Source organism: Lycorma delicatula, chromosome 6, assembly GCF_047948215.1.
Source record: "Lycorma delicatula isolate Av1 chromosome 6, ASM4794821v1, whole genome shotgun sequence".
Classification (NCBI taxonomy): domain Eukaryota; kingdom Metazoa; phylum Arthropoda; class Insecta; order Hemiptera; family Fulgoridae; genus Lycorma; species Lycorma delicatula.
Window position 1 is genome coordinate 2,044,452 of NC_134460.1, and position 144,179 is coordinate 2,188,630.

At 34.4% G+C, this 144,179-nt stretch overlaps 2 protein-coding genes across 3 annotated transcripts in view; one reads left to right on the forward strand and one right to left on the reverse strand.

Annotated features, from left to right (window-relative positions):
• The first annotated feature begins 11,915 nt into the window (after positions 1 to 11,915).
• LOC142326219 (putative inorganic phosphate cotransporter) lies at positions 11,916 to 91,185 on the forward strand. 2 transcript variants are annotated; one of them, XM_075368509.1, is made up of 10 exons: positions 11,916 to 12,056; positions 21,347 to 21,558; positions 41,805 to 42,041; positions 47,834 to 47,921; positions 51,331 to 51,554; positions 56,745 to 56,897; positions 57,707 to 57,839; positions 64,062 to 64,300; positions 72,642 to 72,799; positions 90,221 to 91,180. In XM_075368509.1, the coding sequence occupies exons 1-10, from the start codon at positions 12,008 to 12,010 to the stop codon at positions 90,249 to 90,251; spliced, it is 1,524 nt and encodes a 507-aa protein (XP_075224624.1). In that variant the 5' UTR covers positions 11,916 to 12,007; the 3' UTR covers positions 90,252 to 91,180. The 2 variants fall into 2 exon arrangements, with proteins under 2 accessions (XP_075224624.1, XP_075224625.1); XM_075368510.1 differs by lacking the exons at positions 47,834 to 47,921; positions 51,331 to 51,554 and having other exon boundaries at positions 90,221 to 91,185.
• An 11,549-nt stretch (positions 91,186 to 102,734) lies between these two features.
• The window catches only part of MsrA (methionine sulfoxide reductase A), a 45,869-nt gene continuing 4,424 nt past the window's right edge, over positions 102,735 to 144,179 (reverse strand). The window contains exons 2-6 of the mRNA XM_075369059.1: positions 136,171 to 136,350; positions 109,382 to 109,548; positions 108,504 to 108,618; positions 107,355 to 107,491; positions 102,735 to 104,109 (exon numbers count right to left, since the gene is read on the reverse strand). Coding sequence (XP_075225174.1) covers positions 103,869 to 104,109; positions 107,355 to 107,491; positions 108,504 to 108,618; positions 109,382 to 109,548; positions 136,171 to 136,350 — 840 coding nt within the window. The 3' untranslated portion in view covers positions 102,735 to 103,868. The remainder of the gene's footprint in view (positions 104,110 to 107,354; positions 107,492 to 108,503; positions 108,619 to 109,381; positions 109,549 to 136,170; positions 136,351 to 144,179) is intronic.

Genomic DNA, 144,179 nt, shown 5'->3' on the forward strand with positions numbered 1-144,179 from the left:
TTTCACAAGTACATTTATGTTCATTTTTTTTTTTTTTGTCTTAGGTCATTTGACAGGTTTTTGATGCAGCTCTTTAAGATTCCCTATCTAGTGCTCGTCGTTTCATTTTGGTATACGTTGTACCTGTACAACAGGGTATGTTGTATACCATATTTATGTTCGTAATATCATTTAAAATTCCACAATAGATGACAGCGGTTGTGAAATTAATATAATATTTATCATAAAAAATAGATATTAAAACAAATAAGTTTTAATGTAATAAAAATAGAATTTAATACATACTGGAGATGCAGGGTACTGCAAAAAAACAGCCGGTGGAAATTAATATGGCAAGTTTAACTTATCTAAAGTGTGTTTTTGTAGCTTACATTTCAAATAAAATATATATATCAGAAACGAATTAGGCATTGACCAGATACTGGCATTTCTTGATAAGTAACTCTATTAAATTTCTTTTCTTTATTATACTGTTGTTTTCTTTATTGCATTTATGTTGTAATTTGCCACACAAAATTTCTGTGTTTCGCATGGCATTAGATCTACCAAAAATTTTTTAAAAATTTAGAAATAAAAGTACCTACAGTATCAAAAGAGAAAGTTACCCATCAATGATATAAACTGGAGTCTACACTAATGGCCTGACCCTCTCTTTTTCTGTTTAGCCTCTGGAACCACCATAAGGTATTACTTCAGAAGATGATATGTATGAATGCAAATTAAGTGTAGTTTTGTTCAGTCTCACATCGACTATTCCTGAAATGTGTGGTTAACTGAAACCCTACTGTGAAAGAACACTAATATCCACAATCTAGTATTCAAATCCATTTAAAAGTCTTTACTAGAAATTGAACCTTAGAATTCTTGACTTTGAAATCATTTGACTTGCAATGACGAGTTAACCACTAGACTAGCCGCAGTGGGCTAATGGCGGGTTGAATTCACAGAGTGAGTATCTCCATTACTTGGTTGCTCTAACTGAAGCTAAACATTACATAAACGGATGGAGTCTTAATAAATACTAATATTATCATGAAATTATATGGTTTAGTAAAGAATTAGTAGTACCTTAATATTTTACCATTTGGCGACACAGCTGTACATTTATCGCCGAGGCTAATCCAAAGATCAAATCCATCGAGCCGCTGAAAGAATCGGTCGATCTGGTAGTCTGAAGAAATAGGATGCAGCATGAAGTGAAGAGTTGATGAGATGTGGAATGTAATCTGGTAATCTTTATTATTTCTAGTCTCATTTTTATTTATAGTTTGTAAATTTTTGTAGTGAGGAAGATAACGTTAATGTCACACTTTGATGTTGATCGCACTTTATTTACACCAATCACTTTATTTACCCCACAATTTCAAAATATGTGAAAATAAAATAATTACACACTAAAAACCAGAATCAGTACACGCCTTTTTAATATACAACGCAAATATATTACATATAAAAGTTATTAAATTTTGAAGTAATTTGGATTACTGTTATGCTAGATGGATTTTTTTCAAATAATCATTCTACTTAGGTTTTTACCACAAAAAAATGGTAAATTTTGCAACTAAGTTAATTTTTTTAATAAAAAAATAAGCAAATAAAGTGAAATAATTTATTATGGCACCTCTAAAATCAGCTGACTCTGGTTTGAAAAAATTAAACTAACATGCAAGAATGCATCTTCTCTGAAGCAGGTTGGCTGAATGGACATTGGGGAAAGCAAAAGGGTATTCAAAATTTAAAATATTTCAAATAAAATAAAAAATTCTTAAAACTGTAATTAGATATAAATATGCTCTAACCTTCAATTTGATTAACACCTACCAAAAAAATTTAAGAAAAAGCTTATGTAATATAATATATATCCAATAAAAAAAAAAAATTAAAAATAATCATATATCATATCCTACATGAACCAGATTTAAAAGCTGCATTTAATTAAGAAATTCTCTCTAAGTATTTACTTATTTTTTTAATATCTTGAACTTATTTAAATGATTAATTTTGTCAATGAAATGAACAAAATTTAAATAATTTACAAAAAAAGGTAATTTTAAAAACCCACTCATTAATATTTCAAATAAAATTTTATAAAGCAATTTAAACTAAAAAAAGGAATTTTTATGCGATTAAATTTAAAATTAAAATATAAATTTAAATTATAAAATTTAATATTTTATGAATTTAAATTGAGTTATAAGGAGGGTTCAGCCACTGGTAGTGAAGTGTTGAGCTGAAAAGACAAAGAAACATAAACATAGAATAACTATAAATATTATGAATAAACTACTTCTAACATTAACATATTTATATATCACCCCCCAATATATAGACATTTATATACACAGCACCCCCCAACCGAAACCCGATGAACGATATCGGGATGATGAAATGCGGTCGCGACACGGTTGACGCGGCACGAATGATTTATATACCCAGCACTCGCAAGAACTATTCATTGCATACAACATAGATATTTACAATATCAATATATAATCAAGAGTATTAATTAAAAATAATTGTGTATCATATTAGGTAACTGATAAGCTAAGATGCGAATAATACACCCGGAACTGTGCAAGAGCACATCGAATCTCCTACCCGTTAAGGAAAACGTTGAAATAATATACCCTGAACTGTCACAGCATATAAGATTTGCTTCATGTGAAGCTAGAATCTAAAATAATACACCCAGAAATGTGTCAGAGCATATCAGATTTGCTATCTGTTGAGGAAAATCTAAAATAATACACCCTGAACTGTTTCAGAGCATATCAAATTTTCTGTCTGTATATACACTCTAATCTGTGTGTTGTTACAGTTACATAATTTGAAACTGTATTTCTAAAAATGAAACCGAATTAAAAGACTAAACTAGGGAAATATTAACCAGAAGATTTTTGTTTTATAATTTCAACAGAAAAATGTTATCAATTTGAAGAAATACAACTTAAGGGATTTTTCTATTATTTTCAATATGAAAAATAGAAAATTTTTCAAAGAAATCAATTACTCAGAGAGTCTTTAATCATAATGAATTTACTTGTATTTTTCATATTTCTTTTTTTCCCTTTTGTACCTGTGCAGGTGTATGCATTACTATCCAGACCTCTTAATTACCCCGTTTAAGATTCTCTTAAGAATGCATTTTCACAGCATAATATGGCCAATCCTGTTTGGAATTTTAAAAAAAGTCCATAATTTATATTATTGAAAAAAAGGTAAAGTTGCTAATGAATAGCAAATGGAATCAAATTGTGATCGAAGACAATCCAAGTGAAAAGGGGGTATTAAATAATGCAAATACTAAATGTAATATTGAGGTAACTTTTATCTGTAGGATTATAGAAAAAAATTAAATCTTATTATTAAGTAATCCATAAGAAGGTCTTTTTGATCAACGATATGTAATATAAGTACAAAGGAATTCTATATGTGAACAGCGGGGGGTGCAGAATGATCAATAGCAGGTGACAGGTACCGATTAAATCACAAATTCTAATCTTGTATAAGAAAAGAGAAGGTGCTCGATTTCAGTTTTACACGGTTTGGAAAAATGGTTTATAAAAAATATACATTTATAGAAATAAACTAATAATTTCAGTGGATAACCACCGGGCAAGATATGGCATCTACTCTAGAACACTAAAACCAGGGGGTTTATATATTTAGTTTGCTCATACAAAAGGTTTAATGTAGTGTATTTTTAGGTTTAATATTCCTGTAAAAGTTATCAAAGGTGTAATAGTGATGGGCCTTTTAAATAGAACTAAAATGATTCCTGACCGACATACTGTAATAGTTCCTTGATGTTTCTGGGCAGAAGACCAGTATATGTTCAAATACTGTGTGACAGTGTCAAAAATAGATTTATGTAATGTTAAGATGCTTTTAGAATACTTAGGGCAAGGTAGAAGATGTTTTTAAATGAAAGCTAAAAAAATCTGATGGTGTGTTGTATCCTTAAATTTATTTATATATATAGATAATTAAAGGGACATCTTGGATTTGATTTTGTTGTTAAATATGATTATTTATTTAAGAAATTACTTCATATAATTATAAAAATAAAGGTGAATCCACAAAGAAAAATAAAACGAGAGACTGTTTTACATTAAACAGATCTAATACGATTGAAAAAAGCCAATACTATGAATTAACAAATCACAAATTTCTATTTATTTTTTAAAAAATTGTAAAGTTGTATAAACAGTCTTAAGTGGTTTATATACCCTTTTTCCTTAAAATCAATTATATTATAATTTAACCTCTCTGAAGACACAGTTCTAATTTAATAGTTGAAAATCAAATTATATTACATTTAAATTTAGATATTCTACTCAAATACAGCAGAATGAATGATATACATAAAATACCCATCAACTAAACTTAAATTAGTGTAATTAATGTTAGTCGATGTTAGTAAAACAATTTTTTATGATAAAACAGTTATATTTCTAAGCTACATAACAAGTACATGCAATTACAAGCTACCTAATTATTTCATGTATATTATTCAAATTACTGTTTATGAGCCAACAAAACAGTGTAAACATAATTTGTATATGAAATATACATAGTAAAAAGATTTATCTCTCTCCAAAGAGGTTAGATTTAAATATTTAATTAAAAGGTTAGGAAACTAATGCTTATTAATATTTTTGAAAAATTGTATTTGCATTACATTAAAAAACAGAGAATTCACATAAAGAACAAAATTACAGCGTACTACTTGTTATTATGAAAATAAATGGAACCTTTACAGTATATGGTCATTTCACTATTTTCTTAAACGTATGAATATAAACTGGGATTGTATTTTTCTTCCTGTATGAAGTTTTACAAACGGCTATACATAAATTCAGTAAAATAATTGTAACTGAAAGAAAAAGCAGAGTAAAAAATTGTAAATGATTTCAATGAAGAAATAATCGGCTAACTTTTTTATATGAATGTGGTGACAAAAGAGATATATGACATCAGTACCTTAACCACCAAAGTATCTAACTTAACAAAGTTAAGAATTACATAAAAAATATATTAAAGCGTAGACTAAAATTCACTTAGAAGAAAAATGAGTAATTAAAAAAATTTTGCCCTTATTTTTTCTTTCTACCTAGTCATCTGTATAATCAGAATAAATAAAAAATTTGCACCTGCTTGAAAATAATTAAAAAATAAGATTAAACTTTTTTGATTGTATTACAGTATTCAGAAATTTAAGTGTCGGTTGGCAATTCACTACAAATGGTAATGGATTAGAACAAGTATTGATTGGATTAATTTGAATATTCTGTTTTTATTTATTAGCGATCTGAAAAAAATTAAAATAAATTTAGCTAAAACAGGAATGGTTGATTACACAATAAAACAGCTTTACAAAAGATTTCTTTTTCAGGTTACAATCGAGAGACCCCGAAATGAATGCAGTTAACTGCAACTGACGTCCAGGAAAAATTTAGAAATATGGGAAACAAAAATAAATTTTAAATTATCTTTAATTAATATAAAAGATAATTTCTTATTATTATAAACTCTTGGGAAATAAATGAAGAATACCTATGCGATAATTGAATATATTTGTACAAGTGATAATTGGGGCTTTTATTTCTAGAATTTTCTAGAGAATTACAGAAAAAAGAAATTGAACAACATAGATGTGAAAATGTGTGGATGTCTAATAAGATTTGGTTGAATGATTTTGTATGAAAGAAGATTAAGATTGTTCAAGCGGGGAAATAACACAATTATTATGATCTGAAAAAAACTAAAAAAGGATAAGAGTATTTTAAATATGATATAAAACTGCACATTTTTGTTTTTTTAATTCAAACTACAAACTTATCTTAATACAGTTTCCAAAAAATATTTCCTAATAATTAAAGTATTTGATACATCAAACAATAAAATTTGATAGTTCCTGCAAGATATTCATCGCACTAAGGTATTTGTACTTATTTTCACTAGACATTAAAGGTAGCCAAGCTCAAGAAAAAACGTATCTATTCAGTACATATAAATTACACTTAACTATTTATACAAGTAATGTATCCGATGTCATATAAAAATTAGGCAATTCCTATAAAATTATTTAAAATATTAATACATTTTATAGCATTTTCTTGAATACAATTCATTTCGTTATAAATTAATTATTTGTTATAATTAATCACTCAAATCATTTTTGATTGTGTCTTTAAACGCCGAAAATACTATCCTCGTAACAAAACAAGTGTTGACTGCAACAACGACAGTTTTGTCCTACAACTCAATTTACTTAAAGTCGTCTTGATTTACTTAAAAATCAAGAAACACATTTATAAAGTTAGTAAGCCTCTAATAAAAAATTACATAATAAAAAAACTAATTTTTTCTTATGCGTGATGAATCGCCTAAAGACGGGTTCAAACACGCATAAGAAAAAACTGGCAAAAACATCAAATATTTAATTTGAAGCTATGACTTTCACATAATGTTAAATATCACCGTCAAAGCTTGTCAAATCCATTCTGAGATACCGTCCTAAAATTATTGTTTATATTTTAGTGCGTTTAATTTAAGAGTGGTGTTTTAAACATTTTTTTTTACATATTTTTTATTTATTTATGCGATTGTTTTTGTTCTATATCCAAAAAGTAGGCATCGGAGTGCACCGATCACTGGCGGAAAATCCCGATTCGTTAGTATCAATTTCTAGAATTAAATTTCTTATTTAACTTTCATTATATAAATATTTATCATTCAAAAAAAAATATTTTTACACAAGAGGTAATCAATTTTGGACACGTAATAATCCAATTTCGAAACGCCACCCGCCAGGGCAACCCGTTTGGAAGGTCTAGATGCGGAGGGCGTGTCATAGGCATGCCTCTGCAGCTAGTATATTCGCTAAATTGGGGCGAAGGAAGCGAAGAAGAAATATAATCACCGAATTCTTCTTAAAAAAAAAATGTGTAAATTTATTATACTTCGAAAAAGAGCGTTTGCGCGCGCACGCACACATTTTCAGATCAATATTACAGTTCCTGTACAAGATTGAAAAAACATTTGAAATGCAGTTATAAGTGTTATATACAGAGTGATATTTAAGTCCGGAAACAGTTTTATACTGCATATCAGAGAGGTCTTTGGAGGGAGAAAGAGATGGTGGGGTTCACCCCGGTTAAAAAAATCTGCATTATGATGGGTTTTTAATTTTTTTCCGCCATATTGAATCAAACTTAATTTTTTAAATAGGAAGGTTGACTTACGATACATGATTTCGGTTTAAAATTTTAGAAGAAAAAAGTGGTGAACGCCGTTTTTCTGTTAACGCCTTCGTTATCGAATTTTAAGCATTCAAATTTGGAACGATGGAAAAATCTTGTTAATAATAAAACGCGATGCATGATCAATTTTTTTGCATTTTCCATTCATAATGCAGACAATAGCAAAGCTGTAATATCGATAATAATTAACAATGAAACGACAAATTATATCAACTGATATTATTTTCAAAGTAAATATTAACTTCCTCTGCTAATATCAGCTGATATTTGTAAAATGAAACAGATCAGCTGGAAATACTTAATTAAAAAATCATGACTTCCTTGTACGCCTATTAAATTACATATACACATTTTTTTTAAAACGAAAAGTACATCAAATTTTATTTTATTAATAATTTTTTATTTTATTGAATTATTATTTGTTGAATAGATTATTAATAAATCAATATATTTAAATTGAAAAAAAATGAAGTTTGATTCGAACCTAGGTGCCTTCCCCTTGTAAGATCCAAATATTTCATTAATTAAAATTTTATTTGGCTATAACTCTGGAACCAATAAAAATAAGTATTTTTGACTTTTTCTTAATTGCAGTAAGCCCTCATTGAGAGCTTTATTTTCATTGGTTCCAGAGTTACAGCTCAATAAAATTTTAATTAATGAAATATCTGATCTTACAAGGGGAAGGCACATCGGTTCGAATCAGACTTCATCTCCTTTTTTTTTTAATTTAAATATATTGATTTATTAATAATTATTAACCTCCAATAGTAAAAAAACTACAGTAAATAATAGTTCAATAATAAAAATTAAAAACTATGAAAAAAAATTTTATGTACGTTTAAAAAAAAAGTTATCGGCTAGGAATTGAACCGTGCCACGACAGGATGCGAGTGACTGACGCCTTAGACCCATCGGCCATAGCAATTTCTTGGCTAATCTTATAAAGAATGTTGTATATAAGTTACGCCAGGAAAAATGAAATATAATTAGTATATTTCGACCATCTTGTGACGTTTTACAAATATATGTATGTGATTGTGTGTGTGAAATAAATTTTTTTGTTGGGCGCCCTGAGAAGCTGTTGCTTGCCAGCGGGTGACTAGCGAAAGATAGAAAGCCGCAATTCAGGTAAGATTATTCTTCGACCACAGCATATCACCAATCCAACACCGAACCACGGCTTTTTATCTTTCGCCGGCTACCCAGTGGCAACCAACGTCAATAACTGGTAATATGTTAACTAATAGCAGCTTTAAATATAAATTTTACCTGAAACAGATAATTATTTAGTTATTTATTAATCATCAATAAATGTGTATAAACAGTTACATTTATGAGTAATTTAATTATCATAAAATATGTAACATTTAACTATTGTTAGGAGTAATTAAAATCCAAATCAAACTAACTTGAGAAAGTAAAGTATGAAGTGATTTCCCAACGTTTCGTTGAATGGAATATGCTGTTTGCTATTAGTATCCCGGACCACTGAAATGCAGGTGATATTTAGTTTTATAAATGACACCTTGATTCTTTACATTAGGACTGGTGCTTCTTGTACTCAGGTGATTTACAGCATCAGAACACTGGGACAGCTCATATAAAGCAAAAGGTTAATATACCTCCATCCTTTATAAAAAAAAAATATTATATACATTTCTTTATAGTTGTTACACAGAGTGATCAACTCAAGATGGCCAAAGTAGGGATCTCAGAAACTAAGTTTTATGAGAAACTTTAAATGGGAAACCTCCCCCAGATTTTTCCTTTCATTAAAAATACAATATTACCATTTTTGAAATCTTTGTCCTTTTTCCAGTACGGTGGTAAACTTCATTATTTCTAATGTAAACCCCATGTTTTTATTGCATTTTTGGATGGAAATATTATTTTAAAACATTTTTATTCTTTGGTATTTTTCTCTAAATGCAGCCATTACAGAGCTACGGGCTGACAATTATAAACTAAAAAATACAATTTTATCGGTAAATAATTATCAGATGTTTTTTGCACTGTTGAAAAGATTTCTCGAATTTAACAGTACAATCATTGATGGTTAATGCGTTGCCCTTATTCATCGGTCGCTTGAATCGCCAAGAAATTAATAAATACTTTATTGGTATAAAGTATTGTACATCATTATATGTCAAAAGAAAATGCATTAATTTTCAGAGAAGGACACAATAAAGTGAGATTTTCCATAAACTGCTAGTGCGCCATCATCAATAATCAAATTTTGGCCTTGGTTTTCTACGAAGGAGCTCAAGACCGTCAATGTTCTACTGCCACCTATTGTCTTGTCTTTAGATCGTTGAATGCAAATGTATTTCCAACAAGACGGAGCTCCAGCACACAACTACGGTGAGGTTAAGAGGTTTTAAAAGTTTATTTCCAAAATAATTGCTTGGACAGCGAGAAGCCCAGACCTTTCTTCATTAGACTACATTCTCTGGGGATATGTGAAAGACCAATTGTACGCATCTCTGTATACTGCAGTGGAAGAAATAACAGCTTATTTATTACAACACATTTTTTAAAGCTGTTAATGACATTTTCAGGAGGGCAACTGCCTGCATTTTTACTAATGGTGGCAATTTTGAAAATTTGTTATAACTGACGCTAAAATTCTGTTGTAATTCTTCCTTCATAATAGATAAACTAAAACCACACTGGTTCAAGGTAAAATTCTTTTAACCTTACTTTACTTTATTTTCAACTTTACTTAATTTATGAACTTTGAGAATAATGTTTAACAACCAGGTACCAATGCATTTGGTTTTCAATTAAAATAATATAGGTAGATGGCCACCATATTTAATTTTACAATTGTCAGCCCATAGCTCCATAACAGCTGTGTTCAGAGAAAATATCCAAGAATTAAAATGTCTTGAAGTAATATTTTCTAGGCAGACGTACAATAAAATACGGGGTAAAATTGATAAAATGAGATTGGCAGCCATATTGGAAATTAATTTAAAAAAATGATAATACTGTATTTTTAATTTAAGGAAAAATCTAGGGTAGATTCCCCTTTTAAAGTTTCTCATAAAAAATTTATACTTACTGAAACCCCAATGGTGGCCGTGTTGAGTTGATCATTCTGTAAATGATAGAAAGCAATGAGATTTTCAGAATTGTATATTTAAACTGGGAGAACTGATTCAATACAATAGATAAGACTGAACGTTCTTTATCCAGCCATGGTAAGCAAGAGTTTTCAAAATTTGCCTTTATTTTGCACATCTAATATGAAACATTTTAGTATATTTTAAATTACTGATTTATGTGCACTAATAATGTAGATAAATTCCATGTAAATTTTATTTAGATAATAAAGTTTTCTTTTTTTCTAACCATAGCGCAATCAATAAGATACCGTAATTTTCAAGTACAGTACTCATGTTTTTCTGTAATCGGAGAATTAAAAACAATAAAAATGTTGATTTAAAACAATCAAACTGAAACTGATCAAAATTATTATTTTAGATAAATTATTATTAAATTAATTATCAACTTCTGTTTGTTAGTAAATTTTCCTTTATAATGCAAACATATGTTTACCGATATGAAAACATATTTTCATTTTCTGCAAGAATGTATTTATATACGTATTATATTTACACCTATTTATTGGATTTCACCCCAGATTTCTCAAAAACTACATTCTACACACAGAAATGATGCACTAATCAAGTCCTGTTATCCTGAAAGTAAAAAAGCTAGTAAAATTTATTATTAACATTACGGGGTTTTTTTAATTTCTATTTTTTCAGGGGTGTGATGGTGTACGGCGCAGCGGCTCGATCAACACTTCTACTCAATACCACTCTTACTGTATGTGCGATGCGACTGGCTGCATCTGCCTCCTGTTGCTTGACTAAAAAACATAACACGCTGACAGGTATAGGGCCACCTGACCGACTAAACATTAACTGACCGCGACTGAAAACGCAACCTACCATAAAGCTTGGGCTATAGTTAGCATATGCTGACAAACTATACACCTATCATGGTATGTATAAATACGTATTTATACATATATTTTCCTTTTTTACAGATCATATATATATATGAGTTAATTTTATTAAAATTTATATATGCTGTAGTAGTAAATCTGAAGTTGCGCATTTGAATATTTGATGAAGATTTGTTGAATCATTCTTGAGTTATGCTCAATTTAAGGTCAAAAAGGTTTCAACGGGACAGGTTGAAAGCGTGGTTCGTTATGATACTGCAAATTGGAATGTTGACGTTTCTTTTATCGGCGGTATCTATTGTTAGTAATATTTAAGAAAATTATAAAAAAATATTAAAATCTAATCCAATTAACGTAAACTTGGCCTTCTCGCGCAGAAGTGCCCAAGAGTTTTTTAGTTTATTTCTTACACTGACAAAAACTTACTTTTCTGGCAATAATAAAATTGACTAGTATTTAATACACCGGTACAACTTATGTATTGCGTGTATAATACAAACTAATATTTTTTTACGTTAAGTCTTCTAAATTAATTTTTTTTTCTACGTAACATAATTTTTTTCCTTCTTACACGAAATAGATTGATGAGAAGCAAGGTGTTTAGTCGATATGATTACTTCGTAATTATTAGTACACAATGCGCATCATTATGAGAAACGGCGTTGTATTGTTATGTCACGTGGGCGCATGCTGTCATACGAGTGGTGTTCTGTTTCAGTTTAGTGTAGCGTAGATGTTCCGTCTGTAAGCATCGGAAAATATAATGGCTGTGCCGAACGACCAGAATGGGGATCTGAACTGGAGTTTTCAAGGTAATTTTATTTATAAATGTTTAACTCTTTATAAAAACATTTTTTTTTTTTAGTAACCGGTTTATGTACGTACTAAAAAGGTCTCCGTATTTAAAATAATCGACGAGTCTTTTTTAAACGAAGTACTTTTTAAAATTAGAATATATTCTTTTGTTACGTAGTTAATTGTGGGAAATAAAATTAAAAATCTTACAAAAGTTTTCACGTGTTTTTAAGTTTACTGTTTTATGTATTATTTAATATTTGGGATAATAAAAAAAAAACATTTATTATTTTTCCTCAATTGTAACCAAATAAAAATGATTTCATTTTCTGAAAGCGTTTTGTAAAATTTAACACGATTCGATCTTTTTACTAGGAAAATAATTTAGTATAATTTTATTTAAAACGATGATATTAAGGAAACTTTAAATCATTTTGTTCACGATATTCTTTTAATTTATCCAATTTTTACCTTCCAGAAAGAAATTAAGAAAATGAATTATAGATTGAATTTTTTTAACGTTACTTGTCCGATAAATAAATTTGAAAAGATGTTATCTTTATTTATTTTGAGATTTTTTACTTTAAACGAGTCACAATTTTTTCACTCGGTCATCTATTCGTTTATCAGGCTAATTTTTCTTTTAAATATATTTTCAAATTGAACCCAAACAATATATCAGATTTAACGGACAAATCCATTTATAAAAAGAATATACTACATGTTTTATTTGATTCTTGATTCTGCAATACTATACGACAGAAGATTCTTGTATCTGCAATCGGACATCGATCCGCAATCGTATCGTGAATAAATAAATAAAAAAGAAACAAATTACCTATTGATTAACGATATTCATTTATAACTAAAATTAAAATCACCGAAATAAAATTTTATCCTTTTCAATAAAATAAATTTTACTTTTGATCTTAAAATTTCTTCTTTAAAACGACCACTAAGTTACGCAATATCCGGGTCAAATTGTATGTTGTCTCAGAATCATTCGCAGCCGAATAGATTATTCAAATAACCCAATATTTCTAGTCGATTCAAATATCCTAGTAATTTCTTTTGAGTAATTACAAATAATCGGCGTGATAGTAAGTTAAATAATTATATATTAACGGACCGTTCTCGGTAGAACGGTAGCGTTTGATCTTTCATCAGTAAGGTCTGAGTTCGTATCCGATCCCGGCGAATCGTTTTTATAAAAGCTTGCAAATTTCCATATCGTATTTTTATAAATATCCCGTCGACCGTTTGGTGGGATTTTGCGTTTTACATAAAACAGCGTAAAAATTTTAATAACTCTAAAAAATTTATATATATATGTTTATTTAATTTATAATAACTTGGCGCTTTAAAGAAAAATCAATTTCTCACGTAATGTCAGAAAATATTGGCAGATGACCGCCTGCTGCCTGGAAGGAGCTGCAACGAATTCTGGAATAGTATTTGTTTGTTTCGTGCTATTTTTCGTTTGCGTGTAAATAATTTTTCCTTAAAATCCATCCTTTTTCTTCCGCGACCGGGAAAAAAATACTTTCTTTCAAAACGGGTACTGCCGGCACCAAGTTGTGGACGTGGGGATCCTCATATACCCACCCAGGGAATTAATTTTTTTATGTACGAAATAAGTCTAACGGTTAAAGATGTCTTTTGGTAAAGCCGGGACCAGTAATCGATACTAAAATACAAGTACGCGTAATAATATCTGTTATAAAAAGTTATGCAAAAGTAAGAAATAATTTAATTATATTTTCAAATAGTAAAAATATTTTCAAATTCAAAGGTTATTCTGTTCATACCTAAGCTTACAGGTAACTCGTACAAATGTTTGCTATTAAATTAAAAAAAATTGAAAGTACGCAATCGGTAAGCCGATCTATTTGTTGATGTATTCGATTTAATTTATTTTTTTACTATTAACCGACCTTCGTAGCGACCGATAATATTTTCCTTTTTTTAGGCGGAAGGTTCTAGGTCTGAATTCTACTCAGGGCGGAATTTAAAACAGGCAGCATTCATTTCTCTTCAGGATCGATTATAAATTAATAATAAATGTAATTTTTTCTAACCTTTGATTTTAATAATCAAATTATTAAAAAGATGTGATAATACGATAATAATTACGTTTTGTAAGTTAACTGTATGGTTTTTGAAAATTTACAAAACAAAGCGAATTTTATTTTGATATTCGTTTATTTAATTATTTTCGATATATCAGCGATTTAACTGAAAAATCTACTGCTTCGTGATTTTCGTAAATAGGGAAGCGCATAATTTTTTCGTAATGAAACCAACTATTACAAAATATTAGATCAAGATTTCTTCTGGGCTTTGATAATTCGAGCTAGGTGTGTCCTGGATAACTCCAAGGTGCGAAACGTAGTCTACTCTCCTCGTATGACACCGGTTCCTATAATATTTTGCGCATATTTTTATTAATGCTTTCCTGAAGAATGTAACTATATATTTCTCGCGCGGGTAGATTGGTATAAAGTTTTCCTCAGACCGTTTTTTTTTTTAGTTTTACCGATATCGATTAATATTTATAATCGTAATTTTAACGATATTAGTATAATGTCATTTTACAGCTATAGGAGAAATATAAAGCGTTCAAAAAGTGACGCAACCGTATGGCAAAACGAGTAAATTACAGTAATAATTGAGATTCGCATAATTGAATACGACGTTGCACGTTCTTAAAAACATGTTGTAATTGTTTGTTGAGGAATTTCAGCGCCATATAGTTAAATTTCGCTCTGCGATTCGGGAAATGTGAGGATGAGTTTTTTAAGCGGCATCTTTAAGATAAACCCGGCAAAAAAAGTCAGGAGAGAGTAATTCAGGAGACCGAGGGGGCCACAACCCCTTCGAAAACGTTTCCCGTTGTCTGCAGGTAACAAGTCGTGAACAACACGAATTCTGTACGGATGCATCTTTAAACTCTTGCGCAATGCCGTGTGAGCATTAACAACGGAGGGACCGGACTAGCTAGATAGGCCAGGTACAGACTTCTTGGAACTAACAGCATATGCATGCAGCTTGCACGTCGATCAACCTTTCTGGTGTTAGCGCTTTTGGTCCACCTCTTTTGGCTGCATTCCCTGTCTCTTGCGACTTGCCGTATAGCCGCTTGATGGAAAACTTGTTTGATGTATCCACACCGTATTTATCTGTGAAGGCATTCTGGGTCTAGACAACTGGCACGTTTAATGTATCGGGAGACGATGAATATTCTCTGCGGCATTCTATAACCCGATTTGCTCGATTAAACATGCGACAAAAGAAGGAAACATTTTCAATAAGGTTCCACTATTTTCTGAACGTTCTTTAATTAACCTATTCTCTTTCTAGTCGTTTAATATTATTCTGATCTAGCTCGTTTTCTTTAGCCAACCGGGCTGGTCTAGCGGTTAACTCGTCATCGCGAATCAGCCGATTTCAAAGTCGAAAGTTCTAAGGTTCAAATGCTAGTAAAGGCTAGCAAATGCTGGTTACTAAATACTAAATCGTGAATACCAGTGTTATTTGGTGTATGGGTTTCGATTAACCACGCATCTGAGGAACGGTCAACCTGAGACTCTATAAGACTATACTTCATTCTCATTCTTCCTCTGAAATAATACTTTATGGTGGTTTCGGAGGCTAAAAGAAAACAGACGAAAAGCCCTTTTTCTTTCAAATATACAAAGTAATCTAGAAATACTTTGTGAAATGAAGTAGTGGTGGCGGTGGTGATGGTAGGAGTTATTAATGGTTATACTCTAAGACCCATCTTCTAGGCTCTTCCGCCTTCTCTACTATCGGGGAATTTTTCCTTTTCTGCCTTCGAAGCCGTTGGCTGTTGGTTTGTTTGGCATTTCTCTCCCCACCTCCCCTTTCAGTCGCCCTTAAGCATAAGACCGAATTTCCGTACCGCAAACGGCTACTGTTCCTCAAAATGGTTTAACGACCATTATTAGCTCCTAGAGCTTACCTAACTGCGTGAGCGGAACAAGAGCGGTGCCCTACATTACTCGCTTGCGTATCCCACCGCTCACTTGTCATATATTACTAAAACGGGTAGACGCACCCCTTCTACATACTATAATATATGACCTGTCAATAAATTAAAATTTATTCTGTCAAGGACAGGAATTTGCTGCCACGTCTAGTTCGCTGAATGCCAGAAAGTACCTGTCCACCATATTATAGCGTCTGGAGTTATATTTGACCGGTGGCCAGCCACTTCTCGAGGGTAGCTTCTACGGCTAGCGGTAGGAGTATTATATCCCTTAAACTACTGATGCAGGTTGAACAAAGCAACGGCATCAAAGAACTCCAACACGGTCCGACAATGCGGCTCACGCCACATTGACTCGCCGCTTATGAGTGGCGTATTTTCCCCTTGACCACTAAGTTCGAGGGTGGCCTGAGTGCTGGACCCCCCCAAGAGCCGGGCAGTCGAACATCATATGTTCGTTTGACTGGTCCTCCCCGCAGACGCACAGCTCATCAGCTGCCAGGTGAAACCGAAACAAATATCGGTTCAAATTCGCGTAGTTGGAGAGCACTTGGGCTCTCGTTGCCCTTAAAAACGAACTAGAGGAGTACCATCCTCCCCAAGACCTATAAATCTATTCAAGGACCTACCCTTACTTGTGGCGTGGCATTCGTGTTGCCGTGCTTCCATGCTTCCATCGCAAGACTATAGAACCTCCTCCGCCGGCGAGAGATGGGCAACTGTTCGAAATTTAGAACCGGTGCATTGCGATGACCGTTTTGCTCCGGTACAAGCCCATCTCGAAACCGCATCCCAAATACCTCGGCCTCTCTGCCTCTTCGCAATTTCCACATGGCCTCCCGAACTTTCACCGCTAAATCGATTGGGAAAGCCTTTCCCAATAGCCTCGTAGGAGGTTGTTTTAAACACACCAGTGCATACGATTAAAGCTCTGCGCTGGGAACTCCTTAAATTTTGAATAAGTATTCGATTTCTTTCCAACCTATGCGCCCAAACGGACGCAGCATAAGAGGTCATCCTTTCGAAACACTTCGGTAAACCGTGTAAAAATGACGGCCCGACAGTCGGTAACCTTTCCGAGCAATACTCCTAAGCTTGTGCATCAGAGACTGTATCCGCCGCATCTTGTCTAATGTGATAATGTGGTTGCTAAACAGCAACTTTTCATCAAACATAACACCTAGGTACTTATGAACTCTAACTCGGATGATTACACATCCTTTATAGTTGATATGGGAGTTACGACTGTACGATAATTTGTCTGCGCCCTTGAGAAGCATACACTACGTCTTGGGCACAGAAATCTTTCAATTTTGCATGGCCATCCAGCCCTCTGCGGTTATAAAAGTCGCTTGCACCCGGTTTTCTAGCTGTGGAAGTGAATTACTACGAACAAACAGGAGACAGTCATCGGCGAAAGGCTGGGCCATGACCCCTTCTGGGAATGTTAGTCTCAAAAATCCGTCGAATACCAGGTTCCATAGAAAGAGACCGAGAACGGACCCTGCGGGCTTCCCGTGGTGACTGATTTTTCTACAACTAGTTGCGCATCCTTAAACAGAGCCGTACGGTTAGACAAATAGTCACGTACCACGGCCTGCAGGGCTACGAGAACATTGCGGCGTTCCAATTCATAGAGAACAGAACTCCAACACAAGGAAAAAAATGCTGCCTCTATGTCAGTAAAAATTGCCAAAACATATTTACAGTCGGCGCTTTCCACCTCGGCAAGAGCATTTATGATGCAATCCTCGGTGCCAACCCCTTTCATGAAGCCGTATGGACCTCGATTTAGAAGTGAGTTCTATCAAAATCTTCCCAGAACCGTTCCACAACCAACCTTACAAACAACTTGCCGGATCCTTTCCTGATTTTAAGAGCACCCTCCCCAAAGCCACCTTCAAACTAGTCGGAAAGAAACCCCAGCAAAGGCACTCTGAGAACAGTCTGCCAAGCGGCTCTCTTGTGACAGGCAGCAGATGATAGAATATTTCCGGGTCAAGCCGGTCAAACCCCGGTGCCTTTCTAAGTGCCATTTGAGAAACCACTCGGTCTATATGTACGGGATCCACAGCCCGTACGCCAGGGAATGGTGTCGCACCCGCCCTGACGCCGATTTCTGCTTCACCCTCCGGAGCATCTGGAAACAGAGTATCCAGGAAAGCCTAGTAGGTCGCGACAGATGTTAAAGTGTGGTCACGACCACCAAACCCGCATCGAACACTGGAGAGCACGTGCAACAGCTTTGGCTGGTTACATGACTTAGCGAGCTGCCAGTGGCTGCGTTGCAACTCGTGCGTAGAGTCTTGCCAAAATTTGAGTTTGGCTTCCTCGATAGCATGAACGCACTCATTACGGGCACGCCGGTAGATCCGCAGATCCTCAGCGCGCACGTCGTCAACGATAATCCTTTTTAGAGGGCGACGTTAGGTCCTAGCGGACCTAACTCTAGCGCGCAGCACGCTCAAGTCAGAGGACCACTTTTTTTCCGGATTTCCGCCTGCGTCTAACAGACGGTTCTCCGGAAGCGGAGGTCATGACTCCAGGCATTCGCAGACCAGCGGACTGGCTACTACCCAAGGGTCCGTTCATCGGCCTAAGCGTCGTATTGACTGGCTGCGGCCATCAATACTGGCCGCAGCCAGTATTGATGGCCCGTCCGAGTTGTTCAGCCATCAATTCCACCTACTCCCTGTGCTCCATGCGCCATTCCAACCCCTGTAAAGCAGCCGCACACTCGCACCGCACCTGTCTTTATCCAGGCCCTTTAGGTTAAAACGACCTGAATCTGGAGCTCTTGGACCGCCACCGTAAGCGATCTCATAGATTATAAGCCTATGCTCACTCACACTGACCTCGGGCCAGACAGTCCAACTATTTGCACTCCTAAACAGATCGCCCGTCACCAAGGTGACGTCGATGTAACTTTCCCCCAGTTCGGAAGAGAAAGTCGGCGGTTGTTCGGCCTCGTTAAGCAAGTAGAGGTTCCTGGCTTCAACGTACTGTTTCTCGACACCAATACAACATGGAGCGTACCCCTCGTGATCGCAGAATGGTGAATTGCTCATCAAACTGAGGCGTGCAGAAGACACCCAACGAGACCGAGCAGAGAGCGGCCGTTCCCCATGAGAAAGAAAAACATCAACCCCGTGGAAATCGACCACCTTTCCCTGACCAAAGAACCATTACTTTCTCGCAACCAGTGATTCCGATAAACGAAGCAACAGAAACGAAACGAAGCACGTTCAATCGCAACTCAACAACTAAAATCTTGGTTTATTAGTGAGTAACGCCCTACAAACCTACAGGGCAACCAACCTAACACCGAAAGTACAGAATCCACATATAATTCTAAAGCATACTGCACAGCGACTTTCCGAATGCTCTGTACAACACATAATAAATAAAGAAAACAATAAAATATCTTTTATAATATTTTTTCATTAGATATGTGTAATGTAGATATGTAATTGTTATGAAATAATAACTAATTACAATTAAGCTATTTATCATTAATCATATTAAAAAGGTTTTTTACGATATACGCATGATTTCATAACAATTAAGCTTTGAATATTTGTATTAAATATTAATAGTATGTTTTCTTAAAACGTTATATGTTTAATCTTATAACAGTTCTATTAAACATTATACGAGTATATTCAAAATATATTTATATTTCTCGTAAAAAAGTCTTTTACGTATAATTTAATAAAAAGATAATGTACGTTTTTTTAAATTTAAAACTAAATTTATGTTCATTCGATATTTATTTATCAAAATTGTCTATAAATCAAAACTTCTACTTTTTAATAAAATTAAATTCACTACTAATGAGGTATGAATATATATGAGACATAAAATATGTGTATTAACATTTGTTTATCAAAATATTAATGTACGATTGATTCTAATGTATCAGAGCAACCGAACAGGATTCTTTCGTACGGAACTATTATTCTATAAACCCTGATATATACTGTAAATTAATGTACCCGAGAAAGTTAAAATTGAAAGGAAATATCATCATCTCATTCATTATCTTAGTTTTAGATTTTGAAAACTCAATAATCTTAAGTATAAATACTTTTTTTTTTTTTTTAAAAACTTATTTTCTTTTTCCTTTTTTAAATAAGCTGATTTCAATTTTGCAAATCGAAATTGAACGTAAAGATCTTGATTTTTTAAAATAGTTATATAATCTATAGTATGATGTTATCTTACATAATAGCTGCTTTTCTTTAGTTTTCTCTTGTAGTTAGCCTCTGTAATGTTCCTTTTTAGCCGGAAAAAATAACGGCAGTATTGGGGCTCCATTTCCTGGTAAAAGCGTTCACCGTTCCCATTACTTACATCACCACGGTTAGATAGAAAAACTCTAAATATGAATGCAACACGAGTATTTTCCTTTTTTATAGTTTTCAAGAGACTAGCTCAATAATTTTCCGTAATTTTCAGCTTTCTTTTCGCTCAAGAATTTAATAATATTTTGAAATAATTCTCACGCACTTTCTCAACGATTACGTAATCAAACTTCCCTCAAAATCCGAATCCCTCGATAGCGTACTCATCTACGGTTCAACAAATATTTCTTCTTTGATTTTTGCCTCGCTGATCCTGGGAAACTTACTCTTAACAAATCTTGGCCGTTACGATAAATATCTTCTTTTTTAATGCTTAGTTTTAATATACATTCTAATAGACTTATTTTAAACTTAGATCTTAAATATACGGCGAAAACATAACGTACCCGCTTTCATGCAGAAGGTTCCAAGTTATATCTGATTAAACATAATATTTTTCAACGCATAAAAACGTTACATAAGCTCACGTCCTCAACCATTTTATAATAAATAAATCGTGAACAAGAAATTAAATAAAAAGTAATTTGGTACAAGTTCATTCGTTTATTTATTTATTAAAAACGATAGTATGCCCAAAGAGTAACGGGAGAATGTGGACTAAGTTATATAACCTTTGGCTGACTTGATTTTAACCAGAACTATTAACCGATTATTAAGTTACCCAGGTATAGTTGGCCTACAGTTATGTGGTTGTTACTGCCAATTCAAAGAGCAATCAAAGGTTCTACGCGTACAGCAAACAAATTATTATTTATTATCACTTTTTAATGATATTTCGCCAGGTGCATGGTCAAACAAAACAATTTACAAACATTGAAATAATTGGAGTTCATATATATATATATATATATATATTTAGCGATAAACAAATTTTTTTTAATATACATTAATTACATGTGTTAATTTGTTATAATATATATTTATCGTGTTACAGATACCGAGAAGTTACTGATACCGAGAAGATATACAATTGCAGTATTATGTTTTTTTGGTTTGGCCAACGCTTATATCATGAGATTTTGCATAAGTATAGCGTTAAATGAAATGGTATCATATGTACCATCAAATGAAACTGTGGCGTTTGAAGATCCTAACATGTGTTCGTACGATAATGATACTGCAACTATAGTTATTGCAGAAAATCTGGTAAAAACACTGACTCAGTGGTCAATAATAATAATAATAATAAAATAATATTTTTTTTTTGAGGTGGGAGGTGGAAATGCATTTACGCACATAGTGTCGGGCTCTCGCTGATGGTATTATCCAATCACTATCAGCAGACTACCGACTAAAACCACCCCCCTTTCTACCAGGTCTCGACCCGGAACCGTTTAACACATTACTTCCGGTCGAGTCCTCCTGTACTAGCCTGTTAGGTGCTACCTAATTTCAGGACTATCCAGGTCAACCTTTTTGGCCCTGAGTATGTTGCCGACGAATCGGGCTACGCTTTCCCAGCTGCTCAGGTCACGGAGCATCGTCGCAACCGCGTTGTGGGGACTCGGTGCTCCGTGATCCGCCTCTAGTGTACCTCGATCTGCCGCCCAACGAGCGCATTTGAAAAAGGTGTGCTCAGCGTCGTCCCGTACACCTGGACAATACGGGTAGTCGGGGGACGGCGCTTTCCCTATGACATGGAGGTAAGCGCGGAAGTACCCGTGACCCGTTAAAAATCGGGTCGTGTAGTACTCCACTTCTCCATGCCGTCGCTCTGTCCACGGTCTGACCAGAGGAATAAGCCTTGCGGTCCATCGTCCTCTGGTCTCGTGGTTCCGGGTCTCTTGCCGTGCGAGGAACGTGCGAGTGCGTTCCTCGTCGGCGATGGTCACCCGGTCGCCTGTAGATCGCCTGGCGCTCCCTTGCTAAAGTAGCAACGGGTATGACGCCGGCGACCAGAAGTACTGCAGGCTCGGAGACCGGAAGCGACTCGCAAGGCTGCGGTGCGTTGCACCTGCGCGAGCCGCTTCCGGTTTCTCGCAACTCTTAATGCCTGGGCCCACAGTTCCGACCCGTATAACAGGATGGAATGCACCGTGGACATCAGCAAACGCCGTCTGCTGGCCTTCGGTCCGCCGACATTCGCCGTAAGCCGGCTGAGAGCAGTTACGGCTCTCGCAGCTTTGTCGGCGGCTGTACGAAGCCGGTCGGCAAAGCTGAGTTTCCGGTCGATCATCATACCGAGGTACTTTGCGGCCGGCTCGGTCTCGACAACCTCTACCCCGACCCGCAGGGAGAGAAGTACGTCGATACGTTTCTTCGTGAGAACTACGATCTCCGTTTTGCCGAGGGCTAGAGACAATCCACGATCGTCCAGCCAGGCACCGACTCTGTGCACGGCCCGACTGAGCCTCAGTCGGGCGCGCTCCACGTCGCGGTCTGCGACAAGTAGCGCAACGTCGTCAGCGTACCCGACCGAGGCACATTCTTCAGGCATCTCCAGCCTTAGCAAGCCATCGTAGACGGCGTTCCAAAGGTCGGGGCCGAGAATCGACCCCTGCGCCGCCCCTGACGTGATCGTAGTCCTACGCCGGCCTTCAGAAATGATTTCTAGATTCATCGCAAATATTATACTCCATCTAGAAGGTCGTTTTTCTGTAAGAAAAATTGTGCTTCGTTATTTTACGTCTGATGTAAAATAAAATTGTTAAGGTTTCAGCGAGAGTTTAGGTTTTTATGGTGTTTTTTTTTCTTTACTAGCTCTAGTTTGTCAGAGCGTTTAACGTTTTTTAGAGTTATCGTTAGCGAGCCGATTCTTACACCTTCGATATTTTTAATTTTTGTAAGTGGACAATATTTGTTTAGTAGACGATATTTTCGACGGTCCACTATATTCAAACTTCCTTTATATCATATTTAATGATATTACTTCATTTAATACACATATTTATAAAGTTTTAATATTACAAACACACTTTCACATACTCTTATTCATAAGACTCCGTGCCTTGATTACGTTGTTTCATCTGCAATATATAGACTAATAAAAGATTTAACATTTCTCGGTATCATTACAAAAAATATTTAAAATATCGTTAAAAATTTGCTTAATTACATTCAGTATCACTTTTTGGATGGTATCTAACATGGTAACCCTATCTAACAATATAAATTCTTATTATATTAGTCTTTTACTAGCGTACATATTCGTTTGTGTGGTTTGGCTTAATCGACTGCAGACGACGCATGAAAATATGTTGCTCAAATAGCTTTGCTCATGGGCAATCGGTCACTAATATTTCCTTTTCTTACTTTTTTATCATATTACACCGGTTTATCAATATCACTTTACTTGTAAGTTTGAGTTGCTCTTTCACTTCCATTAATTTTTGAAATCAGCACGAAATCTTAAAATACTGAGCCGGCGGTAAAGAAGGAAACCCAGTTTCTTAATCGTATTTGATATCATTTGTATTTAATTTATCACGAGTTGTCGATTGTTTACAAGGTAAAATTTTATGTTCGTTTAAAGTTCTCTCAGAACCCTAACCGACAGCTTTACAACGTTGGCGTGAAACTTCATTTAACGGAACGATTTTTTAAACAGAAAACTCGGATCCCGAGGAAAATGTTCAACAGTCGATGTTTGTAACATCTTAAACAAATGCGGTCGTATTAGTATTTGATTATACCTGACTTTAGTGATCTCTATTATACGACGCATCGTAAAAGCGTTCCGAAATTTTTACCAAAGATATCAAACGTTTACGAAGTTGTCCGACTTTATTTATTAAAGATAAAACCATTACGACTGTAAAATTTAGTCATATTCAGACGATTTTTAAGCACGATATAATATCTATTGAAGACTAGAAAAATGTTAAAATTATGTTATTTGCCAGAATTTATTTCATTTTATAATTAATTATGTTATTTTAAGAATGTGTTTTAGTTTAGCCTTATATCATTAAATCGATTTAAAATTATAATCAAGTTATTACTTGAAAAAATATGAATCGGACCTATAATTATGTACGATATCAACCTAATAAAAAAAACATTTGTTTTGTGTTAATATTGTTAAGAGTGAGAGCCTCAGAATTATAATTCAAATTACCTGTGAAACTAATACTGTGTAGCTGATAGCTGACGGTCAAGTTGAAAAGATTTTATCAAGTGCACTGAAAAAATTTAACTTAAGTTAAACAACAAGATTCAACTCGAGCAGAACAGCAAGAATATACTCAATCTGAAATCATGCGATCGGTTGATCGGACGATGTATCAAGTCTAGTCGATAACTAGTCATCTGTTATTAATAAGATTCTTCTTATTTTTATGAAAAAACAACTTCAAAATTTTCATCAAATAAAGCACTCGATCTTCACGAATGAAAATCATTCATTTTCATTTTTTTTTGCGAAAATATGTCTTCACGTAACTAATATATATTCCGAATATGAGCTAAATCGGATCATAAATACAATTTTTGGAAATATCACGACCCCAGCGCCACCAAACAGTTCTAATTGTAGAATAAAGGTTTTACCAGTTTATTTGTGTTTTATTTATTACTTTTTTAATAAAACTAGTATAGTCTCTTTAAAATTTTATTATTTTGAGTATACGCTAGTACTATCAAGTACTGCTATCCAGCGATGCGATTCGTAAACGGGTTAGGAAAAAAAAAATCAGGGTTAGTAGAACAAAAATTTCACACTTACAAACTAAAAAACGTGAAATTACAAAGATTATCACAAATTTATCGACAAAAACCTATATTCATTAAGAACATCTATTTCTGCGATGATACGTAGCTTTAATTTTGCTGTAATGCTTTAATTTTTTTTGTATGTTAAACAATTTTTAAAGTTTTGAAATGCCGAAACCGCTGGTATACGACGGCCTCCTGAGGATGGAACTCCCAGAGGGAGCATAGGTGGTCGCGTATGCCGATCTCCTGCCTTGTCGGTTGCCGGTGGCTCAGAAGGGGATGCGGAAGACATTGCCAATGTCGCAATAGCAAGGATTAGTGGCTGGATGCGGGAGAAGGAAATGAAGCTTGCTTCCACTATTGTAGGTAGACGATGGTTAAGGCCTTTGCGGTAGACGTCGACGGAGTAAGGGTGGTGGAACAGCGCCGAGCAAAATACCTTGGTGTGTAGATCGATCGGTCGGGGCTATTCACCGCCCGTTTCCAAGAGGCGACTAAGAAGTGTGAGCAGGTGAACGCGTCATCGGGAAGGATGATCATGACGGTCGCGTTATCTTCTCTAATGTACGCGGTCCTGGTTTGGATTGAGGCCTTGAACAGGAAGCGGAATTTGGAATGGCTGTCCTTCTTGCAACGAAGAGCGCTGACCGCTGCGCATAGAACGGTGTTGGGAGTAGCGCTCGAGGTCATTGCGAGGATTCCCCCGGTTAAACGTCGTGTTGAAGAACTCATTAGGATACAGGAGGGAACACCTAGAGGAGATGCACGCAGACTACTGGAAGAGGAGTGGCAGAGGATTTAGGATGCCTCTGATAAGGGTGCGTGGACCCGCCGTCTGATACCACGCATCATCCCGTGGCTACGGAGGATGCACGGAGAGGTGACATATTGTGTTACACAATTCCTCTCGAGACACGGGGAGTTCGGCACGTATATTTACAAATTTTGGCGACGGACACACCACGCTGAGTATACTGTAGCTCACTGGACACCCCGGCACACGCTTTTTTTGAATGTGTCAGATGGGCAGGCCGTTGGCAGCTGTCAGGCCTGGAGTGTGGCTGACGCCGGACAACGTGGTAGAGCACATGCTACAGGGGCGGCTGCAATGGGAACAAGTATCTAACTTGTCACAGGTATCCTGAAAACCAAAATGGAGGAGTATGCTGAACGGGGTTCTGAATGATGAATCCTTCGGGCCGATTATTTCTCCATCGAATCGGACAGCAAAACGGGGTATTCGCCGCCTCCTCGTCAATGCTGCAATTTCAGTTTTCTCAGCTGACAGTTGCAGCCCGTGACTTGATCTTCTCAATGGTCCTCGTAGCTATCCCCAGCTCCTTCGCCGCCACTACTACCGCCAAATCATCGGCGTATGTAACTAATTGTACTTCCGGCGGCCACTCCTGCCGAAGGATGTCGTCGTATACCGCATTGCACAAGATGGGCCCCGATATTGATCCCTGCGGCACCCCACGCTGCACGGCCACGAGGACCTCCTCCCCCTCCTAAGACGTGATACTCAAGTTCCTTCCACCGAGGTACAACTGCATCATCCTCAAAATGTAAGGTGAAATGCCTCGCTCCTACAATTGCCGCAATATGGCCTCCTACCTTACCGCATTGAACGCATTAGCAACATCCAGGAAAACGACCAGGGGAATCTTTCTCACGTTCCTAGACCCCCTAGCCGCCGCCTCTACTACCTCTGTCACTTTTTTAACGGCATCCACTGCGCTTCTTCCTTTCTGGAAGCCATATTGCTTGTCCGAGAATCCCCCAGTTTTCTCTAACTCCTTCTGCAGCCTGTTTGCCAGAATAACTTCGAAAAGTTTCCCCAGGCAACAGTTAGACAAACCGGCCTGTAACTCATTAGGCCGCTTCTCCGCCACCTCCCTTAGGCAGGAGAACCACTCTCGCCATCTTCCATTGCGTTGGGAATCTCTCCTAAAATAGGTATTCATTAAATACTTTCAAAAAAGTGATCGAGGAGGCCTCCACCAACGCCCCCATCTTCTCCGCAGGCACTCCATCCATCCCTGGTCTCTTTCTAGGACGGATACCAGAGATCGCGTACCACAGCTCCTCCGAAGTGACACGCGGTATCTCTGTGGCCGCCAACTCTCTCCATCTCGGCATCTCACCTCTCGGAAACAGGGTTAGCATTGTTTTCCGGAGTTGCACCTCAGGAAGCCTGGGGAGCTGGAGAGTGATGTTCCCTGCCTCTTTGTTACCAATTTGTATCTATGCCTCAGGGGTTCTCCTCCACCTGGGTACAGATCTCTCTCCATCTATTCCGCTTGGATTTGTTGATAGCTCATCGGAGGCTCCTTGCAGAATCTGTTCATTCTGCCATGATTCTCTGTGTCTCCTGTCGATATTCTCGCCTTCTTAATCTCGTGAGGATGCGCCGTTTGCGAACGCATATCCTCCGCTGATTGGCAATCTTATCCGACCACCAATATATCTGCACCTCTCTTCTCTTCAAGGCCGAAGTGCAAGCACCCTGGATGACTTCCTCGATATCAACCTCCTCCCCGTTCTCTTGTGCCTGCGCCAATGACTATAAACGCCGTCTTAACCGCTGAAAATCCGAGAGCTCAAACATCCATGACCCAGCTTGTCTTTTTTGACGTATTTCTCTATGTCCAACTACCACCTCAATACATCAATGGTCGCTGAGAGTATCCTCCTCTAGAACCCGCCAACTTTCAGCGTCTACCATCACGTCCGTAACGAACGCCAGGTTGAGGACGGATTCCGTTGATCCCCTTGAAAAGATAGGTACCTCCAACTCTTTGAGGCACACCGTACTCAACGACGCCATAAACTCAGAGAGTAGCCGCCCATGCTCATTTAGGGTCCCACCCCCTAACTCCGGGCTATTAGTATTAAAGTCCCCAAGCGCAACTACTGCACCTGCTTGTACCATCACAGCCGCCGCCAAGTCATCCAAAAACTTACGGTAGCGATCCATGCCGTTGTTCGGGAACATAGCAACTAAAACCCATCACCCCCGCAACGCAAATCCACATAGAGCCAACACCCTGGCCCTGTCGGGTAATAGCCAGTCCCGGCCTTACCACCATTATCGCCGTACTATCTCCAATATCCCTGGTCCAGCCAGCCTCCGAAACCACAACCCAATTTGGCTCAGCAACCACCATAACGTCTTCCGCAATTCCCGCGGTAATAGCCTACAGGAGGTCATGGGAGCGTCTACTCCTATTTACATTAAGCTCTGTTATCTTTAATTTGTAGCACATTGTCCGCTACATTCGTAGTGGCCCTCCGCAATACATCTTCTACAAAAACAACTCTTTCGCGGCAACCAGCCTTGATGTGCCCATCCTTGCCGCACTAGAAACATTTCTTGGACCTATCTGATCCCTTACACGATACCGCCTTATTGCCCAAATCCCAGCAGCGGTAGCACCACTCCTGCTCTACGGCCAGGTCCACACGACAAGATACCAGCCCGATCCAGAGACGCCCTCTTCCGATTATCTTTTCAGCCTCTCCACTAGGAACCGTCAGAGAAGCCACCTGTGTACTTGAATGAGCAGGCCGCATCTTGATGACCTGCCTCCTCTCCTAATCCAACTCAATTACCTCCGCTACCGCTCTAGCTGCCTCCTCTTTTGTTGTAAGAGATTCTATATCTTTTATGTTAATTCTCTGTATTCGCTCTCTTTTACGCAGGGCAACATTCACTCCCACAATCCCCTCCTGCAATTTCCTCATTAGTTTTTCTGGCCCTTCCGCCTCATCCTTGACACTTATATGGATATCTTCTCCTTCACCTTTGCGAACCAAGAGAATTTCTTGTTTCCCCTCGGTTATTCCTTCCTTAACCTGTTTAAGGAGATCCGAAAAGCTCTTTTTTCCTTGCACATCGGTTGCCTTCACGATTAACGTCTTGGCCTTCTCAGAAGGTACTTTTCTGGCCGATCTTTTCCTCTTTGATTTGGTCTTCACCACCCTATCAACATAGATTCCGGTCGTTCTATTTGTTCTCCGCCCCGCGCAGTCCAAATGTTTTCTAGCAACACGGGATGCGTTATCTTCCTCCACGCCGAAGACCGCATCATGCTTCGCCCGCAGAAATATTTCTGCCGCTCCTTTCCTCAAATGGAGGTTTTTCTCGTCCCCGATCGATGAATCAATCACCAGGGTGAACAACCCTTCTCTTGAGTCTTCCGCCGGCGGGGAAAATTTGAAAAGATCGATGATTATACGGTTCCTAAGATCTAAAACTTAATATCTGATAATATCAAGGAAACCGGAACTTATTCTGCGAGAAAAAGATCCGTTTTGAATAAAATATTTGAGACGGGTGATCCAGTGCGTTTCTTTCTATCGGTTTACCGATTCCCATACTTGAGAGACTTGATTGGTTGTAAGGGTGAATATTTTTATTTAGAGGAATTTTATGTTTCTTTAACAGGAAAAACGTTATACGATAAGTTAACGGTGAATACCGCTTGTCACCTCTTCTATGTTAGTACAGTATTAAATTGATGTTTTATTTTTGCTCTAATTATATTAATTAATTATATCGCTTGTAATCTCTGAAACAAGCTTACATCTACAAGATACTTAATTTCCAGTCATTTGGGGTGTTGTCTGAACTGTATTATTAAGAAATTTTAATTAATTTTATTGTAAAGAAGAGTAATAAATTAGAGTTTATAATATTTAATTTAAATGGAAATAAAATTATTATTATTGTTATTATCATCTCTTTGGTCTCAGCTCCTAATTCACGGAGAGATCACCTCCCCCCCACCCCAAAAAAGAATCCTATACAATTCTAACTACTAAAAGGATAAAAATACAATCAAGGATATTTATTTTTTAAATTCTCTCCTTTGTTTTTCACACTCGAATAAAATGTAATGTAGGCTTAGTGCTTTAATAATTATTGAATGAAAACGTTTTCATTATTAATTTTCACCGAAGTACTACTTCTTTTTCAACTTAAATACACCGTTTATTCATAGGTTATTAAAAAAACGTCTCGAAACGGAGGTCACTCAAAATGTATTTACAGCATCATTATCTATTACACACGAATGTACAAATAAACTGAAAATATTCTTTTTAACTCGATTACTTTAATGACCGTAACAGAACTGCGTTTACTATTTGAATATTAATAATCCAAATTGTATAGATTGTATAAATTATGTAGAATTTCACACGCTTATTAAGTTACTCATTACTAAGTTTTGTTTTGAAGTACAAAACACCGGTAGCTAAAAAAAGAGGTCCACTCTATTTAAAAATTACTCTAATTGTTACGTAATGAAAAAAGTTAACCTAATAAAAGGATTATCAAATATTTAATTTGTTTTCATAATTTATTGATAGCGTTAGTTAAATAACTTTACTGTAAATCGTAAAAACGTTTATGAATTTTAATTTTATCGGTTTAGTTTTTATCATAGTTTTCGGTTAGCAAAAGATTAGCTTACAAGTTGAAAGGAAATATTTATTTATTTTAGTGTGAATTGAACTTTAATTAAAGTTAAAGTTAAAGTAGATAAATTAAAAAAAAAAAAATTTCCAATTTTTCGCTGATCTTATTTCAGTTATATAATTAATTATAAAAACGATCTAAACAACATTTAAGTCGTAAAGAAAAAAATAATAATAGAGAAAACAATATGTAATAACAAATACAAAACGATTGAATTTATTCGCATTATTTTTCACGGTTGAGATCACAAAAATTCACTATTATAATTATTTTTACGTACGCGTTCTTTTTTAGTCTATGCAAGTATTATAATATCGAGGGTGAAAGTAATATTTATTATAAGAGAGTTGGAAGATCGCGGATAAAACAAGTTGACCTCGATATGGATATTATTCCAAAAAAGAAAAATTTCCCACTCGTAATATAAATAAGATACTTGCATTAACAATCGTGTTGTATTTACAAAATTATAGAAATAGTTTAACGCGGTAAGAATGTTGACCTTGAAGATATTATTAAGTCGCATACTGTAAGTCCGCGGAAAGGAAACGTAAACACACGGTTCATATGAATTCGTAAAGCGGTTTACTTAGTACTGGTTACCTTTGTTTCTATAGTAGTTAGATATCGGGAAAACAGCACATTTTTTTCATACGCATTCATTGTTTTACGAACAACTACCGCGGTCTCTAATTTGGTTGCATGAATAACAAGTATTTAAAAGTTAAACAAAAGCGTTGACGTTAGGTAAGGCAAGCCAGGTTAAGTAAACGTAGTTTAAATTACCGGGTTATGGAAAAAACCGACCAGAAATTGACTTTAAATAATAATTATAAAAAGCAAGAAAGCCCTTTCTACATTATCGTTTCACAATGTATTTCATTTAATATTGTATTTTTTTTTATTTATTATTAGATTTATGTTTTACTATATTTTGTAACCCGTAACTCAACTCTTAATTTATAAGACGCCTGCTTAGCTAAGGAAGTTTTTAAAAATTCATTCTTTTTTTAATAGTGTTTGTACAAAATGTTATGCGATTACACCATTAGTATACAGACTTTCTACGTTTATTTTCTAAGATACATATTATCGGTTCACTTACCTTGTTATTCAACCCGCTTCGCTTTTTAAATAAGATGAAATAACAACACGCTTTGAAAGTTAGATCACAATCAGTGCCGTAACGAGGGTTGAAGCGCCTGTGGAAAGTGTCTAACTTGCGCCTTCCCGTAACCCGGTAACGACAAAACAAATTAAAAATTTTAATGTAATATGCGATACTATTAACCTCATCGAAATGAGTAGCCTGTATGTACAATAATATATCTGTACGAATACGTAATCTATAACCTAAATAAGAACAATTTTTTATTCGTATTTAACGACGACAAAATAAAAGAAATACAAAACATATGTACATGTTAAAATAATATATTAAAAACGTAAAACAGTTCAGCATTATTATAAAGTAATTTTTCTCGCTTTTTCATTTGCAAACACATCTATTATATCGCCATAATTTAATGTTTCGGCAACGTCTTTTTCAACCGATATTATAGACATGTTTGCCAATCGCTCTTATCCAATAGAAGAACGAATGTACGATTTTGGAATTTTTAATGTGCTAAACGAACGATCGCAGGAAGCGTTACAGGTATCGTTATGAAAACCCTTAATGCTATGCCTTGATTTGGATACGTGTTTTGTAATGAGAGTTCGTAATTTTTTGCAAGATTTGAAAAGCGTTCATATCCCCTAAATTTTCAAAAACTTCCACGGCCTGATATTTGAAACTCTCAATTTCACATACAAATTCTGGAGCTATTATATTTCAATGCTAGGTATGTTGCACATCATTTAAGATCATCTAGCGGCATGATTTTTAGAACGTGTACGTTTAAAAAAATTGAAGTCGTTTGCGACCTCTTGCAAATCAGTAATCTATCATTGAGTTGTATCGGACGCATTTCTCTTTTTAATAATGCACTTTCATTCGTGGCAAACGAATCATCAGAAGCTTTCGCACCAGGCATATTTTTTATTTTGCGCCGTCTCTTTTCTGGAATGTAAGTTTCAGTATTTGATGTTTCGGCTAAACGTTTTGCTGAATTGTGAAGCGAATAGAAGAAATTATTTCGGTACTATTGAATTTAATTTTTACAGAGTATCTCAGCGTTTTCGACTGTGGGTTTTTTCTTGTAAAAGTAAATTTACTTTATTTATCTCTCCTAAAAAAAAAAAATTGAAACCCAAAATATTAATAGTGCAACAAATTTAAAGTTTGTTGATAATTTTATCGATATTCGAACATTTTTTACAGAATCTACTCTAACTTCTCTTTGTCAATCGCACATTTCATTAAGAAGTTCTATTATTAAAGGCATTTCATTTCGTAAAGCTTTAACCGCGTTATCTTTCGCGGACCACCTCGTGTCACTTAAACCTAAGACGAACAGATAATTTTTCCTTTAAAAGATCCCATCTACTATTAGAATTTACAGGTTGTTAAACCTGTCGTATAAGTAAAACAATTGTTGAATTGTTTCAAAACATGATTTCATTTGAACAGATGTTTGTGCAGCATTAACTCCTATTAAATTAAAGCTGTGAGCCGTGCAGGGAACAAATCTCGCTATATTGTTTAAACGTAATATCCTGGCTTTCGCCCCCTTTTATTTATTTACCTGCCGTACTCGCTCCATTACCATATCTAATATCTCTATTATTTAATTAATTTTATCTTAATTAATTAGTATTATATCTCTATTTATTAATTTTATCTCTATTATTCATTTTATTTTTAATAGCTCTATTATTTCTAATATTTAATCCGTCTAATGACAACTTGTTTTCGATGCCATTCGCAAGTGCTTCGCCAGTTTTTTCATGTGTCACAATAAAGTTTATAGGTTTCTTCAACGCTATATTTATTTGTAGGGATCGATGTTAACGTAGCACAAAATTTGCGTCATCTGTTCCTGGTGAGAAGTGAGAAGAAGACTAGATTTGTCGGGTGTCTTCTGGATGCCCCGTTGATCTGATGAGCAATTCACCTTCGAGCGAATCACGAGGGGTACGGTGGATGTCGTACTAGTGTCGAGATACTTCCAGGTCGGATGGAGTATAGAAGACTTGCTGGCGAAGTTGGGCAGGATTCTGGACCCTTAGGTAGTGGCCAGTCCACTGTTCGGAGAGTACCTGGAGCGATCATGACCGCTGCTTCCGGAGAGCTGTCTGTTAAACACAGGCTGAATCCCAGGAAAAAGTAGTGGTTCTCTGACTTTAGCGTGCTGTGCGCAAGAGTTAGGGCCGCTAGGAGAATATACCAGCGTCGCCCCTTAACGTAAATTATCGTTGATGACGTGCGCGCTGAGGGCCTGTGGATATACCGGCGCGCCCGTAATGAGTATGTTCATGCCATCAAGGAAGCCACTGAATTTATGGCAAAACTCCATGCGCGAGTTACAGCGCAACCCCTGGCAGTTCGCAAAATTATGTTACCGGTCAAAGCCATTGCACGTGCTGCACAGGGTTGCACGTCCTGTCATAAGAGAGCCGGTTGGCAGGCTGTTGTCGGGGTGCCTAAGCTGGAGCTGCTTCCCGACTTGTGGCTTCGATGAAGGTGCTCTTAAAACCAGAAAGAAACCTAGTGAGGTCAGCAGTTATCGCCACATCAACTTCTTGCCGATAATCGGCAAGTTACTTAAAAGGCTAGTTGTGGAAAGGCTCTGAGAAAGCATTGAGGTCAACTGTTTTCTACATCGAGGCCAGTGTGGCTTCACGAAAGGGGTTGGCACCGAGAATTGCATCTTACACGCTCTTGCCCAGGTGGAAAGCGCCAACTGTAAATATGTTTTGGCAATTTTTATAGACATAGAGGCAGCATTTCCTTCCTTGTGTTGGAGCTCTGTCTTCTATGAATTGAACGCCGCAATCTTACCGTAGCCCTGCAGGCTGTGGTACGTAACTATTTGTCTAATCGTACGGCTCTGGATGCGCACCTAGTTGTGGAAAAATCCGTTTCCAGGGGAATCCCGCAGGGTTCGTTCTCGTTCCCCTGCTGTGGAACCTGGTACTCGACGAATTTTTGGGATTGACATTTCCAGAAGGGGCCACGGCCTAGCCTTTCGCTGATGACTGTATCCTTTTAGTTCGTGGTAATTCACGACCACAGCTAGAAGATCGGGCACAGGCGGCCCTGTCAACCGCAGAGAGCTGGATGGACATTCAAAATTTAAAGATTGCTGTGCCCAAGACGAAGTTTATATTTCTCAAAGGTGCAGAAAAAACTATCGTACAGTCGTAACTCTTATATTAAATATAAAAGCTGTTTAATCAGCCGAGTTAGAGTTCATAAGTACCTAGATGTTTTGTTTGATGAAAAGTTACTGTTTAGCAACCACATTAGGCAAGTAGCGGCGGACGCCGATTTTTAGTGATGCACAAACTTAGGAGAATTGCTCGGAAAGACTATGGGTTGTCGGGCCGTCAAATGTACATGTACTGAGGTGATTTCGAAAGTATGATCTCATACGTGGCGCCCGTTTGGACGTATAGGTTGGATATGAATAAAAATTAATAAAACACTTGTTTATAATAAAACACTTGTTAAAAATGTAATTAGTGCCCAGCACAGAGGCTTAATTGTACGCATTGGTGTTCTTAAAACCACCTTCTACGAGGCTACCACCGTATTGGAAAACGCTCTTCTAATCGATTTAGAGGTGAAAGTTCGAGCAGCCATGTGGATATTGCGAAGAGGCAGGGAGGCCAAGGTATTTGGGATGCTGTTTCGAGCCGGCCGAGTACCGGAGAGGAATGGTGATCACAATGCACCGGATCTAAATTTCGTTCAGTTGCCCATCTCCCAGCTGCGGAAGAGGATGCAGAGCCTCACGATGAAAGCATGGCAGTTGGAATGGGACACCACGACTAAGGGAAGATCCATGTATATGTTTCTGCAGGATCTGGGAGATGGTATGCCTCGAGCTCTTTTTTAAGGGTAACGGGTGCCCAGGTGCTCACCAACCATGTTAATTTAATCCAATATCTGTTTCGGATCCACCTGGCCGCTGATGAGCTGTGCATCTGAGGGGAGGTCCAGTCAAATAGACACCTGATATTTGACTGCCTTGCTTTTGGGGGGACCAGAGACCGAACCACACTGGAACTTAGAGGTGAACGGGAAAATTGGCCACTCACAAGCGGCGAGTCAATGTGGCAAGAGCCGCATTGTTGGGCCGTGTAGTTCCTGGATGCGGTTGCTATGTTCAACCATCATCAATAGTTTACCTAAGGGTAAAGACTCTTATTACACTGCTGTGTGAAGCTAACCTAGAGATATATATGGCTGATCACCAGCCAGTTAAAGCTCCAAGCGCTTTAATATGGTGGACAGGTACTTGCTGTCATTCAGCACCTAGGCGTGGCAGCGAATTGCTGTCTAGACAAAGTAAATTTTATTTTATCGATGTCATATATATTTTTAGTAGTTAACGGAGTGTGCCTACCCGTTTAGTAAATATATGGCAAGTGAGCGGGTGGGACACGTAAGCCAGTGGTGTATGGCACCACGCTTAGTTTGCTCACGCTGTTAGGTAAGCTCTAGGAATTATTTTGGATACTGTTTGCTAAACTCTTTCGAGGCTCAGTAGCCGTTTGTAGCACAGACATTCGGTCTTATGCTTTAGGGTGACCGAATAGGGTGGTGACGGGAGAAATACCAAGCACAAACCAAAAAACATACATGTGAACATGGCTGGTAACCTACTGAAATTTCAACTGCCAGCTTTTACATCCCAGTTCGTTTAAGGTCTTTCTGCATTTCAAAGTTCTTGTGCAGTCAGTTATACATGACAAGTTTCGAATGGCTGCCTCCGAATCGATAAATAAGACTGTCTTCCGCGTGGAAAGGATTTTAAGTTGGGTGGCGGCTGCCTGAATCGCGGCAATCTCTCCGTCATAACTGCTTGTCAAGGAGCGCCGACTGCAAGATGACCCTGCAAGTGGTGGCAGTTGTACGCGGCTCCTGTTTCTCCTGTTCCCGGTATTGATGATCCGTCTATATAAATGTGTAACCATTCCTGTTCTGGATAATTTTCATGAATGGTTTGGAGCGCAGCCTATTTTAATTCCGCCTCATATTTTGTCAATTGATGATATTTTAAGTTATATTTGGCTTGCGGCATGCGGTCATAGAATATTGATAGGTTTAAAGCGGTGTTACATCTACAGGTGTCAGTCTGTACTTCACATATAGATTCTTATATGCAGTGACTGTGCAATTTGGTTCTGCGCCTTCCTGCTGCTTGCTGGTTACAGTCCCACTGCTGCTTATCCACTAGTCTGGAGTTTGAACTAAAGTCGAATTCACTAAGGGAACTAGGACTAAATTTCGTTGTTGCGATCAACATCTTTGGTGGTACGTTGAGTTAATTTGCCTAGAATTACGAGACATTCACGAAATCGGCTCATAATAAGTAGAACTAAGGGCTTTAACTCCCGTTAAAGCCCAACAGGGGTAGGAACGTGGGGAGATGTGGCAACCGGAACGTCACTAGGCAGGTGTCTTACCCTAAGGGGTTGGGATGTTGCTTATCCACTCTTCTTGAACGTTCCCAGAAGCGCAACGCACTTAATTCACGGTGGTAATGAATAGGCTCCATTTGTGCCTGAGCCTCCATAGCTGCCACCGTGGTGGATTTAGCAGCGCCGGTTATTGGTCTCAGAGCAGTGTTCTGGATAAGGTTCATCTTAGCAGATGTGGAACCGGCAGTGACTGTCACCTCACTTTCGTATTCCAGGACCGGTTTTATATGTTTTATACGTTGTCATTAACACTTCTTGGTTAGCTCCCCGTTTCGCAGCAGTGAGTCTTTTCAGTAGACGAGTCCTTTTCACTGCTCTTACCACGCATTGTTCGACGTGTGGTTTCCAGGTGAGTCGTCGGTCCAGGGTGATTCCCAACTATTTAGAAACGTTGCTTTCCTCCAGTGCTTGACCTTTGTAGGACAGACTTATTGCCGGTAATTTTGTGAAAAGCGTAAGCAATTGAAATGTAGTTTTTGTGGTATTAACAGTCATAGCGTTGCGTTTGCCCAGATTTTAAGATTCAGAAATGCTTTATTGAGGCATTTTTTCAATGCATTTACGTTACTACTAGTAGCCCAAATGAGGAAATCATTCGCGTAGAGCAGGGCTTTGACTCCTTGTACTGCTGATTGCGCCTAAGATGTCATTGGTCATAATGTTGAATAGTGTACAACTCGGAACAGCACGCTGTACCAGGCCTTCCTTTTGAATGCGAAATTTGGAAGTACTGTGGTTGTGGAGCACTCGTTGTTCCATTTGAATAAGCGTCCAGAGATATTGCACATGGCCAACTTGTGAATGAGCATGCGTCACCAGACGGTATCATATGCTGATTTTAGATCGAGTAAAACCGCTAGTGTAGACATCTTTCGATGGTATCCATCTTTGACTTGTGTGAAATAAACGGTCCACAGTGTTTCGACGTCTGCGAAAGCCTGCTTGAGCGTTGTCTACGATTTCATGTGTTTCAATAAACCGGTTTAGACGGTTGACAACCACCTTCTCTACTACTTGTTAATGATATAGGCCTATAGCTTTCAGCTAGACTGGCGTATTTACCATTTTTTAACGCGCGGATAATTTCTGCCTTTCAGCATTGCTGCGTAACATGACTCGGCCATGTCAAGTTTATAGTGCCGAGCAGGGTTTCCTTAGCTTTTTCCAAAAGGTGGATTAATAGTTCTGGGAATATTCCGTCAGATCCTACTGCCTTGTTTGGCGTGATTAGAAAGAAAGCATCGTCCAATTCCTGGATGGTAAAATGAGTTTCCAAATCCGCATGTTTTTTCTATCGTGACATAAACTCTTTGAACGCTTCAGAAATGTTTTTACCACAAATTTGTTTCCTTTTACACGGCTAATATTGGCGTAATGTTTACGTAAACCATCATTAACATCTCTGGGATCACATGGTCGTTGCACTTTCCGAATATTATTATTATTTAAACGTGGCATGTATCGATGCGCTTTTATTCTATCTTTTCGATACTATAGTGTGGATGAGAAGCTCCTAAAAGCAGAATGATTGGCAGTTATTATTCAAACTGAAGCAAATCCTACATTTCTTACATTTTTTTACATTTTGCCTACATTTCCACACGCAATGTAAACTCGCTTATGAAGATCGGTAAACTAAAAATAATAACAGACCCGTAATGAACAAACACAAAATTTTCTTCATGAGAATGTAGGAAAAAAGAAACACCATACAGGACGCCTTGCAATCTCAAGGCTATAGGCTCTACAAAGGTATACATGGGAAGAGACAGATGAAAAGCGCCTCATAGTTTGGAACACGCTTTTTGGTCAGCCTCAAAATAATAAATTCCGTACAAGAGTTTAAGACACAATCCCAAGAAACTCAACAACACTCATCTTAAAAGCATCTAATAAAATTTACACCATAATAAACGACCATGCCCTACTAAAATAAAAACAAATTTCCAACAGGCTGTAAAGAAATGCAAAAGTTGTGGGACCTATTTGACCAGACCGTACATAATATCCCCAAAAATCACATTAAACAATTAATTGGATACTTCAGTAGTAGACTAGACTGTTTCCATGAGATATTGATGGACTGGAGACGCTGATTTGCAGGACACGAAAACCTGTCATTCTAGCCGGGGATTTCAATGCCGAAAGCGCGGAGTCGGGAGGATTGAGCGTGAACAGCATGAACACATGCTGAGAGGCAGGGAGCGATGGACAGCGGTGTCTACGATGGACCAAGTCTCGGACTGACTGCTCTTGGCGCCAATTTAGGATATAAGTTACTTTCACTTCACGCTGGATCGCTTTGTTTCATGTAAGCTACTTATTTATATTATTTTATTCTATGTTTATTTTGCTATTTTGTCTTCATATGTTTCTTCCTCGTGAGTTTTCTAACGGAGATGATTTTCGCTTCTGGTTTGAATCGGACTACTGCTCTAGTGACGTTAAACCAAAATGTGAAATTAAACCATATCGACTGCTCAGCTAGCCATGATATCCTAGCGATCTCTACGGAGCGACCTTTTTCTGTTTTTTCGCCCGATATCATTACTTTTTATCACTGTTCATGTATATTAGGTGTAAGAAGATAACCGTTTCCTTTTCTCTTTTTTGCTACCGTTATATTTGATTACTGTGTAGCCATGTGCTACAGATGAATATTAACCTCTAGTTACATAGATTTCTGTCAGGTACACCTTTGTCTCGTACCGATACTTTACTCTGTACTATGATGTATACTCTATTGTGACTCCTTTATTGTTTTTCCTTATTATAATTGTGTCTCCTTATCACACGTTTTGCTTTCCTGATATTTGTCATCTAAAGGTGTAACCCTGTAAGCCCTTTTCGTAAGAGGTGTTTAGGGGGTTTGCTGTATGCCTTATTGGCGAGGCTGGTGATGGTACTTTTTTGTGATATAAATAAAAAATAAATAAAAATAACTGGGAGCCGGCTAAAAAAATAATGTAGCCGGCGGGGTCGAAGCGTGGAATCGCGAAGGGCCAGGAAGATAGTCTTTTTACTGCGGACGTCTTGGCCCGGTCACACGCAAGACTGACCGGATCGGGACGCTCTGATGAAGCATTAAGGACCCTCGAGGTTTGAGGGTGGGCGCGCAAGGGTCGAGAGGGTATGTTTGAGGGTATACTCGGACACAGACTAGTAGTAGGGACGGGAACGGTAGCTCTCCTGGAGAGAGGCATCACGGCATCCAGAAGCGGAGGTCGTGTTGCTTCAATGAACTAGGAGGGACCCCGTTGGGGAAGTCCAGCGGGTGGAGAATGCTAAAGGGTGGTGGCTAGACATCGCCGTGTCACATGAGGTCAACTGAGGTAACGTCTTCTAGGGGGTTACCGGTTGTTCTTATGTGTTTAAAAAAAAATTGTGGTTGTTAGAGTTTACTTTTTCTAAATTTTTAACTTTTTATTTCTTTTTTGTTTTTGTTATTTGTCGATATAATTGTAGAATTATGTACCGACCTTGTATTTGATCTTGACTTGTTTCAAGCTAAATACGATTTTTTCAAATAAAATGGGCAATTTTTGATCCCACCAATGAAAAGAGCAAAAAGAATATGTAGTCACACATATGACCTTGGACCGTTTATGAAGGTCATACGGCTAACCATCAGAGATAATTTTTGACAGGTGACAGTGGTATACGGATGATAGTGTTATATTATACAAGTTACACGTTTTTGAAGGTCATACAATATTCCTGGAATATTTATATTCCAGGCTCCGTCGTGGTGAAATCACATATTTCCTCTTAATTGCAGAGGTAGTTCTTCCAAAACACGTGGAAGATTTTCGGTTAAACGAGTAAGATAATTTTCTCCATTTAAACGATTTGGTAGAACGACAGGACCCAAAAGATAGTCGTTAAAAATATCTGCTCGTATGTTCAGGGAAAATCTTTATCGATAGCTACTTCGGAAGGTACCATGAAGATTCTGGTCGCTCCAGATACGCTGGTTGTGATAGTAATGAACACCATTCCTGTTGAAAGAAGCTTAATTTTCACTTTATTAACATGATCGGCTGTAATAGTTGCTGTGTAAAATTATTGAAAAGTGAAAAATTAATATCGTTCGTTTTATTATTAAATTTTATCGTGAGAAAATTATTACTTAATTTGATACTAATTCACAATAATAGAATTAATAGTAAATAAAAATAATTAATATTTCATCTAATCGAACGAAAAGTGGAAGACATGAAAACAGACACAAAATTTTACAACTTCAATTTTCTACCGTAATCTGTTAACGTCATTTTATTCAAAATAAAAGGTTTAATATTTTAGCAAATAACATCAATTTTTATAAAACTAATATTTACGGAGATATAACGGATTGAAAAATAAATATGGCCGCCATTTTGTAATTTTCGAAGGTATTTAATTCCTGATTTTTAGCTAATTTTAAAACTTTATTACTAATACGCTTACCAAATATTAATGCGATGCGTCTATCAGAACTTGAGATATTAATTTTTATATAAAAATAACAAAATGGCAAACAGGGGAAGAACGAAGTAGAATCGCCATTTTTGCTGAGGATTGATTTTGTTTAGTTGAATCCGAAAACGGATTCCCACCATTTTAGAAACACTCTGCATTATATATATATATATATTTATTATTTTTTATTTATTTTTTTTTGTAGGAAGGAGAATTTGATTGGAGCGAGCAAGCCCAAGGAGTCATTCTTAGTGCATTTTTTTGGGGTTATATACTAACACAAGTACCTGGTGGTTTGTTGGCTGAAAGAGTTGGTGGAAAACATACTCTGGCATTAGGTATTCTTATATCAACAATATGCACATTATTAACACCTCTTGCTGCAAGGGAAGGTGGTGTTCTTGGGCTCATTGAAGTCAGAATAATCATGGGATTAGGACAGGTCAGTATAATAAAAAAAGAAATTAATAATTTAAAATTGTGAAAGTTTTTTTTAATTTTCATTAAAATACTAATATTTTCACTGTGTATACTTATATTCGTCCTTAAATTAAATTTAATTCCAGATTTTTATTAGTGTAAATTCAGCTTTCTTATCTAATACTATAATGAAACTTCTGACATCTCAAACTAAAGTAACTGTCAAATGTATGTAATACTTTTATTAAGAACATTTATACTACTACACAATCCTATTAAATAATACTCGAGTAGAAGAAAATTCACTTTTAGCGTATAAAAGGCCATACCGAGTATAAACTACAGATTTACTGAGAAACCATATGCGGAAGAATATTGTAATAATATTTTTCATCGAAAAGAAATTCTGCAGTAGTGTACTGCTACTTGTAATATATATTAGCAGGCCGACCGTTGTAGCGGTTAACTGACTTCTAGACCGTTTGATCTAGGACTCGGTTCCTGGCATTTTTCATCTATCATTCCATTCATCTCATTTTCCTTGTTAAAATACATGAAAAAGCAAGTCTTATACCCCCATCGTTGTATAATAGGCATTATAATTCTTTTGATGTAGATGTAATTAAAAATATATTTATAAACGTTTTAAGGTGAAACCTTTTTAATTAAAATATTTCTTTTAATCAAATATGCGGGACCGTGTGAGTTCCTTGATGCGGTTGCTTTGTTCAATCTACAACAGCAGTTTATCTAAGGTAAAAGACTCCTACCGCACTGCTGCGGGAAGCTAACCTAGATATATATATATACATATGGCTGACCACCAGTCAATTAAGGCTCCAAGCGCTTTAATACGGTGGACAGGTACTTGCTGGCATTCAGCGACCTAGGCTGTTCGTTTAGAATTGCTGTCTAAACGAAATGAATTTTAATTTACGGATGTCATATATATATTTAGTATTTGACGGGGTGCGCCTACCCATTTTAGCAAATATATGACAAGTAAGCGGTTGGGGCGCGTAAGCCGGTGGTGTTTGGCACCGCGCTTAGTCCGCTCACGCTGTTAGGTAAGCTCCAGGAGCTATTTAGGTCACCGGTCGCTAAATTGGTCGAGGCTCAATAGCCGTTTGTGGCACAGACATTTGGGCGACCGATCGGGGTGGTGGCGGTAGAAATGCCAAGCAAACCGATAATCAAACATATGCAAGTTGAAGGTGCTCAGAAGATAAATTAATTTGCTTTCACGTTAGTAAAGTAGATTAATTCTACTTAAAAATAGTACTAATAATATCTAGCTAGAATGTACTATTTTTCTAAAATCATGATATAAAAAATCGTGAAGGTCTAGCTGAACGGTTAACGGTTCAAATGGATACTCCACGTGCTACATACTTTCAGAAACGGGTGAGGTTTTCCCTTATGAATCTGTTATCGGATGACTAATATATAGAGGAAATGTAGTTTTTGTAGCAGCATGTACGTCTGTTCAGTAAACAACCCGGTTTATTTTTTAATCTTTATTATTAATTTGATAGATTATTGGTCTTTATCCCCTTCGAAGCTCTCCCTTCCTTTGCGGAAGGGAGAGCTTCACACAATTTTTGTGTGAGAGCTATTCACACAATTTTTCCCAGCGGCGTTTCCACTTCACAAAGCATTCCTGGATAACTTCACGTGAAATGGCCTTTAAGATCGGTGATGAATTTGCTTTAATGTCATCAACAGTCTCAAAACGACGTATTTTCATCACCGATTTTATCGGAAATAAGAAAAAATCGCAAGGAGCCAGATCTTGCGAGTAGGGATGCTGAGCAAAGAGTAGCAAGACGTTTTACAACGTAACCGTTTTAAAACGCCACGATAGTACGCACAGTTCACTGTTTCACCTTGAGGGGAGACTTCAAAATGCACAATTCCATTAAAACTGGAAAAAAAACAGAGAGCATCACTTTGACATTGGATCGAGACTAACGTTCTTTCTTGCGGCGTGAAGATCCTTTGTCCATCCGTTATGATAATTGAACTTTTCTCAATGTTGTAGCCGTAACCCCGTCTTTCGTCTCCCGTTATAATGCTTTCCGTGAATGTTTCATCGTCATCGGCTCTTTCAAGAAGTTGTCAAAAATTATCCACTCCATCTTCTTTCTGCTGTTCGATCGTCAAACGAGGAACAAACTTTCCTGCAACTTTATGCGTATTCAATTTTTCAGTCAAAATGTCACGGCATGATCCGACCGAGATTCTAATCTCTTCTGCAAGTTCTCTGACAGTCGATCGACGATTTGCACGTACGCGGCTGTCATCGGTTGAAGTCCAAGACCTTCCTGGTCGACGGTTATCTTCGATGGACTAACGACCGCTTTTAAATCGTGAAAATCATTCGTAACATTGCGTACGACCCAGAGCATCATATCCGTAAGCTTGTTTCAAAAGTTTCAAAAGAAACGCCTCTGTGAAAGTTATTCCCAGTCTCCCGCAAAAGTTTACGTTGTATCGTTGCTCCCGAAAATCGCACGTTCCAAAAATCGCTGCTAACACTTAAACACAAATAACAATAACTCGAAAACTAAACGAGATCTCAACTACTCAAGAGCATGTGGTTACAGAGGAGGTTACGCGGAACACAATGCTATCAACCGCACGTCACTAAGTATCTCCCTTGGCGCATAATTAAAAACGTTCAGCTATTTTCTGAACAGACATCGAATTAATAATAAACATGTGAATTATACCGTTATTTTTTTTTTTTAATTCAAATAATTGTTCAACATATTGACCACTGTGTTAATAATATTTAATATTATACGAAATCTAAAACACCCCATAACACAGTAGTTAGGTCCTGTTAAACTAACATACTAACTCCAATAATTGTTTTTCGTGGGATTCCGTATCTTCGGTCAGTATTGAATTTTATAATTACATTAAAACATGCTGTTTTTTTGTAAGTTTTTAATTTGTTTAAGGGCTAACTAGTTCTGAACAGCAAAATTTACTTATATAGTAAACTTCAAAATTTATAAAACGGTAACAATTCTGGCAAATTCAAAAATTCACAAATTACAAAAACAGTATATTTTAATGTAATTATAGAATTCAATACCGAGAGAAGATGTGGGATCCTGCGAAAATCGGTTATCGGAATTATCATAGTAAGTTGTTTAACAGATCAGAAAAAAATCCCAGATTTGCTAGATTTCTTTGCCTTCTCAAGGATGTCTTCTATTTACACCAACGTTGAATGCAATTACGATTCTATATACAATCATTCTCCTGTTTTGTTAACAATTAGCGCAACGATCGTTCAAAAACAGAAATCTGTGGAGCTTTATAATAACAGAACTGACTTGAATTCATATTGAACTTTGATAGCGGCTACGCTGAATCTAGAAATACTACTTGGTTCTAAAATATCGACGATGCAGTCTATTATTTGATGTCCGTTATTCAACAAGCAGCTTGGAGTTCAACACCAAAGAAAAACTACGACAGATACAGATACGAGAAGGAAATGAATATCCTAGAGAGGTTATGAATCAAGAAGGCTAAGAAGAGTTTGGCAAAATTTTTGAAATCCACCAGATAAAACGGTGCCAAACAGAGCTACTCGCAGGTTGAAACAATTTCTGCAGAAAAATAATAACGGCACATTTAGATCTTACCTTGAAAATCTTTCACCTTATGAAAAAGATGATTATTCACTGTGGAAAACAATCAAAAATTCAAACGACCGCTTATTTCTTTCCCACCTTCAATGTCGCAAATGGTGTTTGGGCTAGAAGCGATAATGAAAAGGCTTATGTATTTGCCGACCATCTGAGTACAGTGTTCCAGTTTCATAAGGAGGGATGATGAAACTGAAATTTCGAATTTTTAGAAAGCCCTCTCCTATGTCTTTTCCGATAAAACCGTTTTCATCGGCAAGAATTGTATATGCAATTAATAAGACTCAATTTAAGAAATCGCCGATGTTCGATCTAATTACAGGAAAAATGCTGCCATAATGAATATTAAGCATCTGTTTAACGGCATCATTCGAACAACGTTTTATGCATACGAGTGGAAACTCTTCTGTCGCAGATATTAACGCTACCCTAACCAGATAAATCAACGAATGCGGTTAGTTCGTACAGGCCTATAAGTCTATTACCTGTTCGATCGATGTAGCTTGTTTTAAATAATAACCGAATAATTCTTGAGCATCAGTTCGGCCTTCGTGTTGGACACTCCACGGTTAAACAAATTCTTAGGATTGTCAAGGTTATCACCGGCTGCCGAGAAGAAAAAAATATTGTTCTGCTGCGTTTTGGGATGTCCAGTAGGCTTTTGACAAAGTCTGGATTCCTGGACTACTATATAAACTAAAATTAAGATTACCGCAACCTTTTTATCTAATCCTACAAAATTATTTATCCGAACGGATTTTCCAGATCAAGCCTAATTTTTTGATATCAAGTCTGGTGTTCCTCAAGGCTCTGTACCGGGACCGATTCTATACTCGATCTACCGCAACAGATTTACCATCCTTTAGTGATTTTACCTTCGTTACACTTGCTGACGACAAGGCAATCCTAGCGGTTGACAACGACCCGACCGTAGTTTCACATAAATTGCGGTTGAAGTTGAAAAGTATTTATCAGCGGTCGACTATGTGAAAAAGTAAAGTTAATCCAGCGAAGTCGAGTCGTATCACAATTACAACGAGAAGAAACACATGCCCTCCGGTCCATGTGGACAACGATGTTGTCCCCATAATAACAATTTAAGATATCTGGGTTAACATATTGATCGTCGATCGACGTGAAATCATCGCGACGATGAGAAACGGAACCGGCTGAATATCAAGCTAAGATACGTGTACCGGTTACTCGGAAGAAGATCCCAGTTATCTCTTTCTAATAAAATCGACAAGCAAGAGCAACATCAAAATTATTCAGCGATTCCAAATCAAAATACTCCGAAATATAAGAAACGTGTCACGGTTCGTAAGGAACAGCGAGATTCACGATTATCTGAAGATTCCATATGTTCAGGATGAAATTCGGCGCTTTACGAAGCCTCTACATGCATGAGAAGTACCTTGCTGGATAACGATAGTTCTTTTTATTGATATGTTTAGGTGGGAGTGCTGCCTTTGAATGAAAACTCTGTTCATATGGTGTGAATTGAACCTGAGGTCTCCTTATGCAGAAGCCGCCACACTGACTAATACACCAATTTGCTGATCGTTACCGTATTCTCTGATAAAATACAGAATTGTTTTATATCTTTAGCGAGATATATATTATTATAATACCGATAAAAAAGTATTATACGTCTAATAGTAATCTTACTTACGACATCTTTGCTTTCAATTAATAAGATTATGTGAAAAATGAATCGGTTAAAAAAAATATATATTTCCACCTATTTTCTCTTTTGTTAGTATTTTTACCGTACCGCTTACTTTCACGTAAGATTTCTTACTCCTGTTTCTCAGCTTTCCAGTATGTAAGGCATTACTAACAAATATTAGGGTTATCGTTTAAAAAAGATATTAGGCCAACCGAAGCGGTTTCAGATAAAAAATAAAATTTGGAAGTTAGAGTTAATATTTAGAGACTTTTTTACAAAATTAATTTAAAAATATTTTATTAAAATTTATGAAAAACACTTAAAAATCTAATTTACGATAAAAAATCTACAATAGGTTTTTACTATTAGCAGTTTTTCTTCTTTTAATAAAAACATTGGTTATTAATAATGATGCTAACATATTAATGAAGTTTGAATTATAAAATTTTATTGCTATTTTACTGATTTAACATTTTTTAGGGTTTTGTGTATCCGTCTTTAAATGTTCTTTTGGCTCATTGGGCGCCGCAGCAAGAAAGAGGAAGACTGGGCTCTATCGTATTTGCCGGTTAGTAAACATATATTGCATGATCAAATTAAGACTGTTTATGGATTTAATCGGCACAGCACTGTGATCGATATAGATGTGCAAGTCGACTATTTAAATTCACGTGCGAGAAAAATGTGAACTACCTGCTTGCAATTGTAGTAGATGAAGAGATCTTATCTGTTTTTGTCTCTTCGTCAAAGTATTTAATAACATTGCCGTTAATACTTGCATCTTTGGTATGAATATATGGTTTTCCCGCATTTATGGACTTCTGCATAGTATTGAAAAGACGATAAGATAGATGATAAAATAGCAAAAGAAGTAGACTAAATTTAACGACTGCAAATTTCAAGTTAAAAATTAATAAATTTAAACCTACACAAATTTAAATATTAATAATATTTGTAGCGAATACAAATATTAATAACGATAAAAAATTTCTTGTAGTTAGTAAATTTCTTTTTATTAATAAATAATAAAAGAGAATAATAGTGCTTCATATACAAAGTCTGTCTGGAAATTAATGTCCCCAAGTCTAAAAATATATAAAAAAAAATTTATTTACATAATAATACCTGTACATTAAAATTCTTCAAAATATTGTCCCCCTGATGTCAAAACACAATGAGCACGGTCTTGATCCTTGATTTGCTCATTCGAGCCTTCTTGGGACAAGGGGACGCTGAGGCGTGCCGCTCGGCACTTTGCCTCTTCGTTTTGAATTGTACTAGAATATCCGCATTTCATTACCCGTGATAACATCGTCCAAAAAGTAAGGATCATTTTTACATGTTTCCACTCGGCGAGATTTTTGGTCGCCGGTCAAAATTCTCTAGACAATTTTCGCGCACGCTTTTCTCATGTGCAAATCCTTGGTCGCAATCTCGTGGACGATAGTTTTTTGGAATATTTAACATGTCGGCCGTTAAACGAACACTGATTCAACGGTCTGTTTGCAAACGTTCTTTCACACGAGTCACCCGTCCTTCACCTCCGAGAGCTTGGAGACAACCGAGCAAGTACTCGCTGGGTAGTCGACTTACACCACCGTCGATCCCGGTGGATGCTACAACCCTGCAACGTACAGTCGCTTCACGATAAAATGTATGACATTATTTTCCGGACAGACCTTTTATAAAATTGAACAGCTGTAATAGACCTTTCAACCCGTCTGTACCGTTTGAGTTTTGAATCGACTGGTGATTTTGAATTTTTAGTTTACATTTTTCTCACACGCAATATTAACTTGGTCACATTGTACTTGTAAATACGCATGCGGCTATGTATTTTTAAAAGTAATTTAGGTTATCGCTATGTCTGTTGCCTAGTGTGAAAGACAACACAATCCTGCGACGGTTGTGTTTTTTACTTTTTTATAATCGATCCTTAATATTTTGATAAGTTTGATAATCGCGTTGAATCCGGTACGACCGTTTTAGTTCGTGTACGACTATTTATACCCAGCCTGAGTCGTAATTTCAAATGCCAAGGTTACGGTCACAATCAACATCTTGCTCGAAGACAGAGATCTGTGCTCGGTGTACTCAGGAAGGCCACAATGACACTGACTGCCGTGCGGATGAAAAATGTGCAAACTGCAGTGGTTCACAGGCAGCTCGCTCCCGTGATTGCCCAACGTTTAAAGAAGAAAAGGCGATTCTTAGAATCTCTACCGAGCAGAAGCTATCTTTTACGGCTGCACGCAGAGAATGCAGAAAAACAATTACTTCAAGGAACCTGGTTAAGCCAGATGTATATTTTGTCACGGCTACATCAAAACAAACTCCTACGAATTTAGGAATTCAGCAGTGCGGATCTTGCAGCGAGCTAAAAAACTTGTTCAGATGTTATCTGATCAGGTCGCTTCGCTTACAGCCATTATTTCAGAGCTGACGAAATTAAACAAGAAGTTGTTACTTGCAGTTAGCGAACCCGATTGCGGGATCGATCTAAAAGTCCCAGTCTCCAAAGTTTTACTCGTTCGGGCAGGAGTAGTCTGGTTAGCAGGAGTTAGCTGGCGGTAAGCGATCTACTAAGCTCCCTGTTAAGGGTGTCTCACAACACCCCTTCTGGGACGTCATCTACGATTTCCCATTCTTCAAAATCTCCTCCTCCATCGCCTCGTGTACCGGAGGATACGGTCGAGGAACCACTCGATTCCAGGGCATCGGAATTCCTTACAATCAAAACTACGAAAACGAAAAACACTTACGACTAATTATTATGTATTTTCCTGAAATTCTGTATCTGTAACTACCTTTACTTTGAACATTATTTAGTGGAACGTGAGAGGTCTTCGGTCCCGCATTGAGGATATGAGGGTATCGGCGCGCGCATATGAACCGCTAATCATGTGCTTCCGATAAACGTATCTTCTACAACACGATACAATAACGTTTGACAAAGCCGCCTGCGTTCGATCTTCTAGCTGCGGTCGTGAGTTACCACGAACTTACAGGAGACAGTCATCGCGAAAGCCTGGGCTGTGACCCCTTCCGGGAATGTCAGTCCCAAAAATCCGTCCGATACCAGGTTCCACAGAAAGGGACCGAGAACGGAGCCCTGCGGGCTTCCCCTGGTGAAGGACGTTTCCGAAACTAGTTGCGCATCCTTAAACGGAGCCGTGCGATCAGACAAGTAGTCACGTACTACGGCCTGCATGGCTACGGGAACATTGCGGCGTTTCAACTCATAATGGACAGAACTCCAACACAAGGAAGGAAATACTGCCTTTATATCAATAAGGGTGTGACGATGTCCGTTGGAAGCCTACATGAAGGCGAAATCTAATTTGTAATCGTTTACTGATGTAAATGTCTGCCGGGGCATGTACATCGGTGGCATCTCTACCGAGGCCTGGCTGATGACTGTGAGATCTAATCGGTTAGAGGGTCTACGACGATCTCCGGTTAAGCCCCTAAGGGCTTGGAACGGAGGGAGTGGTGTGGCGACCGCTAACGTCACAAGGCGGGTGTCTTCCCCTACGGGGTTAGGATGGGAGAGTAGTCTGATTTGTCAGGGGCATTCACTCGGCCAACAAGAACGATCTGGAGTGTTCTGAGCCAGGTGAAGACTAGGTAGCAGCCTTTTGAGGCTAGAATAATAGAACTTAGCCTGAAGTAATGTCTAAAACGGTTGCCGCCCAAGTCCTTGTAAAAAGGGGGGTTGGTTTTAGCCGGTAGCCGCCAGTCAGCGGGAGTCGGGCACTCCGTGCGTGAATGCATTTTCACCTCCATCTTAAAAAAAAATTATTATTATTATTATTATTAATAAATACAGAATTTAGGTAACGACATAGCGACAAAAAGAAAAAGGTGCAAGTGAGAGTCTTGAACGTGATTCTATAGTGATCTTTGATTCAGGGATTCAGGTCGATCCCTTGCTTTTGGAGAGTTATTGATATATTTATACATCTTTTTTTATTCAGGTTCAAATTTCGGTACAGTAGTCGCAATGGCAGTTAGCGGTGTACTATTAAGCTGGTTTCCAGACGGTGCGTGGCATTATTTATTTTACTTTTATGGAGGATCGGGTGTAATTTGGCTCACATTATGGTGGAGAATGGGATACAGCAGTCCTATCAACCACCCTTACATTTCAGATAAAGAACGTACTTATCTTAAGAAATATTACGACGAATCAAAATTACAGGTAAATGTTTACTTTTACGTTATTTTTCTGTTTACTAAACATCATTTGCAGATTTTGTCAAATAAAAGAGCGGTATTTTAAATATGGTACGACAAATCGGTGAGGAATTTGTTATTTTTTAATGGAGGATGACAGTAGATTCTTTCTGTCCGTATTATAGAAATGTAAGTTACTGAAAATCAGCTTAAAGCACAGAATGTGTCGATAGCGAGTGACAAAACAAAACATTGAAGTCAGATGTGAATAGTCAAGTAACAGTTTCGTGAATAGATTTTCATTTCATTTAGCGTTTAGAAATAATTTCTGAATAGCGTACAATTTCATACCCTTACGATTGTTCTTTTTTCAATTTTGTTGTCATTATGTATATAAATATAACAGCTATAAATCCTAGTATAATTCTCACTGAAAATATAAATCGGGAAAAGCAGTTCTGCGAAAGCTGTCTCTGACGATATTGAAAAACTATCTACTTCAAAAATCAGATTCTATATATACACAAATAAAAGGCAAACCTTAAATCAGGAACTTACCTGGAAGCGAATGACCTAGAATGCTTCTGCCGTGTAACAAATTTTTGCACATTAATCGCATTGCAAATATCGGTGGTAACTGTCGAGAGTATTTTTACTAAAACAATTGTTTATTTTTCATTAATAATAAAAAAATTACGTTTTCATGTTCATGCGATGTATGAAAATGTATGATTACACATGTAATAATAGGGTGTATGATTATGTTTTCCTATGTTTGTATTTCTAATAATTAGTTTCCACTGAAAAAATAATATTATTTCCTTTTAAATCAAAAGTATTTATTATATATATATATATATATATATATATATATATATATATATATAAAACTAATAATATTTGTTACGTTATTGTACTGCTCAATTTGTACATTAAAAGCGCTTTCGTGGATTTTCCCTCATTGTCAGTTGATCAAAAAATTAAAAAGTTTAAAATGAAGAAATTAAAATTATCGCATATGTAAAATATACAGTCAAGAATTAAAATTAAATATTCAAAATTCTTAACGATATCAAAATTTTATTAGATTTTTTAAAATCTCCTATACATGCCAGTGGCCAGCCATTACATACAGTACTGTTGTAATATTTTATGAATTTTATTAAATATTTACAAAAACGCTGCTACTTATAGCAGCTTTGATAAGAAAATCATTATCAAACTCTGTCTGCAGATTAATCAAGTTGAATTTTTGTCTGTATTTGTATATATAATATATTTCTAAAACTCCCAATTTTTTATAATTTTCTTTTGTTATTTCAATTATTTTTAAATCTGTTTCTAAATCGGTAATTAACAATTAAACGGTCGGCAACATTAGAGAATCCTAACGTTTTTTTGTTTTTTTTTGTCTTCAGTCATTTGACTGGTTTGATGCAGCTCTCCAAGATTCCCTATCTAGTGAAAGTCGTTTCATTTCAGTATATCCTCTACATCCTACATCCCTAACAATTTGTTTTACATATTCCAGACGTGGCCTGCCTACACAATTTTTCCCTTCTACCTGTCCTTCCAATATTAAAGCGACTATTCCAGGATGCCTTAGTATGTGGCCTATAAGTCTGTCTCTTCTTTTAAATATATTTTTCCAAATGCTTCTTTCTTCATCTATTTGCCGCAATACCTCTTCATTTGTCACTTTATCCACCCGTCTGATTTTTAACATTCTCCTATAGCACCGCATTTCAAAAGCTTCTAATCTTTTCTTCTCAGATACTCCGATCGTCCAAGTTTCACTTCCATATAAAGCGACACTCCAAACGTATACTTTCAAAAATATTTTCCTGACAATTAAATTAATTTTGATGTAAAGAAATTATATTTCTTACTGAAGGCTCGTTTAACTTGTGCTATTCGGCATTTTATATCGCTCCTGCTTCGTTAATCTTTAGTAATTCTACTTCCCAAATAACAAAATTCTTCTACCTCCATAATCTTTTCTCCTCCTATTTTCACATTCAGTGGTCCATCTTTGTTATTTCTACTACATTTCATTACTTTTGTTTCATTCTTGTTTATTTTCAGGCGATAGTTCTAGAATTACTATATCGTCAGCAAATCGTAGCATCTTTATCTTTTCACCTTGTACTGTTACCCCGAATCTAAATTGTTCTTTAACATCATTAACCGCTAGTTCCATGTAAAGATTAAAAAGTAACGGTGATAGGGAACATCCTTGTCGGACTCCCTTTCTTATTACGGCTTCTTTCTTATGTTCTTCAATTGTTACTGTTGCTGTTTGGTTCCTGTACATGTTAGCAATTGTTCTTCTATATCTGTATCAGAAACCCTAATTTTTTTAAAATGCTGAACATTTTAAAATCCTAACGTATTGTTTTTATAATGTTTAAGATGTTCTGAAAACCTTGCCCTAAGTGATGTCTTAGTTTTCCCGATCGTTACATGTTATTTTATAGATACTGCTTAAAGTATTAGAATTATAATTATCGTAAAATTTTATTTTTACGATCAGAAGTTAATAATTATTAATAAATTAATATATTTAAATTAAAAAAAAAGTTAAAAAAAAGAGATGACGTCTGAAACGAACCGATGTGCCTTCCCTTGTAAGATCAAAATATTTCATTAATAAAACTTTTATTTGGCTATATCTCAGGAACCGATGAAAATAACTACCTTTTCTGTTATATCGTTGTAAAGCTCTCGATGAGAGCTTATTACTGTAGTTAAAAAAAAAGTCCGAAATCCAAATTTTTTTGGATTTTTGGGCGCTTTTGGTCCTGTCGATTGCAATCGAAAGCACAACTATATGTTACAATAGTCCTAAATCCGAATTTTCATAACCTACGGCTAATCGTCTGAGTTATACGTACATACGTACAGACGTCAAGCCGAAACTAGTCAAAATGGATTCAGGGACGGTCAAAATGGACATTTCCATTTTTTGAAATCTGAAAACCGAAATTTTTCGCTATCGCAATACTTCCTTTACTTCGTACAAGGAAGTAAAAAAGCAATTTTTTATTTTTATTTTAACGATTATTTTGATTTACAGTTCTAAAACCGCATCGCGAAACAAAAATTTAGATTACTTTTATTTCGCATGTAACTTTTACATCGCACGATCGTATTTTTAAAATTTATATACTAAATAAACAAAGTTGTAATTTTCTAGGAAAGGGATGAAAATTTTTGGCTAATTTTCTTTCAAGAACTAAATTTCAAAAAATTAAGATTTTTACATTCTAAATGGAACGGGTTTGCGAGATGGATTTAAATTTAAAATAAATCTTTTAAAAGGAAAAAAATATATATTTTTTATAACCGTACACTATTGAATGGAAGATGCAAAAACATTTTCTTAACGGCTTGGTGTTTAGTTAATGTAGAAAATATAAATGCAAAACCTTCCGCTACCTCCTTTTCTGAAGAAAAAGTTTTTGCGAATTTGTGATCTCAATAGAAAAAACTTCAACTTTACTTAAAGAAATTTTTTTTTTCTGAAATCATATTTCAGACAAAACACCCCTATCCGTTTTTACAATTTTTATAAAGATTTAGTAATTCTTATTCCTGAAGGTAGAACCTGTCCACCGAGTTTGAAGAAAATCGATCGACAGGGTCCAGAGGACCAAATAGAGGCTATCACACATATGTACGTACATACATACGTATTTACATACGCGCAAATGTCTATCTGACAAAAATAATTTTTTTTATATCTTGGAAGCGATGGAACGAAAGATTTTTTTGCAGATTAATTACAATTTATTTAAATCTTCTTTTTTTTGTTAAAAACGTTTTTTAAATATCTCCTAAGTCGTAAAACTTAAAAAAAGGACCAATTATTTTTGTTGACGTACAGTTTTCTGTAATCGCTATAGCCGCTACAGCAGCGCATTTGCTACACCCAGGAAAATAAAGAAGGTTAAAGGATGTAAACCAGACGTACAGCAGCGATTTGAAATAAACAACAAACACAAAAAAAAAAAACATTTTTTAGTGAACGAGTACAAATCATTGACACTTACATAAAAATCATAGACAAGTACATAATAAACAAAAACCAGCACTACAACTCCTTCCTTAGAAGTGTTTAAAAAAGCTTAACTTTATAAATAACTTTTATAAATAGCTTTAATTTAATCTATATAACTGAGAATTCATTATACTACATTATAGTTTTACATTTCTCGTATTTCTCGTGAGCGGATGATTATTTAATTATGTTAGTATGTAATCACACATCGGCAATATAATTTTACGATTATATGACTTCTAGAACAAAAGTACTTGTTTATCTACAGAAATAAATAAATTACAATTAATTAGCAAATAATTTTATTAAAAATAGTTTTAATTTAGTCTAAACAAGAACATTTTTTCTATTATTATCGTTATTGTTATTATCTAGTTTATTTTTTGTTTCTTTTTCTTGCTACCGACAATAATGAAATAAAAATAAACTAACTCAGGCTCAGGTAAACTTTTCATAATTTTCTCCTTATTAAAATAAATCCTTAATAAAATGTATCGTAGTGAATTTTTTAAAATACTTTTCAGTATCTGATTACACGCAAAACAGAATGTCCAAACGCTTTAAGAAGAGCATTGTTAGCATCGTTACAAAAAAAAGAAGAGTTGCAAAAATAGCTGCTAGTATACAGAGAAAGTGGATTGTATACTCTTAATAAAATATTTAATGTTACTTTGAGTAGATTTTTTTAATAAAAAAAAAAAAAATCTAGAAAGCATCGATAAATATCGCCTGCCAAAATCAAACCGATGTTGTCTGCTAACAATAATTTATCCTTGAATAAGTTGATCGGTCAATAAGATCTTTTTGTAAAGATTGTGCCGGCAGACAAAGTGTTTTTATACTGCACGTACTTACAAGGGGATCCAGATAATCTTATAGTTTGTTGACGCTACCGTAACGTTGATGAAGTTCCGATACAAAAGTATTGGAAGCGACAGATTAACGAAAATATAATAAAGCTTTTTATATTTACGTCTTCATAAATCTAAATCGTAAGGTAAATCACCGGCCTATTAAAGCGCTTTTAGATGTTCCAGTGTCAATAATAATTCTAAAATTAGAAACACGATATATCGTACAATATTAATATTTTTTGTTAAAATTCAGTTTGAAACGTTTTTTATATATTCTAACAGAGTTTTTTTTTCTTCACAGGAGACGCCTCTAACACCTTGGGGTAGTATAATGCAATCTAAGCCGTTATGGGGACTGATCGTATGCCAAATTGGCCATGACTGGGGTCTATTTACTATTATAACGGATTTACCAAAATACATGAGTAATGTTTTGCATTTCACTATAGCGCAGGTAATCGATATTTTCAGAAAAAAAAATTAAAAATATGTGTTTGTATTTCATTCATACACAAGGGGCATTCAGGTATTTTCTATCGACTACATTCTTACTACAAAAGTTAAGTCGATCGTGTTTCTTTGAAAATCACACTGTTCTCGCTTTAATTATTCTTACTGCTACTTTTTTTATTCTGCTTTCTAAAACTCTCTCCGTCGCAGTTTAATACTTATTATTCTGCGATACTATTTTAAAATTAATATACAAACAAGTGAAAATATTTAACGCTTTGATGAGCGGTCATTGATGAACTTAACGGCATTTTTGACACAGATCGATGATCATTTCTGCCAAATAATTTTGTTCACGGGTTGCGTTTAGTAATTAACATCGCAAACCGAATTGCCAGATAATATAGCAGTAAAAAATTAGCTTGCAAATGAGAACGAGAGAATTAAGATTTAACTGAGAATGAAGAACGTGCGAGTTATAGATTAGAACAAAAGATTTCAATGAATGTCACAGAAAAGAGACAAAATTTCTTTATATATTCTTTGTTTAGCTTGAAAAACTGTCAGAAAATGCTATAAAATTTACGCCATTTTTGTTACAATTCAGACATGAAATATTTTTAAAAACAATAAATATCAGGAAACTTCAACGATACAAATATCGTTGAATTACCAAAACGTTAGGTAATTTATACGTACTGTAATTCACAGATCGTTCTTCATTTAAAAATCATTAAACTCAACAAAAAAATTGAATATTTGAATTAACGTGTGAAAATAGCTTTTTAAAAATTATTTGAATATTTATTTCAGAACGGATTACTTTTGTCTCTTCCACATTTATTTATGTGGTCGGTAGCCTGGTCATCTGGATGGTTAGTTGATTTGATGATGGAAAAAAAGATTTTTACAGTTACGAAAACAAGAAAAATATTTACTACTCTCGGTATGTATAACGATAATAGTTATATTATCGCCGTATATTTTATATTGTAATAGCTGCATATTTATATATCTGTATTAAAGCAATCTGTTCATGTTACCTTATAAAAACTAATTTTATTATTTAATTGATCATCCGAGATTTGTTTATTTTAACTTCACTTAATTTATTAATTGTTCTATGATATTGACCGTAACCTGACCGACGAAGATGTGTTGCCCCTCATTAGGGAACAGAACACTGATTTGGATGAATCCGCCTTCCGACGGGACTGCAGATTGGTCTTTAAAACGGGTAGGGGTGATACCCAGAAATATCACTGAGTCTTTGAGGTAAGTTCTGGTCTCTTTCAAAAATTTACGTCTGCAGGCAGACTATTTATCGATTTAGGGTTCTGCCGAGTAAAAGAGTACGTGGATGTCCAAAGATGTTTCAAGTGCTGCAGATACGGTCACAGAGCTAAACTTTGTAAGCTTGTATTGGTGTGTGCCCATTGTGGCGAGGAGGCCCACAAGGGAGACGATTGTTCGTATAGGTCCGAGTTTCCGTTAACTGTAAGAGGTTGCACAAGAATCATGAACACCCAGTTGTTAGTAGGAAGTGTGGTCGTTACGTAAGGGCCGTTGCGCTGTACTTTAATTCCTTTGATGGTTAGTTTCGGTCGACTAAATGCCCAAGGTGCTTATGTAGTCCAGGTTGAGTTAAGTGAGATTGTAGAGAGATGGAGCCTCAATGTTGTCCTCCTGCAGCACCCATATGTAAGTAGGGGTGATCTGCCAGGCTTTCACAGCTGGAAAATGTTTTGTGTAGGGGATACCTTTATGCCTGCTATTCTATGCAAAAAGTCTCTTGATAGTGTCTTTATACGGCAGGTTTCTGACGCGCATCATGTTGTTGTGGTCAGACTTGCCATTCGCGTACAGAACCGTACAGTTATAAGTTCATATTTCCAATACAGAGATCCCACTGAGGAACGCCTAGCGAGATAGGATAGGATCCTTCGTGTTGTGAGCGATGATCCGATCCTTAATGGTACCGATGTTAATACGAAGTCGCATTGCTGACACAGTGGAATCACTGATCATGGCGGTGGTCATGACCGTTTCTAATTGACAGTTTCTTGACCGGTTTGTGGTCGACTACTGTTCCAGCGATCGTGGGTTGATACTCTTTGAAATAGCGGATGAGCTGCAAGATGGCCATGCGGAACACTTTCCTGTTTACCGGAGGCGCTTCCTGCATAGGAGGGCGGAATGGCCGAAATTCTCCTCTTTGTTGGAGTACAGACTGGAAATTTCTTCTCGAGTTCTTGACGGCCTGCCATTAGATGTCCTGGCAGAAAATTAGAAAATTTCACTTCTACGGTGGTGGCGGTGGCGGTTGAAGCTGCCATTCCTAGAGGCATTGGCTGGGAACGTATATCTGGTTGGTGGTCTCGGATTCTGACAGCAATGAAGCAGTCTGTGAACCGACTCAGAAGGACTGCGCAACGAGAGGGTGATCCCAGTCGGCGTGCGGCCCTAACTGCAGATTACCGCACAGCGACGGCTAGGTACTTTCATAGCAGTAGGTCCTCCAAGCGTAATTCCCGGCGCTCCTTCGTTCAGGAGCCAGGGAACAGAGACCATCGGGGCGTTGTGTATAGAGCCCTTGGACATAAGCGTAGGAAAGATGTCCTCTCATCAGCCTTGTCAAGGGTGTGGTAATCGATAAAAACCGTATCCTTCAATTAACCACACATTTCAGGAACGGTCGAACTGAGACTGTACAAGACTACACTTCATTTACACTCATACATATCATCCTTATTCATCCTCTGAAGTATTATATAAACGGTAGTTACCGGAGGCTAAACAGGAAAAAAAAAGGCGTGTCAGGCGGGAAGTGGCGATTTTCGAGACCGACTTACAATCTTCTGAGATCACTGAGGCGGAAGTGCGCCAGGTGATCTGTAGTATGGCAGGGCACAACGCCCTCGGATATGATTGTATCACAGTGGAGCTCCTCCTCCGAACGCTTCCAGTACTCCTTGGTCCTATAACTAGAATATATATTATGTTGCCCTTCGCTGGCCACTTTGCGGTGTGTTGGAAGCGTGAAGACTTGGTGTTGTTGTTCAAAGTTGGCGACAAAACCCCTACTGTTAGTTCTTATCGTCCACTAACGCTCTTGCCCATGATTGACAAGATTTTTGAAATGGTCCTATATTTGCGTATTAATGTTAGATTGGCCACTGATCTCTTGGACAACCAGTATGGTTTCCAACCGGGCAAGAGCACTGAGGATGACATACTAAAGGATGGATGTAGCTTACGCTGTTCATGAAAATATGTATGATTTTTCTGGACCTGTCCGGGGCATTTAACAACTTATGGTGGCTTTCTGCCCTGTCTCAGATGCAGAAGCATAAGTGTACACGAAATGAACTAGAAGTGCTCTCAAGTTATTTCATCCATCGGACCGTTTCCCTGCGTGATAGCGGCTTGGAGGTTCGTAAGACCTTAACTAAAGGATGCCCTCAGGGCAGTGTTCTGAGTCCTCTTCTTTGGATCATAGAATTCGATTAGATGTTGTGCTTAAGGTTGCCATGTGGTTGTCATGTCGTCCCTTAATGCTGACGACGCGCTGCTATTGATTGACGGGGATTGGCGCAACGAGGTAGAGTTACGAGCTGCTTGTGAGACACTCCGACTGTGAAGTCTCCAACATAAGATGATTTTCAGCTCAGAGAAAACCACAATGATGTTGCTTAAGGCCGATTGGCTGCTACCTGAGTAATCCGGGTCCGGATGACTGGTCCCCTCATTCGGTACGTTACGACTTAAAAATACCTGGCTGTTATCCTTGATGAGAATTTTCGGTTCAAGGACCATCTACAGTATGTAACAAAAAAGGCCGCTGATGCCTTTCATGGAATCCGTAGTCATTCATCCCGATTGGGGGTTGAATTACCGTACCATGCATATCCTTTACAAAGGTGTCAGCGAAGCTATTATGCTGTATACTGCGCCTGTCTGTGCTCACCGCGTGGCTTTAGGTATTGCGCGGACACTTTACTGCGGGCCCAGCGACTTCTCTTGCTGGCTGTTATAGGCGTTTGGATAACAGTCTCGCGGGAGGCAATCTGTGTTATAGCCGGAGTCAAAGAAATAAATATCTTGGCTAATGCACGTAAGGAAGGCTACATTTCAAAGGTAAATAACCTATTGACGACAAACGAAAGCAGGAGATTGAATACCGGGGCCTTGCGTCTTGACGGGTCAGTTGGGACGAATCCCCCACAGGTCGCTACACGTATGGTATATTTCCTATAATATTTGATTTAGGTGCGATTGGATGGGTCTCCCCCAATCGGTATATCACACAGTTTCTCTCCGGGCATGGTGACTTTCGGGCGGGTTTGGCTAGGTTTCGTTTGTGGATTAGAGTCAATGCTCAGATTGCGGGACTGATGATTCAGTGGACCACGTCCTTTACGTCTGTCCCCGATTCGAGGTCGAACGTTCACGAGCTGTTAGGGAACTTGAGATAACACATTCCTTTCTGGATCTCCATATTAACTGGATGATCCTCGAGGAGTAGTCTATAGTCTATAACGGTGTTGTCAAATCTTTACTAGGCGCTCTGCGGTTTTGGTTAGTTAGTTTGAGATAATCATGTTAGGTTGGATGTGAAGATGTCCGTTTGAGTCCTACGAGAAGGCGAAATTTGATATTTATTTACTGATGCAAATGTCTGCCGAGTCATTTACATTGGGGACATCCCGACCGTGGCCTTGCTGATGACTGTGAGATGTTACCGGAGGGTCTAAAGACAACCTCCGGTAAAGTCCTCCAGGGCTTTGAATGGAGGGGGTGGTGTGGCGCCCAGTAACGTCACAAGGTGGGTGTCTTCCCCCTACGAGGTTGGGATGTGGGTGCAATGTCTCTACTTCTATTTCTGTTGTAATCCATTATTAGCTTGAGATTTATGATCTAGCCCAGACAGCTCCTCCAAGATCTGAAACCTTCTTGGTATTCTCCTAGTTCTATCTCGAGTTGTAAACTTATCCTATTGAGGATGATTCTTGAAAGAATTTTGTACGTTGTTTCTAGGAGTGGGATTTTCCTGTAGTTGTTAGAGTCTGTTTTCTCCACTTTTTTGTTTAACAGGTGGATAAGGGCTTTCATGCAGTGTTCTGGTCATTCTTCTTTGATCCAGATGTTGACAAGCTGTTGATGAAGTGTGATTTTTGCTTGTCTTCCTGCATGTTTCAAGATTTCTACAAAGGTCTGATCTTCTCCTGCCACTTTGTAATTCTTCATCTCGCGCAGTGCTTGGTAGATTTCTTTTATTGTGAGAGATTTGATGTTTTCCAGTGGTGTTGTTATTGGGGAGCTGGTGTTTAAATTTAGGAGTTCTGTCGATTCTTCACAATTTAGGATTTTGTTGAAATATTTAGTTAGTATTTTAGCATGCCTTTATTGTTATGGACCAGATTATGGTTTTCATGTTTCATTAGTAGAGTTTGGGTTTTGTATTTCAGGAGTTGTTTAAGATTTTGTGGTAGTCTCTCGATTGCATTTTGTTAAATTCTTCTTCTGTTGTCAGTGTGTCTTTATGGTGTTGTCTTTTTATTTTCCTTAGGGTTCAGGTGCTTTTTCTTTGTTTTTCTAGATCTTGGAATGATGTTTCTGATTTTTGGGATTAATGTAATAGCCAAGGTTGATGTCTCTTTTCCAATGTTTTGTCGCATTTGCTGTTTACCGGTGATGTTTTTATGGGGTTTTAATCAAGCCAGTTCTTCTGCAATTTGTTTAAGGTTGTTGACTAGGTCTTCATGTTTATCCATGATTATTAATTTTCCATCACATTTTGGTAATTTTCATTTTTGATAAATTGGGTAGAGTCTATTTTTATTTTAGTTTTAGGGGCTTGGTTTTGTTGCTTCCTTTGGAAAGAGAATTTAATTTTAATTTTGACTATGTAATGGTATGAGCCTGTGTCTACTCCTCAGAGGACTTTTACATTGTTGATCTCTTTGTGGTGGTGTTTGTCCATGAAGATGTGATCTAGATCCCATTGTTCTTTAGTGTAGTCAGGGTTTTTCCAGGTTGAGTTTGTGAGGGTTCCACTTGAAATATGTAGATTTTGAAATTAGGTTGTAGTTTCTGCATTTGTTTTCTTTTGGGCGAGCCATTTTCAGACAACGTTGCAGTACTTTCTTTCCCTGCCTAGTTGAGCACTCCAATTCGTTGTTTAATGTGATTTTTGGTAATGTTATGTATGGTCTGGTCAAATAGGTCCCAGAACTTTTCTGTTTCTTTACAGCCTGTTGGAGATTTGTTTTTATTATTGGTAGGGGTATGGTTGTTTATTATGGTGTAGATTTTATTATTTGCTTTTAAGGTTCGTGTTGTTGAGATTCTTGGGGATTGTGTCTTAAACTCTTGTATGGAATTATTTTGAGGCTGACCAAACTATGGAGCGCTTTTCTCTCTTCCCATGTATACCTTTGTAGAGCCTATATCCTTGAGATTGCCTGGTGTCCTGGTTGGTGTATCTTATTTCCTGCAGTCCCATGATGAAAATTTTGTGTAGTCCATTAGGGGTCTGTTATTATTTTTAGTTTACCAATATGCATGAGTGAGTTTACATTGTGTGTGGAAATGTAAGTGATTTGCTTCAGTTTGATTTTGGATTTTGTATTGTTTTTGTTCATGTGTGCAATGCTAGAACATTCCAATACTTCTAATTGCATGTTATCTTCTAAGTGGCTCATCTGTGCGCTGCCATCTCTGAACTCTGGTGTTGCTTGGTTCAGCCAAATACATGAGTGATGCTATTTCATTAATGATTTTGCAATAGTAGTAATAATGAAATTACTGCTACCAAAGAATCAACATATTCTACAAGGGACAAAATGAATTATCTATCCAGATCTTTTTAATGAGACAATCACAAAAATCTGTACTTTAACAAACGTCATTATAAATGTTTAAATTCAAAGTATCAAATATTTTAAAAAGATATTTTAGTTGTTATTAATATAATAATTATTATTATATATCATCCTAAGAACACTATGATTTCTGTGTTGAGTACTATTTACCTTTCCTTACTTCATTTTAGAATGAAGTTTTCAGACCAACCTTTTAGAATGAAGGTAAGAAAAGTAAACAGTAGTCATAAAAATATTTTAGTTATTTAAAATGTAAAAGTAATTTTTAACTGTTATTGTTGCAGCAACAATTGGACCTGCTTTGGGAATTCTTTGTGCAACATATTCTGGATGCAATAGATTTTTAGTGATGAGCCTTTTAACAATTGGAATGGGTTCAATGGGTTTCTTTTATCCGAGTTTAAAAGTAAATTCACTTGATTTAAGTCCAAATTATGCTGGAACTTTGATGGCGCTTGTGAATGGAATTGGTGCAATATCTGGTGTCTGTACTCCATATGTAACTGGACTTCTTATAAGTGATGTTTGTTATCATAATTTATTATTTATTTATTACTTATTATTTTTTTAAATATTTATTTTATTTATTTTTATGACTCTTCAGTGATCATATTTTATTTATAATTGCAAATTAGAGTCATTGCAGTAGTTGTAACAGAACAAGGTTCAAATCATTTAAATGTGTAGTATTTAACTGGATTTGAAAGCTTATATCATTTTATTACATTTAAAACTTTCTGCTTGTCATGAGAATCATTCCACTAAGCATTTTTTTTTTTCATAAAACTCATGTTCATAAGTATTCCTTTATGAAACCTTCAGCAGTTATGAACTTTTGCATACATATAACTTAGCTTACCATATCTGATTTATAAATCATTCCTATGTATAAAAAAATATTTGGAAATGATTTTTTTAATACCCATACATTTATTGAATTTTTTCTACAGTGACTGCAAAGTTTAGAAAAAGGTATTAGTCTTATAGCCACAACATTGCCAAAAGAATTGAGTAATACTTATTTACGCATATATGAAAACATTACTAATGTTATGGAACAGTGGTACATCTATTTGTTATATATTTTAGAACAGCATCTCTCAATCTGGGAATTGGGGTGATATGAAAGGGGTTGCAAAATTAGCCTACAACTTTACACAAACAATAATGAAATCATTTTATGAGAAAAAATCATTTATTTTAAACATTTTATTTACACTTATAAGTACACATGTAAAGAAAATTAAAGAGATAGTTGCGTTTGTGTTTCATTTCTCCAAAAGTTTCTCCATATGTGGATCTTGTTGGAAATAAACAAAAGAAATTTTTTTTTAAGTGATGCCTATATTTATTTTTTTAGCATAACCATAGATGAAAACCCCTTTTTCAGGGGTAAGACATGGCGAAAGGGATTAATAATTTCAATGGTTTTGTGACAAAATTTCTATATTCACTTCGACAAGCAAGTCAAAACATACCTAAATCTTCAGATGTAAATTGTAGTTGTAAAATTTTATTGGCAGATATTTCAATGAGCTGGTTATCAATCTCAACTGGTAACTCAGCAGCTGCAACAATGTTCTCACTGAACGGATTCAGTACCCATCTCTTCAAGAAATCATTTTTATCTTCTGGGAAATACTCTAACTGAATTTTTGGCTCATGCAAATGCATCTTCATGCTATCCAAATTGTGGTGAATAATAGTGGCTTGTTCATCTAAATTTTTCTCATTATAATCAGAAGTCACTGGAAACATATCAAGATTTTTCTTTGAAGGCAAATAATCCAGATATCAAGCTTCTTAATGAAAGCATGTACTTTGTCATTAATAAAAAAATGTTTTTATTACGTCCTTGTAAATTCACATTCAAGTCATTGAAATGGGAAAATACATCAGCTTAGTAAGCCAACAGCAACATATACTCATTATTTTGTAAAAACATTGCGAATAGTGTTTTTTATCCTGGAAAAATATTATTAATTCATCTCACAATTCCAATAACTGGTTTAACGTTTTCCCTCTCAATAACCATCTGATTTCTGCATGGAAAAGAAGAGATTTTGTTTCTTTATGCCCATTTTATCGCATAGTTTAGCAAACAGCTTATTCTGTTATGGATGACTTTTAATGAAATTAACTTTTTTTACAGCTTTACAAAGAAGCATGTGTGTGTGTGTGAAGGAACCAGTGCGTCTATTCTGCCCTTAGTGAAAGACAATCTTTTAATTTTTTCCTCTGTCTTTCTTGTTATCGCCTTTGCATCATCACTACATACTGCAATACATTTTGTCCAATCTTTGTTATAGCTTTTAGTAGCCTCATAAAATACATCAATAAGACATTAACCTGTTCCATGATCAGGTATTGATTTACAAAACCATATAATTTCTTTGATTGATCTGTCCCTATCACATTCATGTCTCACAAATCATAAGAACTGAGAAATATTCGCCATGTCTGTTGATTCAACAAAATGAATACTAAAAAATTCACTTGAACTCACTTGCTGATTTATCTGATTGTGAATACTGGCAGCCATGTCATCAATTTACCTTGATACTGTGTTGTTAGAAAGCAAACTTTTTTCAATTTTTGTGCTTCTTCCACGCCTATTAAGACACTGACCATATCATCAATTGCAGCAGGCAATGTGAGGTTTTGTACAATTGTATGGGGTTTGGACATCTTAGCTACTTACTTTTAATGCTACGAGATAAGATGCTTCAAGTATACTTTTATCAGTATGGCTTGATTTACTATTAGAAGCTTGTTGATTTCTCAAAGTATCTCATTTTCTTACAAAAAATTCCAAGGGTTTGTTTTTATGATCCAGATGTTAGTTTCCAAGTGTCAAATTAATTTTGATGGCACCATTTAATTTTGAAACAGACATTTCATCAGAGAGGACTTGAAAGCAAACAACACACTGTGACTTTTCATCCAATGAGGTAAAACCATAATTTAAATAAATGTCATCTCATAGTCTTATCTTTTTACCAGTCGATTCACTGTATGTAGATGGCCCACTTTGTTTTTTTACAAGTATATCCATTTTGCGTAAGAATCTAATTGAAAAATAAAAAAACAATTACCCCATTTGACCACACACTAAAAAACAGAAACCTTTCAATTATTATTATTTTCAATGAAACTATGCTTTTTAAAAACTTAAATAAATGCACTACACGCACGCTTTGGATTTGATACTAAACTGATGTTCTGGCCATAAGGCATAGCATTGTTATATAATATAATAGTGTTTACTATATTTTCACACGCTACAGTAGTCTCTGAACTAGATGAATACACATACTTTTTGTATGGTATCAACAAAATGTTAAGGTCAATTAATATTTCAGTTGATACATTAAGTATTCAGTTTTATACTGTTTTATTTTGATTAATGTATAAATTATTCCAACTTACCTATCTAAGTAAATTTATTCTTTATTTAAATTGCTTGATTGTTTATAGAGAAAAAAAGTTAATTTTATAGTCACATATCCAAATAATACTTGAAACAAAAGTGATGTGAAACTTTGGAAACCTAAATGGAATCATTATATAATTTCATAATGCATCCACATTTCATTCCATATTTTTCTGATTTGCCACATGCTTTTTTGCATAGCACAAACTTCGTTCAAAACAGGGTAGTTTTAAGGTGTCTTCTTTATAGGTACACAGTCTCCACTAGGCAGAATTGCTACTATTATAGTGATTCTAACATTAGATATGGCTGATCTGCAAAGTCGACAGATGAGAAAGTCCACGCAAAGTCCACTGTTATCTAAATTTTCCAGCTATGATGTTTCTTTTCTCCTTTCTGCACTATTTGTCCAGAATTTTCCCTCGTACAACTGCATAAACCTGTTATTATTTTCACGCGACATGAACAAAATGCTTGAGCTTCTATTGATTAATGTTCATCGGTCAATCTCTTTTTTTTATTTGCACTCCTGAGTAATAATATGAATACATTAGGAACCTTATCAACCCAATGCTATTAACAAATCCTGCAAGCCACCCATATCACTAATGCATTTATCTCATTCATACAATATTTACTAAAGGTCCATTATGTCTGAACCACATATTTTTGTTGATTAGGTACGACTTACCTCAGATAGTTTTACTAATTTAAAATTTCAGTTACTCAAAATAGTTGTCCCTTATATTCTGATACCTTATAACTTGTAAACAATCAATTGTTGTTAAATATATTTTGTTGAGCGCAGAGGAGGAAGATAGTAGATATAAACAAATTACAAGGAGTTCAGTTTCCTGATTATTATAATAGTTTAGTTGCAATATTAATTATAAAAAGTAACAGGACATTAATAACTAATGTTATACAATAGCTTTAAAAAAATCTTCTTCAAGCATATTTTTATAGATTTAATTATTTGTTAAGGTTATTATTTATACTTCTATACCAGTTTGCACCTTGCTTAAGGACAACATATTTAATTAGCCTGTATGTCACTTATGTAATATTGTAGAAAAGTGCAATTACAGTTAATAATGTGCTTGTTTGCTGTAAATATAACTCGGAAATCATTATACAAGAAAAATCAAAAACTTCCCTTTTATCAGAAAGTTTTGCTATTACTGTTTTTATTTTTATTTTTTTGTCTTCTGTCATTTGACTGGTTTGATGCAGCTCTCCAAGATTCCTACCTAGTGCTAGTCATTTCATTTCAGTATAACCCGTACATCCTACATCCCTAACAATTTGTTTTACAAATTCCAAGTGTTGCCTGCCTACACAATTTTTCCCTTCTACCTGTCCCTCAAATATTAAAGCAACTATTCCAGGATACCTTAAAATGTAGCCTATAATTCTGTGTCTTCTTTTAATGCATTGGGAAAGGCTCTCCCAATCGATTTAGTGGTGAAATTTTGGGTGGCCATGTGGAAGTTGTGAAGAGGCAGGGAGGCTGAGGTATTTGAGATGCAGTTTCAAGCTGGGCCTGTACCGGAGCTGAACGGTGATCACAATGCACTGGTTCCAAATTTCATTCAGTTACCCATCTCCCACCTGAGGAGGAGGCTTTACAGCCTCGCGATGGATGCATGGCACAAGAATGGCACACTACGACTAAGGGAAGGTCTTTGTATAGATTTATACAGGATTTGGGGGGGGTGGTATGCCTCTCTTCGTTTTTAAGGGCAACGGGTGCCCAGGTGCTCTCCAACCACGCGAACTTGAAACAGTACTTATTTTGGTTCTGCCTGACAGCTGATGAGCTGTGTGTCTGCGTGGAGGTCCAGTCGAATGAACATATGATGTTCGACTGCCCAGCTCTTGGGGCGGGGGGGGGGCAGAACTCAGGCCACCCTGAAACTTAGAGATCAAGGGGAAAATTGGCCACTCATAAGTGGCAAGTCAATGTGGCGTGAGCCGCATTGTCGGACCGTGTGGGTGTTCCTTGATGCTGTTGCTTTGTTCAACTGGCTCAGTAGTTTATTCAAGGGAAAGACTCCTACCTCACTGCTGTGAGAGGCTACCCAACAGTTATGGCTGGCCATCAGCCAATTAAAACTCCAAGTGCTTTAATATTGGTCGAGAGGAACTTCCTGGCAATCAGCAACCTAAGTGTAGCAGCGAATTGCTGTCTTGATGTGATAAATAAAATTTATTGAATGTCATATATATTTTAATATATGTATTTTAGAATATATGAGAAGTGAGCGGTGGGACACGAAGCAAGTGGTGTGTGGTACCATGCTTAGTTCGCTCACGAGATTAGGTTAACTGCAGGAGCTAGTCAGGACACTGGTTGCCAAACTGATTCGAGGCTCAGAAGCTGTTTGTGGCACAGATATTCGATCTTATGCTTTAGAGTGACTGAATGTGGTGGTGGTGGGAGAAATGCCATGCAAATCAATCAATCAATCTTCTTTTAACTATATTTTTTCAAATGCTTCTTTCTTGATCAATTTTCTCACAGCACCTCTTCATTTGTCACTTTATCCACCCATCTGATTTTTAACATTCTCCTATAGCACCACATTTCAAAAGCTTTTACTAATGTTTTCTTCTCAGGTATTCCGATAGTCCCAGTTTTACTTCCATTATAAAGCTAAGCTCTAAACATATACTTTCAAAAATGTTTTCCTGATGTTTAAATTAATTTTTGTTGTAAACAAATAATATTTCTGACTGAAGGTTTGTTTCACCTCTGCTATTCAGTATTTTATATCGGTCCTTCTTTGTCCATCTTTAGTAATTCTACTTCCTAAATAACAAAATTCTTCTACCTCCGTAATCTCTTCTCTTCCTGCTTTTACATTCAATGGTCCATCTTCATTATTTCTACTACATCCCGTTACTTTTATCTTTGTTCTTATTTATTTTCATGTGGTAGTTCTTGCTTAGGACTTCATGCCATTCATTGTTCCTTCTAAATCCTTTTTACTCTCAGCTAGAATTACTATATCATCAGTAAATCATAGCATCTTTATCTTTTCACCTTGTACTGTTACTCCGAATCTAAATTGTTTTTTAACATTATTAACTGCTAGTTCTACCTAAAAATTAAAAAGTAACAGGGATAGGGAACATCCTTGTCGGACTCCCTTTCTTATTACGGCTTCTTTCTTATGTTCTCCAATTACTGCTGTTGCTGTTTGGTTCCTGTAAATGTTAGCAATCATTCTTCTATCTCTATATTTGAACCCTAATTTTTTTTAAATGCTGAACATTTTGTTCCAGTCTACATTAACAAATGCCTTTTCTAGGTTTATAAATACCATGTATGTTGGTTTGTTTTTCTTCAATCTTCCTTCTATTATTAATCTGAGCACTAAAATTGCTTCCTTTGTCCCTATACTTTTCCTGAAACCAAATCGGTCTACTTCTAACACTTCTTCCACTTTCCTCTCAATTCTTCTGTACAGAATTCTAGTTAAGATTTCTGATTCATGACGAATCAAGGATTAAGATAATTTAAGATAATTGTTCTGTATTCTTCACATTTATCTGCTTCTGCTTTCTTTGGTATAATATTCTTTTTGCAATCTAATGAGACTTCCCCTTTTTTGTAAATATTACACACCAGTTTGTATAATCTATCTATCGCTTCCTCTCATGCACTGTGCAGTAATTCTGCAGATATTCCGTCTATCCATTCAAATCTTTTAATGCTCTCTTAAATTTATATCTCAGTATTGTTTTTCCCCTTTCATCCTCTTTGACATCCTCTGCTTCCTCCATAACACCATTTTCTAATTCATTTCCTCTGTATAACTCTTAAATATATTCCACCCACCTATCGACTTTGCCTTTTGTATCAAAACCTTTTGTACCATCTTTGGTACACCGATAAAAAATTTATACTTTTTTTTTAATTTTGGTATACGTAAAATTAATTTTTATAAAGCAATTAGAATTTTTTTTACTGATTGAAACTATTCACAAGTAAATATTACACTGATATTAAATATAAACTTAATTCAGGATATTGTTAAAAACTTTTGTGGTTTTATAAACTCTTCTCAACTATTGTGGACTAATATTATGAACAATACAGTATTTTACCTGTTCTACATCAGATTACTTGGTGTTTGTAAAAATGATCTGTCATTATGTCCTCAATTTAAAACTTAAGTAAGACTTTTAATACATAATCTGTTTTTAAATGTAACATTCATGGCTCTACATTGGTATACATTTTGAGCAAACTTATGTTATCCAAAATATATATTTCAGTTTAACATAATTTTTATGAATTGTAAATGATACTTTTAAAATTTATTAAATTTAATTAAAATAAACTATTCCTAGTCTTTTTACAAATTATTAATAGCAAATAAACAAAAATTTCTTTTGTAGCTATTACTTCCACATAAATTTTAATAACTCGTGTGTTGTGTGTGACAACAACAAAACATACACACACCCCACATGCATGCATGTGCACACACACACACACACACACACACACACATACAAAGAACTGACACAGTAATTTGTCATTTTGACCCAATTATTTGCTTTTGACTTTTTTATAGATAGTCTGAGGATGATCTTAAATCACTGAGGAAGGTCACTTAGACAACTGAAAAGACTTAAGTTTTTAAAAACATTTTATCATAAAATTTGGTTCACTGAGTTGATAAAGAAGTTAAAATTTCAAATTAACACCATCTGTGACCATTACAGACAAGAATAGAAAAAAAAACTATTACACTATCAATATTTACTCATTTTTTCTGCGTTCTCTCTAAATTCCTTTCACACTGTTTTAACCCAATAGGGTTCTGATTAAATATTTTACAGTTCAATTGGATTCCTCCATATTCCAAATGATTGCAGTAACTGAAAGAATTATTCAAATAAATCTTACCTGTTTTAAGATGACTGTTTATTTTCTGGAAGAAAAACATTTTTACTGAAGCTGATAAACCAAAAATGTTTATCAGTAAGGGCTGCTCATTTTTCCACTATTAAAAATGTTCTGATTTCCAAAGAGATTGTGGGTGGATAGGCATCTGCTACCAGGAGTCCAAAACCAAGGAAAAAAAACAACTCTGTGTTCACAGCATCAAAACATAAATACTTGCTCAAAAAAATAAAACTATTAATCATTGATGACTACAATGTAGTGTTATCAGCATTAATAATTATCAGAATTTATTGAAATTTATGTCCAAAAATCTGTTACATAAAACTAGTTGAAATAAAGATGAAAATAGACAGTATGTGCAGTTAGGTAGGTTCAAAACTACAATTAACTACATTTATCTCCATTGCTTACATCTTATTGTAGTATTTAAAATATAACTTTAAATACTAAGAATGAATTAAGAAATAAATACTGTAAATGTATTTTTTGTGTTTAATGTTTTTTATGCAGAATTCACTGACACAATGGCGAATGGTGTTTTGGATATCAGTATTAGTACTCATTTTTACAAATTTGTTCTATCTTTTAACTGGATCAGCTGAAGAACAACCTTGGAATGATCCAAAATTCTCACTCCAGTTAGAAGACTTTCCTTCATCAATGGAAAGGTAATTAGTGTAACGATTAATAGTTAATTAATAATGAGCATTTAAAATTGGACTTCATCTCTATTTCTGAATATTTTTTTGTTTCATTCAAGTTAATGTTTTTGGATGTAAAAATAAAAAAATAAAACTTTACACTTACATTTAATTGTATGTACTACTTCAGCAATTTTTGTAACTGTAAATTATTCATAAACTGAGTCGTTGAGAAACATACTTTTTAAGAATAAATTGATGGAGTCTGGTAAAATCTGCCTTCCATTTGATGTCATACATGACTGAGGCAAAAAGTCAAAAAGTTAATGGTTTTTAACAATGACTGTTCATAGTATGTGGTGGTTATATTAATACAACTAAAAAAAAAGTTAACTTCTTTTAAGTTCCATTATTCTCAGATAAATGCCTAATTATTTTCTATATCTAGGAACATATAAAAGGTGTACAAGTTAAGAATTTTTTCTGGAAAATTTTAAATATTATAAATAAACAATATATTTTTTTTGTTTCTCATTCAAAGAAAAGTGGTAAGAACAAGAAAAAAATTGTTATTTTCAACTTATTATTCATGTATTGCCAAAAATTAACATGTTTTCTCAAAATTCTGGTCAACATGATGTTTTCCACAAAAATTAATAGCTGTTACTCTTTTTAATGTAAAATTTAGATGAAGACTATTGTTTATTTTTTTGTTTATTTATTTAGTTTTTCTTATGAAAGAGCAAGAATATAACAGATCAACATGTATAGCATATAACAGGCCAGGAGATCAACAGCCATAGCTGTTGATCACTTTCACAAAAAAAAAAGGAATTATCACTTGGCCAAAAAATGTTATTCAATATTGTATATGATTAACACAAAATGGCATTATTAGTGTTTATTTTTTTATTCTGAATATATTTTTTTTATTTGAACATCCACTCTACCTGTACATTTTATCTCTACCACTTGCATCTTTTTACTTGTCATTTTTAATAAATATACATATTTTAACTAAAACTTTTTAAATGTTGCAATAAGTTATGGGAGAAATGATATGAACCATAAAAAGTTTTAAACTACATAGAATAACAACTGAGAACAACAAAATCTGGACAGTTATGAATATCAACTGAAAATGATTTCATTGAAAAATGTATGTCATTATCAGCCAACCAATTGTTTGTAAAATATCAGAAGAAATAAAAACTTGTTAAATCCATCCAAAAAATCATTATTTTTTCATATGTTTGTTATTTAAAAATCTAAAACTATGAAAAGATAAGAAAAATTTAATTTGAATTTTTAATTTTGTATATATATAGTTTTAGATCCTTAATAAAATTTTCTGTTCTTAATAATATAGGGTGCTTTTTTAGAATTTACCATTTCTAAAATAATTTCTTTAATTTATCTAATTTTTAAATATGTGAATATGCATAAAAGGATTTAAATGTAATGTTTAGATTAGGTTAACATGCCATTTCTTAAAATGGTATCCACCACATCATACTATTTTTCTGTAAGCAGCTGACAAGTCTGTTGAATATTTCACCACTCAGTCTTTTCATTATCTTCATAGTAATTTAATTTCTTCCTGAATTTGTTGGGTTTTAACTCCTGAATCGTGAAAGTTGATTGATAAGTAGTAAATACTTGAGTTTTCAAGTACTTCCAGAAGAAAAAAATGCTTTTTGAAAAATCTGGTGACATGACTGACTACATGATTTTACCACATTAAAAATGATGGTCGGAAAAAATTCTGCAAGACCATTGTAAGCTAAAGTCGTACAACTTTTACTGAAAAAAGTATTTCTTATTAGATTATGAACTAATTCAAAAACTCAAAAAATGTTTAATATGCTCTGATAACATTAGCAGATTAACAGCCTCTCTTTATCAACTTCATAAATGGTTCAATAATTCTAAAAAATGAGATTGTGCACCATAAAGTATTTTCAGAAGTGGTTTCATGAAATTTGGTGATTTTTTTTGTTGTGGGAGACCATTAACAGAAGTTTTGTTAATTTATAAAACCTGATAAATAAAAATTACCTCTACTGCTCATCACTAAGTTGTTCTTGTCTTATTAATCAACTGTAAAATTTTTGGAAAAAATAAGTTAGTTTTCACAGTCATGTCCATGTAGTGCACATTAATTACAATTTTATAACGGTAAAAGTTTAGATTTTTATGAAAAGTCCACTGAATGCTGACTTCAAACAGCCTATGTGATATGGATTTGCAGATAGTATGATTGTTGTTCAATAGCCTCTCTGACTGACACTACATTCTCTGACCACAATTGTTTTTACACCGACATCTTTCTTTATTAATGTATCGACAGTAGCTTCAAATATAGAGTCTAAACACAAAAACAGGAGAACATTAATTTAAAAATCCATAAACATTAGCCACAATTAGGAAAGGAGATATACCTGGGATCAGAGCATACATAAGAAAGGATGTAATAGCAGTTGATGTCAACATAGAATTAATAGAAAGGATGACTAAAATATTTTGAAGAAATTCTCAACAAAGTAAAGAAAAGTATATAAATAGAGATGAAAGGAAGAGTAGGTTAGAAGGTAGAAAAGGAATTCCTTAAAAATATATTCATAAAAAGAGTGAAAGAGTAACAATGCATCTAGCAACGATTACACAGTAGCAGAAATGTTACAAAGTGATAACATTCTCCAACATTCCCTATCTAATGCTAGTCGTTTCATCCTTTCGGTATACCCCTGACATCCTACATCCCTAACAGTTTGTTTTACATATTCCAAACATTGCCTGCCTGCACAATTTTTTCCTTCTACCTGTCCCTCCGGTATTAAAGCGACTTTTCCAGGATGCCTTAATATGTGGTCTATAAGTCTGTCACTTCTTTTAACTATATTTTTTCAAATGCTTCTTTCTTCATCTATTTGCCGCAATACCTCTTCATCTGTCACTTTATCCACCCGTCTGATTTTTAACATTCTCCTATAGCACCGCATTTCAAAATCTTCTAATCTTTTCTTCTCAGGTACTCCGTTCGTCCAAGTTTCACTTCCATATAAAGCGACACTCCAAACATATACTTTCAAAAATCTTTTCCTTACATTTAAAATAATTTTTGATGTAAACAAATAATATTTGTGACTGAAGGCTCATTTCACCTGTGCTATTCGGCATTTTATATCGCTCCTTCTGTGTCCATCTTTAGTAATTCTACTTCCCAAATAACAAAATTCTTCTACCTCCATAATCTTTTCTCCTCCTGTTTTCACATTCAATGGTCCATCTTCATTATTTCTACTACATCCCGTTACTTTTATCTTTGTTCTTATTTATTTTCATGTGGTAGTTCTTGCTTAGGACTTCATGCCATTCATTGTTCCTTCTAAATCCTTTTTACTCTCAGCTAGAATTACTATATCATCAGTAAATCATAGCATCTTTATCTTTTCACCTTGTACTGTTACTCCGAATCTAAATTGTTTTTTAAAATTATTAACTGCTAGTTCTATCTAAAGATTGAAAAGTAACAGGGATAGGGAACATCCTTGTCGGACTCCCTTTCTTATTACGGCTTCTTTCTTATGTTCTCCAATTATTGATGTTGCTGTTTGGTTCCTGTAAATGTTAGCAATCATTCTTCTATCTCTGTATTTGAACCCTAATTTTTTTTAAATGCTGAACATTTTAATCCAGTTTACATTATCGAATGCCTTTTCTAGGTCTATAAATATAAATTTTCTAGGTCTATAAATTTCTAGGCCAAATATGTTGGTTTGTTTTTCTTTAATCTTCCTTCTACTATTAATCTGAGCGCTAAAATTTCTTCCCTTGTCCCTACACTTTTTCTGAAACCAAATTGGTCTTCTAACACTTCTTCCACTCTCCTCTCAATTTTTCTACAGAGAATTCTAGTTAAGATTTTTGATGCATGGCTAGTTCTGTATTCTTCACATTTATCTACCCCTGATTTCTTTGGTATCATGAATATAACACTCTTTTTGAAGTATGACGGAACTTCCCATTTTTCATAAATATTACACACCAGTTTGTATAATCTATCAATCGCTTCCTCACCTGCACTGTGCAGTAATTCTACAGGTATTCTGTCTATTCCAGGAGCCTTTTTGCCATTCAAATCTTTTAATGTTCTCTTAAATTCACATCTCAGTATTGTTTCTCCCCTTCCATACTCTTCGACTTCCTGTTCTTCCTGTACAACACCATTTTCTAATTCATTTCCTCTACATATCTCTTCAATATATTCCACCCATCTATCGACCATTCCTTTCATATTACAAATCGGTGTCCCCACCCAGAGATCTGAACGGGAGACTAGTTTCTCCTCCATCATTGTTGTATGAAAAAAATGCAGAGCACTACATTTTCTTGGAAAAAAAGCATCTGCTTTCAGCTGCGCAGTACTCAGACGACTGAATGATGTTGATATGGCCGTTTAAGTCCTCCTGACCTACGCCCTTAACAACTACTGAATGAGTTGCTGCCCACTTTCAGGAATCATTCCTTAGTCTGGCCCTCAACAGATACCTCTCCAATATGGTTGCATCTTCAGTCCAGCTACTCTGTATCACTGAGCACTCAAGCCCCCTCACCAACGGCAAGGTCTCATGATTCATAGAGGGAGGCATACTTTATATATGTCAATAAATAAACTCACAGTTGCTAATAAATATATGTACAATATAATATGCTAATATAAATACGAGGGTAAGTCAATTATTATCCGCAATTTAGTTATATTTTTGTTTATGTTGGTAGTATTGTCGTGTTGCGTAGATGTCGCATGCGTGGTTTAATTGTTATGTCTGTGCAGGTTTGATGCTGCTAGGTTAGTTCCATTATCGCTGCCCTGCTGTTAAACATGGCTGCTCCGCTACTTGTTTGTACCAAAAAATAGCAACATACAGTGATCCGTTTTTTGTGGTCGGAAGGTGTATCAGGGGACAAAATTCATCAAAGACTTTTGGTACAGTACGGGAACAGTGTGTTGCCGCAACGGAGTGTCTACGAATGGATTGAAAAATTCTAAAATGGTCGCACCATTGTTACGCATGTCGAAGTAGCCGGACGACCGTTTACCGCCACAAATGAGGAAAACATTGAGCGTGCACGTGACACGGATTTCTTAGACAGGCGAGGAACTATTGATGAAGTGGCACATCGTCTGAAAATTAATCACGGTTCTGCCTACGAAATCATCCACAACAAACTTGGGTTTCATGAAGTCTGTGCAAGATGGGTCCCAAAACAACTCGCACAGTCGCAGAAACAAACGCGCTTGGACATCTGCCAAAAACATTTGGATTGCTATGGTAACGAACGGGACATCTTCTTAGACAGAATCATCACTGGGGACGAAACATGGATCCATCATTAGAAACCGGAGAGTAAACGGTAAGGTATGGAATGGAAGAAACATCCAAATTCTCCCTGCAAAAAAACGTTCAAACCCAACCGTCCACAGGAAAACTGGTGCTTACGGTTTTTTGGGAGTCACGAGCCCAGTACTATAACATTATGAGAAAAGGGGCACGATAATAAACAGTGCTCATTACAGTGAGATGCTTACTTCCTAGCTGAAGCCTGCAATTCGAAGCAAACGCCGAGGACTGCTGTCGAAAGATGTTGTGTTGTTGTTGCACGACAATGCCCGCCCACATACTGCTGAAACGCTCCGGAAACTCAACTTTGAAGTACTGTCTCATCCTCCGTATAGTCCTGATTTTGCCTCTTCTGACTACCACTTGTTTGGTCCACTCAAAGAGGCATTAAGGGGCCGTCTATTTACCTCGGATGAAATGGTGAAAGAAGCGGTGCATTCCTGGCTCGCAGCTCAACCGAAAACCTTCTTTTATGAGAGCATCAGGAAGCTTGTGCAACGATGGACCAAGTGCATTGAAATGCAAGGGGACTATGTTGAAAAGTGATGTATATGTAAGTTTCCTATTTGTATTGCAATAAAATTTATAACTACATTGCGGATAATACGAGGGTTATTTTTTTTTTCAAGGTCCGATCGGTCACAAAATTAAAACCACAGTGAAAATAAAAAAAAAATTTATTTGTAACAAGTACTTACATAGTTACGCTATTTCTCTATACAGTCGCCACTCCGATATAGACATTTGTTGTAGCGTGTTACCAACTTTCCAATACCCTCGTCATAGAACGGAGCCGTGTGTTTTCAGCCATGTTTCAACGCTGGTCTGCAGCTCGATGTCTGTCCCAAAATATTGTCCTCCTAGCCAGCGTTTCATGTAAGCAAAGAGGTGAAAATCGGATGGAGCTAGGTCCGGGTTGTATGGTGGGTGATCAAACACTTCCCAACGAAAACGCTGCAGGAGCTTCTTTGTTACAGCTGCAGTGTGCGGCCGAGCATTGTCGTGGAGAAAGACAATGCCTGATGACAACATTACTCTCCGCTTATTCTGAATTACCCTTCGTAGACGTTGAAGAGTCACGCAGTATGAGGCTGCAGTGATGGTCGTGCCACGTTCCATGAATTACACCAAGAGAACTCCATTCTGGTCCCAGAACACAGTAGCCATACACTTTCTGTTGGAGAAGGTTCGCTTGAACTTCTGTGGTTTACTAGGAGAATGAGAATGCATCCACTGTTTGGATTGTTCTTTTGTTTCTTCAGACATTACTTATTCGTCGATGAATTTCAGCTGCATTACACCCCTCAGCCTGAAGAAATCGAATTACCGCACGCACTTCACACTTGGCGAGAGATGCTATTGTTGTAGACATGTTTACGTGCTAGCTGCGTGTTCAGAACTAAACAAAGTGTCGTGGCGTGATTGAAGGCCATACTAGAGACACTGCGTAAAGGTTCGTCCGATTTTTGCGCGGGTTTTTATTTCGCGACCGTTCGGACCTTGAAAAAAACCCTCGTAATCGACTTACCCTCATATATGCTACATAAATATATGCTAATATAAAGGTAATATGCCATACATATGCTAATAAATAATATGCCCATGTTGGATATAACCAATTTATAAAACTGGAAATAATGTAAAATGTTAACCGCAAGGGATTACATTACTGAGTGGTGGTTAGAAGTGTTCTCAAGTAATTTCTGTTTAGCATGAGAGATAGTTTTCAATTTTTTTGCTTATGAGTTAATAGGTGAAATAAATAAAAATCATTCACTACTTGTAAGTATTTTACTTAAAAAAAGAAATAACTTTAAGTTTACATAAAAAGTAAGGAAGAACTGATACTACTGTTACTACAGTTAAAACTTATTGAATGAGGTACTGACAACAATCAGTATGAACTGACTGTAAAAATGTCATACACTTACAGAGTGACACGTTCATACACATTAACCACTGCTTCCAGAAAAGTTGTAACACGCATGTTATAAAATTTTAATAACCACCAGTATTGAGTCGAACATATTTTTCCTAACAGATCATTTTAAATAAGTTAATTTTTGTAACGGCAATGGAACATAATTTGATCATTCTACTTTAGTTTCAAAAACCTGAAAATGGTAGAAAAATTTTTAATCTGTTTGATTAAGAACTCTACTTGGTTTTGAAGAGATCAATAGCATTAAAAATTGAGTTAGCTAAAGAATAAGCAGGAGATATAATATTGATAGATTTTGAAAAAATAAGACAAAAGACACACATAAGCTTAAAAAAATTGTAAATAATATTAAAATAGAATTGAAAAAGAAATGAGAAAAAACCAAAACATCAAGTTATGGGGCTGGGAAAATGAATTTACTGAGATAATGCAAGTCAAAGAAAATTTGTTATACCATAAGGTTCTGATGAAATTAGTGTTGGTACATTAAAAGATATATGTATCGCTGACAACTCTTCTGAAATTGTGAGCAATGCTTCTAGTGTTTATGCCAACATTCAAAATTGTTGAATTTTGAGACGGAAGAAAGTTTAATGAGTCCAGAGCTGCAGAAGATGGTGCTAGTCAAAGAACTACAATTAATAGAAATAGAACAAGTGAGAAACTGTAATCAATTAAAACAACAATTAATAGGGCTACAGGTGATAAAAAAGAGAATATAATGCAGTTTTTGGACAAAGTGAAAATAAGTAACAACAGTACAACATAAAGAGTCTATCAGTAAGTTTTATTATACTTTTCATCATATATTGATTCTTTTTAATAAAAAATGATACCAATAAGTAACTTTACTTAAGATTTCCCTAAAAAGTAAATTTTAAAAATGGAAGAATAAAAGTTGATAGTGATAATGATTAAATTTAATACAACAAATTTGTTGTAAAAGTTTTTGTTTTTAAATTCCATAGTAAATATACAAGCAATGGTAATATTGTAATAATAAAATAGAATTTAACACGTTAAAATTTTCCACCTTAGTCAATTTATAAGTGCCATTTCCTCAATTAAAATTTCTCAATCATTTTTAAAATTTTGTTATTTACAATAATCCCACTGTTTCTTTCTTCAAGTAATTTGGATAATCTGCTGACAATCCAAATCAATTTAGCAACTCTTCTTTTATTATCACTTTTTTATTCAATGTTATATTGTAGAAAAGTGTGCTTTTATGACCAGTCATAATATTTACATCATACTTAATTCCATAATTTTGACTAAACTGGCAGTCCAGGATCAGTGTTGCAAATGGCTATACATTAATGAGATAAAACTTTAGACCGATATCAAATCATATATGATGTGATTCCCATTGAAATGGACTGTTTATACATCTCAGTGATATAACAGCATTTTTATTCAACAAATGACTCATTAGTCTCATCTAGTGATGTGTAACAACTCGAGTACCAGGTAAGACTTGTTGAGTAATGCCTATGTAGATGTACATATACACCACCCCACATTACAAACACTAAGCAAATTACAACATGTACCCTTACCCAGCAACATAATATCTTACACTGTTTCCTCTTACACTTACACTTGATGGTGTTATGACACATTATGAAATGCAATGGTAATCCAAGATGGAAACTATCATGCCAGCTGGCGAATGGCTCCATGTAGTGAGTCTCGAACGATTTTTCAGTCCCAGTTAATAATCTTTTGGTGGTTTTTGGTCCACTTGAAGAAACTAATAAATGGAAGAATTTGAAAATACTTTGACCAACGTTCTCAACTGAATATGTGTCAGGACATAAGGAAACAAGAAATGTAACAGTGAGTGCTAAATTTTCTAGTGTACGGTTTCTTTTTTGTGTATAATTAGGAAGGTTAATCCTTCCCTAAGGTTTCTCCATTGCTAATAAATAAGTGCATTGTAATGAGTTGCTGCCCTCTGAAATTTAATAAAAAGCTTAGACTAGAATCTGAAGCTCCTAGCCCTTAAGTACATCAGAAAGGACAAAACCATAAAGAAAGGAGCCGCACAGTTTACTAAATTTCAGCAAGAGAGGTCTTGCCATGACTTTGCTGGTATCAAATAATTAGAAATATCAGAACTATCACCGCAGTCAGTCACATCTGTGCAGAGGATAATGAGGAAGGAGAATGGTGTTAATGCACCAACATCCTCACTTATTGTAACCTTTTCTATTCTAGCTGTCCCTGAGTGAATAAAAATTGGCTACCACTCTGTTCGTGTGCGACCACATATACTAAACCCAAGACGCTGCTTTCAGTGTCAGGGTTTTAGTCACAACAAAATTGGTTACATAAAGAAATAAGTTTGTATGCGTGCAGCTGTATGGGACATGATGATGATGGCACATGCACTGAAATAGAAAAATGTATAAATTGTAAAGGTTCACACTTGGCAAGGTCTGAAGATCTGAAGAACACTATACTGAAAATCTGTATGGAGCAGAAAGTGTTCCTTCCTATGGCTCGTTGGGAATTCAGAATATCCTTTAACGTAAGGAATCCTGTACAGCCCAGTGTAACTTATGTCCAGGCTCTTTCTAATAATGTGCAAAAGAAGAACAAGTGCACATCATACAAAGAACTAACCAAATCGGTCCAAGCTTTGTTGGACCAGCTAAAATCCTTCATTTCTGCTATTGCAGCGTTGAGAAGAGACCCGAAGAAGGATATTTTTGGTGGAAAGACAGACAGTGGTTCACCAAAAACCACTTCAGTTGGTACACCATTAAATAAAATTACCGCTGCAGCAACTACGCAGCAAACTACCAAGATCCCTGTGAAGGGATCTATTAAAACATCATATGAAGCCTGCCAGGCTTCCAAATCCCAACCACCATATAAATTCCTATAACCAATATGACAGGAGTGAAACACAATCCACCAATTAGCCATGTTTACAAACCTGATACTCAATAGAGCAAGTGAATCTATCCTCTAACATCTGAAAGCCAAGGTGGCATTTCCTCCCTTGATAGGACGAAGACTGCAGGAATGCACTAAGGAATGCCTTCGGTTGAAATTAATAAAGCCCTGCGGCTTTATTAATTTCAACCGAAGGCCTATGACAGAATTGATCTGCGCCTTCCAGAATCTTGCAAAAGCTATATGCCGCCGAGTGTTTTGGTGTGTTAAACGAAAATTGAGGTTGAATTATGTCGATACCATTTCTCAGACAACTCCATCATCGGTTGTGTGGAGAAGAGTTCGGGTCATGTGTGAATCAGAACAGTCTCCACTTCCAACTGGACTGGAAAACAACGGAATCCTTCTCATTTTGCCAGTTGATGTGGCAAACACGTTTGGGAATACCTTTATGTCAATTTCCCTTATATTATCATATTTTCCTGAGTTTATGAGATATAAGTTGCAGGTAGAAGTATTCCATTTGTTATTGTAGACTTCCAAAATGAAATAAATGCTCCTTTTCTTTTGATGAACAAAGGTATGTGTTGAATAATTTCCGTGACACTTGCCCTGGAAATGACATCAGGCTCAGTTGTTATTTCCTGGATACTGCATTATGATGCCTTTTATCTATTTACAGTAAAATATTTTCTGACCAGGTTCTTTCAGATTCTTGATCAGAAGCATTGGTGATTGCTGTACTGAAACCTGGTAAAGCTAAATCATGCCCTTCAAAAAGTTATCCTCCTATCTCCTTGACAGCATCTGTGCAAGTTGATGGAACGAACATGGTAAACCATCGGATAATGTGGTACCGAGAGAAATGCCCGAATTGTCCCCAAGCAATGCGGCTTCCGCCAAGGTAGGTCATTTATGATTCATGTAGTTACCCTGGAATCTGTTATCCAGAACACCTTCCTACATCGCCAAACCTGATTGCTGAATTTTATGATATGCAAAAGGCACACAATACGGCCTGTAGGAGAGGGATCCTAATTCACTGCAAGAATGGGGTATACAAGGGAATCTCCTTGTATTTATCAGAGGTTTCTCAGTAATAGATCCTTTTGAGTTGCGTTGGAATGACAGTATCTGACAGTTTCACACAAGAAAATGGAGTACTGCAGGGAAGTGTTATCTTGTTTGCCGTAGCTTTAAATGCTATAGTAAACTGCAGACGGAAACCTGTTATTTGTTAATTATTAGGAGATGATTTTACAATCCACCTTGTCTGTAGAAGTTTAGCTGCTGCCGAGAGGCTTCTGAAAAGCACAATTAACCGTTTAGAATTGGGGTTTAAAACCACTAGATTCACGTTTTCCAACAAAATGCAGTTGCTTTTCTTGCTGAGAGAACATGCTGACTCTCAACTGTTTTTATATGGTGAACTAGTTGAACCATGCACACAGGTTAGATTTTTAGAATTGTTGTTTGACAATAATCCTAAAAACCTAGAATTATTGTTGAGGTAACACATTTAAAAGAGCTGAAGGTAAAATGTCTAAAAGTGCTAGACATGCTGAAAATTCTGTCTAATACTTGTTGGAAGGCTAATCGAGTATGCATGTTGCACTTCTACCAAGTTCTGTTCTGTTTCCACTTGGACTAAGGCTATGTGGCTTATTCATCTGTATGAGTCGCTACTCTTAGGATGTTCGATGTAGTCCATCATTCATTTATCCATCTTGCTACAGGTACATTATGTTCAACACCCATGATAAGTCTCCTATTGGACAATGATGAGCCATCTCTTTAGTATATATGAAACCAAATGATCTGCTCCTATGTAATTTACATTAGTGCACAACCAAATTATTCGACTTATAACACGGTGTTCTCTACCCAGCATCTTAATCGATATTAGGAACAGCCTAGATCTATCTACTGCCCCTTTAGGCATCTGAGCTCATCACCTTTTCTTACCTCTAAACTATATAAAATGATAATATAACTTGATGATACCCCGTACCACTGAACTAGTGCAATAAAATCTACATTTTCAATTCAGACCTCAAGACACTACCACTTGTTTCATTATTTTATGTTCTAGTAAAAATGCTACATTAAAATCACCACAGATTGTTTTTCAAAATAAAGTAACTGTTTTTTATAAACTGGAATTTAATTAAAATTAAGTGGAATTAAGTTCTCTTCACTCAGTCCAGATTTTGTGCATGTATGTCTATAAAAGCTGCAACTTCCATTACATTAAGAATTTAAAAAAATGAACATCAATTTTAAAAATGAACATGTATATTCTGAAAAATTAGTACTTTGTCTGATTCTTGTAATTTTAAATAAGTACTTGTTACTTTCAGTATTTCACTAGTAATAACAAGTAATAAGTGTCAATACAACTACAGAAGTCAAGTACAACCTCAAAAATTAGTTAAAAAAATAAATATTAACTAATTTTTGAGGTTATACTTAACTTCTGTAGTTGTATTGACACTTATTACTTGTAATTACTATTGGATACTGTACCTGTACTACATACATGTACTAGAGTACTTGTACCTGAGAAACAGCAAGTAAAAATTTTAGTTACTATTATTCACTTCTCTCTGTATATAATATACTCAGGAGAAACAATGGTTTTGCAACATTTTTAAGACACCACCAACATAAACCAACGTAAATTTGGTATTGCTGGATAGGGAATTACTTCCCCAGGTGTGCATCAAACAGATTTAAAATGAAAAAGAAGTTGAAAAAGTGTTGTAACTGCAAAAGGTTAAAGTTATTTAAATTTTAAATTTGTCTCTCTGTTCCATCGATGCTCCATTCGCCCCCATCTGGTCACTGTGATACAACCAAAATCAGTACTAATGTTTTGTAGTAGCTATATTTTCATGTCTTCTAATATTCTGTACAGTTTCTTACTGTAACATTTCAATAATTGTACTTACTATGCCTTTGTTTAGAAATAAATTATTACTGCAGTTAACATAATTTGTTTTATTTTTATAAAATTTAAATTCAAAATTTTCTTACAGTTCACTTGCAACCTTTTACTCATTAAAAATTAGCAAGCAGAATCATCATTAGCTTTTTTTTTTAATTTATTGTGCATAAAACATTTTCATTTCTTAAATACTTAATTCTTAATCATGTTTATATTTAAAATATTGAACTCCTACTAAAAATATTAACTAATTTAATGTGTAAAAATAATTAAAATCCTTGAATGTCTGTAAAAAGATTTTTTTAAACTACTGATCCAAAATATATGAAAAAAGAAAAATACACATCAAAATCATTAACTAATTATCTATAAAAAAAAATTAATAACAAGAATCTGATGAAATTTTAAAATAAACAATAAAATGATTGAATTAATTATAAACATAAATTTCTATGACTTTTAAAAGACCTTTATGATAACATTCCAATAAAATAAATAATCTGTATAATTGAGGAAACACTAAAAAATGTAATAATAATAAACACTGCCTATGAATTATTTTAGATAATCTTGCTCAAACTAACATTACATTTACACTCAAAAATAACAATTTTCTCTTTTAACTATGCAGTTTATGAATAACAGAAGTTTTAGCTTTGAGTATTTCAAGAATTTTTACTGAAACATTTATGAATAAATTTGATAACACAAACAAAACATGTAATGAAAAACATAAAATAATTTCCGAGACACTACCACATTCCATGAAGATTGGCAATATATTATTAATCTGGAACATGTCATCTACATTCTATGTCTAGGGTAGTAACATCTACACATTAGTGCAACATGAAACATAAAACTGGTTAATGAGTATTTTCAGAGACATGTGATTATCTTGATAATAATGATCCCAACCTGTTTCTAACTTCAGATCGCTGTAGGTCTGGACTCTTTGGTCCCCTGAAGATCATGATTATTACAAATAGACTTTCACCATCTTTAGACCTTGTGAAGTGATGGCCAGGATCAATGTGATAGCAGGTGTAACAGAGACTCTCCCATTGTCTACATGCCCCCTTGAAGGAAAACATGTAGTAAGGTGCCCATGTGTTGATGCATGGGAGCCCTGAAAGCTGTGGGTAGTAGGAGCCTGGATTCAGTGCAGAAACTGCACATCCATGTAAAAGGCGATCTGAGTAAAGATCCACCAAGTTTGCGTGTGAACTGAAAAGGGCACCGCAGTTGCCAATCTAGAAACCGTCCAGTGTACAAAAAGAAGACTACTAACAAGGAGGTAAAAACCCTGCAAAAAGTAAGCTATCCTGAAGTAAGGAAAATTTTCAGCAGCCAAACACGTCGACCGACAACAACTTATGCAGAAATAACTGCTGCCCTTTCTTCACAAACGGTTAACAAGGAACAGTTGCCTTCTACTCTTGCACCAAGTCTTAAAGCTGTGATTGAAAGAATCATAGATACTAGGATGGAATCTTCTCTGGTAAAAAAGCTGGAAGACCAGTCAAGACGCAGGCCATACCAGTGGATGTTGTGCATAAGATGTTAAGGAGATATCTTGAAAATCTAAAAACACCAGTCTTTTGACCGGTCATTAGGTGAAGGAAGGTGTGGGAAGGATGCAGAAGACGTCTGAGTTTGGTGCAATACAGGTTAAGATAGAGAAGGATCTGGATAGACAGATTGTTCAACATACAGCTACGGAGCCTCCAAAAGCACAGAGGACTCCAACAGAGAGGACAAGCACTTCAGCCACCCCAAAACTTTCAGCGGAAGTGCATCCAGTCTATACTTTGATGCAATATTCCCCACTCAATTTGCATCGAAGTCATCTATTAACAGCCATAGGGAATCCTCTCCATCGATGGTATCAGAGAGGGAAGAGAATTTAATCTTTGAGGTCTCAGACACACTATATTCAGAAGTGGAGGCCATCAGGAGGATGGAGAAAGAAGTAAAAAAGGATGGTCTAAGGCAAAACCTAGGCGATAAACATTTGTGATAAGTTTAATAAAAAGAAGCCAGGATTTTTATGCTTTTGTAAGTTTTGCAATATTTTAAATACTAAAAAACTTATCTTTAAGAATGTATTTTAAAAGGCTGCTTGAGTTTTGATGATTTGACATTTCTTTACAAATGGATGCATATAACCACTTTACAGGTTTGATTTGTTTGTCAAGACTAGATTGCTAGTTTTTATCAGGGTGGAAAAGTTTTTTTTTGAGGGGGCAAAGGCTAAAAAAATTCAACATCAATTATTTCTGATAGTCATAAAAAAAGAAATAAAAGTTATCTTAAATGTTATAGCAGATTAATTTAATACCTTCAATAATATTTATGTTAAATAAGTTAGAATTAAAGAATCTACACAAACTTATTTTTTTTTTTTTTTACAAGATTTTTATGGCCTACACCATCTTTCGCAATCAGCACCATGATTCTCTAACAAAACATCCTCTCCATGAGAGGATCTTGTAGCTTCCCCAAATAGACACATCCATGTACACAGAGGTCTGTCTCACTGTCTTCTCTTGGGTGGGAACCAATCCCAAACCTTTTGTAACCGGATATCTACATTCTATCAACAATGTCAGCTGCCTAACTATTCTTTGGAAACATGCTGCAATGAAGCAACTCCATAACTTCTAATAGCAACCGTTTCAAAACTGTGCAATTTTGATATATCTTTCTTGGTCAAAGTCCAAGTTTCTGGCCCGCATAGAGAAATACTCTCTACCACGCTCTAATAAATCCTCTCTTTAGTAATACTTTTTATTCCTTTGTTCAGACATTGAATGGCTCATTAACCTTTACTTATCTAATTCATAAAAGCCGTACTTGATTACTGAATATTTTTCCAAAATACTTGAACTCTTTGAACATCTTAATATACTTGTTTTCAACTGGATATCATTCTCATCACTGTCCAGAACCAAATACTCCATTTTGTCAAAACTCATTCCCATGCTCCATATTTGGTATATTTGCTCCATATCCCCCCCCCTCCAACTTTTAGATAACCAAATGCCTTTTAACTAACAATAAAATGAACAAGTAAGATTTAAACATGATGATTAGATTAGAGAAATAATACATTTAATTCAAATTATTCAACTTATATTTAAATTAAAATTATAATATAAAAACATTAGTTATCTATGACATACACGGTGCAGAATAATTAATTTTACTGTATTAGTCATTGAGACGATAGTGTTTTTAATTTAATCCTACACAAAATGTTCTGATAAAGCAGAAATCTCTGTGAAGGAATTAAATGTGAAAAAAAACAAAATTTAAGTTGAAAATTTAATTTCATAAATAGTCATATTCTGCTCCTAAGATAGAATTTGCTAAACTATTTACTAAAATAAACAATTTTTTATTTATACAAATTCATTGTATGAAAAAACCTTACCTTTATATATAAGCTGGTCTCTTACAGCTATTCCGAGCCTGGATACACAATAGGCCTTTGTGTCTATCATCCTCCCACTCCGCTCCTCCTGCTGCCATGTGACCCCTTCTCTTTACATTTTCCTTAACTTCCTATTTTATCATGCCCTTAGACTTTGTTTTGGGTATCTTTCCTTCAGTCTCTAGTTCTTCTAACACTCTTGGCTGAAGGTGTATAAAAATTCTTTATACTGATACCATCACAATCGTTTCCTCAACTCCGTGACTATTCTGCTGTTTAAGATCATCTCTTATATATTAATTTAAAATCGTCTCATTCTCTTCTAATTTTCTGTTTGATTGCTCTCATAAATGTAATTTCTTATATTTAACCTCACCGTTAAAGAATAGAAGGTTTAAAGGTAAATGCAATTTCTCAAGTTTGAAACCTGCTTTGATCTCTTTTTAGATCTTCCATGTCTTTATCCCATTAATACTAATATTAAAGACTGCTAACGTAAATTTTGCATAATAACCTTTACTTTTCTGGTACTTGTTTGTAAGAGAATAACTGGTAAAATTAGATAGTATTAAAATAATACTTTGAAAAAAATCATTTTTCTTAGTTACAATAGCGTTTTGAATTATTAAACACTTACTCCATCCTTCTTACCGAAACGGGTGAGTTAATTATAACTAATTAAAAAATAAAAAAGTATTGAATCGCTACTTATTTAGTAATATTAGAAAAGAATAATCCAAAGTTTATATTTTATTGTATTTTAGTAATAAATTTATTAATTTATATTACTTTTAATTATTAATTTTCTTTTCAGGAATAATCACAACCGCATTGAAATTCACTAGCAAAATAAATAAAAGGATAATATTTCAATTCAGCATCAAGTAATTTGAAAAGAAAACTATTGTAGATATTACCTTTCCATTAATTTTAATTTCTCTTTGTGCAATGGATTCATACTGAGATTAATTTTTTATCAATAATAAACTAATTGTAGAAGTGTTAGGAAGGGTCATTCACTAACTAATATGTCTTTGAAAATTTTAAACCCAGTTCATCACATTATCTTTTTGGCATGTAGACTTCCAAAAAAAGTTTCAATGAAAAATGATTTTGGCGCAAACGCAAAGATAAAATGAATAACTGGCGTCTCTTTATCAAGTCAGTTTTAATAAAAATACTTCATCTCTGACCTTTGCTAATATTTTTGGAAGAATTCAAATTGCAATAAAACTGTTATAGCAATATAAAAAGGTTGTTTCTTTAAGGATGAATTTTTTATTGTGACTATTGCATCTTTTATGAGTTATAGCTTTTAAAACTTTATAAATATTTAACATTAGTTCATTTATAAAAAAACATATAATACACAACTAGAAGAGTTCTATTTAAAATATTTATTCTGTCAACATTCAAATTTAATTTATCGATAAAAGTTGAACATAAATTATGATTTTCAGTTTTCTGTAATTTGATTTCTGATATTTATCATTAAGAGTCGTTTATGATCTCTTGGGCAAATATTTTTCAGAGAATTGACTACAGTTACTTAACATGTATGTATTTGGATAATATATTCAGTTACTATAATATTTCATATAATGTAATCAAAATCGGTTTGGGCAAAATTTCCATAATAAAATGTTATCAACATTTTTGTTAAAGTAAATTAAAATGTAAGTATAACAAAAATATTTTAAAAGTATAATTTCTACTTCTTTTAATTTCAATGTTTTTAATATTGTCATTTGCTACAATTTTTAATAAAATGTTTTGTGTGTATTGTGTAATTTAATGTTGAACTATTTTTTTCTTTTTTGTCAATTTTCTTCATCTTTTTCTTGTAGGGGGGGGAGTAAAGCAGAGTGGGATTTGGTAAATTTTTATAGCTGGAAGCTCTTCCTCCATCCCAACGCCGTAGGGTGAAGACAACCACACTGTGACGTTACCGGTCGCCACACCACCCCCTCCGTTCAAAGCCCTGAGGGGCTTTACCGGAGGTCGTCTTTAGACCCTCTTAACCGATTACATCTCACAGTCATCAGCAAGGTTACGGTCAGGATGCCACCGATGTATATGGTTCGGCAGACATTTGCATCAGAAAAATACAAATCAAATTTCGCCTTCACTTAGGCCTCAAACGGACATCTTCACATCCAATCTAACATGATTCCTTCAAACTAACTGACCGAAACCGCGGAAGCACGAACCCCGCGCCCAGCAAAGATTTGACAACACCGTTCGTGACTATGAATGATTCAGAAAACGAACGAGTTTAAAGTTAAATCTGTGCTACACTGATACCAATCAAAATTACTTTTACGCAACATAGAAAATCACTGGTCGACCAATTTAGATCACTTAAAAAAAAGGGGAACCCAACCTCATTCCGGTTCACGCAGGAGCCGGGTAAAACCCCGCACCATAACCCGGTTTCATCATGTTGTCTCGCGTGGCATTACGAAGTCACGATTACGATCGCCACTGGCGGAGGGAAGCCACACCCCCGGTCGCACGGGCTACCATACCCCTGCGGCGCGGCCACTCGCGCCAGGGGAAACCCCAAAGAGAATCACAAACAAAAGCAATACCACCAACGTTACGTGGGTAGTGGCGCGATGCCAATACGCCTACCTCCAATCAATCCAATGCCTAAACCGAAACCCTAGCCACCCGGGATCCTACCACGATCGAGTACCTCGATTAAACTCCCTCTGCAGACTTACACAACGCAGGGGCGCGAAGAAAACCAGCCACTAAAGACCACTCCTCGCGGATCATCCAGTTAATACGGAGATCCAGAAAGGAATGTATTCTCTCAAGTTTCCTAACAGCTCCTGAACGTTTGACCTCATATCGCGGACAGACGTAAAGGACGTGGTCCACTGAATCATCAGTCCCGCAATCTGAGCATTGACTCTAATCCACCAAACGAAACCTAGCCAAACTCTCCCAAAGGCACCATGCCCAGAGAGAAACGTGTGATTTACCGAGGGAGACTCATCTAATTGCACCTAAATCTGACACTAAAGGAAATATACCATGCGTGCAGCGACCTGTGGTGGATTCGTCCCACCTGACCTGCCAAGACGCAAGGCCCCGGTCTTCTCTCTCCTGCTTTCTTTCCGACGTCAATAGGTTATTTACCTTGGAAATATAGCGTTCCTTACGCTCTATAGCCAAGATATCTATTGGTTTGACCCCGACTATAATACAGACCGCCTCCCGCGAGACTGTTCTATAACCGCCTCTAAAAGCCAGCAAGAGGAGTCGCTGGGCCCGCAGCAAAATATCCGCGCAATACCTAAAAGCCATGCGGTGAGCCTAGACAGGCGCAGCATACAGGATAATAGCTTCGCTGAAACCTTTGTAAAGGATACGCATGGTACGGTAATTTAACCTCCTCGTGATTCCTTCCATAAAAGGCATCAGCGGCCTTTTTGCTACATACTGTAGATGGTCCTTGAACCGAAAATTCTCATCAAGGATAATACCCAGGTATTTTTAAGTTGCAACGTACGGAATGGGGAGACAGCCATCCGGACCCGGATTCGTCGGGTAGCAGCCAATCGGCCTTTAAGTAACATCATTGCGGTTTTCTCTGAGCTGAAAATCATATTATGTTGGAGACTTCACAGTCGGAGTGTCTCACAAGCAGCTCGTAACTCTACCTCGTTGCGCCAATCCCCGTCAATCAATAGCAGCGCGTCGTCAGCATTAAGGGACGACATGACAACCACATGGCAACCTTAAGCACAACATCTAATCGAATTCTATGATCCAAAGAAGAGGACTCAGAACACTGCCATGAGGGCATCCTTTAGTTAAGGTCTTACGAACCTAACGAACCGCCGTCACGCAGGGGTACGGTCCGACGGCTGAAATAACTTGAAAGCACTTCTAGTTCATTTCGTGTACACTTATGCTTCTGCACCTGAAACAGTGCATAGGACCACCATAAGTTGTTAAATACCACGGACAGGTCTAGAGAAATCCTTAATACATTTTTTCATGGACTAGACTATGCTATATTCATCACCTTTAGTATGGCATCCACAGTGCTCTTGCCCGGTCGGAAAACACATGCTTGTCCATTAGCATATCAGTGGCCAATCTAACATTAATACGCAAATACAGGACCATTTCAAAAATCTTGTCAATCATTGGCAAGAGCGTTAGTGGTCGATAAGAACTAACAGTAGCATCTTTGTCGCCAACTTTGAACAACAACAAGTCTTCACGCTTCCAACACACCGCAAAGTGGCCAGCGAAGGGCAACATAATATATATTCTAGTTATAGGACCAAGGAGTACTGGAAGCGTTCGGAGGAGGAGCTCCACTGTGATACAATCATATCCGGGGGCCTTGTGCATACTACAGATCACCTGGCGCACTTTCGGCTCAGTGATCTCGAAAATCGCCACTTCCCGCCTGACGCCTTTCTTTCTTTTTCCTGTTTAGCCTCCGGTAATTACCTTTCAGATAATCCTTTAGAGGATGATATGTATGAGTGTAAATGAAGTGTAGTCTCAACCATTCCTGAGATGTGTGGTTAATTGAAACCAACCACCAAAGTACACTGGTATCCACGTCTAGTATTCAAAGTCATGTAAAAATAAATGACATTACTAGGACTTGAACGCTGGAACACTCGACTTCCAAATCCGCTGATTTGGGAAGACGCGTTCACCACTAGACCAACGCGGTGGGTTCCCGCCTGACACGCCGATGGCATGACACTCACCCACCATAGTGCCGGGAGTAAATCGTTCAGCAAAATGTTAAGGACACGGTCCTTATCAATTACCACACCCTCACGGATTGACAAGGCTGATAAGAGGACATCTTTCCTGGGTTTATGTCCAAGGACTCTATACACAACGCCCCAAGTGTCTCTACTTCCTTGCCCCTGAACGAAGGAGCGCCAAGAATTACGCTTGGAGGACCTAATGCTATGAAAGTACCTAGCCCTCGCTCTGCGGTAATTTGTAGTTAGGGCCTTCTCATTGCACAGGCCTTCTGAGTCGGTACACAGACTGCTTCATTGCTGTCAGATTCCGAGACCACCATCCAGATATACGTTCCCGACCAATGCCTCTAGGAATGGCGGCTTCAGCCGCCGCCACCGCCGCAGAAGTGAAATTTTCTGCCAGGACATCTAATGGCAGGCCATCAAAGACTCGAGAAAAAATCTCCAGTTTGGACTCCAACAAAGAGAAGAATTTCGGCCAGTCCGCCCTCCTATGCAGGAAGCGCCCCCAATAAACAGGAAAGTGTCCCTGACGGCCATCGTGCAGTTCGTCCACTATTTCAAAATGATTCAACCGATGATCGCTAGATCACTGATCTAGCGATCACAGACTAGTCAAGGACCCTGCCAGGGATGTCCCTACCGATGGTGATATCAATATTTGTACCTGAAAAGGCCTTTCGTCCGTTACCCGTACCGACGTAAGTGGTCAACTGGTTTGCAATATTAAAGACCTCAAAATTGTACTGCGCGATGAAACTGTCAATTAGGCCACTGCCATGATTAGTGATCCCATTGTGCCAGAAAAGCGACTTCGCATTAACATCGGCACCCATAAGGATAAATCCTTCGTTATCACACAATACGAAGGATCCTATCCCATTTCACTAGGTGTTCCTCAGTGGTATCCCTGTATTGGAAATATGAAGTAACAACTGTAAGTTTCTATCTGCGAATGGCAAGTCTGATCACATCATGATGCACGTCAGAAACCTGCCGTAAAAAGACACTATCAAGTGACTTCCTGCATAATGGACAATCTACTGAATAATGGAACAAGAGGCAGAAAAAACATATTTTTGATATCGCCATTTCAAGTTTTCTGAACAAGTATAGACTAATTTGGTTTCAGGAAAAACATGAAAAAAGAGAACCAGCTTTTACCCATCAAAAAGACTGGTTGGAGAAAAGTAAAGTTGAATGTGATCATGCCCATGTACTTGGAGGAAATATATTAGCGTAGTTGTGAGATATGCAGTCCAATGCCAACATGACAGTTTGTCATGAAAATGAATTGGACAATTTAGAATATGATAAAAAGTTTTACGATTTCAAAACAGTAGGTTTGAAATGCAAAAAAGAAATATATAAAAGTAAGTATATGCTGTTTTATTGTATGTAAGAGTGAAATAAGGTTGTATAGGCTGTCCCTGATGTTTTAAATTTGTACACAGAAAGAACAATAAAATTAACTGGCTTGGAGTAACAGTCCAATGACAAAGTTATGGAAATACTAATATTTATTGATGATAATGATACTTTAGCTCAAAATAGCAACTAATGAATGATATTGATTTATTGCTGGGGAGATAATCATTTTCAAAGTAGAAACAAGAGTAAAATAGTCATTAAATCTGACAAAAAAAGGGAATGAAGAACAACAAATAATGAATAAATAAAGTAAATGAAGAACACAATATACTGGATGTTGTAGAATTTTGTTATGTAGTTGCTAAAATTACAAAATATGAACAAAGTAAAAAATAAAAAACAGATTATGAAAATTGTTACTCGGAAAATAAATCAACATTCTCATTAAACAATTGCTTTTATAGACATATAATATAATCTCAAATTAAATTATAAAAAGCAAAATTTTTTAAAGGAAATAGTGTAAAAAAATAGTTTAACTTAAGCTGGGGGACATGCACTTGAGTTTGAGTTATATTCAGGCAACAGTGTCAAAATAGATCTTCAGTATATTACCATGAGTAAAATAGCAGACAAACAAGTATGCCCTACACAAAAATCTTTCTAGCTATGAAAACCTGGCAGATCACCCCTAACTACATATGGGTGCTGCAGAAGGACAACATCGAGGCTCCGTCTCTCTACAATCTCACCTAACTCAACATGAACTACATAAACACTCTGGGCATTTAGTTGACTGAACGTAACCATCTAAGGAATTAGCAAAACCGTCGTAACAGTTCTCAGACAGCAAGATTGTGAAACTTGAGAAGGTATACACTTGATCACCACCTCAAAAATAGCACTGAATAAGACTTTATACAACGCAAACCTCTGTTTGTGAAAAGAGACCAGAGGTTTTGCTCTTCCTCCAGCTACATGATGGTGATTTGTTTCTGTTCATGAATGTGGGGAAGCATGTGAACCCATGGGTGTTCAAGGTCGAGGGCAAGATGTTATTCACAGTCGTCAGATTAACATTAAAGAATTTTTGAAGATAATGGTAAATCAATCAATGCTAAGATAGATGGAAGTGCAAATTTCTACTTTAGTAAATATCATATATTTAAATGGACCAAAAAAACCGCCAGCATTTAGTAGAATTAGAGCTAGCAATATTGCTAGCAAACTACCTGGTATAATAGAATAATAAACCTGTGCAGCCACTAGAAGCTAGGCCTACTAGAAGCTCGTGGCTTCTTATTGATGATAAAGGTAGTTGAACACAGAAATGAAAAAATAACTGAATTAGTTACTCATTACACCGATTGGAATATCGCTTGTGGCTTGTTGCATCGGTGGCATCCTGAGCCGAAACGACTGAGAGATATCATATGCTGAGTTTTATAAGATGACCTCTGGTAAAGTCCATTAGGGCTAAGTACGCAGGGGGGGTTGGAGAGTGTCTTCCCCTAGGGGATCAGGATGCGTCTGATCTTCATCTTGCAGAACCTGTTTTTCAATATAACAGCAGACAGCTGATTCAAATCACTACAGCTTGTTGATGAATTGACATGAAAGGTCTAACTTATGTAGGAACGATTCATTGCAACAAAAGAAAAATATTGCCAGCCTTAAAAACAAAAAATTCATTCTTCAAATTTTGGTTTCACCTGAGACAAAACAATTGTTTCATATATTTCAAAGAAAGGAGAGACTAAATTTACGGTCTACAATGCACCATGATAAGTCAGTCAGCAAAAGTGCTGAAAATAGACCTGAAATAATTGGATTTTATAATATTACTAAATCAGGTGGTAATTCATCAGACCAGAAATGTGCCAACTACTCTATCGGTAGAACTAGAAGGTGGCATGGTCCAATTGACAGCCCCAGGGGATTTATGTTGAATGACCTGTTGACTGCAGCTGGATTGGTTTGTCTGAACGCAAGTTTTGACCTGTACAGACATGATTAATTTTATTCATGAAGGCTTACTCTTCAGTATTTGATGTTATAATATGTGACTATGGTATGATTTAATTTGTCTAGTATTGTTTATAGCTTACAAATTATGTTAATAAAGTTAAACGATAAAAAATGAGGTATCCAAATACAATATAGGTGCTTAAAATGCTAACTATATGTTGAAAAATGAAAAAATCCTTTAATTAAAATTTAAAGATTTTTCAAAAATGGTGGGTGACAGAAATATTCTGGTTCATATTCGTTTTCAGCAACAAAAACCAGATTAAAATCATGTATTGCATTTTTAAGAAACAAAAATTATGTTTATCAGTGTAATCAGAGCAAAAAGTCAGTTATTTTTATTACGAGCATCAAAATTATACATATTTTTACCTCTTTTAAGGGACTAGGGTGTGTAAAATTATCCATTATTTTGGAATTTTCTGCAGTTGAGAGATTGAAATGTTGTCATCGATATTATGTATAAAAAAATGTAACCAGCCTTAAAATGTTTTTTATTAATTTGGCAAAATGAAGTAAAAGAGTTAGCAAATATTTATTTGCTAACAATTTTCTCCTCCTTTATTTACAATTAAAAGAATCTAATATTTGTTATGAACAGAAAAATGATTTATATTTACTTTTTATATGACTTGTAACAGATGGTACTAATAATTCAAATATTTAAAAAAGTAATAAAAAATTATTATAGCAGAAACAATTTGTATAAAAAATAATTAACGGTGTTAAAAAAAAAATTAAGAAAATTATTGTTAAATTAAACACTATTGTTACTGTACAAATAAATCTTTATAAAAACTATCACCAATTATTAAATAAAATGTTATTACAAGATGGCGCCATTTTTAATTAAATTTTATGTTATTTATTTATCTAATTTTATTATTAATTAAACTGTATGCTGCAACAAAAAGTGCCTCATTTTTATTTATTTTTTTTTATATAAAACAATAATATTTACTGATTGACAATTTATTTAATTTAAATAAAGCTGATATAAAAAAGTTATTTCATTAGAATCTAAGGATTCAACAAATTTAAATATTTTAACTGGTAATTATAAAAGCAGTTATTACGTTCAATTTTTAACAATTTTTGGAGTATTAATTTACTCCTCTTAAATTTGTAAAATATCATTTTTATTTCCAATTTATGCACGACTGCCCAAAAAGGAGTGTAATGTATTTAGGGTGTATGTATGTTTGTTCCACCATAGCAGCTCAATGGCTTGACTGATTTAGATGTGTGACACCACGTTGGAATCCTTATGTTTCCAGAAATACTATAGGATATATATATATGTACGTAGTAGTAGAGATTTACTGGTTAAAGTACAAACTTTAATGAATTGAATTAATGAACTGTGAATTAATAAAATAAAAAATATTAATTACGTCAATTAAAAAAATTTTCGTTTAATAATAATGGACTACCTGTGGGGACTGCATGTGAGGCTAGAGTGGTGAGATGTGAGCACCTCGTGCAAGGCTAGACCAATCATCATCATCAACTGGTAACAAACAGGTGCCCCTGGAGCACTGTTTTGGGAGGTGCTGTGGGGTGCTATATCTCTGCAAACAATTGTCCAATTTTCAAAATTCAAGTGGAGTATTTGTTAGTAGGTTGAAGGTTAACTTTTGCATGCATCAGGTACACTCTCGATCTGACAGACCAAGGTTATTTGGAAATGTATATTTGTTCCACTGTAGCAGCTCAACGGCTGAACCGATTTAGTTGTATGATCCCGCGTTGGAATCCTTACTTTATCGAAATTGTCATAAGCTATATATAGCCTCTAGATTTTAAAAATTTGAAAGAAAGTTATACTATATACAAAATTGTCACCCGCACGCTCTTTAATTATCCTAGATTAGTAATCAAAATACATTAAAGAGCCATTTTTTTTGACAGTTGTTTTTTAATTTTTATTATTTATTCTTGTTTTATTTTAATTTAAAAAAGCTGCTTCAGTTCAACATTCTATCGTTTAACTGTGCTCATACAACATAAGAGGTAAACTCAGTTTTATAATCAACATTCTTTTATTTAATAAAGACACTCCTAATCGTATTTTTCATTTTACATAATTGAAGAGTTATTGAATGAAAAGACAATTTTTCTTTTAGAGGGGATTCTAAATTATTACATTTTTTAATCTATATAAAACGTTTACGCCTAAAAACATAAATAAAAATAATTTATAATTTTTTAAAAAATAATAAAACTAATGAGTTTTATTAAGTAAAAGTCATTTTTTCTAGATGAAACAGTTTAGTATAAAGAAAACATTTCAGTGAATCATTTGGGTGTAATTGAATTAAACTTTTGATGAATATTAACCAGGTTGTAAAAAATTGTATATTGATTTAATTTTTACTCAGATAACATTACAGTATATGAATGTTTGTTTCATTTTAATTAATAACAATGATGTCACCTACCTGCTTTTAAGAATGGTAGTCTAACTGCAGGTAAAAAGTCCCAGAAAGAAACCATTGTAAGGTAGTTAGCTGAAAATAAGAGGTTACCAGAATAAGCAGTTGCAGATAGGCTGTAGTAGCATGGATCTTAAGTACTACGGTGGTGTACTATGAAGGGGAAAAGACGGTGTACCTGCAAAATTCCATGAAACTATAAGGATACTGTGACATAGTGAGTATTGGTTACCCTTAAATAAGCCAACATTTTCTGAGAAAAAGAAAAGGTAAATGAATGAAGGTAAATGAAAAAGAAAAGGAAGCGATTACAAAAAATTTGAATCTTATTACGATGAGATTCTACTATGAATAAAAAAAAAGTAAAGGCATTTATCGGATAAAGAAGTACAAGTAAATCGTGTAAAAAAGTATAACATAATTCTTTCAGCTGTTATCAAGAGTATCAGAATGCGGAAGAAGATGGTGAAAATATAAATATAAAATAGAATACATGGATTAAAAGAGTCGGTGTAGAGTCCTTCAGTTGAAAAATGTAAAGTAAATTAAGCAAAAAAAAATGAAAATTACCAAGACACTAGAAAAATACAATCGTGACAATTTTAAAGAGACTAAAAGGAAGTGATGTAAGCACACAAGAACTTGATCAGGAGAAAAAATGTAGATTTTTGGAATAATGCAGTATTAGTAGTTTTACAAGAAAGGTGTGATATGAATACAAAATATTGATTAATAAAAATTCCAGATTCATAGAATATGGTGTTGTTGTTTGAAAGGCGATCCATACATAACTGATTATTAACAGACCTACTAGTTTATTGACATCAGTTTATGAAAATTTTACATAATTTTTCAGAAAATTAGTTGAAGATAAGATGACATACAATTTGATCTACTGCAAAATGCTGTTCAAGCTAAACATCTATGTCTAGCCAAAAAGAAAGTTCTCTTTCTTTTTAAGTAATGTGCCTGAACACACATCTCAGGTTGTTGCTACAAAACATGACCTACAGTTTGTAATGCTTCCAAGTGTACTGTGTTTGGTTCCCAGTGATTATTTTCTCTTCCCAATTTTCAAGAAATCTCTCGCTCAAAAAATCACTAATTGTAGGTGTAAATTATTCAATTTCAAGGACTATACTGAAAATCTTATGTTTTCTTTGTCACGCTGAGAATATTCTTAACCGTCCTTGAAAAAACTGACTAAAGAAAATCATATTTAATAATATACATTAACAAGTATTATAGAAAAAAGAACTTCAAAAGGCATAAGCGAATCAGCCTTGGTAAAGAGTAAAATAAACAAAACATATTCTCTAGTATTCTACCAAGTAGGTAGGACACAGCTTTAAACATTAATGAACTCAAAGGCAATTTCACAGCAACAAAGGATTGGCATTTACCATTCACCTTATGAAAGCAGATCACAATTATACCAACATTGAATAATTATGTTGATTGTCGGTAAAATTGTTTTTCTCCAAGTAAAACCTTCTGTCATATTACAAACTTAGTTTATTTATTGTAAATAATCATTATGTAAAATTTTTACTGCCAGCCATCATCTAAAACAAAATCTTGATTTTTTCAAACTGATGTTTTTTTTACGCACATCATTTTTTGTCAACACATCAATGATGTTACACATGACTTGAAAGATACTGTTAAAATTAAAACCACTACTGTATTGTTTTCAAGAAACAACTGAGTAGCTAGTAATATTGAACTGCTAAAAATTTAAACACAAGCATTTAATAGTTTATAAACAATATTTAAACTTTCAGTTAAAACCGATTGTAACATTTATGCAAATAATTAAAACAATGTAGGTTATAATTTGGAAAATTTCAAGTCCATGATGACAAAATGTGATAACACTTTAAAAAATGTAAAAACAACTGGTAGCTTATGTTTCCAGAAAAGTCGCTGCTAACAATTGCACTAGCAAAGGACCCATATAAAAGCTATGAACAAATCATACAAGAAGATTTCATATACAGATGATTACAAATGAAATATACACTTTCAATAGCTTATTAAAAATATATTTTTTTAAGAGTTGAGATGATTACTTACACGGTTACATAGAAGAATTTAAGTTTTTAATTATAAATGTTCAATGTGTTCACCGTTTGTAACATGACATATATCAACACGGTAGTCGAATTTGTCCCAAACATGTGCAAGCATATGCTGGTCAACAGTAGCAATAGCACTTGTGATGCATGGTCTTAAGTCATCGATATCAACAAGAAGGAGTGGTACAAAAACTTTGTTTTTAAATAACCCCATAAAAGTATTCGCAAGGTGTTAAGTCTAATAAGGTATTCATCCAGATAATTTCTAACCTGAAAGTGCCAGTGAGGTAGAGCTTCATCTTGTAAAAAAACAAAATTCTCAATATCTTCGTTGAGACATTAGCTATTCACTTAACATGTCCAGATAAATTACAACGGTTACTGTCACTTTGTGAAAAAACAATGGCCCGTACAGCCTTTCATGAGATACAGTGCAAAACATCTTCACTTTAGGAGAATTGCATATATGTTGTAAACTTTCTCTTAGGTTTTCTGTACCCTGTAAACTTTTTCGCTAATGTGAAAAATACATTCATCATTGAAAATTAGGAGATGAAAAAAGCCATCGTCATTTTCAACACATTCCGGTTACTTTTTGAACATACCTCGTAAAGTTCAATAGGATTTATAGCAAACAATAACAACTAATATTCAAATAAAAACAATTTTCTTATTTTCATAAATAATTTTTATTAAAAATATATTTTAATTAGACTATAGATATCTTAAAATAAAAATTAAGTAACGTAATATAACAAAAATAGTACATAAATGACAAATAAGTAGAACAATTATAAAATATTCAGTTAAATAAATAATAATACTTATAATATAGTGTGCTGTGTACAACACAGTATGTTTTATGTGCATATATCTATCTGTATGAGTGTAATGATAGCTAATAACAAAATATTTTCATATAAAATGTAATTGATTAGATATTCTGCAATACATACATAACAGTAATACTTGACATTACTTTACTAATAAATAAAAATGATAACAGCTAAAAAGCTAAACTATCTAGAAAAAAAAGTAAATTTAGAAACATCATAGTAGTAATTAAGAAATAGCTTAAAAAAATTATAAGAATAAAATTTTATATACATTATATATTAGTTTTTAAAATAAAATAAAAAATGATACATTTTTCTTGATAAATTTGAATGTATTTGAGTTTAATATGTAATTTGATATATACAGTTTAAAATAAATTACAATTGAAGATGTGGGTTTCCATGAAAAACATTTTTGTAAAAATATGAAAAAATAAGGTAAGTGTCACACCGTATTTAATGTTTATTTTTGTACTTACGTGGATCAATTTGGTTTATATATATATATATATATATAAATAAATTAATTCTTATAATTTTTTTTTAAAAATTACAGTATTATTATTATTTTCAAAACGATAACAATAACCAAAATATTGAAGATTATACATAAAATTTACACATCATAATAAAAATACAAATTTATCCACCCCCTTTTTTTTATGTATATTATATATACATTTTAGCTAGATAATTAAATAATAATGCATAAAAATATATTTAAAAAATAAAATGAATTTTTTTTTGTACATTATTTGTTGCTTGTAGTCATTTTTTATTAGATAAATAATTGTTATAGAATCACATGTAAATATCTTCAAAATAAATAACAGCTGCCGGTAGAGTAAATAAAATGATTTAAATTTAATGTAAAACTATTTGGTACTCAATCATTTTTATTTAATAACTACAGCAATATTTTTATAATTATGGATGATTAGTAAATCCCATTATTCTATGTTTTTAACAAATTAATCCACGACCTTCATTTTCTTTAACAAGCTTATAAACATAATCTCTGACTTTGTCTTCAAGTCCTAATTTTTCAGCTTCTTCATTAAATTGTTTGACCCCACCTATACCAATAACATAACCGTTAAGACGTGCAGCAATATGCGATTTAATAAGTTTTGTTCCACATTGTCTGACACCAATAGCTTCACATAACCACGGATGCTGTTGTAACCTGTACTTTTGATGGTAACTGAAAAAAAAGAAAAGAGTATGAATTTTTTCTCAAAATCATTTAAAATTTATTTTAACATAACCATGTTTTTACGTTAACTTTAATAACAGCAATATGATGTTACCATCATATCTTGCGTATAACTTCAGTTTCATTACTTGTGTGTAATTGATTCTGAGTTGTTTAACTTTGTTAACAAAAAAAAACTAAACAAATATTGGTTTTAATCTTCTGTACTATATATTATCTTATTACTATTCTATTATCTTATTATCTATTACTGTATATTACTCTTCTGTATATTATTTATATTTAACTTATATTCTTTAACTGTTATTAAACTCATTTTTTTTTTTTTTTTACTTAAATTATAATAATTGCTGAGGTGTTCTACAGGTATTTATGATATGAAATATCTTAGTTGAAACTGAAGTTAGACAAGATAATAATATATGAGGGATGGCTAAAATGTAATGAACACTGGAACTTAACAAGGGAAAAAATGACACTCAAAGTGACAGGTACTTACAATCTTGTAGTTTTATTCTGCTATTAGTAGTAACATGCAAAAACCTACCGACCCACACCCTGTAGTTTCTCAGTCACCATTGTTATAGAGTTGAGTACATCTGCTATGTCAACATGTCAAGAACAATGTGTGACGACTGAATCTTTAACAATGGAAAAAGTAAACGTTCATGACATTCAACCTCATCTATGATGATTACACTGTTGATCAAAATATTGTAAGTAGAAGTGGGGAAAATTTCCTTTTACTGCTTCTAGAACGCATACTAAAATATCTTAGAAGATGTGTGTATTGTGTTCAACAGTTTACAGAGCCTATAAGAATACAATCTGACAATGCTTAGCCACACACACGTCACCGAGGTCCTTGAAGTTGAAATTTGAACCTACTCTATATCCTCCTTACACAGTAGATTTGGCGTAGTTAGATTGGGTAAAGTTACTGCACATCAAACATAAAAACAGGGATTTTATCCCAATTTATTGGTTTTCACTCCAGAACTACTGCAGATACGGTTCTGAGATCTATTTTATTCAAGTTTGCAGGTCAAATCCTTAAGAAATCACTAATTCTGCTCCTTAATTAACATCCTAAAAATTTCAATAAGACCTCATTTCACCGGATAGCTGAAATCCGGGCAAAATCTTTCACTAGCTATAACTTGCAAATGAAGCATTTTAAGATATATTATATGAACTTTTTCCATACTTTCACCAGTATCATAGGTTATGAAAATAACTTTCATGATACACCTACTATATATACTTTTCCCTCAGTATCTACTGATGATGAGTGTTTAATAATCAAAATGGACATCAAGTTTTAGGTATATAGAACACTTTTTGTACAATGTTTTTGAATGTAATCACGGTTTCCAATTGATAAGCAAATTAGAAAACATCTTTAATTTCTCTTTCTGCAGCTCACTTCAAAACTTTCATTATATTTTAAGTAAATAATTTAAAATTACAAACATTTATATAAACAATGAAATATGTAGCTCGATATGATTTAATTATACATTGAAGTTAATGAAATGAAACAGTACAAAACTATATATAATCATGAACATAATAAAACTCGCTCAGATATTAAGGATTATAAACGAACATAACTACTTAATATGGGGTCTTGCAACCAAGAATTTCACAGAACAAGCAAGACAAATTTCACATTTTCTCCATTTCCTGTATGACAGTTTAATATACTTTTATCAAATTACTGTACATGAGTTTCACTTTTCTATGTAAATGACACCCCATTCACATTTGGTTAATATTCAGTGCAATATGGTGTTTTTCAGAGAGTTTGTATTAACTTTCTTTACGCTTATTTTAGCAAATTCCATTAATAATAACAATTTAATTTTTCTTAAAAACAATGATAACAGAACAGATATTACTACAACTCTACATAATACTAGTTGGCTTTGCCCTTACTAATGTATGGTGAAAAGAATAACCCGTAAATTGAATTTTTTTTTAGAAATAATACTATATTATTAACTGAATTTGAACATCTTAAAGCCAACTAGTGAGAAAGTACCGTTAATGATCATTAGCGAAAAACCCAGTGAGCAAAATAGTAAAATTAATCTAACAATACTCCATGTAAACTACATCCTTTAAAAAGTTATGATACAGAGTACACATATAAAGTAAAACTATGGAGAAGGATTAAAAATTAATCATGTTTAATAAATTGGTTCTCATATCAAAGTTAAACTACATTTGGTGCAGTTTCAGTTTCACGGCATGAAATTGGCATTTAATAGTCATTACCGCTTAAAATTAATAGACATTAAAAAACATAATAATACTCAAAAGTGGATTTAAATAGTCCTGGAGTATCACAAAACAGCTTTTAATACAATAACTAACTGGTGGTAATGCTAACTAAACACTCACATTCTACCACAAAATTAGATTAGACTAAGTAATAATAATCATTAATTTATAATGTTTTACATGCCTAGTATCAACTTTAGTTTGGCAGTTTTTTACAAACAATTTTTTTAAACAAAATGTGTATTTTAGACCAAAATGACTATATATATATATATATATATATATATATTTTTAATTTTACTATATTTCTATAATTTAAGTTATTTAATAATTTAAACCGTGAAATTCAAAATTATTATCACAAAAATTATGTACTTATTTTAAACAGATGAAACCAGAGTTATCAATGAAGTCTAATAAGATTTTCTTTGATTGTTGTTTTTAAAACTCTTTCTCTCAATTAATTCATTTCTAACAAAATTATTATCTCCAACTTCTACTTACATTTCATACGCTAAGTTAAATATGGTCTATCATCTTGTGTTTTGGCGGTTTAATGGCATATTTTTTTCAATTACTAAAAAGTTAGTTTTTCCATCATTTTGGGGTCTTACACTTGATTTACGAAATTGATATTTATATGTTTGATACATTTTATTAAACTTTACATTAATATATTTGAACCGGCTTGGTAGCTTTGATTATTACAATATTTTAAATTTGGCAGCCAATTTAAGATGAACGTGGCAATTGATCGCAGCCATTCATGCATTTTTGTAATCCTCTATCGATGCGTAAGCTGAATCCAAAATCAAAATCAAAATCTGAGAAAGATTGTTTATGCACATATATATAGAATTCAATAACAAACTGTTTGTTCTTTGAAAATCACTTTTGTACATATTAGAATAATAAGATTAATAAGTAAAAAAAATTAAAATACTTACTCTTCTGCCTCATAGAAAGTACTTAGAGGAACGATATTTGTTTGAACGGGTTCATTGTATTTCTTTTGTTGTTCTTTTAAAGTTTTCTCTGCTAATTCTTTCTGTTCCTCATCGTGGTAATATATAAAAGATGAATACTGAAATAAATAGTTTAAAATTAAAGAAAAACGTTAAAACTTCAATGATATTAATAAAATATTACAAATTAATAAAACTATAAATAATAACAAACTGGAATCACCGGACAACCAAATGGGATAAAATAGTATATTTTTACCTGTTAAAGCTTAACATAAATGTACTGTAATTCAAGTGAGAGCATCTTTTTTAATTTTTTACAGTTTATTCTGTGTAAATAACACGTCATTCGTTAATTTACTTCATCTAGCTTGTTCCTGAAATGGAATTATCTTATCTTATTTACAATTTTAATAAACTTTAAAAAAAGTTATCCGCATTAGCTAGTTATTTAAATTAACTACAGGCAAATATTTTGGACAAGTTGTGTCACTGCTGCAAGTAAATAAGAGATCTAACGGTTGTGACAGTAACAGCACCTGCCAGTTTTAAAATTGAAGTAACTCGAATGATATTATATATGATATTATAATGCTGGTGAACACGACGAGTTTTCAATAATTAAAATTTCTTCCGACCTTGCTAAGAAAAAAAATTTAAACGTCTCATCAATGTTATATTCCAATTATATATTTTTTATACCTTAATACAGCCGGTTTTATAATAGATATAAATAATTAAAATATCACTAATTCAGTTTACTCTACAAGAGTAAATTTTACATTTTATTTTCAATATATTGATAATATCTGTACAGTTATGACTGTTATTTTATTTTAACGCCGACTTTATTTTGTAATATTTTAATTCTCCTGAACGTACACGGGTTTAAGAGCAAAAAGATCTTGAGATTTTATATTTTATTTTAATTGCCGGTAAGGTGGATTTTTTATTTTATTTATTCTATTATTAATACCCGTTCAGGATTTGTTTTTTTCACACAAAACTATCTCATAATTAACGGCGACTGTGATTCCTGTAGTTACTTTTATAAACAAAGAAACACATTAATTTGAAAAAATATATTATAAAACTGAAGTTATTTTACGATGTATTATATGCAACACTGACCTGTAATTTATGTTTACTAATAGGATCGTGATTCTGCCAAAATAAATCCAATAAATTTTTATAAGAGATAACACACGGATCGTAGTCTATATCAATAGCTTCAGTGTGATCACCGCTGTAATCAAAATAATTAATAAACAAAATTTATTTTAACTTATTTTTTATTATTTGTATGATTTTATTATTTTTACCTTATTTAAATTTTAACAAATGTACACCTAAAAAATCAGGATAATTTATAATAAAAAAAACTTATTTCGTGAAACAAAAATATGTCAAGCGATTAATAATAAAAGTAAACGTTACAAACAATCTTTTAAAAATTAAAATCGTTAAAAAATAAAACGTTTTTGAATATATTCGTTTGGCGAAACGTAAACTGCTAAATCTTAAAATTAACCTAATCTATTCTTTACAATACGACGGGAATTTAACGGTTTTAGTACTAAGATAACTAAGAACACCTAAAATTAACTTCAAATAATTACTATCATCTACACATAAATTTTGAGAAAAATACATACGAACAAGTTTTATAATAAAATAACAATTGAACAATATCAACAAATTTTTTGAAAAGAAGAAATAATTCAAAACAGTAAGTCATTAAAACGCGACAAAACCGATGAAAATATTTTTAAGAAGATAATTAGTAAAAACTATTTAAGTAATTTTTACTTACTTTAATCTTGCATATTCTTTGATCATTGTATTTTGGTCGTCGAGTTCAATTAACGGCACCGTATTATCGCAAGCGATTGCCTGGACAAGACCGATTTCCTGAATCGCATAATCATTCTTACGTACTACCTATAGTACAGTAGGAGAATTAAAAAAATAATAATTAAAGAAAAGCTAAGAAAGTACACGGTACTTACAGATCTCTATACGTCGGATTCTTCTTTTTTCCTCCTGTATAACCGACTCTAGTCCGAACTACACCGACAGTTGTACCAAACAAAGCATCCGGTGCCCAGAAGCACGCCATACCAAAAGTAGCTTTTTTGACAGGAACATCAATATTATGCAAGTAATTACTCATTTTCTAAACAGAAACATAAATTAAATACATTTAATTTTTATCCGATAGAATTATTAATAATAATGAAACGTACTTGAATTACTCCGACCTCACAGAAGATTCTTAACTAAGAATCTACACAGGAAAAAGTACGCTTAACAGAATAACGAATGCTATATTTAAAATACTACACTGCTATCAAACAAAGGATTCGATAATAATTTAATATCAAAATAATTAAAATATTTTTTTTTATATATAGATATTTTTTAATAAATAAAGATATTCAACGGGAACATTTCCTTCGTTAAAATTCTCGATTAATAATAAATTTTATAATTACAGCTAATAAATGTACAAATTATTAAATAATAATCGGTAAAGTAATAGAAAAATTAATAAATATTCAATCAAAACCGATAAATAATTTATCGTAAAAAAATAATTTTAAATCGTAATGAATTATCGTTATTGATCTTTTTTTAATGAATCGGAGCAAAAGAAAAAACTTTAAAAGTTATAAAATAAAAATTTTGAATCTTATAAAACAGAATTCTGTAAGAATATTTGGGAAAATAATATATTGAACTAGTAAAATTTCATTGGTGAAGATACACGTAAAAACACAAAATCAAAAACTAGAGAAAATAGATATTAAGAAAAACCGATTACTTAAACTATTATAACCAAGGGTCTGAAACATCATCATATTTAGGTCAGGCCATTTTATCTGTAGTTGAAAAATAATTACACGGCCTCAAGAAAAAGAAAAAACCTTTTTTTTTAATTCCATATGCATCAGGGTAAAACGAGCCTCACAACTGCTCAGAACTAAAATAAATCTTTATTATAAAGCAAATAGTTTTCTTGTACCTTAAAATTATTTCAAGATTAAAATAATAACCACAGATCTTTACGGTATGAAATGTTAAAAATAAATGTGGTAAAACAATACTAACAGATTCTCTTTTTATAACTACTGATACTCGAGAAAAAAAGATAAACTTTGACATTTAAGATATTCCATACGTATGTGTTGCGAGAAGAGGCGTGCTAAGCCAGCGCGATTAAATAACAATCAAATTTTATGAACCTTCTACATCAAATTAATTAGTAAGATAATTTTTTTTATTAGTCTATTATAATTACTTTAACAAATATAACAAAAGATTGCATCATCATATTTTTATCGCTAAAAAGAAAAAAAATGAAAAAAGACATATTTATAAATTGACGAATAATCCATAGTACACGGACGATTTTTTTAGATGATAATTTATTTGGTTTTTTATGAACTAAAAAAAAAAAAAACATTTAAATTCTGAAAAAACAAACTAAAATACACATTTATAAAAAATTAAAATAATTAAGGGGTTGCAGACCTCAGTTTACCAAAATTACAACAAAACAAGGGGAATGTAAAAAAATCTATTGAAAAATTAGTTTATAAAAGGAAGTAGTAAGATGAAGATAATAAAATGAAATAATTACATCGCTAAGTTTTTATGTAAATTTGATATGTACAAACTAACGTATCATTACAGGTAATTTGCAGCAAAATTTTCATATAAATATAAATCTGGTACCGTTTTATTTTCAAGTTACAGCTAATTCCTCTGTGTTCAATGAAAATCTACTAGAATAAAAAAAAATAATTTAATATTCATATTTACATGTCTATTTCTCACCCGGGGGTCGCAGCGATTTCAAAGGGGAGTAGCAAAATTAGCTTACAACTTTACACGTAAACAATAATGAAATCATTTCAATAGAAACATTTTATTTACATCGCGTAAAGAAAATAAGTTACAGAGACGATTACGTTTGTTTTTCGTTTAAAAGTTTCTCGATATACAGAAAAGCAGAGAAAAAAGACGATTCCTATGTTTAGTTTTCAGCGCGACCGTAACAAAACAGTGGCGAAACGAATTAATATTTTATGCGCTTCTGTGAATAAATTTCCATATTCGCTTCGACGAGCAAGCCAAAATTTCCCTAAAAATTTTCAGATGCGGATTGTAGTTGTAATGTTTTACAGGCGACATTTCAACGAGCCGATCGTGAATCTCAACCGGTAACTTAGCGGCTACAACATTTTCACTACGCGAATTCAATACCAAACTCTTCGAGAAATTATTTTTATCTTCTGGGAAATACTCCATCGACTGAATTTTTAGCTCGCGCAAATACATTTTCACGCTATCCAAATAGCGGTGAATAATGGTAGCTCTTCTTCACCCAAATTTTTTTCAATAAAATCACAAGTCGGTGGAAACATATCAAATTTTTTTCATTGAAGGCGAATAATCTAGCGTGAACTTTGTCTGTCGTTCGTAAAATGTTATCGCAACCTTGTAAATTCACATTCGAGTTATAAAAACATCGACAATGATGTTTGTTTAACCTGGAAATATATTTTTAATTTATTTTACGATTCCGATAACCGGGTTAACACTTTCCCCTGCGATAAACATCTGACTTCTGTAAGGAAAAGAAGAGTTTTTTCTTTTCGCCCGCTTTATTGCGTAGTTTAACAAACAGCCTATTCTGTAACGGTTGAATTTTAATAAAATTAAGATTTTCCAGCGTATTTTTTTGTGAAGGAAGCAGCGCGTCCATTCCACCCTCGGTATAAGGCAATCTTTTATTTTTTACGGAAATCCACTGTTCTTTCTTGTTATCGCCTTTGGACCGTCACTACATACTGCAATATATTTTGTCCGATGCACGCTATAGTTTTTAGTAGCTTCAAAAAGACATTGTCCTGTTCCACGACCGAGTATCGATTTGCAAAACGACATATTTTCTTCGATTGAACCGTCCCTATAGCGTACATATCCCTCTATCGACGCAGCTAAATAGTTTGAACTAGGTTTTATCGGGTTGGGATTACAAATCGTGAAATATTCGTCAAATATTTTTTTAATTTGTCGGGGTCGTGCAGCTAAAAAGGTCGAGAATCACCGGTTTAACTTGTCTATTTAGAACTGAAACAGACAGCCTCATCCCAAAGCATACGGGATACCCAGGTATTCAAGTATTTCAGAATTCCTAACAAACCAAGGCGGTCGGGTCGCTTTTCTCAATATCTTGTTCGCTTAATACTGCTGTCACTAGTTATTACTGGATGGCTCTCTCTCAAGTAACATGTTTAACATATTATTTAATTGTGCTTCTGTCAGGAGAAACCAACCGTAAATTTTTGTTCTACATCAAAAAAAAAATTGTATTGTTGTTAAGACAGCTTAAAAGATATTTATTTAACTGCAAGTCTTAAGTCATTAATATTTAAATATTATACTTCAACAGGATTTCTTTTCTAATTATATACATATATAATTTTTAACTTAATCCACCCAAGAACAGATATAAAACTCTTACATTATTTGTACATCAAAGTACTTTTGCGGAATCCTGCATCATCAATCGTGTATGATATTTATAAAGTTACTTATAGAACTAAAATTAAATCATTAAAAGATTAAAATTGTAATTACATATACGACAGTATATGAAGTCATTAAATAAAATAAAAAATTTAATAACATGTGTACGACTAGCCAAATATTACAGTACTGTACCGTTTAAATAAATACTTAATATAATATCTACGAAAGTGCTGCTATTTATTGCAGCTTTTAAGAGGGTGTCTCCTTCACAATCTGTCTATAAGTTGATCAAGTTGAATTTTGAATCTTTAAAAAAGTTTAATCTTTTCATGCATAATTATATTAACTTAGCAAAATCAATTCTTTTTTGTTATTGTATTTGTCCATATTCACCTCTGTATGAATTATGTTCAAGACAAAAGTATAATATAATTTTCCACTAACAGTACAGAATTCAATAATGCCTCTTACTTTATACTTATTGTTTTTTCACTTATAGCGCCTCCTAGGGTTTCCCTCATCGTCAGTTAATAATTTTTTTTTTAAATTACACATCAAAACATACAGTACTGTATGTGTGGCTGGCCATATGGAAGTCTGGTTTGGCATACGATCCTAAAATAGATTATAAAAATGACATTGGAGTTATGACTGAAAAATGTCAGTTTTGTTATGCTCTTAAATGGACAGATGAAATACCTGGCATGAGCTGCAATTCTGGAAAAGTACAGCTTCTTTTTCCTGTTTTAGCCTCCGGCAACTACCATTCAGATAATACTTCAGAGGATGATATATATGAGTGTAAATGAAGTTGTAGTCTTGTAGAGTCTCAGTTTGACCGTTCCTGAGATGCGTGGTTAATTGAAACCCGACCACCAAAGAACACCGGTATCCACGATCTGGTATTCAGATCCGTGTAAAAATAACTGACTTTACTAGGACTTGAACTGGAAAAGTACAGCTAGAAACTTTGAAACCACCACCTGAACCATTATGTGCCTTATTAAATGGCGATCACCCTGACCGTGGCCACTTTATTGACCGTAGCAGAAAATATTCAGATGACATCTTGTGGTGCTAAGCAGAAGAAGGTTTTATGCCAACTTTTAAAGTGCAAGGCCACCATTACCATTTATATGGCACATTCTCAGGAAGAGGCTAAACCTTTGCAAATATAGTTTGTTGGCGAAGAAGAAAAAGTTAAACTTAGATGCTCTAACTATCGAGAAGTCAAACAAGTATTGGTGAAACAGTTGCAAGATATGCTCCGTAAAGTAAATAAGTACATAAGAGACTTGAAAACTACCGTGGATAAAGTACCACAGAATTGCAAAAAATTTCAAGCAGTGATTTGCGCAGACAGAAAACCTGCAAATGCTCACAGAGGTTGTTATAATGCTGCGACATCTAACGAAGTAGCTTTAGTAATAGTTGAACAGCAGTTTGAAAAACGAGCTATTGTTATTCAAAGTCACGATAACTGACTGTAACATATCAGTGAACTTCATCGATCTTATTCAACATGACCCAACAACAAAACTTCCTTTGAGTAAGTCAGTATCTGCTGCCAGTTTTTATGCATACAGAATCATGATGAGAGAAGGAAAAATTATTCATTTGCTGTGTTACGGTGCTTTATTTAATCAGTATTTAGTCAATATGTACGCCAAAATAGAAACTGAAAGATTACATTTCATCAAATGCATTCAAAAACAGCTTAGGGCAGATAACTATATCCATTTAAAAGATGCAATAGGGAGACAAGATGTTCAAACAGATCAACTAGGTAGACTAGTGTATTTGCCATCATCTTTCACAGGAGGTCCACAATATATGCACGAACAAGCTCAAGATGGACTGATGTATGTTCGACATTATCGCAGTTTGGATTTATTCATAACTGTTACATTCAATTCCAAATGGAAAGAAATTCAAGAAGCATTATTACCCGGGCAAAAGCATTGTCATCGTCCAGATATCATTGCAAGAGTTTTTATCGTAAATTAAAGAGTTAATGGACCTATTAGTAAAAGGAGAACTTTTTGGAAGTGTGAAATGCTTTATGCGTTCAACTGAATGGCAGAAACAAGGCCTGCCACATGTTCATATATTACTCTGGTTACAAAATAAAATTACAGCATATATGATAGATAAATTTACGTATGCTGAAATTCCAAATCCAGATACGGATCCGCTATTACATGAGATAGTAAAAGCCAACATGATGCATGGACTGTGTGGGCTTTTGAATTAAAATTCACCTTGCATGAAAGACGGTGTCTGTACCAAGCATTATCCAACAAAAGTTCTTCAGGAAACTCAAAAAGACGAGGTAGAAGACGCTCAACAGATTACAGAGGTTTTAAAGTAAATATTAATTCAATGGATTTAGACAATAGATGGGTCGTCCCGTACAACCTCGTATTATTACAAACTTTTAACGCACACATCAAAGCAGCTTTTGGTTTGGAGAAAAATGCTGACAGTGATGAAATAAAAATATATGAATGTGGTCTATACATCGGTAGTTGAGAAGCAGTCTGAAGAATTTTAGGATTTCCAATTCATGATATATATCCAACCATAACTGACCTAAATGTTCACCTGGAAAAAGGACAACGTGTTTACTTTACAGCAGATAACATGATGCAGAGGCTACCTAATCCACCTAAAACAACTTTTCAGATGTTCTTTGAATTATGTGAAAGAGATGATTTTGCAAAAACCCTTCTTTATTCTGGCAGAACAATAAATTTGTTCACCGTAAACAGGGAGAGGATGTAAAAGGTTGGCAAGGAAACAAAGAGGACCCGACTTTGGGAAGAGTATATTCTATTCACCCTAATAATGTAGAACGTTATCATCTTAATATTCTCCTACATCAAGTTAAGAGGACCAACATTGCACAAACATTTAAGAACTGTAAATAATACTGAGTATCCAACATTTAAAGCTGCATGCAAGGAACATGACCAATTACGTGGAGGAAAGACTGCACATTCGGTTTTCAAACTACCACTTAATCTCAATAATTTTGAAGCTCCTACGTGCAACATCAAACAGTCTAATATGGCAAAGGTTTTACAAGAATGTAAATTAATTATTTGGGATGAGTGTCCAATGTCACACAAGAAAGGGATTGAAGTTCTAAATAACTGTCTCAAAGATTTCAGAAATTCAAATACACTCATGGGAGGAGTTACTGTTCTTTTAACTGGAGATTTTCATCAAACCCTACCAGTAGTGCCTAGAAGAACTCGAGCCAGTGATGTAGAGGCATGCATCAAGAATTCATATCTGTGGCCTCGTATAGTAAATAAAACTCTCTCTTACTAAAAATATGAGAGTGTGCCTAAAAGGAGACAATACTGCTGGAGAGTTTTGTGAGCTTTTCTTAAAAATAGGAGATGGAAAATTCCCTGAATCTGAAGGAAAAATTACTATACCTGCGTCATTAGATAGAGCAGTAAGTACTTTAAAAGAGCTCATAGATAGAATATATCCGGATATTCGAAACCTCAGAAACAAATCGACTGGCTATTCGAGGAGCCATTTTGACTTCAAAAAATGAAACAGCAGCTAAAATAAATCAAATATTATTAGAATCATTTCAAGCAGAAAGAATAGAATATAGATCCACTAATTTAGCATTGGAAGTCGATGAAGCGGTTAATTACCCGGTTGAATTTCTCAATTCTCTCAATCCACCTGGGTTTCCACCACACATGCTAACTTTGAAAGTTGGTGCTCCAATTATGTTATTGAGGAGTCTTTGCCCAGCTAAGTTATGCAACGGTACAAGACTCTGTATAATCGCCGTTCAAAAAAAATTTATTGAAGTTAAAATTATCACTGGGTGTACCAAAGGAGAATTGGTGCTCATTCCTCACATACCAATGATAACATCAAACTATCTGTTCGAATTTAAGGGAATGCAGTTTCCTGTTAAATTATGTTTTACAATGACAATAAATAAATCGCAGGTCCAAACATTATAAGTTGCTGGGACTGATGTTAGAGAAGACTGTTTTCCACACGGGCAATTTTATGTGGCACGCTTCAGAATCAGCAACCCTTCAGGTTTATTTATTTTGGCGCCAGAAGGAAAACATCTAATGTAGTTTAAAGAAGTTCTAGAATAATTTTATTTTTATATTATACTTAAAATATTTATATTCATTTTTTGTTATTTATTATTAATTAATGTTTTTTTATTTATTTATATTGTTTGTTATTTAAATATTTATTAAAATAAATTCTGTAAATAACATGTAATTAAAAAGTTTTTAGTATTTATCAGTAGATTTATTAGTAGCCTGTGAGGGCTCAGATGGAAAAAAAGTAGACTTTTTTTGGGAGCCCACAAGTAACAATGATGAATGATGATTACGAGCGATAAGAACAGCAGTTCTATAATCTATTTCAGACATTATCTTTTAAATATAGCAACAAAATAAGCAAAAGCACCATTCCAAAACATTTAATAAATATGTTTAAAATTCAAGTATCGCATGGGCGACGCCGCGACAATTTTTTTTTTTTTTTTTGTCTTCAGTCATTTGACTGGTTTGATGCAGCTCTCCAAGATTCCCTATCTAGTGCTAGTCGTTTCATTTCAGTATACCCTCTACATCCTACATCCCCAACAATTTGTATTACATACTCCAAACGTGGCCTGCCTACACAATTTTTCCCTTCTACCTGTCCTTCCAATATTAAAGCGACTATTCCAGGATGCCTTAGTATGTGGCCTATAAGCCTGTCTCTTCTTTTAACTATATTTTTCCAAATGCTTCTTTCTTCATCTATTTGCCGCAATACCTCTTCATTTGTCACTTTATCCACCCATCTGATTTTTAACATTCTCCTATAGCACCGCATTTCAAAAGCTTCTAATCTTTTCTTCTCAGATACTCAGATTGTCCAAGTTTCACTTCCATATAAAGCGACACTCCAAACATACACTTTCAAAAATCTTTTCCTGACATTTAAATTAATTTTTGATGTAAACAAATTATATTTCTTACTGAAGGCTCGTTTAGCTTGTGCTATTCGGCATTTTATATCGCTCCTGCTTCGTCCATCTTTAGTAATTTTACTTCCCAAATAACAAAATTCTTCTACCTCCATAATCTTTTCTCCTCCTATTTTCACATTCAGCGGTCCATCTTTGTTATTTCTACTACATTTCATTACTTTTGTTTTGTTCTTGTTTATTTTCATGTGATAGTTCTTGCGTAGGACTTCATCTATGCCGTTCATTGTTTCTTCTAAATCCTTTTTACTCTCGGCTAGAATTACTATATCATCAGCAAATCGTAGCATCTTTATCTTTTCACCTTGTACTGTTACTCCGAATCTAAATTGTTCTTTAACATCATTAACTGCTAGTTCCATGTAAAGATTAAAAAGTAACGGAGATAGGGAACATCCTTGTCGGACTCCCTTTCTTATTAGGGCTTCTTTCTTATGTTCTTCAATTGTTATTGTTGCTGTTTGGTTCCTGTACATGTTAGCAATTGTTCTTCTATCTCTGTATTTGAACCCTAATTTTTTTTAAATGCTGAACATTTTATTCCAGTCTACGTTATCGAAAGCCTTTTCTAGGTCTATAAACGTTATGTTGGTTTGTTTTTCTTTAATCTTCCTTCTACTGTTAATCTGAGGCCTAAAATTGCTTCCCTTGTCCCTATACTTTTCCTGAAACCAAATTGGTCTTCTCCTAACACTTCTTCCACTCTCCTCTCAATTCTTCTGTATAAAATTCTAGTTAAGATTTTTGATGCATGACTAGTTAAACTAATTGTTCTGTATTCTTCACATTTATCTGCCCCTGCTTTCTTTGGTATCATAACTATAACACTTTTTTTGAAGTCTGATGGAAATTCCCCATTTTCATAAATATTACACACCAGTTTGTATAATCTATCAATCGCTTCCTCACCTGCACTGCGCAGTAATTTCTACAGGTATTCCGTCTATTCCAGGAGCCTTTCTGCCATTTAAATCTTTTAATGCTCTCTTAAATTCAGATCTCAGTATTGTTTCTCCCATTTCATCCTCCTCAACTTCCTCTTCTTCCTCTATAACACCATTTTCTAATTCATTTCCTCCGTATAACTCTTCAATATATTCCACCCATCTATCGACTTTACCTTTCGTATTATATATTGGTGTACCATCTTTGTTTAACACATTATTAGATTTTAATTTATGTACCCCAAAATTTTCCTTAACTTTCCTGTATGCTCCGTCTATTTTACCAATGTTCATTTCTCTTTCCACTTCTGAACACTATTCTTTAATCCACTCTTCTTTCACCAGTTTGCACTTCCTGTTTATAGCATTTCTTAATTTCCGATAGTTCCTTTTACTTTCTTCATCACTAGCATTCTTATATTTTCTACGTTCATCCATCAGCTGCAATATATCGTCTGAAACCCAAGGTTTTCTACCGGTTCTCTTTATTCCGCCTAAGTTTGCTTCTGCTGATTTAAGAATTTCCTTTTTAACATTCTCCCATTCTTCTTCTACATTTTCTACCTTATCTTTTTTACTCAGACCTCTTGCGATGTCCTCCTCAAAAATCTTCTTTACCTCCTCTTCCTCAAGCTTCTCTAAATTCCACAGATTCATCTGACACCTTTTCTTCAGGTTTTTAAACCCCAATCTACATTTCATTATCACCAAATTATGGTCGCTATCAATGTCTGCTCCGCGACAGATAACCTGCTAGTATTTATATAATTAAATGAATTCACCTATAATTTGAATCATTAAATTAGTATTTATTATTGTATTAACAACCTCAAACATACTACATGCTTATTTTAATGAGGAGGATAACAGGTGAAAAGATTATGCCAGCAGCTGGAATCACAACAGAGAGCAGATTATCTAGGTGCTAGCACAATCACACCAACAGCAAGTGGCCAATAGTAATGTATGTATACGTGTGTGCATACATTTATATATATGTAGAATATAATATTCTTTCAGCCTTCGCAAAGCACATAATTAGAGAAACACTCTTACCTTTAATCTTTTACTCCATCAAAGAACTTTTGGGCCTAAGCCCATCCTCAGTGATGTTTTTTATAATTCTTAAACTGTTTAGAGTTACACAATAAAATTTTTAGCTTTTTATATTTTGTAAAAACGTTTTGTTTAAAATAAAAATATTTGTTTTTTAAATTTAAAAGATTTTTAAAAACAAACAATTTTTACAGAATGTAAAAAGCTAAAAACTTTATTGTGTAAATGTAAACAGTTTAAGAATTATAAAAAAAACATCACTGAAAATGGGCTTAGGCCCGAAAGCACTTTGATGGAGTAAAAGAATAAAGGTAAGAGTGTTTTTCTAATCCTGTGCTTTGTGGAGGCTGAAAGAATATTAAACTGCATATATAGACAGATATTTATGTACAGAGAAAGAAAGAAAATATGGACTATAAAAAGTTTAACCTAAATAAATTAACATTAATTTCTTCACATTACATTAATTTCTTCGTGGGAGAGTCTGTTAATAAATTAACAGACTGTCCCACGAAGAAAGTGAGAAACTTTCAGGGCATATTCTACTGGTAAAAATAATGAAAAAAGTTCATAATATACAGGTATGAAACACTTTGTTTTCAAGTTATGGCTAGTGAAAGATTTCTCCTGAATTTCAGCTCTTCTAATAAAAAGAAGCCCTGCTGTAATTTTTAGGATCCAATTTAAGAGATAAAGTTCTTAAATAATTTGAGTCGGGAAATAGGAGAAAACAGGTTCCAGAACTGTAACTCCGGTAGTTTTTAAAATATCTGATGTATATTCAAATACAACAAAATTAAACTATTTAAGGTCATACAAAAATGTTATACAGCTGAAAGGTAATTGATTGAGAACCTATAGTCATAGAAACAGCCCAAGTTTTTTTTTTTTTTTTAACTGTCTTACTTAACCAAGATAGGGGTAGTATTCTATATCTCAAAGGTCAGAGGCTTAAATTTTACATTTGATTTTTCAGAGAATGCTAGAATTGCTAGGAGATTGGCTTTGACATATCCAAAAATTTGTTATAACAAATTAGTAGTATTAAGTCCAATAGGATGCAGATGAAAATAATAAACTGGAATAACCTATGGAAGGAGCAATTTCAATGTACGGTCTAAGAAGAATGAATAAGTTAATTAAACAAACAGTCTATGAGGTTAACAGACTTTATATTAATTCATCACCCTTTCCAAAATATAAATAGTTGAATTCTTGTTTTGAATCGGGGAAATAACTTTCAAAGGATATACCATTAAGCAAAATAAGAAATGTAACCTGTGCTTGTTTGGCAGCACAACAATCTTGCCTATATTTTTATAAAAATGGCCAAGGCAACGTATATTGTACATTTACAATTTTAAAATAAAGAAAAATTTTTGTCATATTTCACTGAGCCATCCAATCTGTTCTGACATGAGGAAAAATTACTTATTAAAATACATTTTTAAGATTACATGTGAAATCGACAAGTAAAGGTAGTTGTAGTTTCAAACTCTGAGAAACTAAATATTTTGTAAATCTACAGAAGTAAGAGTGATGATACTTAGTCTGGGATAACATTTTGTCAAGTTTGTCCTGTATATTCCATGAGGCAGGTCTATGACTACTATCAATTACTTTTTGTGCGTCTATGTATTGTGACCTGAAACATAACTTGGAATTTTAAATTCAATTTTAGTAACTTTCAATACTTGTACATTGTTATTTATTGTTTTTTTTTTTTAAATCAAGTAAATAAAACTGATATTACAATACTAATTAAGGATATACCTAACCACATAATGATTCAGGTAGCTGAAAATAGATTCTTGGTATCTAGCTTGTTTGTTCTGAATGGAACATATAATAAGGTAATAATTATTATTATTGTAGTTACTTGTTCGGTCGGTTAATTATTTGTAACTTTAAACTGTTGAAAAACTGTTCTGATGAACGTTCAAACTAAATTACAAAGATTTGTTCAGTCGGTTAATTATTTGTCAGTTTAAATCGTCGAATAACTGTTCTGATGAACTTTCAAACCAAAATTATAGATACTGTTGCCATATGCTGTGCTTCCAATCGGCGAGCCTTATGCTAGGCAGTAAGTTATCAGGGAAACTTGCAGTTCACATACGCACCTGCACACGTGTTCCTCCACCAAGCCAGCAGAGTGTGCAATAGCCCACCGTGCACCAGCAGCTTTATAAGCATCAACTCTGTAATGTGAAAGCATTCACTCTCTGACCACCACCAGGAGAAGACCAAGAAGAACTCTTCTGGCCTGCCCGATGCGGGATCTCTCAGCAACAGAGATGCCAATATCCCCGCCGGAGTAGTAGCAATGACTGACCCAGCACAAAGCCACTAGCGCCAGGGGTTGTAACAGTGAAAACAGAGCTGGATGAGCACCGCTTGGGGAGAACTGCCTCGGCCACACCGGCACAAGACTTGAAGCCGACCCAACACTACGGGATTCTGGAGGCCAACCATCGCTACACTTTAGCGGGAACCCGACTGCTGCTGATAGGAAGCTGTCAGATTCCAATGTAAGACCCACAGCACCCCAACTACAACCCGTTGAGCTGGGCCAACATCGCCGGAAATCAGCAACCAGACTCAATAGCTCAATAGCTTTTTTACAAGGTTCATAAGGTGCCACCATGTGCCATTGGAGCAATTCAGTGACAATACTCAAAACACATATAAATGGTAAATTAATTCAAATAAGTAATTAAGTAGATAAATTAAATTTAAGATAAATGCAAACAATTATATTATTATTGTTGTTGCAACAGAGTAATACTATTTAAAATTTAGCTTTTGTTTTATCTTATATAGAATGTAAGCATTTTCATTTGTGTGGAATAGATCCCAAAACCAAATTATTGTAAATAAATAATAGCAGACAGTAAAAGATGCTACAGTTTCCTAATGAAAACTAAAATTAAGTAACTAGATATCTGTAATAATATTATGAATGAAACATTTTTTTTTAATACCGTTGCATAATTTAATTGAAATAAACAGAAATATTAACAGAATAATTTTTTTTAGTCGACATCGTTTTATAAACATAAAGAGGTAATTAAAAAAATGTTTTTTTCTTTAGTAACTGATTTTATCACACAGCCTGAAAGCTTGAATGTGGAAATGCCGTAGGGAAATTATAGCATATGAAAAATAGCAAATCTGACCTACCAAATGAAAGACTGTGAGATGCAATCACTTCACAATGAAAATCAGCAAATTTAAACAGAATCTCTTTAAAAATATAATTTTAAATCCGTAAAAGAAAAAAGACAATTTACAAATTAAAAAGAGTAATTAAATACGGTTTTAAAGAAAACTGATTTTACAAAACGTTTGAATATTGCACTTTCATGAATAAAGTATAAAGTATTCCTTTCAATCCTGTGTATGAAGCTAATAGTTAAAAACATTATTTAGACTAGCAGTCATGAAGTCACTGCAAACAATACAGTTCTGAGAATTCCATTTCATACATTACAAAGATTTCTTTTTACTTTTCTTTCTTAGTAAACACTTATTTACTATTTCTGCAAGTGTTATGTGATCCCTCTATAAGCAGCATAATGTAAAAAAGAATAGAAAAAAAATTTTTACATACCATTACAACCATTTAAAAAAAAAATATTTTTACTAATGATAGTCGAGCAAAAAAACCGAAAAATATTTTCTGACCAAGAGGAAGTTCACACCTACTTGCATATTTTTGAAATACAGTCCAGCCCAAGTTTATAATCAATGAGTTTCATTAAAAAATGGTTGAGCTATTAAAGAGTGATAGTAAAAAACAGACTACTATACACACACACACATATATATATATATATATATACATATATATATATAACATTATATATATTAATCTTATAACAATAAAGTACTACCCTCTATAATTAGTACATGTAATTTCTTTATTATAAGATTTTCTTTTTTTTCTGCTTAGTTTATTGCATAAAAATTGGAAGAGTATCTGGGTAGGTGTATTATGCTCTTGCAGTCTTATTTTTACTTTAATGTTTTGAATAGCACTTTTCATTATCTGATAATTATTTATATTAAGGTAAAAATAAGTCTGCATAATACAACAATCCAGATACTCTGCCGATTTTTATGCAATAAACTACACAGAGAACAAAGATAATCTTCTTATAATAGAAATTACACGTATTAATTATTGTAGGTTTGGCTAGTAATTTTTTTTCCTGTTTAGCCTCCAGGAATCACCATCAGGTATTACTTCAGAGAATGTATGAAAATGATATGTATGAGTGTAAGAGAAGTGTAATCTTGTACAGTCTCAGGTCAACCATTCTGAGATGTGTGGTTAATTGATACCAGACTACAAAGAACAACAACATCCACAATCTAGTATTCAAACCCCTATAAAAGTAACTGCCTTTACTAGAATTTGAATGTTAGACCTCTCAACTTCATAATCAGCTGATTTGCGAAGAGGTGTTCACTACTAGTCCAACCCGGTAGGTATGGGTAGTAATTACTTTACTGGTACAACACGCTTAAGATAATGGTGGCAGAAATATAATAATGAAATAAAAGATTAATTTTTTTTTCCTTAATGAATATCTTTAATTCACAATTTCACCCTCCTTGGGGGCAAAGAAATAATGAATATTTTTAAAAACTTAACCTTCAAGGGAGCTACGGTCTCTGTCTACGGCTTAAAACCTTTCCTAGGATAACAAAAATATATAATGCAAATTTGTAAGCAATTTGAAAGAAATTTTTTTTGTAATTGTTTTGTTTGTTCTCGTGTGATGCGAGAACACATATATGGTCAAAATAGACAGATCTAGCTGCTAATCAATAATTAAACAAAAATATCGTCAAATGAATAATCAAATATTTATTGTCTTATTGTTTACCACAGAATCAATATAACATATTACATAAGAAATCTACTGCAACTGTATTAACCTAACTACTACACCTACATCAAAGAAATGAATTAAAATTGTCTGATATACAATAATTAACAGGTATCGGCAGCATACGCTCTTGTAATTATAGACTGAACTATGTAAAAGTTGTTACATGAAATTCAACATGTCTGCCGCCAAGCTCTTGGACCAAAAGGACCTCGAGATTGTACTCCTCATGGCTTTACTGGTGGCCGCCTAGGCATGATGCAGATTCAACTGCCCAAGGCGCAGGCGTTCAACATGGTACAGTCTGTCCTCAAAGGCTTCCCCCAATTCAGGTGTCGCCATAAACTGTGTTTTTACAGTTCTCACCCGTGCAATATCATACACCCTGCACTGCCTACCCACAACCCAGTGTCCAGCATCACTGCCTTTCACCAAGGTATAGGCGGCACACTTGGCAGGCGCAGACTTGGCAGAGCAATTGGCAGCCCTGTGCCCCAAAAGAGCACAGCAACACCACACATCTCAGACTGCACTTGTAGCAGAGAGGTGTGACCAAAGCCCTGACACTTGTAGCATCGGGCGACCTCTATATGGTCGGCGACCCTACATGACGTCCACCGGCTACCAAGACCTGCCGAGGTCTCCAATATCCAGTGACACTTTGGAGCTTCCTTCCTTTCCAGCTGCCTGACCACCTGGGTTTCCCGAAGGAAATCCTAGACGGACATATCCAATGTAGGGTTTTGCCCGTGCACGGCCTTGAGGATATCGAGCTCCTCCACTCTTGTCGCTCTTGGAATATCGTATACCAATATCTGCGGCCTCCGCTCGGCCAGCAACTGGGACTTCAGCCCGTTCCTTGTCAGAACGTCGGCCTCAGCAGCTGCTTCGCTTGCCGCTCACCTATGACTTCCAAGATGACACCGTGGTCCCTTGTTTTAGCGATCCGGGAGACTTGGATCTTTTCCCTCCGCGGGTCCAGGATCTTCTTCAGGGTTACCTCCGTCGCTAACGACGAAGGCCCCGGACCAGGTTTTAGCGGAACCATCTTAACGGTAGCCCGCTTAATTTTAGCCGCCAGCGCCTAAACTGACAGCGGAAGACTAATCCGCTTAGGCGCAGCCACGGCAGTTACTGCGGCGAAGGAGAGGCTTTTTAACCTTCTCCTCCACCCGTTTAATAGACTTGTGGAGTTTAACCAGAGCCTCACCCGTCACTGCCTCCACAACCCGGTCCACACCTTGCCGTACAGTCGTGAAACGACCGAGACCAAGGCAAGGTTGCCCTCACATTTTACTGCCAGATCCGAGACCGACAACGTACACATTGACCCAAATAGGAGTTGATAAGCTGCCGAATCTCCAAGGACACTCTCAACTGCTTTTTTGAGATTTTGGTCCACTCCGACCGCACCTCCTCGATCCGCCCTAAACCTTCGGATCCGGAGTTCACCTGCTTGTCAGCAGGCTTACCTCCCAAGGCCTCCCGCCTAGGACCGATCGCTACACTGCCATCCTCCACTTCCCTTGACTTCGTGGGGAGCCGCGCGTCGGGCTTGGCTCGCCTTTCCTTGTGCGGACCCGGTCGCAGCCTTCCCCGCACAACTCGTAACAGAAGTTTCGGCCGGATTTTTTGTGCAGTCCGCTTCACGAGGACACAGCACCTTCCCTGAGAAAACTTCCAAGACCTCCTTTACGGAGAACCGGGGCTTCTGTAAAGAGACCTGCCGGCTGACCTTCACGGCTGAAAGGGGTCAACGGCCACCAAGTTCTTACCAAAACCAACCAAGTCCTCCGAGCAATCTCCCACGGATCGCTCCATCGCTGCTTAAACGAGTAGCACCGATCGGGACGCCAGGCACTACGTCCACAGCCTGAAAGTAACTAACACCTAACTCAAAGCAACGCGAGCGTTTAATAATTTCTTTTCCGAGCAAGGCCACCTGTTCTCACGTAACCACGCCCGAAACGTCTAAAGCTAAAAGCTATAAGTCAGACCTCTGGTCGGAGCGAAATCGCTACCCGAACCTGCCGGAGGATCCAGAAAGTTTATCGGCCTCACGAACTACGAATCGGGGACACCGACACACAAAGAAAACGTCCTTATTTAGCCCAAGGTGGCCCTCCTGCAACACACTACGCCGCTGTTCCTTGAAACACTTCGCAGCAACGTAGATCGAATAACTGCCACCGATCGTTGTACAGCCCCGACGACGTGTACGTAGAATACTATCCTTGCGGAAAATCGTTACCGATAATGAAACTTGCGTAACAATAATTTCCCAAACTACGAGACAGCGCAGCAATACACAAATTCATACAAGTAGTACTTTGATTTACAATTTTACACCGACCGTAGTAGCCTTATTTACGGTTGTATCTTTATGCACATTTGAAGTACAAGCAACACAAATCGGTTTCTTTTTCTACGATCAATAATGTTTTTAAGCGGTAAAGAAAGGAAGGGTTCAAGTTACGCTTCTTTTAATAAAAGTTACTAGTAACGCTTATAAATGCAAGTAGAGTTTATCAGTCGCAACACACAACAAACTAAATACTCTATTCCTTTCATCCGATTACTAATGTAGAGCGATGGTAACATTTGTACAGCCGAATGCCGCATGCATTTTGCATGTAGATGACGCAGTGAAGAAGAGATCGGGAGACCATTTCATTTCCCGCTTTGTAAAATCGGCACGAGATGCTTGTTATACTTGAGAATTTTCAGGGTGACTGGTGACTCATGTCAGGTCATCTAAAATCATTCAGCTACGGCACATAATTACATAAACGGTAATAAATACGGTGAACTCTCTCGTGACGACCGCTTTCGTAAAATACCGGTATTTCTCGCAACGTAAATAAATTGCAGAACCGACAAAGTTATTATTGTTCCCTAACCCGAGTAAGACCGCTAAATATTCATTGAAGGCGATCTCTAATTCGTGGCTTCTTTTTTGTACAAAACTAAACGTCGGTCGCAAATTTAATAGCAGATTAAGAGAGAGTTTTAATTCTTCAACCGTTTACAAAAATAAATTTAATATCAAAAATAAAACAAGAAAATGTAGATTTAAATCGCGTAAAACAATACACCGCTTATTCGTTCATTTTCAGTCATGTATGCACAAGACGTTTATCAGAGTCCACTTTAAAGAATGCACACTTCTAATGTTACATAAGCAAACAAAAACATTGTTATGTCCGCCGCCAAAAAACTGAAACGACTCAGACTTCCGTTCTAATTTTTTAAACATTGTATTCGGTTGAGTTATACGAGTAATCGGACGGCTCGGTTTAACGCTGGCGTTTTCATGGGTTTTATATTACAATTTTTCTCCGGTACAAGTTTTTCTTTTATTTCCGTTAGTAAAACGGCAGGGAAAAACAAATCGTAACATTAAATTTATAAACGCGATTGAAAGTTACTGAAGATGCTGGTTGTGGACCGCCACAAAAAAATAAGCGGAAAAATACGATTGTGGTAAAACACAAATTTAAAAAATTTTTAGAAAAAGAAAATTTAAAATAAAACCGGTTTAAAAACGCTAATAAAAATACAACTTTTCTACAATACGAAGAAGTAAACGATTTAACTTCGGCTTGGTTTGAAGCCGATGCAAATGCATCTACATGCTATCCAAACTGCGGCGAATAAAAGCGGCCCTTCTTTATCAAAGTTTTTCTCAATATAATCGGAAGTCGGTGGAAACAACAAAATTTTTGCTTTGAAGGTGAATAATTCAGATATCTAGTTTTGTAATGAAAGCGTGGACTTTGTCTGTCATTCGTAAAATGTTTTTATCGCTTCCTTGTAAATTCTCTTTCGAGCAGTTCAAATGCGAAAATACATCAGCTAAGTAAGCAAACGGCAACATATACTCGTTATTTTGTAAAAACACTGAGAATGGCGTTTGTTTAACCTGAAAATATTAAAACTAAACTGACGTTCTGCAATCCCTTAAGCCTCTTTTATACCGCTGAGAGCTCCAAGTGTTCAAACGTATACGCATATTGGAACATGACACTCTCGCAGCAAATATTACGCAAGCAGACCAAATTACAAGGAAAAAATACACGGTAAGTTGGAACCTGTAAATCGCTCGTGTTTATACCGGTCGCTAAATAGTTTTAACTAGGTTTCATCGGAGCGGGTTTGGAAGTCACAAGATATTCATAAGATTGAGAATCGTTGCTGTAGAAGAAAGAGAACTACATTATTAATAAGCAATTCGCTACAGTCAAGATGTTTCAAAAATGTCAATACATCCCGACTAAAAGTAGAACGATATGCAAATCGAAAGGCTTGGATGGCAGGCTCGATTTTCACTGACTGGACTGAAAAATTCATTGAAAAAACAAGAGAAAGGTGCTGACAATTTTGGACAACGCCCCGTGACACCTGAAATAGTCGTTAAGTAAGTTTATTTATTGTTTTTACCTTTAATTTAAATGACTTCATTCAAAAACTTTCTTCGATGGATGTAATGAAATAAATAAAGGATGCACGGATAAACAAGGTACGATTTCGATAAAGGCGGTATTGATTTTGAATTACCCGAGAAAGAAAATATGAATGAAGAAACGGTAACTAAATCTGAGAATGAAGTCCTTGAACTACGTCAACAGATCAGGATCGACATTGATGTTCACTTTAATGAAGAATAAGAGGTTGAAGATGAAAATGACTGGGAGAAAGAAATTCTAGATAAGCAGCGCTAATGCTTCTGCGTTGAAAGATGCTGAAAAGACTACGACGGAAGAAGTTGAAGAAATCCTGGCTGTTTCTTTAGTCGATGCTTTAAATTATGTCGATAAATTAAAACAATTAGGTCTTAATTTTAATAATAAAATTGTTGACATCCTTTATGAAGATGCGTTAGAAAAGAAAGCGATTAAATGAAAGACTAACTCAAGTAGGCAGACTTCACTGAACGAATACTTCAAGTAGACAGTGTTTTTGGCGGTTAATAAACAAAATTTGTGATAAATAATGTATTTGGTATTTACAGTATTTATCAACACGCACTTCATTTGTTTAAAAAACAAAATTAATTACCCCCTCGTTTACAATATTTACTTTCATATTCTACATTTATTTCAGTTTTTTTACATAATCTGAGAACCTAATGGAAAATTATTTTATTAATAATTTTCCATTATTATCATCGGTCAAAGTATCCGTCTTACTTACATATACAATATGTATACGGTTTGATAAATTTATATAATTTTAATGAAAGAAATTTCATCAAAAAAATATTTTTTACAGAATTAAATTATTGTTACTTTAAACTTGTAAATCTACACTCGCTTTAACTAAGCACATTGATACCTTTGAAAAGTTTTCAAAAAATATTTTTCATACATTAATTTTGATCTATTATAGTTGTGCGTATTATTATTTCCATTTTTAAGTGGCAGTGACCGCTATAATCATTAAGCTCTAATAAATCCAAAAAAACAAGTATGCAAATTGTGGCCGGTTGAAATTCACGCCAAAGAAATTTTGTATCAAATGTGACTTCACCAACACCTTATTACTTCACAGCCTTCAATTTTCTGGATATGGCCGTGAAATGTCATACGATTTTTTATTTAATAATTTATTCATATTGTTTTACACGATCCGTGTAATTATTTAATGTACCGCAACTCAAAATGATTAAATGTGCAAAACCAAAGAGAAATAAAACATGCAAATACAAAAAGAAAAATTTTAGTACCGTTACACTTCTCAGTACGCTACACATTTTACAATTTGTGTCCTTAATTATAATTTCTTTTTTCAACTCTATATGTGATTTCTATATTATAAATATACAGAAAGACTTCGATAAAAGAATATAATAATTAAAAATCACAGACAATATTATTATTACACAGAATAGATAACCTATTTCAAAGCAGTTTCTATTACATGATGACAAATTAACGATCATAGAAAACATTATTATTGAAAAGAATAAGTAAACTGTTTATGAAAATTTAGTCTGACAATTAATATTCCAGGAACCGAACAATAAATTAGTTAACCGAATGAATAAAATGTATAGTTCTAAGTAGTATACAGCGTTACGATATTCCCTATAACTTGTAAAAATACCACAAAATAGACAAATTTTTCAGTTATTTTTTGCCGTTAAGTGTGTTGCACTTTGTCCATATTCAATTCAATTACATCAATAAATTTAGGATATCCATAACTTTTAATCAGACACTTTTAATATGATTAATTTTAATCATATTTCCATACAACTATGAAATTGTTAATTTCTATTAACTTACACTTACACATTTTTAAAAGTACATAAAATTTTATTTCGCTAATAACTAATGATTTTTTCAATTTTTTTTATTGTTATTATTGAATAATTATTTATTGTCTTTTTTTTAAATCACGGGTTAATAATACAATATATTTAATTTTAAAAAACACATTAAAAAAGTTAGAAAATAAAAAAGGAGATTTGAACCGGTGTCTTCCCCTTATAGATCCAAATATTTCACTAATTAAAATTTCATTTGGCTATAACTCTGAAACCAATGAAAATAAGTACCACACGATATATCATTGAAAAGCTCTGAATGAGAGCTTTTACTACAGTTAAGAAAGAGTCCGAAATCCAGATTTTTTTTGGATTTTGGGCTTTTAGTTGATTGCAATCAAAGGGGAGGTGCACAACCACAAAATTTCAACATGCTACGGCTAATCGTTTTTGAGTCATGCAAGATACTTACATATATACATACATACATATGTACAAATGTCATACCAAAACTACTCAAAATGAATTCAGGGATCTAAAACTTTCACCATTTTTCACAATCACAAAACTTCCTTTACATCATACAAGAAAGTAAAAAAAATAATGATGAGAAACTTAATATTTTTTTTAATTTATTATAACCAGATATGCAAATAAAGAATTTCTCTGTAAGTCAATCACAATGACAATGAAAAACTTGTATCTTTGCTCGTAAAATTTTATTATAAATTAAATATTTTTTGTAAATCATAAACACAACATGCGTTCGTAGCTAAATCATGATTTCATTCTCAAGTATCTATCGTCTATTTAAAATAAAAGTTAAGCTTTTATTAAGACAAAGGATTGGTTTACATAAAAAAACATAGATAAAATACACAAATCATAATCAAAATACAGAAATATCAACAAAAAAAATAAATTATTTACAAAGAAACTTTAAAAAGACAATAAGTCAGATTAAAGATAAGTATGTTTGGATTCTTTCCTTACATAAATATTAAATTATATTCAAAAACATAAATAATTAACCCAGCTGGTTGGTCTAGTGGTGAACGCGTCTTCCCAAATCAGCTGATTTGGAAGTCAAGAGTTCCAGCATTCAAGTCCTAGTAAAGTCAATTATTTTTACACAAATTTGAATACTAGATCATGGATACCGGTGTTCTTTGGTAGTTTGGTTTCAATTAACCACAATCTCAAGAACGGTCAAACTGAGACTGTACAAAACTACACTTCATTTACACTCATACATATTATCCTCATTCATCCTCTTTAAGTATTATCTGAAAGGTAATTACCAGAGGCTAAACAGGAAAAATAAAAGAACATAAATAATTGCATCCAGGCTAGTAGTTACCACTGAAACATATATCATTGTTGTTGCCAACAAATATAGTAGAAGATATCTCAAAATGTTATATCTAGCTAGATCTTGTTGATATCAACCTTTACATGTACAGCATGAAACACGAGACTAAAATGAAAAATTTTAACTTTCACTGCTATAGGTACTTTTATCAACTACATTCAGCAAGATTTTCAAATTGTTTTTATATAACTCCTAAAAACCACATAGTACGAGTTTGTCACCGTGGAATCCTCACGTGCCAAATAAACATGGTCACCCTCAGTGAAACTGTAGATGGGCTAGCGATGCAATGGATTCCAGCCCATTGCGGTACCTATGGAAATGAACAAGCAGATCGCCTTGGCGCAGGTGGGTGCATGCCAACCACAGCCCATCCTGCCCATTTCATTGCATAATGTTAAACAAATGGTCTGCAGTACTATCATGGAAAGAGCAAGAGCAGCAAATTTTAGAGATTGTGGTGACAAACGCTAGGCATCAATGCTCGACCCTTAGAAATTACCTCCGCAAACGTTACCTAGAGCAGTAGCAGTGGCATGTTTTAGGCTAGCCACTGGACACAATTATTTGCAACACCATTTAAACAGAATAGGAGTAGCTGAGACTTCACAATGTGTCCTATGCAACGAAGAAGAAATGACAGCTGATCATATATTTGTATGTCTGGCAACTTTACCTGTGGTAACTGACAAGAACCATGTTAATACGGTGGCTGTATATTGGACTGTGAGGAATAAAATGGCAGAAATGCCTACTCTGGCATAGAAAAAAAAAATGAGTTTGTCACCCAAACACCTGAAATATAACCAGAAAACGTTATACATATGGTATTAATATAATTTTTAATTTTATTTTCTCCACAGTAAGCTAAAACAACAATTAGCAAATAAAACTTGTGAAATTTGCAAAATAACAGGACAAAGTAGAATAAGGGAAAAGGGTGAGATGACCAACGTAAAATTACAACAGATTTTCTCTACATTATAACAAACATCACATTTTTTTTTTTTTTGTCTTCAGTCATTTGACTGACTGGTTTGATGCAGCTCTCCATCCCTATCTAGTACTAGTCGTTTCATTTTGGTATGGACAATTCGCACTGGATTTGAAATCATTTCTTAATAAAAGTAATAATGTACGGAATCAATTGATAACTGGAGATTTCTATATTGATTTTTTGGAAGGAGACAAATAATTTAGATCTCCTGTGAAGATTGCAGAATAGAATTTTAAAAATAATATTCAAAAATAAATTTGCATTTGTGATTATCCAATGAATCTAGCATGGCTATTTAGTTTAGAAGCTTTAGAAGACCATTAAATTGATCTCAAAGGCATGTACGAAAGTTCTAATAGCATAACTAGAAACAAGAATATATTGATGCCAAAAATAGTGGAAAAAATAGTTTTATTGTGGCAATTAGGCTGTTAAATAGTCTGCCAAATAATATGTACAAACTTCCTAGTAAAAAAGTTATTATCAACGAAAACTGAAAACATAGGTTACATTGAATGTTCAATGAAAATGATTCCTGCAAAATAATATTTTGTTATGTACATACCATTGTTATTGGGAATTCAGATATTTATTATGATTTAAATTTTTTTATTATTTTTAATTTGTATGTTTTCTATTATACAACTACCAGGCACAGGTTACTTGTAACCTTGGTGGAATACAAGTAAAATATTTGGTTGAATAAATAAATGTTGCATTTTTTTTTTTTTATTTGAAGATAAATATAAACCACAAACCTACACTCTTACAAGTCTCACATTACTGACCCACTTACTTCTTTTTTTAGGCCTATGACACTGTATTCAGTAAAGATAACATTAAAAAATAAAAGGAATTTTCTTTTCCCCGTTTGCTACCATGAATCCCCTCCTAATGACTTACAAGTTGCAACTGATTACATCAGAATTATATTTATACACAACACTGCACTCAATGTAACATTATGTGGAATTTTCACTTGATCCTGAACATCCATATCAACTGTCTGACCCAATTCAAACTACAAGTTCAATTTTCATTTAATACAAAAAATTAGTAGGCAATGATTATTACTACATCATATATAAATGATAAGGTCAAATTATTTATATAAATTAATTAAAACCAAAATACACTGTTGACCATAAACAAAATCAATACTGGTGAAAATATGAAAATAGTTTTCACAATTTAATAAAATTCAGCAATACAAGTCAATAGTATAAAAGCTCAAAACACTATCAATGAACTGATATAACTTATGACTTGCAATTTACGATTTAAATCTTAGTACAAAGTAATTTCACTCATAAGAAGGCCAAATATGTAAAAATAAATTTTACATTTAATGAAAATGTAGATCCAATTAAAACATAATCTAACTATCAAAACCACATATTATTTAATAGATTGGCGAAGTTTAGGTTGGGCTAAAATCATCAAACAAAGAACCTTTACCTTTTCCGAAATTTAAATTAAACCCACGTAAATGCAGAACGAAAGTACACTATAGTAAATGTAGTTGTAGAAACAATCTCTGTTTAATTAAAACATCTTGAAATTGTCTTACCTTTTTTTTAACACAACAAAACATATTAACAAATATAATGCTAAACTAACGGTACAAGTTGGTCCATCCCTTGACCCGATTGTTTCGCAAATAATTTTAAACAGGTCAAGGAACATAAAATCAACGCTTCACCTAACCTAGAAAACTGAAATTATATTTTCCATACCGTATTCCCCGTAAATTCTGTTCTGACGTAACTAGGAGAAGCTTTACAAGCGGATACCATCATTTTAAACCTAGAATGGTATGAATTAAATTTTAAATACGCCAGTATTATTAATTGTCAATAGTCCCGATAGCAATTGTCAGACAAAATAACACTTCTGTGCCTGCTCTTCTGTAAAATTAAATTGTTAGAGATAAAAATTCCCAAGTGAAATTGCAGTTTCCCTTATGACTGAATAACAAAATCAATTTTGACAGCATATTTCTCTCATTTTCAACGAAAAGTCCATTAAAATTGCTAAATTTACTTTATTGTTCATACACATTCAAATTTAAATTTTGAAATATTCAGTTAAACTCTCTAGAGTTTTTGTGTTTATTGAAAAAGAATTTCCCTGACTCGACCGTTAATTAAAATTAATTTACATATAAAGAAAAGTTTTATTTATTTTTATTAGTTTAAATATTTTTTTATTATTTATTTCAGAAATAATGTTGACCTAAGAAATGGGAGAAAATTTTTAGTTGTTAATTTCAACAGAGACTAAAGCCCGCTATTATCGCAGTCATTTTCATAGTTGGTTAATTTGAACTTCATGTAGATGGTACAAATATTTATTTATCTTTAGTTTCAGGTAATTTGTTAAAAGACCTTTCTAAGTTGACGTTTTTCCGTGAGAAAACGTCAACGTTTTTCGAGACGAGAAATGCCAAATTTATTACAGGGATAGTCCAGGAACCTACTCTAAATCATTCATTATCCTTTTTGCCGAGTCACTGAAAGACAGACTAAAACAAGGTTGAGCTGAAGCCAAGAGGGTCATTGATCATATATACTATTTTCATATGAAATTTTTTAAATCTTTTTTTATAATGTAGAAAAAACCTTCAAAAAGGTTATACATTTTAAATGATTGTGTATAGATTTTTACAGAGTAGATTTAGCACTGACCTGTTCAGTGATTTTACCAAGATCTGGCCAAGCCCAATCCATGAAGAAAGGTAATGATGGAAAAGTACTTTTGCGAGGCCCATTACGTGATGGTCCTTTTCTTAATTCTCCTGTACCATTTTCTTTTAAAGTACCATTCTTTGTGAATTTCATTTTTGCTTTTATGAATCTTCGTTCTATCTATAAATAAAAAGAAAATTTATTCCAATTCTTTCAGAAACATATTTGTAAGAAATTATAAAATTTATTTTTTTATTAATAAATTAATATAAATTTACTTTTACATACATACATACATATATATATATATATATATATATATATATACTAATTTATATATATATTTCTTCCAGATGGTATTTATCCCACCTGCAATGCTTCTTTTCTTTTCCTGGTCCTGAATGTTTCTACTTATTTCCATATCCTTATTCACAAACATCCATCAGTGCATTTTAGATTTCTTGTTATCCAGTAGTACCTTTACTCACATTTACCATACTCGCATTATCTCTTCTCGTGGTTTCTGCCCATCTTGGTCTTCTACTTTTGATTTTTCAATGTTTGATAAATAAATATTTTATTTTAATAATTACATAATAATACTTTATGTAGATCATTTAATTATAAGATAAATAATAAATATAATAACATCCCAGGCATGGCATTTTTCATATGCTACAAATTTCCATTTTCATATTTTCACATACAAGCTTCTTTGTAAGCTTTTGCAGAGGACTAATTTCATCAGTCAAAATTATAAGATAAAAAATAGATGTGATTCAAGCCGACATCAATTTTGTAGTAAAGTAAACTGAATAATTCTTTCTTAATTTTTACAAAAAGAATTTAATTTTGTTTTCAATTTAAAGATGTAATTTTTTTTTTGTTGATTGGGGGCGAAAAACGCCTGAGCATTATCATCGCCGGAATTTTTATTAGTAAAGCGTTAAAATAACTCCATAATAATAAAACTTATAAGGTGTAAAATTAATATTATTCATATAATAAAAATTTATTAAAACAAAAGTCAAAAAGGTGAAATTAAACTCAAAACTAACATCGCAGACGAAGTGTTTTAAATATAAAAGTTAAAATAATACAATAAAGAAACTATATAAAACTTACCTAATTCCAATAGGTTGTTCCTTTTCAGACAATAAAATTAAAGACATAGAACCAAAAAAATCAAAATTGAAAGTAAAGGTTAAAAATTATGAAAAACTTTTAGCATGATAATATTACATTTTTGCAGTAACCTGGTATTATGCAAAAACAGAAACATCCGGTCCAAAATGTCGCTATTATTGTACAAGATATCACGAATGTTTCTAGGTAGATTAAACTTATGACGCAACGCCGCATAACATACGCAGTCCATGAGAATGTGGTGCAGTCATGCGACAGTAGGAGTGCAATTCCTCCTGACATTAGGTACTCGTGTGTGATCCTCGTATATCCTATCTGTAACTGGCAGAGGACCACTTCCTCACGACGAGTTTTTCTGCAAGAGGAGTCCCATGGCAACACTGAATCTTTAATCCGTTGGAGTTTATTATCGACGGTAGTCGCCCAGTCACTTTGCCACCTTGCTAAAGATGTAATGAGGTCATAGTCATTTTGTTGGTGGTTCTGTTAGTTGCATTTAGTTTCATTTTGGATTTTTATCTCTTCAATACCTATATAACTCATGCCAGTACTGACATTTAAATTAATGAATTTGTTACCAAAAAAAAAAAAAATGTTACTGAAAGCAGACATATCTTCTTTTTCTCTGTTGTTATCATCCAAAATATATGAATTAGGTTTCATTCTTATTAATCTTTGTCATTAGTCATATCATGTTTTTTCGAACAGTATTCTTAATAATAAATCATGATCTTTCACTTGTTAAATAACCACTTTCTCTGCAAATTCAAAATGTACAATATTTATTCCAGTTCTTAGTCCTAGATTTGTTTCTTTTTGTAGCACTTTCTTATGTGCGGTATTGAAAACTGTAGACTAAATTTATTTTCTTTACCTAATTATTGTACAGAGCATTCAAAAAGTAACTTTACACATGTCAAGCACTAGTATAACAATACATAACTTCACTTACCACACAATAATTGTTGGAAACAGTCACTATGAACATCCATACATATGTGCATGTGTTTCTTCATGTTCTCAAAGACTCTCTTCATGCACAGTTGTTCATGTGGAATGATCTTGGTGAAATTACAAATAGCAATTTAAATCCCTGGAAGCCATGGGAGTTTTCTCATTAAACATTATTTTTTGTATAATCCCATAAGTAAAAATCTGATGGGCTTAAGTCCAGAGAATGAGGTGGCCACAAGTCCTTAGAAATGATTCGATCTCTAAAAATCTCTTACAGAAACTTTACGGATTGTCAGGTTATATTCATGGTTATGACTTCTTGTTGAAACCAATTTTATCCTCATTTAGTCTCCCGTGAACTGATGAATGATTTCACAATAATGAGTTGAATTTATTCTTCTGCAAAGAATATTGGGAAAATTATTCTTCTTCTAGATATTGCAATCCAAACCTTAATTTTTGGTACAGAAAATATAGTCCAAAATATCATAAGAATTGTCCACTAGAAACTGTTGAAACCATTTACAGGATTGAATTCTCGTTCCACAGTCTGTGGCCAGTAACTTTTGAACCACTTTCACTATATATGGGACAATCCCGAACTACTTACAAACCTCCTTGTGTGTGTTGCAACACCAATGTTTTTCTGGTGGGCCAACTTCTGAATAGACTTATTGGGAGTATGTTGGATAGCAGCTGAAATGACTTGCACTTTTTCTTCGAGTACTGATCTTGACTATGAGTAAAGTGGTAGCCAAGCTGCCACTTTACTCATAGTCCTTTACCAATCCTGTCTCCCTAAAATTTCTTGATTAGTGCTCTTACACTATGTTGACTGGGAACTGGTGTACCAGGAAATCTAACAAAAAACTGGTCTTTCCTTGTCTGTGTGTACTCATTATGCTCACAGAAGACATATTCAAAGAGAAACATTTGTTCTAAATTTAACATCATTCTGAGCTCACATGGAAAAACAACATTGCAATCATTCAAAGGTAATGAGCAACAAAGAACAGACTCATCTCAACGTCACTCCCTGACTGGTTTGCAGGAGCAAATTGCCCACAACCAAGGTTACCAACCTTTGCAGAAAATGTTACTTACAGCACATGGAATACAATCCCTCAACATATAATGGTGTTTATATAGATTTATATATATTTTATAGGTTTTATATAGACTTTTTGAAAACATAGTATACCTTGAACATAGATAAACATTTATCTTTCTCTCCAATGTAATATTTCTATCCATACTAATCCTATGCTGAGATTTGGTAATCTTATTTCTTTTACTATTACTTTCTTTCCTACTTCTACTACTATATATATTTTCTTTTCTACTCCTTCTTTTTCTATTTCTGTTGCTTTTGGTATCCTACTTAGAATACCAAAAGTCTTTATAATTACCAGATTTTTCAGATTGTTGCTGTCACAAGTAACACAGTTACTTTTATACAGTTTGGAATACTAGATCATGGACATTGGTGTTCTTTGATGGAAGGGTTTCAATTAATCACACATTTCAGGAATGTGGTCGACCTGAGACATACAAGATTACACTTCATTTACATTCATACATATCATCCTCTGACGTAATACCTTTTGGTGATTCCAGAGGCTAAACAAAAAAAAAAGTGTCATAAGTGTCAGAAAAAGTATATACACCATAAAATTCTTTTCCATTTTCCCAAAATTTTGTGTACTTTCCTAAAAGAATAAAAAATGAATTTCTGATCTGTAGTATTTCTTATATTCACAAAACACTATTAGTAATTTTTATTTTCTTTAAATTTTACAAAAAAAGTTAATTTGCTTTATTGCCCTTGGTTGCACTATTCAACATTAGTCTTACAATCATAACTTATTGTAATTGGAAGCTATAACTGACTAGGAAAAAAGGAGTATGCTCATTTTTGCTTACAAACTAGGATTTCTTAAAAGGTTTAGATAATAATCTGCTTAGGTTCTGGATATTATTGATAATCTTACCTAAAAAACAATTGAAATTACTATGAATCAACAATCTTAAATTACAACAATAACATACCTCCCATGCCAGGTATACTATGACAGGAAAGAGTGAAATGAAGTGGTTCCATTTGCTTTTCTTTTTCAGTTAAATATATAAAATATTTTATATCAGCATGTAAATTATTGCACCCACTGAAATGTAAGTAATGGTATTCTCTGTAACTGACATCTTTACTTTGTTCATTATGACCAGTTCTGAAATTAATATCAAGGAAAGCAACACTAATAGGTGTCTTAGAATCTTAGATGCTTTACCTGTATTACACCCATACTTAAGACAAGGATGAATAATACAAAGCAATAAATTAACATACTCATTTTCATTCAAAACATTGCAGTCTTGTGTATGAACTGAACTGAGGGTCTCATTTTTGTCAAGAACTGAATTTTTATCCCTGCAAAAAACATTCAAAATCACACTCCACTTGACAAATTTATAGCTAGTTTTGGTTCTGTAAAAATTCTGTTTTTACTAATATATATATATATTTTCAAATGCATTATAAAGATTTTTTATTTATGGATTGTTAATTGATATTAAATATTTAAAATGTTTATCTATAGTAAGTATGTGAGGATTGATAGAAGAAATATGTATAATTTCAGTTTTTTCAAAAAAACTTTTTTTTATCATCAATGTTAAGTGTCACCTTCAAAATACTCCTTTTCATAATATATTTGTGCCAGCACTTTTTCCAATCTTCAAAACACCACTGGAATGCAATTTCTGGTATGGCGTTTAGTTCCTTCAGTAATTCTATGTTTATCTATTCAATGTTGGCAAAGCATTATCTTTCATGGTTCTTTTCAGCTTGGAGAATAGAAAGAAGTCACAAGAATCCATGTCTGGTGAATACATTGACTAAGGCTAAGGTTAATATATTAACAGTGTTGTCTTTGGCCAAAAATTCACGAACAAGCAGTGAAATATGAGCAGGTGCATTGTTGTGATGCAATTGCCATGAATTATTTCACCACAAACCCATGCCATAATTGTTTGCTTCACACAAATGGTGTAGAACTTTCAGGTAGTAGCCCTTATTGACCCTCTGATAATGATTCAATGATTGTCCATAATCATTTTCTTTACTTTTTTAACGTTGTCATCGGTTGTTGTGCTGGGACGTCCAGGGCGCTCACCATCTTCACAGCCCACTTGGAAATGTTTGTACCACTTGTAAACACTTGTTTTATTCATAGAAGAATCACCAAAAGCAACATTCAACTTTCCAATGCAATGCTGCACTTTATTCCATTCTTAAAGCAGAATTTAATGCAAATTATTCCATTTTTTCTATGAGTTAAAAATCGCCGACCATACCAAAGCATGTGTAATCTTTTCAACAGCCAACAATAAACTAAGCATCCAATATGGCTACCAATATAAATATTCATTAAGCATAAGTGTACCAAAAAAAAAACAGAAAACCAGTTGGGTGACAATTGGACTTATACAACTTGGGAAATTTAAAAATTTTGCTATTTTTTTAACAAACCTTATATTTCTTATCCCTTTAAAAATGTTAATTCGAGTTAATACATTATATTACCCAGTGGATTTGTTTAATGATGTATAGCATTCATATTTTATATTATGATCATGTGATGTGGGTCTTTATGCTCTATTATATATATTTAGTTACTGTAGATGAGTTAGTCTGCAGTTGCTAAAATGAATAAATTGAGCACATGTTATGGACATCTATACAAAGTATACAAGAATGTTATCTATCCTACAAAAATTGCATTTCTGTACAATTTTGTTGTTCAATTTGTGCATAAAAATGATAAATTCATTACATATATGAGAATACATTGTTCTGCATAGAAAGATGTTTGTTGCATCATACCCTCTATCCCTGTCTTGCTTATGCAAGGTTTAGATCTCCCAGGATGCATAAATGTGTATGAAATATAAATACTAGTCAGAGTTCCTTCTCTAGGATTAATGATACAGTAAAGGCTTATGATGAATAAATTGAAGTTATTACTTGTAAGCTGAATACCAAAATTTTTATCAGTTTAACTTGTTGATATGCAGTAGTATATTTGGCTGAGTGAAGAAAATGACAGCAAACTTCAATCCCCAACTTTTAAAATCTGAATTGGAAGATTGTAATTATTGAGAATACTTTGCTATTTTCAGGAATGACTACAGTTAACTCCAGTTATTTAGTTATGTACACATAAAAATATTTTGACACCACTTTACAGAAAAACATCTTTTCTATTTCAGTATATTTTCTAAACATACCAAATTTTACACCATGTTTTATGATATGAAAAAAGTGTGCTCAAAAAGTAATTGGTATATAGCCCATTGTTTGTGCGTTAATGTAATATTTTGTTGGTATATAATATTTTCAGGATAGTTCAAAATGGGTTTAGAACATTTATTAACTTCTCAATTATTTATATATATATATATATATGAATTAAGAGAGATTAGTCATTTATGTTTAGGCTTACCATATCTTTTTGGGTCCAATTCAGACATATTTTTGAAATTACTTTAAAGTCTTAACAGATTACTGAAACATTAAACTTTATTTATTCAGTTGTATTTTTCACTAGACATGACTTTTTTCAGTAATGGTTTGTTTGTTTTAATTCCATCATAAAATTCACAACAAGAAAATTCTGAATTAATTTTAATATTTAGCAGATGTTTAACAGTAGATGCTGAAAGTCTACCCCTTTCTGCAGAGCAAATGTTTCCTATAATTGGAAAAACTCTTTCAACTGGAGTAGATGTCCCAGGCAGAGACATCACAAACTCAACCATTTTAGAAATATTGCAACATGAAATATCAGTCTTTTGAAACACCCTAAAAAATGCTTTTCACTTCTCTTCAATAGTATCTGTTATTTTTTCACAACTTGAACCACAACCTACCCTTTGGTTTTGAATTACCTGGTTCAACAATGTACGTTCTTCAAATAGGTCATTAATATTTATGGAATCTTTTATAATTTCATTAACAACTTGTGCACTCTTCTAAATCAGATCAGGCAATTTCAGTTCATGAATTTATCCAGTGAAACTTATTAATTTTATCAAAACTGGTTCTCCACAACTCTAAATATTGGATACTAGAATTATAAAAATTGTCTACACTTGAGAAGAATTTTTGTTCCTGAACATCATTATTTTCTTTCAGAGTGCATAGCAATTCTTTGGCTGAAGATGGTATAAATTTGTAGGTTTTTCTTTCCTGAAGTTGACAAATTAATTCAGAATATGTCTGAGATGCTTCTGTTGCTGTGATAGAATTAGCTTCCAATTTCAGAACTAGATTATTAAATAACTTTAGAGTACCATATAAAAATTTCAAAAACAGTTCACTCTAAATTTAAAAAAAATCAAATAATACTGTGTATTTGTCGCAAGATAAGGAGTATGATTTTAGGCCATCAAAAATGGAAAGAATTCTTTCTATTGTAGGTAATAAACTACAGAACCTTGTGTTGCTATGAGATAATACTTTTTTGTAATCTGTTTCCACAAATCCAGAGAACTCTTTAAGTTTTGTTACTCTTACTATATATATATATGTATATATATATATATATATATATATATATATATATATATATATATATATATATATATATGTGAAAATATTTATAAATTTTTACAACAATAACTTCTATGTCCAGGAATAGAGAATCAAATGCTGTTTGTACTGAATTGTGTACAATGTGGGCTGACAACCAATTCCTAAAATAGGTTTAACTAAATCACTTTGAACTTTTCTGAACACATTTTCATTCCCCTTTCTCTTCACATCACCAATATTACTGTTAGTGTTATCAGCAGTACAACAAACCAACTTTTCTTCAAGTTTGTATTTTTTCACACATTACCAAAGATAC

Excerpts from the sequence above, each read along its gene's own strand:
- LOC142326219 (XM_075368509.1), top strand. The coding sequence starts at position 12,008 with ATGGCTGTGCCGAACGACCAGAATGGGGATCTGAACTGGAGTTTTCAA. Across the intron at positions 51,555-56,744 it reads ACGACGAATCAAAATTACAG|GAGACGCCTCTAACACCTTG; the intron begins GTAAATGTTTAC and ends TTTTCTTCACAG. Across the intron at positions 72,800-90,220 it reads TTTCCTTCATCAATGGAAAG|GAATAATCACAACCGCATTG; the intron begins GTAATTAGTGTA and ends TTTTCTTTTCAG.